The 121,896-nt window shown below is 40.3% G+C and overlaps 2 protein-coding genes and 1 pseudogene across 2 annotated transcripts; all 3 read right to left on the reverse strand.

The window, feature by feature from the left end:
- Nucleotides 1-47,779: 47,779 nt before the first annotated feature.
- On the reverse strand, nt 47,780-61,725 carry ADGRF4 (adhesion G protein-coupled receptor F4). The gene is made up of 8 exons (XM_056126428.1): nt 61,639-61,725; nt 60,065-60,119; nt 57,113-57,264; nt 54,593-54,847; nt 52,181-53,560; nt 49,990-50,031; nt 49,353-49,412; nt 47,780-47,827 (listed from the first exon to the last, which is right to left on the reverse strand). The coding sequence occupies exons 1-8, from the start codon at nt 61,723-61,725 to the stop codon at nt 47,780-47,782; spliced, it is 2,079 nt and encodes a 692-aa protein (XP_055982403.1).
- Nucleotides 61,726-75,353: 13,628 nt separating this feature from the next.
- On the reverse strand, nt 75,354-107,340 carry LOC130034572 (adhesion G-protein coupled receptor F2-like). Its single transcript, XM_056126185.1, has 9 exons — nt 107,279-107,340; nt 98,652-98,704; nt 97,643-97,794; nt 93,001-93,243; nt 90,499-91,860; nt 83,024-83,065; nt 81,111-81,170; nt 76,978-77,053; nt 75,354-75,422 (listed from the first exon to the last, which is right to left on the reverse strand). The coding sequence occupies exons 1-8, from the start codon at nt 107,338-107,340 to the stop codon at nt 77,006-77,008; spliced, it is 2,022 nt and encodes a 673-aa protein (XP_055982160.1). The 3' UTR covers nt 75,354-75,422; nt 76,978-77,005.
- On the reverse strand, nt 103,035-103,131 carry LOC130034802 (uncharacterized; annotated as a pseudogene).
- Nucleotides 107,341-121,896: the final 14,556 nt, after the last annotated feature.

Consider the following 121,896-nt stretch of genomic DNA (forward strand, 5'->3'; position numbering starts at 1 on the left):
AGAAGAACTGGCAATAGGTCCTCTTTAAACGTCTGGAAAAAATCGCTAGTGAATACATCTGGACCTGGGCTTTTGTTTTTGGAAAGAATTTTCATTACAGTTTCAATTTCCTTGATATTAATAGGTCTATTCAGATACTCTAGATCTTCTTCTTGGGAGATTATAGGATTCCAGAAATTTATCCATTTCTTTTAGTTTCTCTTCTTTCGTGGCATACAGACTTTCAAAGTAGTCTCTGATGATCTTTTGAATTACTTTGGTTTCTGTTGTGGTATCCTCCTTCTCATTTCTGATTCAGTTTATTAGGGTTTTCTCTCTCTTGCTTTGTGAGTGTTGCTAGTGGTTTATCTATCTTATTTGTTTCCCCGAAGAACCAGCACTTGGTTTCACTAATCTTTCGGATTGTTTTTTTGGTTTCCATGTCGTTGATTTCTGCTCTAAGTTTTATGATCTCTTTCCTTCTGCCTGACTTGGGGGTCCTTTTTTTGATACTTTTCTAAGATCTTGAGCTGAGTTGAGGAGTCAAGTTGTTTATGTGGGCCCTTTCTTCCTTCCTGAGAAATGCTTGCAAAACTATAAATTTTCCCCTTAACATGGCTTTAGCTGCATCCCATAGGTTCTGGTAAAACGTGTCTTCATTTTCATTTGTTTCCAGGTATCTTTTTACTTCGTCCTTGACTTCCTTCCTGGCCCACTCATTATTCAACACTGAGTTGTTTAATTTCCAGGTGTTTGATTTGGTTCTCCGTGTCTGTGTGATTCACTTCTATTCTCAGTGCATCATGGTCTGAAAAGATTGTTGATACTATTTCTATATTCCTGATTCTATTGAGGTATGTTTTGTGTCCTAGCACATGGTCTATTTTGGAATATGTTCCATGTGCACTGAAGAAGAATGTGTATTCTTTCTTTTTGAGGTGTAAAGCCCTGTATAGGTCTATTAGCCCTCTCTCTTCTATTTCTTCCTTCAAAGCCAATGTTTCCTTGCTGTGTTTTGTTCTTGTTGATCTATCTAGAGGTGATAAAGTGATGTTGAAGTCTCCGACTACTATTGTGTTGCTAGCAATGTCCTCCTTAAAATCTGTTAGTAGTTGTTTTAAATATTTAGCTGTTCCCTCATTAGGTGCATATACATTTAAGAGTGTGATTTCTTCCTGTAGTACATATCCCTTGATGAATAAAAAGTAGGCTTTGCTGTCCCTTCTAATCTTTTTCAACCTGAAATTTATGTTGTTGAATTCTAGTATGGCCACCACAGCTTTTTTGAGGGAGCTGTTTGCTTGCAGGATTCTTTTCCATCCTTTAACTTTGAGTCTGTGTTTGATCTAACTGTTCAGATGAGTTTCTTGTAGGCAGCAGAATGTTGGGTTCTATCTCTGAATCCATTTTGCCACCCTGTGTCTCTTAATTGGTGAATTTATACCTTTGATATTGAGAGAGATCATTGTTATGGGGTTTTGTGTCATCTTTCTGTAAGGGCCTGTTGTGCTTGTAGAGTTTGTCTGTCTTATAGTAGCCCCCTTAGCCCTTTTCTTAGGTTTGGTTTTGAGTCTATGAAGTTCCTGAGCTGCTGTTTATCTAGAAAATAGTGTACTGTTCCTTTGAGTTTGAGTGAGAGTTTAGCTGGATAGAGTATTCTTGGTGAAGCATTCATTTCAGTGAGTTTTTTCACTATATCCCACCATTGCCTTTGGACTTGGAGGTTTCCTCTGATAGATCTGCTGTGAATCTAAGGGGTGCTCCTTTGTATGTGATTTCCTTTTTTGCCCTTGCTGCTTGCAGTATTGTGTCTCTATCTGTGGCACCCATCATTCTAACTATGATATGTCTTGGAGTGTTTTTGTTAGGGTCTCTTTTAGCTGGCACCCTTCAGGCTTCTTTAATCTGAATGCCACCATTGTTCAGCTCTGGGAATTTTTCAACAATGATTTGTTTGACCGTGGCTTTTTCTTTGGGATTGTTTCCCTGACTTTCTGGTACTCCAATGATTCTAATGTTGTTTCTCTTGGAATCATCTCCTAGGGCTCTGATTCGCTCTAGAGCTATTTTGAGGTCTCTTGACATTGTTTGTTGTTGCCTGTTGGCTTGGTGCAGCTGATCTTCTAGCTCACTGATTCTGTCTTGAGATGTGGCCATTCTACTGTTGAGGGCACAAACTGAGTTTTTTATTTCATCTACAGAATCTTTTATTCGTGATATTTCTGTGCGTAGTTTTCCAATAAAATGGTAATCATCATGAACTAAGAGAATTGAAATCCTACGTAGAAGAGGTAGCAAAGTGGAGATGAAAAGTTTATCAATCTATCACAGGATAAACTGAACCAGTTTCCAGTAAAATAAAGAGAGAAAATCAAAATAGAGCTCATAGCATATTGCTCTGATTTTAAATTAGAGAACAATTATTAAAAATTGATAATCCAGTTTTAAAATGTGAGAATATAAACTAGGGAGATAGTATAGACATTTAAGTCCTTGACTTGCACATGGCCAATTCCAGTTGGATCCTTAGCACCACATATGGTCCCCCAAGGACAGCCAAAATGTGACCCCTGAGCAGAGAAACAGGAGTAATCTCTGAGCACCACTAGTGTGGCTCTAAAAGCACCCCTCAAAAATCATGTGGGGATATTATATGTGTCCTGAATATATCTGGAGTATCCCTCACTTTCACAATAATATCTGTGATAAATATAGTTATATTTATATTATAAAATGCCATTGTCCCAGGTATGAGCTGGCGGTGACAGGGCAACTGCAGCCTCATGAGATGGGGGGTGGAACCAGCACATACTTCCCGCCCCAACTAGGCCGAGAGTTGCCCCCCACGAGTGACTTTCCAGTACGGCCATGGCCCCAGAGGCACACAAACCAATCTCTGAACTATACGGCTTTTGGCAGAAATCCCTACAGACTTAATTAGTAAAATATCAGAAATCCAAAATCAGACATCATATGGTCTTCATAACCAGCAATAGAAAACAAATTATTTCACAATGCCTTTTCAGCAGGTCTGATTGGTGGGGTAAAATTCCAAATAATAATGGTGCATCTTTTGTCAAAATAATGAATGTAATCAAAGTAGAGAGAGAGTTAAGTGGAAATCATCTGCCTCACAGGCATCAGGAGAGTTGGGATGGGGGATTGAGGTTCTTGGAGGTGGAAATGCACTGGTGAAGGGATGGGTGTTTGATCATTGTATGGCTGAAACTTAAACCTGAAAGCTTTGTAACTTTTTTCATGGTGATTCAATAAATTAATTAGTTAAAAATAAATAAATATTAAATAAATAAATAATAAAATGCCATTGTTATGACCACACAGCATAATAGAAAGATCTAGCAGGGCAAATGGAAATATCTCTGCTAATGACATCTACTGATTTCCACTATTTACTGCATAATTCACGGATGAGACTTTTACATACCTATTTTCTCAGTGATTCCAGGGAGCATATAAAAGGAAGTACATCTTTTTAAGCCTTTCTTTTTGACCTCAAAATTTAATGTTCCAAAGTCCAATTTTTGTGTTCTCTCTTCAATGGCTTTTATGAATTTTCAATTAGAACAGTATTTCTACATTCCAGAACCATCAGATATTTTGTCCATTCTAAACAGGGTCTTTAGTCTCACTCCTACCGTCTTGGGGTTCCATAGATTTTATGAGAATGTGTGCAAGTCAATATGAATTGCTACATGGAAAAAAATATAAAATATTAAGTACTATATTATGAACATTGTCAAGATGCTCATTCACTGAAAAGCATAAATCCTTCTTCTAAATATCCATCATCTTCTTAATAATCATTAATATGAGTAAAATATGTCACATTTGGGAGTAGGGCAAATGTTGCTTCTTGGAGTTCCATCATATATAATGAAAACATGCTAGATTTTATTTCAAAAAAGAGTAGTGTCATATAATAGAAATACTAGGAGCCCATGTTAACAAAAACAATTTAATGTAAAGAGGTATAATTATAAGAGGTTTCAGATATATTGATTCAGATATAAAATTTCCTAAGTTGATGTGGTCCCCAAAACTAATTATAACTATTGATGTATTTCTCTGAAACATAATACACTTGTGACACATTATTTATTTATTTATTTATTTATGTCTTTAATACATTGAAACCACTGGACTGAGTTCGTTATTGTAAGAATCCTAAAAGGTTTCCCAAAGGATGCTCTACGGTGGGTTTACTGCCATGGACTTGCATTTTCAAAAATAACTAATGACATAAAGATATTCTAATAAAACATACTTGCTCCTGACACATAAAACCCACTAAAACCTGCTTTCCTTTAACACATATTCCTCCTAGAAGCTTAAATGTATACAAATCTAGAAAAATAGATGATTTCCAAAGAAAAGTAGGGCTTAATACCCACCGAATCTGGCAGCCAGTAATAGTGATACTGAAATCCTGCCACAGAGAAGCACTCATAGCTGTTTCTGTGACAATTCTACCCACCAAAAAAGGCAACTTTTATAGAAATAATGACATAATACTATAAGAAACACACTTTGTAAAGCAAAGCCAGAACTTGTTCTATCTTTTAGTATTTATACCTTCAGGTTTCTTTGCCTTTATTGAGAAAGAATTGCTCTTAATATTGTGTAAGTAAAGTAAGTACAAGGTGTATAACGTGTTGGCCATCACCTGTAAATTAAAGGTGATTTAGTTAAAAAAAAAACACAATTTTAAAAAAGGTGGGGAAAAAAGTAATGAACTTAAAAGAAAGACATATCTGTCTCCTTCCTACTAGCTGACTTTGAAGTGTTCCATGGTTTTGCTGAATCTTTTTACTCAATAGCTATTAAGTAAATACTCAGCAGTTACTCAGTAAATCTTTCTCTACTTTGTTGCTTCGACCATGAAAAGCTCCTGATAAATGTTTTGATCTAGTATAGTATGAAGATCACAGTTTTACAAATGTGCATTAGAATAGAATGTCAAACCATCTTTATTTCTATAATAATTTGAATAAATCCACCTCACAGATAACCAGGCCTTAAACCCATGAATCTGTGTACATGTTACTTTACATATTAAGAGAGATTTACAAATGTTATTAAGCTAAGGATGTTGAAGTAGACAGAAACTTTCCATTTCAATCATGTAGATTGAAACAGTGTAATCACAAAAATTCCTAGAAAAGAAGATGGGTGGATGAGAAAAATATGTTTATAGAATGGCAAAAATAATGGTTTGAGAATGTTACTAGATTATTTATTTATTTATTTTTATTAGTGAGACATATGAGGTACAGTTGTAGACTTACAAATTTTTGTGCTTGGGTTTCAATTAAACAATGATCAAATGCTCATCCCTCCACCAGTGCCCACTTCCCACCACCACAGATCCCAGCATCCCTCCCACCCACCCCCCCCATCACACCCTACCTCTGTGGCAGGGCATTCCCTTTTATTCTCTCTTATTGGGTGTTGTGGTTTGCAAAAGAGGCAGTGGGTGACAATAATGTTTGGCCTATAGTCTACTTTCAGCCTGCTTCTCCCATCCTGGGAGGATCCTCCCAACACCTTTATTTGGTCTTCCCTTCTCTATCTGAGCTCCCTTTTCCCCTAGCATGTGTGGTTGGCCTCCAAGCCATGGAGTAAAATTCCTGGTACTAATCTCGGCCATTCTTGAGTGTTAGTCTCCTATTTTGTTACTTTATGTTCCCCAGATGAATGCAATCTTTCTATGTCTATCCCTTTCTTTCTGAGTCATTTCGCTTAACATGATACTTTCCATGTAGTACCACTTGTATGTAAATTTCATGATTTGGTCTTTTCTAACAGCTACATAGTACTCCATTGTGTAGATGTACCAAAGTTTCTTTAACCAGTCGTCTGTTCTCAGGCACTCAGGGTTTTTCCAGATTCTGGCTATTGTAAAGAGTGCTGCAATGAACAAACAATTGCAGATGTCTGTTACTAGATTTAAAGATGGAGGAAGGGACTCAGTCAAATAACATAGTTAGCTTTTAGCAACTAAAATGGCAAGGGAGAAAGTCTTCTCTGGAGCATCTGAAAAAAAAAAAAACAACGCAGCCCTGTTAACACTTTGGTCTCATTTAGGACTGTGACACCCAAACTAATGTTATGTGGAAAGGGAGGGTTGAGGGGAAGGGTGCTGGGTAGTCTGGTTAATTCGATCAGTTATCACACCTGCGTGAGTAGTAGCCAGTCTGTAATGGCAATAGGGCACAGTAACACTTAGGAGGGGAGAATGGACTAAGCAACATCCTATCTTCACCTACGCTTCTGTCTAGCTGGATAGCAACCTCCCTTTGCCCCCTTAATTCTACCCAGTAAAATGGTAGGACAAGCAAATTGAGGTTGGAAAACAAAGGAATACCTAATGTACAAAGAGCAACAAGCAATAGAAAGAAGTAGACTAAAAAGCATCAGAGACACAGAGCATTATAGATTAGGAGGTACAGAATCAGTCAGAGACCACGAGAACCAAGAATGGTATACATGGGACCAGCAAGGAAGCAACATAAGGCTTTAACACAGGTCACTGGGGGAACCCAGAAAACCTTCGTAAAGCCTTTAAATAATAGTTGGAGACATAATACAGTGAGTAAGGCACATCCCTTGCACAAGACCAAGACTGACCCGGTTTAATCCCTGAACATAAGGTCCCCTGAGCCCTGCCAGAAATGATTTCTGAACACAGAGTCAGGAGTGAACCCTGAGGAATCTCTGGGTATGCCTCCCCCTGGGCCAGACAATAAAAAAGGTGTTAAATAAATGGCTATAGTTTCAAAATCTGGCGGGTTGTATGTAAATTTTACTTTCAATAACTCAAGGACCTGCTAGGGAGTCAGTTTTGGTATTATTGGTTAGTGTATTTACACTACTTCTATTCAAATATTTTCACATTGAATAATGCAGAATGTTACAAAGGTGATGGTTAAGCTCTCTGGAAAGCAAATTCAAAAGCATATCAATTAACAAAACATTTGCAGCATTTGACCAAGTTATACCACTTCTAGGACACAATCGCAAATAAATTATAAATATGGACATTGGTCATCCTAAAACTATTTATAAGGTAAAGGTAAAGGTAAAGGCCCTCCCGTTGATCGTCGATTTGCTCGAGCGGGCCCAGTAACGTCTCCATTGGAGACTTTGTTGTTACTGTGTCTGGCATATCGAATACTCTCGGTAGCTTGCCGGGCTCTCGGAGAGGGGCGGAGGAATCGAACTCGGGTCTGCCATGTTGGCCGCTTGGAAGGCGAACGCCCTATCCGCTGTGCTATTGCTCCAGCCCCTATTTATAATTTTTAAAAATTAAATTTACAAAAATGAAAATAGAACAAATCCCTAATAATTGGGGTATATTTGTATAGATTAAGTAATATGTAAATTAAATATAAAATGCTACATAACAATTTAAAATATATTCAAAGAAATGTTAATGGCATAGGAAATAATTATGAAATAATAAGAAAATTAGTCACACACATTTTTTTCAATATATCCTGACTGCATTTTTAAGAAAATATCTGTATTGGAGGAAAATGACAATGAACAGAAAATACAGTAAAATCTAATAAATGGCTACCCTCAAGATGAGTAATTTTATATTTTTAAATCAATATACTTGTCTAGTTTCCAAAAGTTCTACAATGAGTTTGTATTACCTCTATAATTAGTAAAAAGAAATGTTAGATTATGTTAGTTGCACAAGACATAGTTCAGACTGGAAACAGTGTTAATGAGAATAGGACCCCTCTGTATACAACAGGAAATAGTCAAATACAAAATAAACCAAGAGGGTTCATTCCTACAATAAAACCAGATCACCACACTTCTCTGGAAAGAGTTTATTTATATACCTAGCACCCCAATTATTTAGCCTTTTGAGGGGCCATAGCCTGAGATGCTCCGGGCTTAACCCTTGCTCTACACTCAGGGATCATTCCTGGAGGTGCTTGAGGAACTGTATGGAATACCGAGGATTGACTTCAGATTGGTCACATGCAAGGCAAGTGCCCTACCCACTATACTGTTGATTCAGCCTCGCACCCCAACTTCTACAGCTGTCAACTGAGGGGTGGGTCTCTGATTGCATACTTTAGTCACACAGTCCTGTCCTAAACAAAGAAGCATTCCTAACAGGTAACAGGTAAAGCAAGCATTTGCAAATGAGATTCCCCCAAAACACAGTGAAAGCTAGCAAAAGCTGCCTCATAGGCATTTGGAGGGGTGGGAGGGGGTTATATTGGGGTTCTTGGTGGTGAAAAATGAGTACTGGTGAAGGGAAAGGTGTTTGATCATTGTATGACCAAGATTTAAACCTGAAAGTTTTGTAACTTTTCCCACAGTGATTCAAAAGAAGAAGAAGAAGAAGAAGAAGAAGAAGAAGAAGAAGAAGAAGAAGAAGAAGAAGAAGAAGAAGAAGAAGAAGAAGAAGAAGAGGAGGAAGAAGAAGAGGAAGAGGAAGAGGAAGAGGAAGAGGAAGAAGAGGAAGAGGAAGAGGAAGAGGAAGAAGAAGAAGAAGAAGAAGAAGAAGAAGAAGAAGAAGAAGAAGAAGAAGAAGAAGAAGAAGAAGAAGAAGAAAGCTCCACATAGAGGAAGCAGGCAAAACTCCAAATTTCTCAATCTTCCTGAACAAGGATTAAGTGCATATTTTACACACTACTGCCTGAAGATACAACTTCTAATTAGCATACATCTAAGGGTTGGTTGTGATACTCCCTGGAGCCCAGGGGAATCCTATATTTCTTGCTTACTTCAACTATAGAACTAAAGTGTTAGGAAATGGAAATGGGTTGGTAGCTTAAGGAGCTGGAGACATGTCCTGCAGGTGGAGGTCCTGGCAGAACTGTAGAAGAAGGGGCTAGCTTGGAACCTCAGGTCTGTGCAACCAAGGAGTAGAGCATCAATAAGGAGCCCACTGAGCATTGTCTGAGATGCTCCTATAGCACTCTAGTACTTTCGTCCCATTTTTCATCGATTTGCTCCAGCGGGAACCAGTAATGTCTCCATTGTGAGACTTCTTGTTACTGTTTTTGGCATATCGAATACGCCACGGGGAGCTCTGCCATGCAGGCGGGATACTCTCCATAGCTTGCCTGGCTCTCCGAGAGGGGCAGAGGAATCGAACCCGGGTCATCAGGTGCAAGGCAAATGCCCTATCTGCTATGCTATGGCTCCAGCCCGAGATAACCCTAAGTAAACAAATAAGAATTTAGATTTAAAAATTTTAAAACTAGAGTGCCAATTTCTCCCTAGAAGCAAATCGTCTACACATGTGCTGTTATAAATTTTAAAACTGTAATTCGAGGAGAGACACCCTAGTCACCTATTCATAATAGCCAATGGGGCTTCCATTCACAAATTCCACAGGACTATTGAGAAAACAAAGTAATCAATTGAAATCAAGGGAGAGGATTACCTACAGTGTATCTTACTTTGGACAACCTTCAGGCTACCGAATGTAACCTGCACACATGGCAGAGTCTGGCAAACTCCCCGTGGCATACCCAATATGACAAATGCCAGTAACAATGATGGGTCTCATTCTCCTAACCCTGAAAGAGCCTTGAATATGGCACTTTTTAAAATTTCAGGGCCAGGACGAAGGAGATGTTACTGGTGCCTGCTTGAGGCAATCGACGAACAACAGGATGATCGTATCTACTGAAGCCCAGCACAAAAAGAACAGATAGAAACCATCTCCTTTAATCCCTACCAATAGCTTCACTACATACATTCACAGCTATAGCCCAAGGGTTTGTCTTCTAATCAACCTGCACCTAAATGCTAAGATGCGATTCTCTACCTCAGCATCCTGACACATCTGACACACCCTCAATACAGAAAGACCACCACGAAGGTGAGGCGGGGAAGGGGTGCGGCATATGTGTCTTGAACAATCTCAAAAGTTTGAGATACAATTAGAAACTTGGACAGGGCTCATTGACAATATCCCTCAACTGCAAGAGCCTGGTATGCAGTTGTTAGAAAAGATGAAGTCATGCAATTTGCATATAGGTGGATCAACATGGAAAGTATCTTGTTACGGGAGATGAGTCAGGAAGAGAGGACAGACAGAGAAAGATTGCACTCATTTGTGGAATATAAAGTACAGAATGGGAGACTAACACCCAAGAACAGAGAGATAAGTACCAGGAGGATTATTCCACAGCTTAGAAGCTGGCATCATAGGCTGGAGTAAAGGCAGCTCAGACAGAGAGAGACCTCCAAGTAAAAGGTGCTAGGAGGGCCCGCTCGGGATGGGAGATGCGGACCAAAAGTAGACTATAGACCAAACATGATGGCCACTTAATACCTCTACTACAAACCACAACACCCAAAAGGGGAGAGAGAGAGAGAGAGAAAGAGAGAGAGAGAGAGAGAGAGAGAGAACAAAAGGGAATGCCCTGCCATAGAGGTGAGGTGGGCTGGAGGGAACGAGGTGAGGGTGGTGGGGAGGATGCTGAGACCATTGGTGGTAGAAAATGGGCATTGGTGGAGGGATTGGTACTCAACCATTGTATGACTGAAAGGCAAGCACGAAAGTTTGTAAGTCTGTAGCTGTACCCCATGGTGATTCACTAATATAAAATTAAAAATAAATAAATTTTAAAAAATAAGACTGGGAGAGGCAGTAGTTTTATCCAAAACTGAGTTAAGAATAATGAACAGAAGAGAAATAGATTTTTAAAAGAGCAGCAAAGTCACCAAAATAGCTCAAAGATTTGGAATGCATACGTCTCATGCACTAAACCTGAGTTCAATCCCTGGCACAATGTGGAGCTCTGAGCACAAGGTTCAGCCCCGGTGGCGCCTGAGTGCCACCAGGTATATTCAGAGTGGCTCCCAACAGTGCTGAGCCTGAAAAGCACCACATTATTGGAACCAAACATTGAACTATCCAGCCCACATAACTAGGCCACGAGAAATTCTCAGGGTTCCTGGGACTCCTGCATAAAAATGAATTTAAAAATCACTGTATCACTGTCATCCCATTGTTCATCAATTTGCTCGAGCGGGTGCCAGTAACATCTTATTTGTCCCAGCCCTAAGATTTTAGCAGCCTCTCCTTTCCCAATGCTGCTGTATTGGAGGCTCTGTCAGGGTCAGGGGAATGAGGCCTATTATTGTTACTGTTTTTAGCATATCGAATACACCAAGGGTAACTTGTCAGGCTCTGCTGTGCGGGCAGGATACTCTTGGTAGCTTGCTGTGCTCTCCAAGAGGGATGAAATTAGGTATATCAGTGGACAAGACTATATAAGTGGTCGCTTGCTCCAGGAAATACTGCGTTGCTTCTTCCAGCTTTGTTTCATAGTCTCTGGATCTTAGTGGTTGATGAGATTACATGGTGCCAGGGGCAGTCTGTGGGTGTGACTGCCAAGCTACTGGAAAATGGGGGATCTGGGTGGAGGAGGCCCAGTCCCAATTCGAGCAAGCTTGGAAATCTCAGCCATGGGTCCCACATACCTGGGTTCCTCTACCGGATCCATCATGTGTGAAACAAAGCTCCCAGAAGAGAGCAACACAGAACCCTCTGCCCCCACGCCAGGCTGTCTTCACTGGGGCCCAGTGGTGTGTGTGTGGGGGAGGGGGGGGGAGGGTTGAGTTTCCCTCCCTGACCCAAGCAGAAACCCAGCAGCCGAAAACCTCCAGAACCCAACCACTGCCATGCTCAAGGCCACTCTCCACACGCTCAGACAAGCCTCATAAATAAAAATAAATTACAAAAAGAAAAATAGGGGGTAGAGCAATAGCACAGCAGGTAGGGCATTTGCTTTGCACGCAGCCGACCCAGGTTCTATTTCCAGCATCCCATATGGTCCCCTGAGCACCAGCAGGAGTAATTCCTGAGTGCATGAGCCAAGAGTAACCCCTGTACATTGCCAGGCATGACCCAAAAAGAAAAAAAAAAAAAGAAAAAGAAATTTTAATGAAAGAGGGATAAAGTATTTACCTGATAAGGAATTCAAAATAATAGTCATGGATAAGCAAAGTTAGAATCTTAGCAAAGCTATAGAAGGTATTTTAAAAGTATAAACATAAATCGTAAAGCTGAAAAATATAAGAACCGAACCCGAAACTTCTGAGAGGCATGTCAGTAGCAGTCAACGTGAAGAACAAAGGGTTAGTGAAAATGAATGCAGGGCAATAAAAATCATCCCTTTAGAAGAACAAAAAGATAAGATTGAAGAGAAAATATGCCTTTACCAATTTATGAAATGCCATAAAGAGAATAAACATACATAATAAAAGGGTCAGAGAAGTGAAGAGATAGAAAAGGATAGAAGTTTATTCAGATAAATAAAGTCTGAAAAATTCCCTAATCTAGAAAAAGAAATAGTTATCAAATAATAAGAATCTCAAGAAATTTATACTGACATGTTATAATTCAGTTATAAAAAGTTGAATAAAAATTCTAAAAGCAGCAAGAGAAAAACAAGGGAACCCCCACAGACTACCAACAGATTTTTTTGTGGAAACTTTGCAGGCCAGAAGGGAGTGGGATAATATATTCAAGGTCTTGGAAAAAAAATAGCTGCCAGCCAAAAATAAAAATAATCTATCTAGCAAAGTTGTCCTTCTGAATTGAAAGAAACAGAGATTTCCAGAGCAATATCTGTAGGGGCTCATCACACTAAACCAGCATTTTAAGGAATCGGAAAGTGAATTCTTCAAGATGAAATAAAAGCACACTAATTTCAACATGAAAACATGAAAATGTTAAAACTCATGCTAAAAGCAAATATTGTTAAGTTTATAATTTCTAATATAATGATGGTGTACTGTATTTATAATCTTAATATAAAGATATAAGTATTAAAATTAACGGCAGATTCTAATAAATGCACAATATAAAAGAAAATTATGGGGATGGGGTACTAATCTAGATTTTTTTTATACATTCACAGTTAAGTTGTTTTAAAATTAAAGAAAACTTTTGTAAGATTTTTTTAATTTTTATTAGTGAAACACCATGAGGTACAGTTGTAGACTTATAGATTTTTGTGTTTGGGTTTCAGTTATACAATGATTGAGTACCCATCCCTCCACCAATGCCCATTCTCCACCACCACTAATTCCAGTAACCCGCCCACCCCCTATCCCCCCCCCCAGTCCCACTCTGCCTCTGTGGCAGGGTATTCCCTTTTGTTCTCTCTCTCCTTTTGGGTGTTGTGGTTTGCAAAAGAGGCATTGAGTGGCAATCATATTCAGTCTATAGTCTACTTTCAGCATGCATCTCCCATCCTGGGAGGGTCCTCCCAACACCCTTTACTTGGTGCTCCCCTCTCTATCTGAGCTGCCTTTTCCCCCAGCATGTGTGACTGGCCTCCAAGCATGGAATGAACCTCCTGGTACTTATCTCGGCTATTCTTGGGTGTTAGTCTCCTATTTTGTTATTTTATGTTCCCCAGATGAATGCAACCTTTCTATGTCTGTCCCTCTCTGGCTCATTTCACTTAGCATGATACTTGTTCAGAGGATCCACCCAGATCCTCCAAATTCCAGTAGGGGTGGGTCATACCCACCAACTGGCCCCCTGGTGCCGTGTAATCCCATTAGCGGCCAAGACTCAGAGACTATAAAAACCAGCTCCCGGAACCGCATGGCCGCATTCGAGGTCGCGCGACATCTTATTATGACATCTTATTATCTCATTTCTACTTTGGACAAACTTGCAGGCTATCGAATGTAGCCTGCCCACAGGGCAGAGTCTGGCAAACTCCCCGTGGCGTGCCCAATATGCCAAATACCAGTAACAATGATGGGTCTCATTCTCCTAAAGCCTTGAATATAATCTTAGGGCTAGGATGAAGGAGACATTACTGGGGCCTGCTCGAGGCAATCGATGAATAACAGGATTATGAATGAATGAATGATACTTGTTAAAGAAACTTTGGTACATCTACACAATAGAGTACTATGTAGCTGTTAGAAAATATGAAGTCATGAAATTTACATACAAGTGGTACTACATGGAAAGTAACTTTTGTAAGATTTTTTGGTAAGCTTCATGGTAACCACAAAGATATATATATATATATATATATATGTGTGTGTGTGTGTGTGTGTGTGTGTGTGTGTGTGTGTGATAGCACTGGAGCACTGTCCTCCTGTTGTTTATCAATTTGCTCAAGCGGCCACCAGTAGTGTCTCCATTGTGAGACTTGTATATATATATATATATGTATTCTATGTCTGCTGTTATTACTTTTATTATTGTTATTACTATTCTTAAATGGAAAAAAAACTCTTATTTGGGGAATCTGGGTCACATCCAATAGTACTCAAGGGCTACTCCTGACTCTGCTCAGGCGTCATTCCTTGTGGTATTAGTGGACCATATGCAGTGCTGAGAATCAAAACAGTATTTGCCACAGCAAGACAAGTGCCTTAAGCACTGTTTTATCTCTCAGGTCTTAAATTCTTTCTAGTGACCATCATAAAGTCACTTTCCAGAGTTCTCCTTACTGAGCGGAATCAGTCAAAAGTTCATGTCGGTCCTATCACTGTTCTCCTTTAGCTCCCAGTGAGTGACCAAATACCGCTTGAACAAGCCTGATCTATCTTCAGCACAGACAGCACGGCCCATGGATGCCTCTCCAGTTTCACTCTCGAGAGAACTTTTGCAGCTCAGCTGGATCCAGAAAGTGAAACCTAGGGGAGCAGGCCAAGGGGAACTGAACCCTAGAAACAATTAGGTGTTGGATGCTGTGAAAATCCCAGTTTCAAATGTGTTTAATCACAAAAATATTTATGTTTTAAGCTGAAGCATGCAAACAGCAATCTGCATTTATTGGTTTCAGATGCCAGTTTCCTCCAGCTTTGGTTCCTCTTTGTGTTATATAAACAAATCCCAACCATCTGGACCACAACAAGCCACACTTAAGTATGTGCTCACTCCTTGCAAAAGTGTCAAACCAAAACGCAATCTGCCTTGCAGAACACTGCACTGAACATCCTGGCCCTAACAATGCTGTTTTTAAAATGATCTCTAGGTGTTGTAACATAGAATTTAAATAGAAGAACAGAAATGAGAATATCAGAATATTTATCATTTTGATTATCAAAAACAAACATTACAAGAAGATACTAATAATCCTGCAGTGTTGCTTAAATTATGTTTAGTATCTCCCAAAATACTCCCCCCATTCACACCAAAAATAAACAAATAAATTAAAAAACAAAACAAGGGGCCTCAAGAAAAAAGTTTCTAACTACTTGAAAATTGAGAAGAGACTGCTACAAGACTTACTCAGGATAGAATGCAAAAGCCTTCATTCCTTACCAGCTAACGAATTACTAACGACAAATCAGAAATCTTCAATAAACATCAAAATAATTGCAATGAAACAAGCTAACAAAACCTAAAAATATTTATTTATTTATTTTTGCTTTTTTGGGTCACACCCGGCGATGCACAGGGGTTACTCCTGGCTCTTCACTCAGGAATCAGTCCTAGCAGTGTTCAGGGGACCACATGGGATGCTGGGAATCGAACCCGGGTCAGCTGCGTGCAAGGCAAACGCCCTACCCGCTGTGCTATCACTCCAGCCCAGCAAGCAAAATGAATTCACTAAAATAGTGAAGGACATGGAAGTAAAGAGAAGATTATAAAGGTCTGGAACTGGTGAGAAAACTGGTCCCTGGAATTTGTGTTCTTTGGGAAAATCATAACTGACTATTAACTCAGTTGGTATCTGATCATCTTACTTTGTTGTCCTTAAACATATAAATATTATTGAATAAAACCTGAATCTTGATCACATTATATGACATGCTTAAAAGCTCTTGTTAGTGGACCTTATAGAATCATACCAAGGGGAATTTCTGACCGATTTAAAGTGTTAAACTTATTTCAGCGACATTTAATTTTTTAACTTGCTTTCCAATAATAAAATTCGCATCATTAACTATAATACATCATGTGAATCATTTGCAACTGGCCCCACTGAAATATATCACGTTGATTTTGTCTCAGTATTCTATCAAGGTTATTTAAAAATAAAATAGTATTTGTCAAACTGAAAAATTTACATACAAATTAAATTAGAATATTTTATAATTGTTATAATTGTTTTTTTTTATTTTATAATTATCATTCAATCACAGATCAGGATATCAAAACAGACATGATCCCCCATAATGTCTTTCCAAGCTCTGTCATTTTCTATAACCAGTTCATAATCATATATATATACACACATGCATATATACGCAAAAAATAAAGAAGAAAGAATCAAATATATTATAGAAAGCTATCGATTAGCAATGAGAGGAAGGACAAGAGAAGAAAATGACAATCAGACGCTTCTTCATGACATTTTGGTCAATGGCACTTATATATATCTATATATACTGGTGATCCCAACAGGTTATATCATAATCTTGGTATGTAGCAGGATATACCATCTGATTTGAGTAATTAAAATACATGAGATTTTCACAACAAAATTGTCCAACACCGTATTTCTCAAAAATTCACCCTTATCATTAAATAATACACAACTGTATGAAAGTTGGGAAACAATTAATGAAATGGCAACAGTGAGTCCATGCCTATCAATAATAACTTTAGAGCTATATGGTCCCCCAAGTATGCCAGGAATGGTCCCTGAGCACAAAGCCAGGAGTAAGTCCTAAACACGGCTGGTGTGGCCCCCCAAATTTTTTTAAAATTCTAAATATCCAATAAAAATACACAGAGTGATTAAAGGGATGAAAATAGAAAACCAGTTATTGAATACAAGAGACTTTCTTCGGTTTTAAAAACACATAAAGCTTAAACTGAAGGTATGGAAAAAGATATTTCACACAATTTGAAGTCAAAACAGCACATAAAACTATATTTACAGGCCCGCTCCTCTCTGGAAAGAAAGATGGCGGCCGCACGGGAGCCATGTGGAAAGCGGGTTTGAGCTGGGCTCGGGGAAGCGGCGGGGACCTCATGGGAAGGGGGGCTTTGTGGGCCGTCCCCCACGCCCCACCGAGGTCGCCAGCTGCCCCCCACGAGCGGCTCTCCGGCACGGCCACGACTCCAGGGCACAGAAATCAATCTCTTAACTAGCTAACTTTTAATAGAAATTCTTCCAGGGTCAATAAGTAAAATAGCAGAAATTCAAAACCGCACGGCCGCTATCGCGGCCGCGCGACATCATTTTATTCTTAAACCAAGTTGTAGAAAGCAAATCATTTCACAACGCTGTTTCAGCATGTCTGATTGGGGGGGCGGGTGGGTCGTAAACTCTAAACAATAATTGTGCATCTTCTATCGAAATAATCTATCTAGTCAAAGTAGATAGAGTATTAACTAGAACTCATCTGCCTCATAAGAATTGGGAGGGGTGGGAGGTGGGGGTCTATTGGGGTTCGGGGTTAAAAATGAGTATTGGTAAAGGGAAATGTGTTCGGTATCTACATGACTGAGACCTAAACCCGAAAGCTCTGTAACTTTTCCCACAGTGATTCAATAAATAAATAAATTATAAAAAAAAAAAACTATATTTACAGTACTCATATACAAAATGTTTAGTTCAAATATTGTACCAGAAGACCAGAAAGGTCATTATGTAAATTATAGAGTATTAAATTCATCAAGGTTATATGACAATTGTCAATATTAAGCACTCAACATTAAAGTTTTTGAATACAAAGAGCAAACTAATAAATCAAAAGAAAAATAGTCAGTGATATAATAATAGCAGGGACACTTCTGCATTTCACTTTTAACAGTGAAGAGAATATCTAAATAGATAACTAATAAAGAAGCAATAAATTCAAACTGTTATATTAGACAAACCTAGCAACATGAGCAAAACACCCCATCCAATAGAGGGAGAATACATTCTTCCCAGGTTTATATGGAAAATATTCTAAGATGCATCATAAGCTACAACAAGGCATCCATAAATTTTCAGAAATTAAAATTATATCAAAGCATCTTTTTGACCATAATGATTGAAACCAGAAATACATAGGACTGGCGTGTGTATGCACGATGCACAGCAGATAGGCGTTTGCTCTGTATGTGACTGACCAGGTTTGATCCCAGACATCCTATATGGTCCCCTGAGCCTTCTAGGTATGATCCCGGAGTGCAGAGCCAGGATAAGCCCTGAACATGGGTGGGTGTGGCCCAAAACAACATCAACAAGAACGAAAATCAAATACATTAAAAAATAAAACTGGAAAGTTTACAAACATGTAGGTATTAAATAACAGGCTCCTGAATAACAATGGGCAATAGAAGAAATAAAAAATAAATTTAAAATATCTTGTGTAATTCAAAATTACATAATACACTAAAAGTTCTGGGAGGCAGAAGGGTTCTTGCCTTGCACATGGCCAACCTGGGCTCAATTCCCAGCATCACATGTGATTCCTCAAGCCATCAGGAGTGATAACTAAGAGAAGAGTAAGAACTAACCCCTGAGTACTCATGGTTTGGCAAAAATCTACCAAAAATAAATTAAGTATGGGACACAAGAAGAGCAGTTTTAAAAAGAAGAGTTTGTAGTGTTAAATATTACATTTAGAAAAAAATGTAAATAAAAAACTTACCTATACAAACCCCAAATAAAAGACTCAAGATACATGTTGGTGATTAAAATATATTTTAAATAAAGTCGTGCTTAGTCAAGGGAAATTATGTTTTTGAGAAATGTAAATTTTCTAAATAATCAAAACCATTATTTTTCAATTTTTACTATTTCTGAGATTATAATTTTTATTACGGAAATTTTGAGATCATATAATTATTCTGGTGCTCAACAAACATGATTTCACATATTGGTCACATTAATTGAATTTTCTGTATTTCTGATTTTGTCCCTATGAATCGGAAATAAAATTTTATATTGTGATTCTCTCACAAAGTATCTCCTAGGACCAAATAAAATAATATATGTTTTTAATATGAAAAGTACTATATAAAAATGTAAACTATTGCATTCTAGATTATTCAAAGCTATCAAAATAAATGAAATCTTGCAAATTGTCTAACTGTCAGATGCTTCTGGTTCCTCACTTCAAAGGCCAATATGCCAAGGCTTTCTGAGTTCTAGAATCTTCTTTCTAGAACATAGACCATGATTATTAAATAAATAATCCGAAGAATTAATCTCAGACAAAGCACATAAGTAATTCTCACTAATTTCATCAAAAATTACTAAAACCATTGCATATTGCAGTCTGAGAGATGGTGAACAGAGAATAGAAGACAAAAGACTATTTATATGTATGTGTGTATACACAGATGTATACACCGGTATTTCATATATTTTAATACTTCCTATTTTGTATATTTTGCAAGTTATAAGGGCAGAAACTCTCATTTTGAAAGAATCAGTTCTCTATTTTTTGTATAATTAAAATGTTAATTATAAATTTCAAAAATCTGACCTGTTTCCTCATGTCAGAGAAAACGTAGATGGATTCATTTTTCTTTAAGAGTTTTCTTCTTTTCCCTTTCTGAATTCAATTGTCTAATCCTTATAGTCCTCCTATACATGAAAGATTCAGGACTCAGTTCTGAGAAGAGAAGCTATGAGGAAAATGAAACATTCACTGACTCCTTGGCATTATTTTATTTGCACTTTCTGAGTCACTTTGATTCATACAGGTGAAAGTCAGGGCTTAAATTAGGCAATTTCTGGCTGGGCAGTTAAACAGTTCCTAAAATGGATCTTGGAGAATGGAGGTGCGACAATAGTGTAAAATGACTCATCATCAGCCACGATTAGACTTTCTAAATTGCCTGCCAAGTGCTTGACAAGTTTGGGGTCTAAGCTGCAGAGCCCCTGTTAAAGGCTTGCTTGACTTCTGATAATCTTCCTCAGTTACGGAAAACTATTGATTCTGTTTCCACACATCTTGATGTTAATCAGCTTATCCTCAAGCGTTCCCATGGACACCAGAGATCAACTTGACCTGTTAAATAAGCAAAGTTGATTCCTATTAATGTTTTCTCTTTTCCAAGTTTAAGAGTTTGATACAACCAACTGAGAGCACTTTTAATTTGCTCCTAAAATAGGACAAACATTTCCAGATAACTCACACAAATAAGTCTCTATATTTGACAGTGATTCAGCAATATAATTGGTATTGAGATATTGTGGTAAAAGCAAGATTTGGATGGGTATAAGAGGATCCAGAAGAGAGAAGAAATAGACCATATGAACTTGAAATAAATAAAGCCTATCACTTTTGTCTACTTTGTAATTTTTTTCTAATAGAAATATAAAATGCAGGTACTCAGTTCTCAATATATTAACTTCAAGAAGCAGAAAAAAAGACTTTTGTTACACAATGGCAATTCTGACTATAGGGTAAACATAACTTCAAGTTAAGAAAATTTTCTGTAATTCTATAAAAATAATAAAAATAAGTTTAAATTTTAAAGTATTCACAGGAAAGCAAAGCAAAGAAACAAATATATCTTTTTTTAATTTCTTTTTATTTTTATTAGTGAGACATCATGAGACACAAATATATCTTTGGGGTTTTGTTTTTGGCTTATGATTTGCTTATACTTCATGACAGTCAAACCCTAAATAAAACATGAAAATAAATTTCAATGATTCCCATCATAACCTCTATCATCTGGGATGGCACTGTTATTTTATGATTATATATTACTCAAGTTTGCTTAAAGGACCAACTATGCCTCACTCCTTTGCTATATGTCCCATGTCCTTGGCTTCCTTAAATAAATTCTTCCTTAAATAAATTCAATTCTTCTAATGAACTTCAACTATCAATGCGAAAAAACTCAGGATCCTATTCCCCACTGTGTTCTACAACTGAAACATAAACTTCCATTCTTTCGCAGATACCAGTCAGTCTTTCCCTCTCTTTAAGAGAATGGAGAATGGGCACTGGTGGAGGGATGGGTACTGGATCATTGTATAACTGAAACCCAAGCACAAAAATTTTTAAGTCTACAACTGTACCTCATGGTGCTTCACTAATAAAAATTTAAAAAGAGAGAGAGAGAGAGAGAACTCTACTGCCTAGTCCATTGCTGTTGGAACTTCATACTTACTGCTGTGGAAACAAAATATGCCTTCAACACTTAATCAATGTGGGTGAAGAGATGTGAAACGACATTCATCTGCTTCTTTTTAAATCTCCTAGAACATCTATAGGTGAATCAAATGGAAAACGAACGCTTTTTGTTATGCCCAAGCTAATCCAGATAAGGGAGAAGTTGGCATGGTCACATTTAAGCCTCCCCTTTACCATCCTCCTACTTCTGCCCTCAGAAATAAAGGAGTGATTCCAGAAACACATAATCCAATCCCCTTCTCTAGAGTCCACACCATTTATACCATCCTCTTTATTACCTTCCAAACCCTATCGTCACTCTCAACTGCTATTGTAGTTCCCGAAGCTTCTGTGTATCTCCAGTTCTCTCCATCCCTTCTACCTCTCTTCTGATCCTGATATCTTTCCACTATGCCACCTAGATTCAGAGCATAACATTGAAGGTAAATGTGCTCTTACACAAATGAACTCCAAACCTTCCCTCATCCCTTTTCAAATAGAAATCTTGTCTTTGGGGAGACTGTGATTGATATCTGCAGCCAACTCTAGTAGTGGCTATTTTGTCTTAGACCAAGAGAAGAAGTATCCTGCTATCCCAACTTCCTACATGACTACTTTATTTTTTTTAGTTCATTTTAATTTTTTCCTAGAATCACTGTGAGATAGACTCTTACAAAGCTGTTCATGATTGGGTTTCAGTCATACAGTGCTCCAACACCCATCTCTCCACCAGTGTATGCCTCCCACCCAGCCTGCCTCTTTCTTCTCTCTCTCTCTCTCTCTCTCTCTCTCTCTCTCTCTCTCTCTCTCTCTCTCTCTCTCTCTCTCTCTCTCTCTCTCTCTCCCCCGCTTTGGGGCATTGTAGTTTGCAATATAGATACTGTATCCGGGTTATCAAGAATATCCCTTTACCTACTCTTAACATTCAGACCCAAAAACCCAAAACATGTATCTGATTGTAGATCCCATGGCTACTTTAAGTCTATCCTTGCCATTTCTATTTTGAATTTCATTTACTGTCATCCTCTGACCCCAAGTAGCCCTCCTCATTTCCTAAGGGAATTCTAAGGGAACTATACTCACACAGATATGGCTTTGTTGCCAATCCTTAGTAACTTCAATATATGTTTTGTTGAGCTGCTACCCAGGTTGTTCCCATGATCAGAACCTACGACTAAAATAGCATCATTTTCAGAGCTCAGGTGAGTACATCCTGCTGATACCCTTGACTGCACATACCAACTATCCTTTCAACCATGGATACTATAAGACAATGAATTTGAAATATTTTTACTCTTCCTTATTTTCTTGTTGATCTAACTTCCCTCACAACCAAGCTAAAATTTTAGTGTCAGTCCTTATAAAAATCTTCTGTTTACTCCCTGTGCCCCTTGCTTGTTACCTTGTTTTGGCAAACCACAAATTTGTTTTAATTTGTCTGTTAACTCACTGCCTTCTCTGCTTATGGCTTCTTTAAATCTGAAGAATTAAATGACTTGTTTATTCATCAGTCGAAAGATAACCCATGCTCCAAAATAACTATTTTTCATTTTACTTCTTCCTTTTAATTCCCCCAATTTTCTTCCCCCATCTTCCTCTCAGTCAGTAACCTTTATTAATATTTATCTGAGAAAAGAGAAAAGTTGAAGCAACTAGAAAAGAACCTCCAGACTCCTATCATCACTGCTGTCCACCTATCAGCATCTATGATCAATGACTCGCTTTCTAGCTGCTTCCAGAAATCCAAAATTGTAACCACTTAAACTCTGTCCCTGCTTCTGAGTAATAACTCACAACTTTGAGGAGTTTTGCATGTGCAATTCACATTAATGTTTCCCAAGTACAAGGAGCCTCAATTTAAAAAAATTATATAAGAGCATTTTGCAACTATTTTAAAGTACATGTGATTTTTACATTATTATTACAGATAACAGCTTGAAGACAAGACAGGTTTATGTAGACATTGAAATTGACTTAGAGAAGCTGTAATAGAAATATGGAAAGAACATTACTTTAGGGGTTAAATGTTAGTGCTAAATGACCTTGGGAAACATTCCAAAATCATAATAACTTGAATCTAAATCATAATTCTGCCACCAACTGGTTTTATGACTGGGTAAATTATTAAGTAATAATGCTTTTAAGTTTCCAATACACATATGCTGGCTCATATGTTTTATTGAGGATTAAGTGCATTAAATCATATTAAATATACCTAGTATATATTTCTTTTGTGTTTACTGCTTTTTTCCTATTTTTAATTTATTTTTTAATTTTTAAGTTTTTTAAATTTAAAATTTTTTTAATTTAATCTTTAAATTTCTAAAGCATTTGCATGATTCAGAAGTAAAAATAATATATAATTTACATAATATAATATAAAATTAATATAATATATAAAAATAATATATAATTTCCAGAATATGCAATGCAGACAATAGTACACACACTCAAAAGATGCCCCTGTGTTATTCCCCAAAAGTACATCAGTATGGGTCAACATATTTCTTACAGGGGAAAAGGGGACTTATATTAAGGCAATATTAGGATTTTTTGTGGGGGAGGTAATCTTGCATCATCTATTACAGATAAAAACTTAAAGAGAGAAAAGAAATGGGAATTGGGGAGATAGTTCAATGGGTAGGGAATTTGCTTTGTACATGGTAGACCCTGGTTCTATCCCTGGCACCCCATACTCCCCTAACGCCCCACCAGGAGTGATCCTTGAGCACAGAGCCATAAGTAAGCCCTGCACATTGCTGGTTGTGTTCCCAAAACAAGCCAAAAATGTAGAAAAGACAGTGAGAAGTGTGAGTCAGCTGAAGTCAGCTAGATATGAGACAAAACTGATTCAGTTAGAGGAGGATCTACTCCTGTTGGCTTTGAAAATGCAAGAAGAATGCAGAAGAATGTCTTTGAATACCAGCAGCCATAGAAGCAGGAAAGGGTGAAGAAATTTATGAAATTGATCCTCCTCGCCTCGCTTCAGAAAAGAATAAGTCCCACTGACACTTGACTTTAGCCTAGTGATAACCATCTGAAAACTCTAAACTTTAGAACTGCCCTCTATACAAATTTGTGGGGTTTTTATTTTTTTATTTTGTATTATTTAATCACCATGAGATACAGCAACAAATATTTTATGTTTGAGTTTCAGTCATACAGTGATCGAACACCCATCCCTCCACCAGTGCACATTATCCATCACCAATGTCCCCAGTAAACTTCCCTATCCAACCCTCTCCCTGCCTCTATGGCAGACAACTTTCCCCATGCTCTCTCTTTACTTTTGGGCATTATGGTTCGCAATATAGATACTGAGAGGCTATCACATTTGGTCTTTTATCTACTTTCAGCACACATCTCCCATCCCAAATGATTCCTCCAACCATTATTGACTTAGTGATCCCTTCTCTATTCCAGCTGCCTTCTCCCCCAGCTCATGAGGCAGGCTTCCAACTGTGGAGAAATCTTCCTGGCCCTTGTCTCAACTGTCCTTGAGTGTTAGTCTCATATTATGTTATTTTATATTCCACAAATGAGTGCACTCATTCTATGTCTGTCCCTCTCTTTCTGACTCATTTCACTTAGCATGATATTCTTTATGACCATCCACTTATAAGCAAATTTCATGACATCATCTTTTCTAACAGCTGCATAGTATTCCATTGTGTAGATGTACCAAGTTTCTTTAACCAGTTGTCTGTTCTCGGTCACTCATGTTGTTTCCAGATTCTGGCTATTGTGAACAATTCTGCAATGAACATACAGGTGTAGTTGTGATTTCTACTTTTCTTTTTTGCACCCTTGGGACATATTCCCAAGAGGTGGTATTGCAGAGTCATATGGAAGCTCAATTTCTAGTTTTTGAAGAAATGCCCATGTTCTTTTCCAAAAAGGCTGGACCATTTGGCATTCCCACCAACATGAAAGAGCGTCCCCTTCTCCCCACATCCATGTCAACATTGGTTGATTTTGTTCTTTTGAATGTGTCATTCTGTGGTGTGAGATGATATCTCATTGTTGTTTTGATTTGCATCTCCCTGATGACTAGGCATGTAGAGCATTTTTTCATGTGCCTTTTGGCCATTTGTTTTTCGTTTTTGAGGAAGCTTCTGTTCAATTATTCTCCCCATTTTTGATGGGGTTGGAGGTTTTTTTCTTGTACAATTCTACTTGTATATCCTGGATATTAATCCCTTATCAAATGGGTATTGGGTAAATATTCTTTCCCATTCCATGGGATATCTCTGTATTTTGGTCACTGTTTCTTTTTTGGTGCAGAAGCTTCTTAGTTTAATGTAGTTCCATTTGTTTATGTTTGTTTCTACTTGCTTGGTCAGTGGTGTTCGCATCCTTAAAGATGCTCTTAGCTTCGATAGCATGGAGGGTTCTGCCTACGTTTTCCTCCATGTACCTTATGGGTTAAGGTCTGATATTGAGGTCTTTAATTCACTTTGATTTGACTTTTGTGCCTGGCATTAGACAGAGGTCAGAGTTAATTTTTTTGTACGTAGCTGTCCAGTTTTCCCAGCACCACTTGTTTTCCTTGATCCATTTCACATTTCTTGTTCCTTTGTCAAACATTAAGTGATCATATATTTGATAACCTGTGACAGAATATTCACCTCTGTTCCATTGGTTTGTAGGTCTCTTTCTAGTCCAATACCATGCTGTTTTAATTACTACTGCTTTGTAGTAGAGTTTGAAGTTGGGGAAGGTGATGCCACCCATCTTCTTTTTTCCAAGGATTGCTTTAGCTATTCGTGGGAGTTGTGTTCTTTAAAAAAAAAAAAAAAAAACTAAGCGTATTAACAGCCAGACAAAAATAATGCACCTCCTAGCTTCAGGACTGATCTCAGAGAGAGGTTGACATCTGAATTATTACAAGTAGGCCTGGAAGACACCAGGCTCTAATCTCTGGAGACTTTGCGGGCTGGAGGCAGACTAAGTCCCCTCGGTGCCAAAACCACAGTGCTCCATCCACCCATATCTGGCTCCCAAAGCAGTCAGAGAAATGATTCAGTTTAATTGCTGGTCTAGATGAGACACTGGCTGCTGATCAACCCAGTACAAAATCATATGCAGGGGCTGGAGCGATAACACAATGAATAGGGCATTTGCCTTGCATTTGCCTTGCACGCGACAGACAGGTGCTCAATTCCCAGCATCCCATATGCCCCCAAGCACCGCCAGGAGTAATTCCTGAGTGCATGAGCCAGGAGCAACCCCTGTGCATTGCCGGGCATGACCCAAAAAGAAAAAAAAAAAGCATATTCAGTCACACAACACCTTCAAACTTCACAGAGCTGACAGTCCATTAGGCGCACAGAAAATTAGATGGGAAAGTTTGTGTAGAAGCCCACTAAGCTCACGAGTGAAAACAGTAACACAGAAGGCTCAACTAGCACCTACCATCTCAGTAAATCCTCAGGCTGTGATTTTAGTAACACTGTTATGTAATATACACTTTAACAAGCAGTATAGTAAAGTAAAGTAAAGGCCCTCCCGTTGATCATCGATTTGCTCGAGCGGGCCCAGTAACGTCTCCATTGGAGACTTTGTTGTTACTGTGTCTGGCATATCGAATACTCTCGGTAGCTTGCCGGGCTCTCTGAGAGGGGCAGAGGAATCGAACTCAGGTCGGCCATGTTGGCTGCGTGCAAGGCAGATGCCCTACCCGCTGTGCTATCGCTCCAGCCCCGCTCCAGCAGTATCGCTGTGCTACCGCTCCAGCAGTATAAAGTGAATTATTTTGTGCCCACTAAAGGAACAGGCTTAGGGGTTGGATGGAAAGCTGGCGATATTGGTAGAAGAAAGGGTACATTGATGGTGGGACTGGCATTAATACATTGAATATCTAAACCAAACTGTATTGTGAAAAACTTGTAAATCATGGTGTTTAAATAGTTTCATACGAAAAAATGCACCTGTCTCGAAAATACAATCTATTCTTTGCCCCCAAACAATAGAAGTATGCCCTACTTTGGGCTATGTTCTTATGAAGAAGCTTTTAATAAACAACTGCATATATGCTTCGCTTAATTTTTTCTTCTTTCTTTTGCAAAATATTACCACTTACACAGACTCGGCCTCTTGCATCATTACTTTACAACAGACATCCTTGCTCTGTTTTGTTTCTTTTTTTTTCCCCTATCAATAGAGACAGAATTTTTTTAAATTTTTAGTTGTTTGTAATTTTTTGTTTTGTTTTTGTTTTGTTTTTAATTTTTATTAGTGAAACACCATGAGGTACAGTTGTAGACTTACAAATTTTTGTGCTTGGGTTTCAATTATACAATGATCAAATGCCCATCCTTCCACCAGTGCCCATTTTCCACTTCCTAATTTATTAGCATTGGGTTTGATTTCAATATTTTATTAATATGAACAAAGCATCAGTGAATACCTTTTTTAACATGCTGGGGCCTATTTGGGGGGAAGTGTGTTAAAACACTATTTTACTAAAAATGGTGTAGGCAAAATTGTAGAGGTGTATGTATTTATTAAACATTGTCAAACTCCCTCAACAAAGTTCATATTATTTTTCACAAAAACCAGAAATGAGAATGTCAATTTAGGGGGAAATGAGGGTACCTCAATGGTGTTCAGGGGCCATGGCTGGTGATTCTTAGGAGACCAAATACAGTGTTGAGATTTCAATTATTATCATGGTAGGCAGTGCCACATGCAAGGCAAATGCCTTAACCTCTGTATTACTTCTCTGATCCCAAATGAGATGTCAGACATTTTTTTCGAATATTTGAGAAATGGTATTCTCATGTAGGTTGAATTTATACTTCCCTTATTATAGAATTAGTCTGTCTTACAAAATGTTTAAGGAATCTAAGACTCTTAACTATGAACTGCCTTTTTATATCTTTATACTATATTTCTTCTCAAGTGAAAAATTTATAAATTTATATTTAAGAATCAATATCCTTGAGCAGTGCTATTTTTCTTGTTTCAATAAAGCATCTTGTTTGATAGTTTGACTTTGAGACTTCACCCAGCAGGACTCAAGGGTTACTCCAGCAGTAGTACTCAGAGTTCTTGACTGTGATACAAGGGATCCAGTAAGGTAAGGTATTGAACCTAAGGGTCTCCTATGCAAAGTCTATACTCCAAACCAAGGAACCATCTCCCTGCACCAAAGCATAATTTCTTTTTTAAAAAGTTACTCTTTTGGGTCTGGAACAATAGTACAAGCAGGTAGGGCGTTTGCCTTGCACATGGCCGACGAAGGATCGATTCCCAGCATCTCATATGGTCCCCCGAGCACCACCAGGAGTAATTCCTTGAGTGCAGAGCCAGGAGTAACCTCTGTGTATCGCCGGGTGTGACCCGAAAAAAACAAAAGTTTACTCTTTTTATCTACCGTCTGATTCTTTGATGCTCCCTTTAGTAGATTTTTGTTCAAATGTTGCTGCTGCTGTTTGTTTATTTTTATATCCTAACCTCAAGAACTTCTTTCTTTTATGGTTCTCTGTCTCCTGACTCCAGAATCCCCCAGAAATTCACCTTCCAACACATTCCCATTTGTTCCTTGCTCACTCCAGTTCTTTCTTTTTGACTGATTTTTTTTTTCGCTTTTCTTTGGGTCACACCCAACGGCGCATAAGGGTTACTCCTTGCTCATTCACTACTCAGGAATCACTCCTGAAAGTGTTCGGGGGACCATATGGGATGCTGGGAATCAAACCGAGGCCGGCAGAGTGCAAGGCAAATTCCCTACCCCCTGTGTTATCGCTTCTGCCCCCTTTTTTTTTTTTTAATTTATTTTTTATTAGTGAAATACCATGAGGTACAGTTGTAGATTTACAAATTTTTTTGCTTGGATTTCGCTCATACCATGATCAAATACCCATCCCTCCACCAGTGCCCATTTTCCACCACCAAGGATAATATCCCTCCCCCCCTTTCCCCCCATCCCCCCCTGTCACTGTGGCAGGGCATTCCCTTTTGCTTTCTCTCTCCTTTTGGGTGTTGTGATCAGCAAAAGAGGCATTGAGTGGCAAACATGTTCAGTTCAGTCTACTTTCAACCTGCATCTCCCCTCCTGGGAGGATCCTCCAAACACCCTCCATTTGGTGCTCCCTTCTCTATCTGAACTGTCACATTTTGAAGCAACCAGTTGTCTGCTTCCTTGAGCTTAGGGTTGGGCCTTGCTCTTTTTTGGTGTTAAGTTTTAGTCACATCATTTTCATTTTTCTACCACTGGGATCTCAATGCCCTCTTTTATCATAGGAAAATCCCATCTAATGCTCCATTCTAAAGTATGATATGAAAACAGCTTTGCTAATCTTTAATGTTTGTCTCATGATGATCACAATCACAATCACGATCATCCTGTTGTTCATCGATTGCCTACTGATATATAAATTGAAATTGAAAGTACTGTCTCTCTCATTAGGTTATAATCATAGCTATACAGGATTCCCTTAGTCTCCTTGATGATCTAAAGTATTTGGCAAACAATTATGAAGACCTCTCTCATATTTACACCAGTATTTAAAGAATCATGATATGTGTTTTCTCTTTAAAAAATGCTATCACTTGCCATTAATTGTACTAAATTGAGGGTACATTCCCATGAAGAGGAAGAATTAGGAAAATTGAATTTTTTCAGGTTAAAAATAATAAAATTAATATCTACCAACATTAGAGTGTTCAAAGTAGATTGTGTAGACTTCTCAGCCTTGGCACTATTGAAATTTATAGCTGGTAAAAAGTAGATCCAGTGTATTCAGGCATGGTGTCTTACTGAGTGCACAAGTTCTTTCTTTTCTCCACTTGCAATCATTCTGGAGAAATAACAAGAAATGATGTAAGGTGGTTAAATGCTTAAGAAACTAAATGAGCTTGAAACCTAATATGTGTAAACTCACACAAATAGGGGGCTCGGCACTCACACGGCGGCAGCTCTATCTCTCCCGCCACCCGCGTTCTGTAGTCTCACCCTTCTACCACCCCGGAGAGGTTGATGGCGATGGTCAGGCAGAGGAAGGAACGAGGACCAGGCTGGTAGGTATTAGTTGTAGTTTATTCTGATTCTCTCCTCATCTGTCTCTCTATCTCTGCCCCCATTCTTCCTCCCCCAGCTACTTCATTCTCCTTCTCCATTCCCCTTCATCCTCCTTCCCTGGAGTCTGGGTTCTGATCCTCTCTGAACTCTCTTCTTCCTTCTGCCCCAGCCCGCTCCGAAAGTACAGTTAAATCCTCTCTCCATGAGGAATTGGGGGAACAAATACACATAGGTGCGGTCACAATCAATAGGGGTAGAAATCTTGGCCTCAGGGAAGACCGCTCCTAGGACAGATCCTTCCTCAGCAGGAGGACCCACCCTAGAGCAGAATCCCACGGGCGTGCCTCTCCTCTCCTTGTCCGACAAGCATACAAGAATATAATATAAATCATTTTGTATGGATACAGTAAGAAATATCTTAAACTTATAGAATTGCTCTCCTAGGGCCATCTCAATCTCGGACTACGGTGCTCAGGCCAGATAGTCTTTCCCACCCCTAGCAGGATCCTAGTCTTGTCGTTACCTTGGATCATGACAGCATTTGTCCATGATCAAACTCTTAACTTATAGTTAAGAATCGTGGCACCTTGGCCTGGCCCATTTCGCTGCCAGGGTAGCTCACTGCTTGCCCTGGGTCCATTCAGTCCCTCGTCGGGACCCTGCTTTTGGGGTGTTAGGAACTAAGGGCAACTGAGGCTTAAGTCGAGAAAGATGCCCGGGAGTGAATAGTATTCAAGGCCAATCAAATCCTAAGTTACAAAGCATAATGTTAACGGTCTTCCTGTATCTATACAAAAGGATATTACTTTAAGGTAAACTATTCACAAGGCATAAGGAGAGGAGAAAGGCAATATTTCACTCATACATATAAAAACATAGATTTCTTGGAAACTGATCTTACAAATTAGCAAAGTCTGATTAAGGGGAAAGCTGATTAACTGGGTGGGAAGGAGAACTTAGGGAAGACTGTTTACATGTTTACATGTAAACACAATGGAAGTGGAAGTGCCTCTGGAGCACTGTGGTGGGTATAACCAGATTGATGGGTGTAACCAGATTAATGGGTGTAACCAGATAAAACTTAAGCTTCTTGAAGGACAGAGCAATGTTACCCAACACTAATACATTCCCTTAAGATAAGTTTTATGAGGAAAGTAAGACCTTAGTGCCAAAAGCATGAAAATAATAAGCATAAATACATTGTAATAATAGGATCTGTATGTCACATCTTTTGTCATCTTATGATCATCTTATGTCACTTAGTATGATATATATTGTATATATAAGTATTCTCCATTTATATGTGTGTGTGCCACATTTTCTTCAACCATCTCTTTGTTTATTGAGCACTGGGTTGTTCCATATCTTATTAAAGAAAAATAGTGTTGTATTTAACATATGAGAGCACATATCTTGTTGAATTCATATCTTTGTGTTTTGCAGGTACATATCTGGGTGTGCAACTGTATCATATATAGACATAATTTTTAAGAGTTTGAGCATTCATTATATTGTTTTCTGCTGAGGACACACACACACACACAACACTCACTGACAACTGTCAACACTTGTTCCTGCCTTTGTTGATATAAGCCATTATCAGGTGTGAAGTGGTGTTTAATTGTCAATTTGACTTGTATGTTCCTGGTTCTGTGATAATCAACATTTTGTTTCTGTGTGCCTACTGGCTATCTTCTTTGGTCCACTCTTCAGCTTTTCTCCTCATATTTTGATGGGATTGTTTGTTTTCTTGATGTTGAGTTTTCTGAGTTCTTTTTTGTGTATTATCATGTGTGACTATTTTCTCCTATTCTGTAGGATTATTTTTTATTTTAACTGTTTTTTTACTGTGGGGAAGATTTTATTATGACATAACACCATCCATTTATTTCTGATTTTATTTCCTTTATTTTATTTTTATTCCTTTATTTTATTTCCTTGTCATCAGAGTCAAGTTTGCAATAACTGAAACTAATAAAGTGTTTTGCTTGTTTTCTTCAATGTACTTTATAGTTTCAGATCTAAGTTTCATGTCTTTAACCCATTCTGAGTTAACTTTTGGTATAAAATAGTGATTTGATTTTATTCTTTATTGAGGAAAGGGGAGCAAACACTGCTCAGGGAGCCTGGGGCCATTCCTAGCAGTACTCAGTCAATCTGATGGAGAGTTCAATGCCATAGTCTGATGATGCAGTGAGATTCAGGCCCCTCAATGCAATGGACCATTAATAACATGTGGTCATGCCTCAAGGCTACTAGGCCACATTTTGCAGTGTTCAGATACCCCCAGGGCTACACCAGTGGTGTTTGTGGGGGGCAGCATAGATGTTAGGGATTGAACCAGAGATCTATATATCTAAAGCTTGTGTCTCTGGACCCATTTTCATTTCCCCAGGCCTTTGTTTTATTCTTTTGCATGTTTTTATAATACAGCTCTCAGCACTGATTTTTGTTTTTGTTTTCTTTTGTTTGGTTGATGCTGGGAGTTGAATCGAGATTCTCACACTTGCAAGGTCTACTATTGAGTTATATCCTTGGTCAGCTAACACCATTTATTAAAGAGACTTCTCTTTCTTCATTTTATGATTTTTTTATTTTCTATAATTTTATTTATTGAATCACCGTGAGAGCAGTTACAAAGCTTTCGGGTTTAAGTCTCAGTCATACAACAAAACACCCATACCTTCACCAGTGCCCATTCTCTACCACCAAAAACCCCAGTGTACCCCCATTCCACACCCCTCCCACTACCTCTGGGGCAGATAATTTCCACATTACTCTCTCTCTCTCTCTCTCTGATTTGATTACGTTCAATATTTTGACACCAGACCCATCATTATTATTTGGGATTTTACCCCAACATTCAGATCTGCTGAAAAGACAACACTGGACAATTTGATTTCTATTGCTGGTTACGGTGCCACATGGCTGCAGTAGTGGCCACGCGATTTTGGAATTATGAAGTTTTAGCAATTAAATCTGGAGGGATTTCTGCCAAAACCTGCTGGGTTCCAAGATTTGTTCCTGAGTCTCTGGGATCATGGCCATTAAGCAGCTTGATCAGGAGCCAAAAAGGCCATTAATGGGTGGCAACTCGTGGTCTCGTTGGGATGGGGAAGAAAAGGCTGGTTCCAACCCCGTCCTCTGAGGTCCCACGTGTCTCATCACTGAGGGCCCAAACCTGACTGCCCAATGACCTCTGGAGGATGGCGGCCACCGAGCCGCCTAGGGGTAGCAGGTGGAGGGACAGCACCCTTTCGCCCCTGGGGTGGCCAGGCGATAGTAACCTACTTGCAGAGTCCGGACGCATTTCTGCCAAAAGCCCCTGGATTCTTCATTTTATGATCTTAGCTTCTTATCATAAGTTAACTTCATGTATTTCAGTATTTAATTCTTTATTCCCAAGTTTATTCCATTGATTTATGTGTCCGCTTTTATTCTATTGCTATATTGTTTTGGTTACCATAATTTTGTAGTATAGTCTGAAGTCAGTGTGGGAGTGAGGGAAGGTTACCTCCTTTCTTCTTCTGTCCTAAGATTTCTTTGGCTACTCAAAATCTTTTGAGAGTACTTACAAATTATAGTAGCATTTCTTAGATTTCGTCAAAGAGCACCATTGGACTATGATAGAGATTGTATTGAATCTACACAATGCTTTGAGCAGAGAGGGCATTATGTGACTTATGTGAGTCTTTCCTATCCAAGAGCAAAATATCTTTCCATCTTCTTGTGCCTTCTACCATTTATTTTAATAGTGACCTTCAGTTTTGCAAGTCATCCACCTCCTTTGTTAAGTTTACTTATATGTACTTCTTTTTGATGTATTGTAAGTAGGATTTTAAATTTTCTTTTCTACTTGATAGATCATACATAGGTAAAGGTAAGGTAAAGGCCCTCCCGTTGATCGTCGATTTGCTCGAGCGGGCCCAGTAATGTCTCCATTGGAGACTTTGTTGTTACTGTGTCTGGCATATCCAATACTCTCGGTAGCTTGCCGGGCTCTCCGAGAGGGGCGGAGGAATCGAACTCGGGTCGGCCATGTTGGCCGCTTGTAAGGCGAACGCCCTACCCGCTGTGCTATCGCTCCAGCCCATACATAGAAATTCAAAAAATATTAATTTTTAGCCTGCCACTTTAAGGAGTAAATATTAATAGAGAAATAAATGTACTTAAACCATTTAATGCCATCAAAACTGATTAATTTTTCTTCAGCACAATGCTTAGTTACCTACTTATGTTATATTTCCTTGCAATAAAATGTTAAAATCACTGATCTTTACAAGTCTTGTTATCTAATATTAAGTGATTATTTAAATGAATATTAATTTTTAAGCATTGAATCTCACACACACACTCAAAAAAAGCCCACTTCCATGCTTAGAGCACAGTACTCCTTTCTTAGTGAGTAGTTCCAAGTTGCTATTTCAGGCCAGTCAGTGTACAATTTCACCCACCAGGTGGCATCTGTTTACTAAAATCAATGGCTTGTGCTGTTGGTTTGACTAGTTTTAAATTAAGTTGCCAGTGAGTTATTAAGCACTATGTAGTTTCAGTTACAACAAGTTTGTTGATCTGAAACAACACAATGTATTATTTTACAGTTCTGAAAGACAGAGGTTCAAATGGGTCCATTAATAAGGTGTCTAGGGGGCTAGTTCTCCAGAGTCTCTAATGGAAATCATGTTCCTTTCCTTTTCCATGTTTAGAAGCTTCCTGTATTCTTTGGTTTTCTACCTCTCCCTACATCTTCAAAGCCAGAAGCAGAGTATCTTCAAATCTCTCCTACTGACTCCCCAACTTCCTTTTATTGGATCTCTTGGAATTACACTGGCCACCTGGAATATACAGGATAATTCTCCCATTTTGACTCAGCAGATGAGCAAATTAAATTTCATCTTCAGTCTTAATTCCCACTTGCCAGGTAGCCTAACATTATCTCAGGTTTAAGTTGACATGGGGGAACATTACTTTTCATGGCTTACCAGAGCTACTATGTGTTCTAAAACTTTCAGGATGCCTTGATTTTTAATCACCATTGTCCAGTCAAATAGCATCCTCACTATATTTTTCCTGGAATATCAATGAACAAATGGATGAAGTTACTGAGCCAAGTTTAAGATATTGCTTTATATTTTTCATACTTAAGTAACCCTTTAATTTTGAAACCTTCCTTCTCATCCTACTTGGGCTGACTGACGTGGAATAGACAGTTACTCAAGTTAGAGTCATTGTCATGTAAGCAAACATTAATGTTCTACCTTTTCTACTTTAAAAAATATATATACAGTCTAAAGATAAAAAGGAAAAATAATAATTCAATAATATTTTAATAATTAACTTAATAAATCTTAAAGAATATTCATCATTTTCAAAATGGTTTTTCCATCTAAACTATAGTGTAGTTTAGGATTCTCCTGGTATCAGAGGGAAAAGAGATGGAGATGCAGACATGTCATTTGTTGTCGCTGAAGGAGTCTGAGATAGATCCTATTTCCTGCAGGTGGACAAGGAGTATCAGTTAAAAAAAAAAGATGAGAATATCGGTGTTCCCTCTGAAAAGAGAACCTTTGTTCTCATCTCAACCAGAAATCTTGGAATGCGGAAAACTTACAAATGTTCTGATGAAGAGCATAGAGTAGAAAGGCTTCGAGCTTGTCACATAAGAGGGACAAGTCAGATTTCCCAATACTCTACTGAAAGTCAAAGGGTAAGAGCTGAATCCTCCTCTCCATACCTGCTTGAGAAAAGGCATGAAAGTTAGGAGGAAAGGAGAGGAAGAGGGACTGCAGTGATAGCACACAGCAGGTAGGGTGTTTGCCTTGCATGCGGCTGACCCGGGGTTGATTCCGAGCATCCCATATGGTCCCTTGAGCACTGCCAGGAGTAATTCCTGAGTGCAGAGACAGAAGTAAACCCTGTGTATCGCCAGGTGTGATCCCCTTCCCCTCGCCAAAAAAAAAAAAAAAAAAAAAGGAGAGGAAGAAGTGGAGCAAGTCATATGGCCAAGGGCTAGAAATATTCATAAAAGTCTCAGAAGATGCCAATATATTTTAGAATATGCCCAAGAATTTGCAGTCTCTTTTTCACTGGTGCATGAAGGTTTATCTTGAGAAGGGGACACTACAGAGGCATTCAAGGTATTATTGCAATGTTGACTACAAACAGGACAAAGTTTGGGAAAGTCTTTTAAAAAATGCACTCTCCTTTTCCTCCATTGCCAATCCATCCTTCCAACCCACCATTTTCCCTTCTCCCTCTCTGCCACTCCTTGTTCCCACTACACCCATGACCATGTTGCTAAAGTGTTGTCTATCCATAAATAAATTTAAAAATAAATACAACTAAGTGCTAAGAAGTCTTTCTTGAGTTATGGAGAAATTTTAAAAAAAAAACCCTACTAATAAGTAAGTCAACAGGGAGAAGTTCAACTCTCAGCGACTCTGGGTACCACCCTTCTGAACGCTGTCTGACAACAGAATATAGGTTACAGGGCAGTTGCTAAATGAGGCACAATTTTAATAAGCTAATGACAACAGAAACTTGTGAAACCAGCCTGAGAAAAGGGTATCCTGCAACACCCTAAGCTCACTTATCTGGAAAATGAAATTATTATTTATTCAGATAATGAATTACATGAGGACAAGAAAATAGAGCAAAAGATATAAAAAATGGAAGGGCTGTTTTTATATACAAATAGATTGTGTATATGTAGGAAAAATATACAAATATGTCTTCAACCGCTGGCACAGAAGGCAGTGCCCTATCTTCTGTCTCATGTCTGCTGTAATATTTTTCTATGATGACTCATTACATTTTGCACAAAAGGACTCTTAAATGTTAGTGGGCTTCCTCTAAGAAAAAGATGTGGAAAGGATCAGAACCTGAATTTCATTTTATCAATGTTACCCCTAGACTCTTTCCTAAAGATCCTCTATCTCTATGAAAACCAACTCCCTATTGTATGAACTACTAACTCTTGGGGAGCTGGGCTGGGAATCCAAAACCAGCTAAAAGCCTTCTGTTTGTAATGCAAATGTCTTAACTCTTCAGTGCTATGAATTGAATGTGGGAGAAGAAGACAGATGAAACATCACTCAGTCACAAAATACAGTTGAAAAAAATGGACTTCTTCTTAAAGGGTTACAATGGTAGTCCCATCATTGAGTCCTTGAGTTCTCCTTAAAGATGAGAATTACTCTGGAGAGAATAATTTCTAGGTGAAAATATATCTGCAATTGAATTACTCAGAACTAAGGTATTTCTACCTAAGGTGCATACCTGGACGCAGAAGCCAGAGTTAATGGAAAGTCTAGGCAATATCCTCAAAATAAATGCCACCTCTTTTCCCCTCTCTACATTTCTCTGACCCCTCTTGATATTGGTGGACCCAACGAGTGGCTTATGTGAGGCAGGGAGGAGAGGAACAGTCACTTTCTCCCAATCTACCTCTATCACCCCGAGACCAAGGTTACTGAGTCCTGGTCTCTCCTCACAGAAAAGAATTTCAGGGGTAGAAGATCGATAAAATACAACCAGATTTTATTTGGAGGTTTTTTGAAGGGGAGTAAGGAGAGAAATTGGGAGAGAGTCAAGAGTAAGTAATGCACTCAAGAGAGAACCCAGGCTTCTCCAAGGGCAGAGAAAGAGAGAGAGCCACTACACACACACCAGCATTAGATAGGAAAATTCACATCTCAAGTGGGGAGATGCAGGCACCAGGTGTGCTTGGCCACATAGGCACAAACAGTGGACAGGCTCGGGCAGCATAAGCGCGCCCTCCCTTTGTTCCAGGTGGTTTTTGTAGGGTTTTTCCAATTTGCCCTCATGTGGGGAGTGATAGCACAGCGGATAAGGCATTTGCCTTGCACACAGCCAGCATGGCTGACCTGAGTTCGATTCCTCTGCCCCTCTTGGAGAGCCCAGCAAGTAGCGAGAGTATCTCACCCACACGGCAAAGCCTGGCAAGCTCCCTGTGATGTATTCAATATGCCAAACACAGTAACAACAAAGTCTCACAGTGGAGACGTTACTGGGCCCACTCAAGAAAATCGATGAACAATGGGAGGACAGTGACAGTGACAGGGGCTTCTACCTAGGTAAAAGTTCATTGTAGGGGGGCTGCCAAGGGGAAAATCTTGGGAGTGGTCCATGGTCTTCTTTGAAATTCCTTTCCTGGTCTTTCACTGTTTTCTACCAGAGCTTCTGTCAGAGGGGGTCCAGCCTTCTCTGGGTCAGTTGCTGGACCCAGGTGCAAGTCTTATCAGGCCTTAGTTCTTGTTTTTGGCAAAGTTGGCTTTTTGCAACTCCAGAGTTACTGATAATATTATTTTCCAGGAAATTCATTGCTATTGCCTTGGGGGTGAGGGGTGAGGGGTGTTACCCTATCTGCATGCCTACATCATTCTGTCTTCTTTGTGTAGTAAAATCATTTTTCTCCAAAGCGGCAATCAGGGCAATACTATTTACTATAATTACTGTGACTTCTCAGATTTATCAAGAAGATTCTGGGTCTTTAGATATCTGACACATGCTCCATCTGTGACGAATAAGGCTCTCCCTCTAGATAGTCTGTTTCTCTTTCTGTCTTTTTTATTCTCACTTTCTTTTCTCAGTTTCTTATGATTGTCTACATAAACACCTACCCACCTAAATCCCTTTCAGTCATTGGACAGAGCCCAGGTTCTACCATACTGAAACTGTCCCTAAGAGCACAAATTTCTCAATTCTCTGACACATTCATTACTGCGAATACTTCTATATATTAGATAACAGTGTTCTATAGATGTCATGCTTTCATAGGTAGATATTTAATCAGAAGCAAAATACAATTTCATTTTTCTCCAAAATGGGATCCTATAATAATAACTCAACAAGGTAGCACTGTAGCACCGTCCACCCATTGTTCATCGTTTGCTCAAGTGGGTACCAGTAACATCTCCATTGTGAGACTTCTTGGTACTGTTTTTGGCATGTCAAATACGCCATAGGGAGCTTGCCAGGCTCTGCCGTGAGGGCAGGATACTCTCGGTAGCTAGCTGAGGAATCGAACCTGGGTCGGCCATGTGCAAGGCAAACACCCTACCCGCTGTGCTATCACTCCACCCAAACAACAAGATTTTTTTTTACTAAATATAATGAAAAAGTTTTGTATAAAATGGAATAATATCACCTAGAAGTAGTGAGGAACTAAAATTATAAAATGTAAGAGCAAAAGCCAAAGAATAACATTGTGGCTCAAATGAATGTATGTTCCAGATATCTAGTAAGCCAAAATAATAAAATGTATTTACATATAAACCTTAGAACAGAGACTGGAGAGACAGTACAGTGAGCAGGATGCTTGTCTTGCACACGATTGACCAGGCTTCAATATCTGACACCTCACATGGTCCTCCATGCTCAATAGAAATAATCCCTGAGCAAAGAGCCAGTGATGGAGGATCATGGATGTTTTGATGATGGTGGTATGCAGTAATTGTGTATACCAACATTATAAATGTTAACAGTCTTATAACCATATTCCCTAAACTATATATTTTTTTACTTTTTGGGTCACACCTGGCAATGCACAGGGGTTGCTTCTGGCTCTGTACTCAGGAATTACTCCTGGCAGTGCTCAGGGGACCACATGGGATACTGGGAATCGAACCCGGGTTGACCACGTGCAAGGCAAACGCCCTACCCGCTGTGCTATCGCTCCAGCCCCCTAAACTGTGATTTTTTTTTAAAAAAAGTTAAGTTGTTTTCAGTGCCTTAGATGCAGTCAGCCTTGATTCCAACCCTGGAGTCACTGCTGAGTAATCTCTGGAGGGGCTGGAGCAATAGCACAGCAGGGAGGGCGTTTGCCTTGCACGCGGCCAACCCGGATTCGATTCCCAGCATCCCATATGGTTCCCTGAGCACCACCAAGGGTAATTCCTGAGTGCAGAGTCAGGAGTAACCCCTGAGCATCGCCGGGTGTCACCCAAAAAGCAAAAAAAAAAAAAAAAAAAAAAGAGTAATCCCTGGGCACTGCTGTCCACACCCCCCAAATTTTTTCTAATAGGCTTTAAAACAACAAAACAAAACCCAAAGATAAGGGGCCAAAGGAATAGCACAGCAGGTAAGGTCCTGCCTCACACACAGCTAAGGTTTGAATTATGGCTCCCCATCTAGGCCCCTTGTTCATAAATGCTATAAAATTAGAAAAAAAAAAACACAAAAGAAAATTGGAGGCCAGGAGTAATTCCTGAGTGCAGAGCCAGGAGTAACCCCTAGCATTGCTGGGTAAGGTTCCCAAACCAACAAAACAAAATAAAAATAAAACTCAGTCCGCTCAATTATTTATTGTCTTAATTGGTTCATACCCAGAAATTTGCAGGGGATCATGTGATGACCACAGCATTGAAGCAGAATTGGCTAAGTGCAAGGTACATAACTTAACCCCAGAAGTACTTCTCTGGCCTCCAATTTTCTTTTGTGTTTTTTTTTTCTGATTTTATAACATTTATGGTCAGGAAAATGTACTTGGTATGATTTTGATCTTCATATGTTTGTGCCATTTGTTTTGTATGCCAACATATGGTTTTTCTTTGAAGTTCTTTTATGTGCACTCTGATAAGATGTAAATTCAGTTGTTTGGGGTGAAATTAATAAATGACTACTAAATCCATCTGTTTTGGTTTGTCCTTTAAGGCTATTGTTACCTCATTTCTTTGCCAAGTTAAAAACCTTGGATGCTCACTACCAAAAGCAAACTCTATCTTTTTCAATGTAAAGTACCATATTGTAGTAATGGTATTTTAAAGATCTATTTCTTAACTAATGAATGTGATTGAAATTCTGCTGCCTTATTTTATTGTGTCCTTCACAAAGTTTTGGTACAGTGGAAAAATCTCACTTTCCCATAAGTTCTGTAGTTTTATTTATAATTTTGCACAAAACTGAAGTCAGTGGGCCCCTTCAAGTGCTTTATGTGAGGCAGAGAGGAGAGAGAAGGTCACTTTCTCCCAATCCTGCAAGTCCAGGGCCAGCTGGGAAGGCTAAAACTGATACCATCTGCTATGAGTCCCGCCAGCCCCCTGAGGTGTCCATCAAGCCATACCTGACACTACTTTACCTTCTCGGTGCAGGAGTTTATCCTCATCAAACAATTTTTCAGGGAGCCATGGATCTACACTGAAGCGAGGAATTGCTCTTTGCAGGAAAAGAAAGCCAGCCCTAGGCCTTATCCAAGCCTTTCAAGTCCTTGTCCTTCTCACAGAAAAGAATTTCAAGAGTAGGTGAGCAGTGGAGTAAAAACAGATTTTATTGGCAGTTTTGAGGAAGGGAAGAATAGAGTGAAAGGGAGAGAAAGTAAGGTGTTCAAGAGAGAATGTGGGCTTTTCCAAAGACAGAGAGAATCCCAGTACACATCTCAAGAGGGGAGAAGTGGATGACACATTAGTTTGGACAACATATGTGCTCGGCCATGTGGGCACAAGTAGCACATGGGCTCGAGAAGCATTCCTTTGTTCAAGGTGGATTTTATAGAACTTCTCTCAAGCTTCCCCACATGAGACATGGGGCTTCTACCTTGGTAAGATTCCTTTGCTAGGGTGGCTGCCAAGGGGGTAGAGTTGAAAGTGGTTGATGATCATCTTTGAAATTCCTTTCCTTGGCCTTTGTTCCTGCTAAGACTTTTTTTTTGGGGGGGGGAGGGGTGGTCAGCCTTTTCTAGGTCTGTTACTTCCAGGTGAAGTCTTTTCAGGCTCCTGAGCTCATAGGCTGATACCCAACTACTCAGTGGTCCAATAACAAAGAAAGCTCATAAATGAACATACCCAACTACTCAGTGGTCCAACAGCAAAGAAGCCTCTTAAATGAACTTACCCATGATCAAGTTGTGAAAAGTAAATTATTTTCATTTTAAAATTAACAGCCAGAAACTTTTGTATAGAATGGTTTACACACAAAGAGTAGTCCCTGTAGAAATACTTCTTTAGTTTCACAAATAAGGAAACTATGGTCCTAGAAGCTACATTATTTCACTCAAGATATAAAATAACTAAAATCATTGATGCATTTTAAAAAAAAACACTCAACTTTATCTGCTTCCTTTAGGAATCTTACCATGACTTAATTGTCTCCAAAATAAATTCAGATTTCTCTTGGATTCCAACCTCCTACTCATTAACTAATCTTATTTACTTATTTACTCAGAAACTGGACCTAACCCCTATTCCCCAAAGTGTCAAACGTCTATACAGAGGAATAGATGTTGGGATCGCTGAGTTCAGAGTCAAAGAGAACAAGTCCCTAGGGTCCCCTTAACCCCATGCTTGTGGCAGTAATGCAGCAGCTTGGAGGGCAAGCCTTTATCTTGCCAAGGTTGTTCAAGAAGCCAGCTCTGGAGGTCATGGGTAAAATATAGTCAATGGATCCACTTCCTTAATGTCAGTTGCCAATTGCTAGCCTCAGTTTTTTTCCTCATAAGCAAACATTTCCACAGTGAGAGATGCTCGGTGTCATTCCTGGTAGGAAGAGAGTTTTCCAAGGCATCGTAACTCTGTCCTCAATCCAGCCTGCTTTCCAGCCTCCATCTTCCACATCGCAAAGCAGAGTCCAGGGTACCAAATATCCATGATACGTGGGGCAGCCTAGGCAGAAAGGAGTTGGCACATACGTCAACAAGTAATAATAATTGCTAGAATTCATTGAGAAGCACTTTTGAATCAAGCACTAGTCTAGAAGTTTTCACTGTGCTAACTCATTGAATCTTGAAACCATCACGGGAAACATATACCCCTTATTGGCACCTTCTGGGGGGATCACACCAGCCATGCTCAGGTATCACCCCTAGTGGACCTGGAGATTGAATAAAGATCAGCAATCTGAAAGACAAGCACCTCAACCCTATATTATCTCTCTGGCCCTATTCTTGGCACCTTTTTCAGAATTGGGAATGAGGCACAGAAGCAATGAGAAATTTCCCCAAGGTCACTTCGACGAAGGTTATTCCCCCAGGTTTATGGCTTTCTGCCCCCATGCTGCCTTTTCTGTGCTGCTCTCTCAGCCCTTAAGGATTCAGTGCTCTCTGTCCCTTCTCCTGTTCTACATGCAGTGCTCTCATTCCCTTTTATTCTGTTCTACATGCTCTTTATCGCTAGCAGAGGCTACAACTTTCCACCAAAAATCATGAATCATGTTCCTTCTCTTGGCATATTGTTCCATCAGTCTCATTTACCACAATGGCATGAAGAATTTCTAAGTGAGTTTCATATATATATATATATATATATATATATATATATATATATAATTTCAGAGGTCCAGAGGAAACTTCCGGGAGACCCTGAAATGGGCAGGAAAGCATTTGGGTTCCTCCCTTCACAGGAGCAGTAGGTGGCGCTGTGCAGCTGTGATCTGACCTGCTCTCTCCTAGGATTGGGGGGGGTCCCATGACTGGAATATATCATTGAAACAAACTTCATGGGTTTCTACAATGGTGCTAACTGCCCCCAGATACAGGGACCTCCTAACACCATGCTCTACCTGCTTCTATGAACCATCACACACACACAGTCTCTAGAAAGTTGGGGGCAGAAGGGAGGGTAAAGTTTCACCCAAGTTTTGAGCCTTTGTTCTTTTTTTTTTAATTGTATCTCTACAAATTACAAAGTTACAAAGATATTCATGAATGAGTTTCAGGTGTATTTTGTTCCAACACCAGTTCCTTCACCAGTGCCTATTACACCACACCAATATCCCATTTCCCTCCCACTACCTAGCCTGCCTCCTTGGCTGGCAATTTCTCCCTCCTTCATTGTCCTAGTACACCCTTCCCTAACTTATTTCCTTAAATCTAATTCTGATCTCCCTGTGTGCTGAAAGTAGATAAAGGAGCAAACGTGATAACCTCTCAGTATCTGTATTGCAAACCATACTGCCCAAAAGTAGAGAGAGAGAGAGAATATGGGGAAGATTGTCTGCCATGGAGGCAGGGGAGGGTGGGAAAGGTGGGGGTATATTGGGGAGATTGGTGGTGGGGAATGTGCACTGGTGGAGAGATGGGTGTTTGATCATTGTGTGATTGTAACTCAGACATGAAAGCTTGTAACTGTATCTCATGGTGAATCAATAAAATTTAAAAATAATAATTCTGATCACTTCTTTGCCCCTGGAAGCATCCACCCTACCACCTTGAGACCTCTACCAGTCATCAATATTCTCTTGTGGTTTAAGGTTTCTGCTCTCTGATGAAAACCCTCCTGGGGAGCCCTGACTCCCAATTTTGGATTTTGGAGAACTACCTATCGTGATTTCCCTTTCTCTGTCCTCTAAGGCTTGTTGGCTTCTTGGGGTGGTTGGTCAAGGTGCTACCGGTCTTCTGACCCTGTAGATACCAGCTAGGAAAAGCAAGGAGTCCTATAACAGAACATTGAATCCAGGCACGATACATGTGAGGAACTGATGAAGTCATTCAATCCTCTGTTCATTGCTTACCTCAAAAGTTCAGAAAATAGAAGTGGAAAGTGGAAGGAATTTGAGTTTAGGTTTTCTTTATGGGTACTTGTTAGTATATCTCCAACTCTATCCATAGCTATGACACTTGCAATTCTAGTCAGTGACATCATCCCTAATCTTGGCTTCTGCTCAATTTCTCTAACTTGAACCAAAACCAAATGAACACCTTAGTGGAAAGGTGAGCTTTAAGAGAAAATCAATACTATATTCAGATTAATAACTAATCAAGAAACATTACACTGATGTTACCCCATGAATAAATCCTATGGACTAGAAAATGGGCAGAAATGAAATGATATACCTTCTAAAATTCAAATATACTCCCCCCTTTTAAAATTGTGATACAAAAATATAAATGCGAGTCATTGGCTATTAATAAAAATCAATGCACATGGCAGATCCCTCTCTCTGCTTGCTCTCTGCCCCAGAACCAAGTACAAAGGTGCCATGTCAACACAATCTCAGGTTTGTGGGATCAAAAACAGGGGTCCCTCCCTCCTTCACTGCTGGTGGGAATGCCGACTGGTTCAGCCCTTTTGGAAAACAGTATGGACGATTCTCAAAAAATTAGAAATTGAGCTTCCATTTGACCCAGCAATACCACTCCTGGGAATACATCCCAGAGAGGCAAAAAAGTATAGTCGAAGTGACATCTGCACTTGTTTGTTCATTGCAGCACTGTTTACATAGCTATAATCTGGAAAAAACCTGAGTGCCCAAGAACAGATTAAAGAAACTTTGGTATATCTACACAATGGAGTACTATGTAGCTGTTAGAAAAGATGAAGTCATGAAATTTACATACAAGTGGCACTACATGGAAAGTATCATGCTAAGCGAAATGAGTCAGAAAGAGAGGGACAGACATAGAAAGGTTGCATTCATCTGGGGAACATGAAGTAACAAAATAGAATAGGAGACTAACACCCAAGAATAGCTGAGATAAGTACCAGGAGGTTCCCTGTGCGGCTTGGAGGCCAGCCGCACATTCTTGGGGGGAAAGGCAGCTCAGATAGAGAAGGGAACATCAAATAAAGGCTGTTGGGAGGAACCTCCCAGGATGGGAGATGCATGCTGAAAGTAGACTATACACCAAACATAATTGCCACTCAATGCCTCTTTTGCAAACCACAGCATCCAAAAGGAGAGAGAACAAAAGGGAATGCCCTGCCACAGAGGCAGGGTGGGATGAGAGGGATAGGGGTGGGAGGGATACTGGGATCAGTGGAGGGATACTGGTAGAGGGATGGGTACTCAATCATTGTATAACTGAAACCCAAGCACAAACATTTGTAAGTCTATAACTGTACCTCATGGTGTTTCTCTAATAAAAATTAAATAAATAAATAAATTTTAAAAAGCTATGATTCTAATTCACAGTCACGGTTCTCCTGTTATTCATCGATTTGCTCGAATGGGCCCAGTAATGTCTCTCTAGTGAGACTTGTTGTTACTGTGTTTTGGCATATTGAATATGTCACGGGCAACTTGCCAGGCCTTGCCGTGCAGGTGAGATACTCTCAGTAGCTTACCGGGCTCTCTGAGAGGGGCGGAGGAATCGAACCCGGCTCTGCCGGCCGGCTGCACACAAGGCAAATGCCCTACCACTGTGCTATCGCTCCAGCCCATGATTCTAATTAAACGTCCCTTAAGACTTCTAATTAAGCATATCTTTGTCTCTATGAAACTGTTTCAATTGTTTGTATTACCTCAACATAAACTGTTCAACACATATGAACCATAATTTAGAAAAGGAAAAAAGTGATAGAGGATATGGTTGCTTTTAGGTGGTGTTGAAAAAAATCTCAATCATAACTGTGTCCATGCAGAATGGTTATAAAACTTCCTCAAACCATGCCATGCCCTGATTATCTTTCCTGTCTACATACCCATTTTACCGCTCAGGATTTGGCTGCCATTTTAACACTGATTTTCCCGTTGATGGCTGCCTAATACTTGTTTTCCCTTGATTTTACTTGTGTAGAAATAGATCTTAGACATATTCTTTGAGTAGGTAACTGATTGCCACAATCTCAGTCACACTCTCTTAGTAATGGTTCTGGAGGTAAGCTTCATTAGGAAAAGACAGACTTATAGCTTTGTAATTTTAATCAATTGTCTTCCTTCTAAACAATAGTGCTAGTACAAATGTTACCTCTTACTGGAAAAACAGAATTTAGATGTGTGCACCCTGAGGATGGCATAGTGTCTCCTGCATTACTAGCCTCCTCTCACAAGGGTAAGAATGCTTATGCTGAAGGTTAGCACTGTAGTACTGTCCTCCCATTGTTCATGGATTTGTTTGAGTGGGCAGCAGTAACGTCTGTCATTGTGAGACTTGTTACTGTTTTTGGCATATCGAATGCGCCACGGAGAGCTTGCCAGGCTCTGCCGTGTGGGTGGAATACTCTGGGTAGCTTGCTGGGCTATCCAACAGGGATGGAGGGATTGAACCTGGGTTGGCCGCATGCAAGGCAAACGCCCTACCCGCTGTGCTATTGCTGCAGGTTAGGTCAGATAAACCGAGATGACATCGGTTTTGAAGATGATGAGTATATTTTTCATTCATGTCACAGTCACGGTCACGGTCACGGTCACGGTCCTCCCGTTGTTCATCAATTTGCTCAAGCGGGCCCAGGAACATCTCCATTGTGAGACTTGTTGTTACTGTGTTTGGCATATTGAACACGCCACGGGTAGCTTGCCAGGCTTTGCCGTGCGGGCGAGATACTCTCGATAGCTTGCCGGGCTCTGTACCAACTCCTGGCGGTGTTCAAGGGGACCATATAGAATGCCAAGAATAGAATTACCTTGCAGGCTGTACACTACTGCTACCTACTGGATTACTATCCACCTTACTACTGCTGCGGCCCCATCAAAAGATTTACTGGCCTCAAAATGCTCCAATATACAAAAATTGTGTTCAGGAACTTGATTAAAAAAAAGCGGGGCTGGAGCAATAGCACAGCAGGTAGGGCATTTGCCTTGCATGCAGCGGACCCAGGTTCAATTCCCAGCATCCCAAATGGTCCCCCGAGCACTGCCAGAAGTTAATTCATGTACTAGGCAATAAATTTTCCATTCTCTGAAAGATAATTATGCCTGTTGTTTCCCACACCTTTCTGACATCACACAGCAAGCAACAGTATGCTCACAAGGGGCATTGAGTGGTTTGTACATCATGCAAGTAAAACTTCTCCTTGAGTTTTTGATACTCACATCTCATTCTCAGCGATTCATTAATTTAGAGGCATTTGTCGGGCTTAATGATGCATTCTAAAATGGAGAAAAATAACAGGACATCAATGAGTACTGTTATCGACAAAAATCCATGTGTATATATGTTCATACACATAGAGAGAGAAGGAGATAATTTTTACTCGTAAAAATTAAGACATCAAGACTTACAGCTTTGTAATTTTTGGTAAAGGTAAAGGTAAAGGCCCTCCCGTTGATCATCGATTTGCTCGAGCGGGCCCAGTAACGTCTCCATTGGAGACTTTGTTGTTACTGTGTCTGGCATATCCAATACTCTCGGTAGCTTGCCGGGCTCTCCGAGAGGGGCAGAGGAATCGAACTCGGGTCGGCCATGTTGGCCGCGTGTAAGGCGAACGCCCTACCCGCTGTGCTATCGCTCCAGCCCTATAGTAAAAATTAACTAAAAATTAAGACATCAAGAGATACCAACCAAACTGGCAGTGCTACACAGAATTAAATTACTATGCTTCACTTAGTTTAAGCAACATCACTACTTTTATGTTTCACAAACACAAAGATAAGAACACTTGTCAATTAAGCTATGGCACTTTTCTGATTGTACAATACAGTTTTAATTTTAGAAACTTTAAAAAGTAAAGAAAATGCATCTCTTGAATTGATTAGCTATGATACTAGTAGTTATACTTATTACTAGCTAACCATAAATGCTGGGTGTCAATGCAGTCAGAATTTTTTGTCTGTTTTCAAGGAAATAGCTCTTTTTTTGAGAGACAGGTGGAAAATGAATGTCTTTTTTGTAATGCATAGAGCAAAGATGGCAGTTTCAATTGTGACCCTAGAAGATAGCTTGGGCAAAAAAGTTATCTTCCAGAGTATACATGCAAAGATACTTTAGTCAATCAAACTGTTATTTGCTAAAAGGAGTCCTTCAAAGATTTCAAGGACAATGATAATTGACATGATTAGCTGGCTGACTTTGAGCAAACCTCCTAAGTATTCTGGGCCTTAGTGTCTTTACCTGTGCAATGAGTACTCTGAATTAAAATTTAATTCCTATATATCTCATTTCCAAACTTTAGCATTTTATTTTGTTTTTTATAGATTTTATTTTCTTATTTTCTTAGTTTATTTCTTTGCTCTTTGGGTCACAACTGGCAATACTCAGAGGTTATGCCTGGCTCTGCACTCAGAAATCATTCCTGGCAGTGCTCAGGGGATCTTATGGGGATGCCGGGAATTGAACCTGGGTTTATTGCAAACAAGGCAAATGCCCTAGCCTCTGAACTATCACTCAGACCCACATTTTAGCATTAATCTACCATTATGGACTAGAGTAATGCTAATCAAGTTGCTCGATCCCAATGATCTAAATGCCAACTTTAAACAATACAACATGAAAATTTTTCTAGAAATGTCATATTTTGCTGCGCTTTTAAGCTCTAACGTGGTCCTCCAAATTTGTTGAATAAAGAAATAAATGCATGAAATATTTCCTATTCTCTTTGCTAGCAAATCCTGAAGACTGTTTTCCACTTTCTCTGTGCAATATCCTCCAGTATTAAGAAGAAAAGGAGCAGCTCACCTCTGCGATCCTTGACTTCCCCTTCAGTGAAGACATTCTCATTTTCAAAGCATCTCTTATCTAAAGAAGCAATGACATCGGAAAAAAAATAGTACACCTCAAACCCAGACCAAAGTTCTAAAATTATGAGATCAGTAATCCAGGTAGAAGCAGCCTCAGAGTGTTCAGCACAGTTTTCTATAAGGAGACTGGAGAAATAATACAACAGATAAGGCACTTTCATTGCATGCAGGTAGGTGTCCAGGGTTCAAGCTCTGACACCCCTTATGGTCTTCCATATGGACTCACCCTCCAGGAATAATCCTGAGCACTGCTGGGTGTACCCCCAAGATTCCTTCCAAAAAAATTATTTTTGGATGAAAGAGGTAAAACTATGGATAGATATAGGTTTAAGATTAAACAACTGTGCTAAATATTTTTATTCTTTCCCCAGCTATACTCACATGCATGCAGACTTTATAAAGTCCAGAAATGAAAGAGAATAGCTCTCTCCTTTCCTGATCACAGACAGTGGCCTGCCCATCCTCATGTCTCTACTCTTCTTAAGCAAGTTCTCTAATCTAAGCTTCATCATCCTCATCCTTCACCCGTTGGTCATGGGAAGATCATTTAAGGTAATGATACAAATTCAAATTACCTTGTGGTCCATAATCGTTCCAAACAGCAGAATGAAGAACCCCTGCAACAAAATTCAACAGAAGCATGAGGGACATTTTTTGCAGACAATACGCCAACTGTAACCTTCATACAACTCTTCTAGGTATTTTCTAAGACAAGTTTTCAGACATTAGAAACTTCACTTTCTATAGATTCAGATAAAAATGGACTGACAACTTTTTCTTTTTAGTGTATCACCTTCATGAGAATGTCCATTTTTATTCATGATAGTAGAACATGTGACTTGAAATCATGTCAATCAAAGTCACAATCATGCATAGTGTCTTGAAAAAATGAGATGTAGTAGTCAATTTTTGGTTGGTATAAAAAAGACAAGAAAAGGCAACTTGGCCCTCTGAACTCTTGAAAGAACATTAGAGAGGACATACAGAATGGTAGTATCAGAATCATTGCAAGCTTAAATTATTTGGTCACCTAAGAAGTCACAATAATTGATAGTCAATTTTAATGTGGAGGGGTTGGATTTTTAAGAGTAGTTTTATGGTGAAGTAGTCTGATCAGACAAAGTATGTAATTTTAAAATGCAAGCCACATTGAAAGCATGCTAAGGAAATTGGAGTGTATGTAGCAAAATGTGTTTTAACATCACAGAAACTAAAAAAAAATTAGAATATAATTTTCTAGAAGTTAATTGAGTTGAAAAGTAAAAATAGGATGAGATCGTTCATCATCACCAGATTCACAATGAGAGTTGTGGAGATTTATGTGAGTCTAAGAGATTTTGATTTCTAAAGAAAACCTTAAGTTAAGGGTTTATCTTTAAAGCAATACAAGGGAAAAACCAAAATAAAATGCTTTCCAGAATTATTAAAGCATTATAAGAACTTTTATCTGAGTTGGCATCTCTTTAAAGTCTACTTCATATAGCATTTAAAATAGGAGAATTGTGACAAGATGCTGATTTTCTGACTTTTTCAGAAAAATTTTTGTGTGGATAGACTATACTTTAAGTTTAGTTTGTTAAGTATAAGTTTCGTTTGTTAAGACTTCAGCTTGTTACTATGGCCTCAACTTTGCCATCATAGTTCAGAAGCAGCCATGGGGCAAAATATAAAAGAATTAGTGTGGCTATGTTTCAATCAGACTATTTTCAAATCAGGCACTAGGTCATGGGTTTCCAAGCCCTGATTAAAAACATGATGAAGATGAAGTTCATGCCAAACTTTCAATTTCTTAAGTGTATGGAGACAGTCTGGTTGGTGACAGTCTCCCAGAAATACCTCCTTAGTCCCCAGGATCGAGTAAAACAACTGCTAGAGGGATCGTCTTGCCAAATGGGATATATCAGTACAGAAAATACAACGAGAGACTACTTGAATTAACATTGGCCAAAGAAGAGTGATGTTCTCAAGATCAGCAAATATCTAGCAAGATCTGTTTCTACAAATAACAACTCTATTTTTTTCTTTTTGCTTTTTGGATCACACCCAGTGATGCTCAGGTATTACTCCTGTCTCTGCACTCAGGAATTACTCCTGAAGGTCCTTGGGAGATCATATGGGATTCCAAGGATTGAACCCGGGTCAGCTGTGTGTAAAGCAAACATCCTACCCACTGTACTATCTCTCCATTTGTTTCACAGGAACTAACAACCATGAGAACTCCCGATGGGTTAGCATCTGCAGTAAAGGAAAGGAGCTAGCTCTTCTCATGATAAAAAATGACAATTATTTCACCAAATTTCCAAATTCCTTGAAAGAAGATTAGAAGTGTGCTTTCTTTGAAGCATAACTTTAGTGGAGTTGTGAGTTTCCTAACTAAAGATGATCCTCTAGTCCTCTCTTTAGCAAAAGTCCATTCTGTGACATTAGATACATTAATAGGACTGTGAAGAGGAAAGATATTCCTACTCAAACAGTCTGGCCAGCTAAATCTAACTTTATACATAGAAGGTGAGAAAAGTCACAGCTAAAGAGTTCTAAACTATGGAATAAAATGGGAGGACCATTTTACATTCTTTATTTTAAAATCACAGACTTTTTTTGTATAGCACAGCCAGAATTTTAAAAATATTTACTTTATACATTATTATATTTCATAGTATTTATAAAATATTCATAAGTTATTTTATTTCATACTATTTATAAAATATTTTATAAGTAAAAATTTTAAAATATTCATTCATTGATACATTATCTCTTGGAACTTACCTGAAAGGCGTTGAGCACAGAAAAGATTATATGGAAGATCAAGGGCGTGCCTTCCATGAGAGTGGCTATTCCAAAACCCCATGTCAGTCCCAGTAATGGGGTGAGGATGACAACGTTTTTGCTGATCCTCATAATTATGGTCATGTCCTGAGACTTGGAACTACCAATTGAGGGCCTCTGAGTGTTGAGAGCAACAACCAAAACCACAACAAGATTCACAGCCACAATGACCAAGGCTGGAACAGCAAATGCTAAAAGGGCTTTGGTGTTATCCCAGTTAAGCCAACAAACATCAGGTCTCATGTAGCCTTTCCCAGGCACTGTGACAGCAACTGTGGTGACCGCAATGACCAGAGGGCACCCATACCCAATGGTGAAGCCAATGGTTATCATGCGGGATTTCATCATCCTACGGAAAACAACCAATATTCCATAAATAATGAGCAGGGCTTTGAAGAGCATCCAGAAAAACAGAGAGAGGTAGAAAAAGTGGCTGAAAAATGTCATCGCCACACACCAGTTGGAGTCCCGGGCCTCTTTATTAAAATTAGAGGCGACAATGAAGCACACATTGGCCGTCAGGAGAGACACAGCTATGTTCACGATGCACACATGACGCATGTATGATATCTCTGTCACCACCACCCGGGACCACACCACCGCTTCGATGATGAGGCACAGCATTAAGCTAAGGATGGAGATGCCAAGCCCGATGCAGGTAATGTAGTCCAGGACTTTGTCTTCTATAAGTGTAGGGGACATGAGGATAGAAAATGACATCAGTGTATAGGTGTGGTTACACCGGCATTTCACTTGGTTCTTCAGATCCAACATTGTCTCACATGCTTTCTCCTCCCACCTCCTTTTACTAGAGTGCCAGCCCACACACTGGGCCCTTGCATTCCTGGATTTGTTCATCTTCTCAAAGGTGAGTAAGAGTTGATTCAATCCTTGCGGCACAATCACTGAAAGGACCAGGCCATTCACGGCCTTGGGAGGAGTCTCATTTTGCACGGGAGCTTCTGTCAGAATAGCCCCCAGGGTGGGAAACGCTATGGTGATGACTTGCGATGCGTTCAACGGCAGCTTCCGCAGCTCTTGCCTGGGAATTTCTATCATTCCTGAGATGGTCCTTGTGGTATTGTTTACATTCATGGAGAAATTGAATCGTTTCTCTGAGGTATTAGGGTGGATACGAAACCCTTTGGTCTGAATGAAAAGCTCATCCACGATATTCTCAGATTCGTTATGGATGTCGAGATGCTTTGCAAAATAATTCACTGACTTCAATAGATCTGAGCTGGCCTTTTCGTCAGGAACGAAAGCCCAATTTGAAATAGCCTCTGGGTTGAGGATGTGGTTGGCAATTTTGCTATAGCCCTATTATAAAAAAAATTATAAAAAATAGTGGATATTATGCAAAAGATTTGCACTAAGTCATTTTTGTACAAAGTTTATTTCTAAAATATGAATTTCCTAAATATCCAATGATCTCATATCACAAATCTCTGAAAACTCATTTTTTCATTAGTCTTACACTAATAAGCCTTCAGAGATTGGAGAAGAGTAAAAGGATGATAAAACTAATAAATGAAGTAAAATGAAAAGTATCAGAAGAAAGCTAATCTATGCTTTTTCATGTGTTTGGGAAGCATTTCCAAACTGTAACTCCTAGACCCTAAGTTGCCCATGAGCTTTCAGTGATTATATAATGGAGAGGGTTAGGGGTAAATTCAATGCTATCCTAAATTTTAAAAATACTGCATACCTATCTCATGCCTCCTTCTCATATGAGTGTGTTAACATACTAAAAGTTCTGAGCTGTCCTGCCAGTAGGAAAGAAGATTAACTTTATCTAATGCATAAATTCTCTATTTGTTCTCCTTCTGAGTTCCCTTTTAAAGAACTTTCCTCTGTTAGATGCCTCAGAATTATGTTCTACAGAATGAAATTTTAGAAACCCTAGTATAGCACACTTTTTCTGACAGCGGTTTGTGGGATGTGTTCTTGAAAATATAAAAATACGTATAAAAGTTGTCGTAACTTCTCAAAACTTCCATAAATTAGAATGAATCATTATGCCAGATTGAAATGAAATTCTGGCTGTATTCTGTTGTTGTTTTGATACCATAGTTTAGTCTAAAAAGTACATTTGAGGGGCCAGAGCAATAGTACAGTAGGTAGGGTGTTTTCCCTGCACATGGCCAACCTGGGTTCATTCACCAACATCTCATATGGTCGGTTCTCTGAGCACCACCAGGAGTAATTCCTGAGTACAGAGCCAGGAGTAATCCCTGAGCTTCACTGGATATGACCCCAAAAACAATCAAATAGAAAAGTACATTTGAAGCTGTACTACAAGATTTGAGGATAAAAGAATCCCCAGTTTTTAAATGAAATTAAAAAAAGTACCTTCATTTTTTCTCTGGTAACACTATCAGATAAACTTGTAGAAATATTTTTTAATAGCTCCACTATAAATGCAATATTTCCAGATGTAGCTTCTGATGATTTCACAGCATTAATTATACAAGAATAATCAAGTGGGCAGTACTTGCGGAGTCCTTGCACTGCATCTAGGACAGATTCTGGAGCTCGGAAGTCAAGAACATGCAGAGGTATTGATGATGAAGCTGCTACAGAAAGGCGTGATGCAATATTTGTGTCCTGTTTTTAAAAAGATGTTTTAAAGATGGTTAAGCACCTAGTGGGTCAAATGGAGGGAATTAAAGGCACTAATACTTCACGTGGTGTTAACAGAATCACGAATCACGACCATCCTGTTATTCGTCGATTGCCTCGAGCAGGCCCCAGTAACGTCTCCTTCATCCTAGTCCTGAGATTTTTATGAAAGTGCTATATTCAAGGCTCTTTAGGAGAATGAGACCCATCATTGTTACTGGTATTTGATATATTGGGTACGCCACGGGGAATTTACCAGACTCTGCCGTGTGGGCAGGTTACATTCGGTAGCCTGCCAGTTTGTCCAAAGTAGGAATGAGACATAATAAGATGTCGCACGGCTGCGAATGCGGCCGCACGGTTTTTATAGTCTCTGAGTCTTGGCCGTTGATGGGATTACATGGCGCCAGGGGGCCAGTTGGTGGGTGTGACCCCCCGCCTACTGGAATTCAGAGGATCTGGGTGGAGGATGCTCAGCCCCGATCCAAGTAGGCTTTGAGATCTCAGATCTCAGATGCACAGGGGTTACTCCTGGCTCTGCACTCAGGAGTTACTCCTGGCGGTGCTCAGGGGACCCTATGGGATGCTGGGACTCGAACCCGGGTCAGCCGCGTGCAAGGCAAATGCCCAGATCTCAGATCCCGGTGTTAACAGGCAGAATGGAAAGTGGCCTTCAGAGAGGGATTTGGATGCTAAGACATATAGAAAGGGTAAAGTCTGGCGCTCTTTTGATGTCAGAAGATTCCACCAAAATTCTCACAGAAATCAAAGTACACGTTCTGTTGGAATTTGCTTTCAGAATGGCAATTATCACTTAAATACACCCACAAGAGTTCTTTTTCCAGAGTTGTGGAGAAATTCTAGATACAAAAACGTGTCTGATTATATCAAGTGAGTTTTGTTCATTTGTTTTGTTGATGGCACTACTTTTTTGTTTGCAGCCCACGCCCAGTGGTAATTGGGAGCTATTCTTGACTTACTATTGAGCATGGGAGGAAGGCCCTGGTAGTATCCTGGACCATGTGGTGCTGGGAATTCAACCAGGACTCCTGCATGCAAAGCACCTGCTCCAGCCCTTTGAGTACTCTTCCAATTCCTTTCCAAAGTTCTTTTTGTTTGTTTTTCAAACAGAAGCCAAAAAGAACTTCAGAGGTAGTGTTGGCAAGTAGGGCTGGTAAAAGTAGAATGATAAGGAATTGCAATTATAATTGCAATTACAAAGAGTTTAGAACCAAACAGTTAGAAATTATTTGTTTGTGAGCTGGAGAGATAGTGCAGAGTGTTTGCTTTGGACACAGCTGATGTGTTTTTGATCTCCAGCACCCAACTGGGCCTCTGATCCCTGCCAGGATTGATCCCTGAGCACAGAGCCTGGAGTAAGCCCTGAGTACCACCAGGTGTGGCCCCCAAGAAACAAAAGAACAATAATTTATCTCTTTGTGTCCTAATATGTTAACCTAGGATCTCAGAATGACTTAAAACAAGTTGAGACAATCATTACTTTAGTTACAAATCTAGTTTATTCAGTTTATTAGAGGTGCCAGATTATGTTTGCTAATCAGAAATCCCTTTATAAAACCTCTGTAAAAATTTCAAGAAAGCATACATTAAAGTGCTTCTCCACGGGCTGGAGAGATAGCACAGCGGGTAGGGCATTTGCTTTGCACGCGGCCGACCTGGGTTCGAGTCCCAGCATCCCATAGGGTCCCCTGAGCACCGCCAGGAGTAACTCCTGAGTGCAGAGCCAGGAGTAACCCCTGTGCATCTCCAGGTGTAAATCAAAAATAAAAAAAAAAAACAGATGTGAATGGTTGCTAGTCAAAAGAACATACTATAGAATACTTTATCTTAAATGAGATTTGGATTCCTGTTCCTTTCTTTTGGTCACGTGACTGAAGGGTTTAGAAAAAGATGTCAAATGAAAAACATTTAGTTAATCAACTGATTTGTCCAAGAGGCTTCAAATCTATCTTTAAAATTAAAATTTAACCACTAAACATGTTCTGCTTACAAAATAAGTATCAGATTTTTTTTGTGAGCAAGTATTTGAAAGGGATCCATGGCTTGAAAGTAAGAACATACCTGAGCCATTAAGTGAGAAAAAAAGAAGGAGGTGACATCTGGAATCCATTCTGTAGGTTCGCTCAGTCCAGATCTTAAACACTGTCAGACTGAACAAACTGAAAAAAATGCCTCTCCTATCACCTGGGAATTGGCTGCATTAGATCATCAATAATGCAAATACATTACCTTAAAGAGTGTTTCCACAGAGAGGCTTGTACATGTTTCAGTTGATTTTCGCCATTTGTGTTGCTTACATGAAAATTCTATTTTGCCATGAAACCGCTGAGTGCAGGACTCGCTGCAGTTAGAAGAAACAATACAAGGTCCAAGGCATTTCTCTGAAAAGAAGGGAGGGAAGAAAGAGGAAGAGCAGTAATAGCCTAATTAGCATTTCTATTCTCTGACAATAACAGGTCTCATTCCCCTGACCCTGAAAGAGCCTCCAATGAGTTGGGAAGACCTAGAGGAGAGGCTGCTAAAATCTCAGGGCTGTGACGAATGGAGACTGGAGACGTCAATGGAGCCCACTAGATCAAGTCAATGAACAATGGGACGACAGTGCTACAGGACATTCTCTGATATCTAGCTAAGGGCAGTAAACTCATTCTAAGAGTTGGAATGAGTCCTGAGGTTCATAAGGTCAAGTTTTTAGGTCCCAGAGGACATGACCTTGAATGGGGTCCTCAACAAGTAAGACCTACTGGACAGGCAATGTGTTACTGACATCTAGGCAGAGTGACCAGCACAAGGATAGGGGCTATTCAGAAAGGTCTTTGTCTTTAATGTCTTTGAAGAAAGGGTGAAAAAAGATGAGAATGGAAATAAATCTTGGTTGTCATGAATGACCTCAAGTGTTGTGCTAATTAGATATTACCATAAAATATGCTTGGATTTGTTTTTGAAAGATAATTAGTGATAGTATAGAATACAATCTAAATTTACTACAATCAGTAAGCTTTTATGAAGAGAACCAGATTAGTAGAGTTGCAAGATAAAAATAGGAAGTCCAGTTAAATGTTCATTTTACTGTCAAAGTCTATTGTCATTCTACACAGCAATGGTGTTAAAAATCACCACAGATACCATACTAGAAAATACAGTATCATCACTCCTTGGAGAAATATGAAAAGTTACATTCTTGCAAGTTTCTGAAAAGTTCATTTTCACCAAGAGGTCAATATGTCTATTTTATATGTGCTTCTATTTAAAGAGTTCTTAGTCAATACATAGCACTGGTTCATTAACATAAACCCAATGCCAATATACTCAGCAGCACTATAACTCATGACAGATTGTGAGCAAAGCTTTTCTAACACGTGTGCTTCCTGCATAAGGCACATCAGAACCACATAAGGAACACTATCTGCACTTCACCATTACACTGAGAGGTCAGAGGTCATTATAACCAGCATTATAATCAATTTCATTATGCTCAATGAAAAAGAACAATAAAAAATAGAAAAACAAATGATACTACATAGGCCACCAGAAGAATACTTGGTTACATTAGAGTAGGGCTTCTTAAAATTTTACACTGGAAACCCTAATGTCCCCAGGAAATGAAACAGGGAAGAGCTCCCAGTTCACTATGAGGTTGACTTTTAATTAATATCTGGTTGTTGCACATTCAGAAACCTTTTACAGAGTTCCACTTTGTGCAGCATGATCTGAAAACATGCACCTTGATGACTCACTTATCTTGATGTTCTGTGCATTACTATGAATCATGGAGAGAGAAAACACTGTATTGATTTAGGAGAGTACAAACAAATTTCATGAGTATTAGAATTTAAAAGTACAACATTCATAAATAATGAGGATCAACTAAAAAATTTCAAATAAACAACAAATAACTTTTCAATGACCCATTGAAAAAAATTCATGACCCAAAAAAAAGTATTCTTTAACTGAAATTTAATCAGGCATCCTAGATTTTCATTTGCTAACTATGACAGCTCTAGTCAATGAGTAAAATGTTTAAGCTTTGTGCCATACAGCCTTAATTGAAACTGCTTGACTCTGCCTTTATAACTCAAAAGCAGTTAAAGGGAATATGTACATGAACAGAGATAACAGCATGCCAGTAAAACTTTATAGAAGAAGCCTTAATTTGGTCCGTGGGTAGAGTATGTTGACTCCACAAGAGTAAATTTATTAAAATATTCCCTGAAAGAGTTGCCTTGGGATAGTGGAATGGAAAGAAATAGATAATGTAAGTTATTAAGGTGTTGACATCAAGTGACAAGTTGGCTAAAAGTCATGGGATGCACCCCTTTATCTGTATTTCACAGTTCAGTGGAGGGCTCCATTTTGAGAAAGGAAGTAAGTTGGTTTGTATCTTTCTTTGACATTTATCCAAGTGTATCAATTTTGGGCAAGTTATTTAAGCTGAGTGCTTCTCCTCCATATAGCTTTGTTCATCCATGTAGCTTGGCGATGATACCATAATGCTAATACAAATATTAAGAGACAGAATCTTACACAACACTTGGATAAGTGTTACTGAATAGATGTTAATTTTCTTTCTTTCTTTTTACTTTCTCAATTCCACATCTATGGATGTACTTGCCACCAAATATAGATAAATTTAGCTCTGAAACTATACTTGACTATGAATATACAGAATTCAGTGATTCCTACTATTTGGGTGAGAATATCACTATCAGTATCAATATCACTATCTTACCTCCATTACGTATCTCTCCCTGCTGAGAGTGAGCAGTCTTGTCCTCATAATACCTATCTTTCATTTTCAAAGACCTCTTAGCACCAGAGTATTACACTGAAGTACGCTTCCTGAAAATAACTTTGAATTAAGGGAATGAAGAAATGAAGGAATCTTTTCCTCATTCTTCTTTTATCTCTTATTAGCTCATGGAAGCCAAGAGATTTTACACTGGGGTTTTAAAATGAACTCTTGCCTATTCTTCTTGGTCATATGTAAATATTTGCTAACTTACTTCATTGATTATGCCATAGATAACTGCAAGGAAATCTGTCAATACTGTAAACATGAAGACTGTATTAGTAATTGTTGTTTGTCTGAAAGCATATCATCTGAGGATGTACTTGCAAGAGCAGTGACCTCTCTTTTCCCTGCTAAATCTCCAAATGAAAGGTTGTACTGTGGACACATACCTTGATTCCTTTCAGTTTTGTGCTTCCCTCCAGGATGGTAAAGTTTATCTCCATCCTATAAAACATAAATTTTCAGAGTCTCTTTTACTGTGGGATTCTCCTCTCTCATCTCAGCTTAGAGACTCAATGGGAATAGAAAGAGAAACTTGGCTCAGACTAGAAAGAAAGTTGCAGTAGGTCCCTGTGTTGATTCACAGGAACAGGTGGAAAGAACCCTAACTGTGAGCGCAGGCAGAGAGCACACTCTCATCCATGAGTTCTAGAACCTTCACAGTGGTCACTGGACTCTGAAGTTCAGAACAGTGGGTTGTGTTTGGAAGTACTCAGGGAGAACCCCAAATGACTAAGCAATGTTAGAGCACCACTCTATTCTCTGCCTGTCTGAACAGTAACGGGAAAAGAACTACCACTGCCAACTGGATAGTACCCATCCTCAGAGAGGAAGTACCTAGCAGATACTAGGAATAATCACTGAAAACCAGTAATAGAATAGTTAACTCATTTGTAGTCATGAGATAAGGTAAAGATGATTTAAAAGAAAAGCCACTGGAACTGGAAAATAGTATAAGAGGTAGGGTGTTTGCCCTGCACACAGCCCTGAGCAACGCCAGGAATGATTCCTGAGTGCAGAGTCGGGAGTAACCCCTGAGCATCACCAGGTCTGGCCCAAAAACAAAAACAAGCACTGCACTGCACTGTCCTCCTGTTGTTCATTGATGTTGCTCCAGCGGGCACCAGTAGCATCTCCATTTTGAGACTTGTTGTTACTGTTTTTGGCATATCGAATACGCCACGAGGAGCTTGCCAGGCTCTGCTGTGAGACTGGAATACTCTCGGTAACTTGTCAGGCTCTCCTAGAGAGATGGAGGAATCAAACCCGGGTCGACCGAGTGCAAGGCAAACACCCTACCTGTTGTGCTATCACTCCAGCTTAAACAAACAAATATATATATATATATTAAATTTGTTGTTACTGTGTCTGGCATATCGAATATATCACGGGGAGCTTGCCAGGCTCTGCCATGCGGGTGAGATACTCTCGGTAGCTTGCCGGGCTCTCCGAGAGGGGAGGAGGAATCGAACTCGGGTCGGCCATGTTGGCTGCGTGCAAGGCAAACGCCCTACCGCTGTGCTTTATTTTATCAGTGACACATAAAAAATTGTGCTACAAATAATTAAGACTCAGAGAAGAAAAGCAATTTGGGTAACTAACAAGAAGTAGAATTAAGGTCACACCCTAAATTATTTGATGCCTAAGCCTGTAGTTGACTCTCTTCTCAAACACTCACCATCCAGGTTCTCACTAGTTTATAGTTATTTTTCTACCATACTACTGTACCCTGTTTCCTCTTGCAATCATGCCACTTAAAGTCCTAGAAGTCTCTCACCTTTGCTTTGTTCTCTTCTTTAGAAAATTGCTCTGTCTCTAAAGGAGTAGTATTGTAATGATTTGGAAATTGATTTTAAGTGACATGAGTTGTTTAGCATTAATCTAGTCATTAAGAGAACTGATGGGGCTTCTCTCATGGATCAAGAGTCAAAATAAATTTGGTCCTAGTAAGAGTCAGACTTACTTGTTTGTGGAACTTAGATCTATAGTGAGAAGACTCTGTGACCAGAAATAATGTTAAACAGCAAACCATGGCTGCCTGACGCTTCATTTTCACACATTAGGATCCTCACCTGAAGAGATAACAAAAGTGAATCCAGCTGAAATAAAGTATACCACACAACTAATGGAATATTTAGTAGACCATTGCCTCGCCGACCCCACAGATATTCAAGTAATCAGATCAAATAGCCTTCCCAAGGGAAGGGCACTAGTACCTACATCCAAGATCAGCTAAAACATGAAAAAGAGAGAAATTTTACTGCAGTTGACCCTTTAAAAAACAGTAGGCAGGAAGGTGGGGAGCACAGGAGAGATGTATATTTACCAAGGCATCATTTCTTATTTAATCCACAAGTTTACTTAATACCAAGTAACACTTATCAAGAAATTCTATTTGCCAAGTGTTAATCTAAGCACTTTTTTGCATTATTTTATCTGATTATTTAATATCTATATTATTATGTGATATAAGGTATCAACTTAGAAACTGAGACACAACATGTGGAGCAAGAGTGAGATGAGATTATTCAAATTTTTTAAAATGCTGGAGCTGGAGTGGAAGATAGACTAGTGGTTAGGGTGCATGCCTAGCATGTGTCCTACCCAGGTTTGATCCATGGAACCACATGGTCTTGCAAGCATCACCACAGAGCATACTGCATCCTTAGACTTCGCCATTGAACAAGTTTTGCCCCTGTCTTCCTGAGAACTGTTTTTCACTCCAAAATTGACACCCAATTTTCAAAAATGGTGAAGGTACCTGGGAGATATTATAGGAGTTATGGTCCTTGTCTTGCATACTTGGTTTTGAACCCCAGCACTACACATCAAAATAAAACAAAGTGGAGTTCAGAATACAACCCAGTTAGAATTGTGAATTGCTCTGGCGGGTTCTTAGCAATGGGACCCTTGAAATTTGGGGTTGCAGAATTCTTTGCTACTTTCATTATTATTTTGGAGGGAGCTATGAATAAATAGTAGGCTACTTAGCTACATCTCTGGCCTATACTCACCCCACCGAGGAACAACCTCTCTTCAGTTGTGCTATCACAAAACATCTTCAGATATTTCTGGTAACCACTGTCCTGAAGTGTGTATACTTTCTGAACATATGGAGTCAAATTACTTAAAATGAAATGATTATTCTCTATTGTTTGCTATTAGAGTAAGCACTCAGACCCCCTCGTAGAAAAAAAATAAACCACCGTGCAGAGAAAACAGAAAACCTGTAGGTCTCTACTCTTTCATCATATTTTTATGTCTTCCCTTTACTTCACAGTTCAACCTTTCAAAGCCAAGTCTCCAAGAAAGGATCCTTATATAAGTTAAGAGTCATCATTAGATGATCATCATTTTCATATTATCATCTAATATTTTTGTTATATACAAAGATAATTCTATGTAAAAATGTTAATTGGTAAAAAAATCCCTTAAAATTATTTTCTGCAAGAAAAAGACAGTAAAATAAAAATATGATAGTTCTAATAACACATGGAATATAAACTACTAAAGGAATTAAACTGGTAGTGAACTGCTAGATTTGGTGAAAACTATAAAGGCTAGCAAAAGGAAAGGGAAGGAGAGAGAAAGAATGGGAAAAGTTTCTGTTTTAGGGTGGGGGACAATGTTGGAACTTGGGTGGCGAGCGTAATTACAAGCATACACATACAGAAGTGTAAAATAATGTTTCCAAACCCCATATTATAAATCAACTATGAGTCAGTGAAAAGATAATTCTTAAAAACCCTTTAAGCTCTGATGGAGATAAAATCTCTCTGATCTATAGAAGCACATGAGGTCCTCTGCCACTCAGAAGACAAACTCAAGATTTAGCATTAAATTCGTCCTTGGAGAACTCCATGTCTGGATAGATTTGCCTGATTCCAGTAAGCCTAGAGCTGGGATGAGAAGTGACAGGCACTAACAGGAAAACTTCTTTAGGGTTTCTGGATTCCTAAAGAATGAACAGGGTGAGGGTGTTTTGACTTATAACATCATCTTGTAGAGCAAGTCTGAGCAAGGAAAAGGGAGCATGGCAAAATTACAGGAAGAGTGTGGTAATGGATTTGCATAGGTATTGGGATACCTATTTGTAATTCATGATCTGATGTGTGGGAGAAAAGAAGTTCTCATGTATAGCATGAATTGGTAGATGGAAATACTAGTAATGGAACACTAGCAATTTGCATTACAAATATTGTTTAGGGCAGATTTTCTAAACTGATCATCACATGAGGATATACCAGAAGAACCAGTATACATATCTATGTGAAGAGAACCAGGGTTGTAACTCTTATTGGCTTTTCATGTGTAAGGCCCTGGGTTCAATCACTAGTTTCTCTCCTCTCTCTCTCTCTCTCTCTCTCTCTCTCTCTCTCTCTCTCTCTCTCTCCCTCTCCCTCTACCTCTCTCTCTTTCTCACACATATACACAAAGTATCTATAACTTTTACATATATACCAGTGGCTTTTGAAAATATTTGACCTTGAATTAATAAGAAATAGATCTTTTATTGTCACTAAACAAGCACATATATGGGTATGAATGTAAGTATTCAGATATAAAGTTGAAAATAAATAATTTTTTCATTTTAAACGTTTTTATATGAAAATACTTATCCACTCCACTTACAAGACACAGTGATATATCCATATTTTTGTCACATAATCTACTCTATCTGACAGCCTTTCAAAAATTGGTTGCCACCCACTAAATTGAATTCACAAAATGAAATTGAATTCACAAGCCTCTAATGGATTGTAAGCTGCAATTTGAAAAACAGAAATCTAGACTATAAAATTTGTTTTCATTATCGAGTTGAAAATTGCTCATTTTCCCCACTGGCCTTGTCACTTCGATCCTTTTTCTTTGCTATTCCTCACAACCGTATTGAACTCTCCTTCCCTGGGTATTTGTATCATGGAGAAAAGATGCCTATATTCAGAATCAAATATTAGGACTGATGCTGAAGTTTAGTGCAAGTCTTCATCAGAAGAAGATGGTTTGATGGAAAAAAGTTTAGCCAAAGAGAAGCATTTATAAATAATGCTAAAGCTTTGGGAAAGAGGCCACTTCCACTGTCTATAATTTTTAGCACTGAAACTTAATTCTTAAAACTGATAGTGCTGGAAGAAGAAAGAAGAAGAAGAAGAAGAAGAAGAAGGAGAAGGAGAAGGAGAAGGAGAAGGAGAAGGAGAAGGAGAAGGAGAAGGAGAAGGAGAAGGAGAAGGAGAAGGAGAAGGAGAAGGAGGAGAAGGAGGAGAAGGAGAAGGAGGAGAAGGAGAGGAAGAAGAAGAGGAGGAGGAGGAGGAGGAGGAGGAAGAAGAAGAAGAAGAAGAAGAAGAAGAAGAAGAAGAAGAAGAAGAAGAAGAAGAAGAAGAAGAAGAAGAAATTATAACTAATGGTTGCTATCTTATAGAATAGAGAAAGTACACATTTTTAGAGTATCCATTGATAAAGACTTAATAATGAAAGTGAATTACAGCATGTGCATAATTCCTAAATTTTCAAATACAAATAAAATGTCTCCCTAATATCTAACACAATAACTACAAAAAGTAGTATTAGAAGAATAAAGACATTTTTAAAAAGGGTGCAAAAGTAAGTATGGGCACATGAAAAAATGCTCTACATCACTAATCATCAGGGAGATGCAAATCAAAACAACAATAATATATCATCTCATACCACAGAGACTGGCACAAATCAAAAAGAATAAGAACAACCAGTGCTGGCATGGATGTGGGGAGAAAGGGACTCTCTTTCATTGTTGGTAGGAATGCCAACTGGTCCATCCTTTATAAAACAATCTGGACATTCCTCAAAAAACTAGAAATTGAGCTTCCATATGACCCCTTAATACCACTTCTGGGAATATATCCCAAGGGTGCAAAAAAGCACAGTAGAAATGACATCTGCATCTGTATGTTCATTGCAGTACTGTTCACAATAGTCAGAATTTGGAAACAACTTGAGTGTCTGAGAACAGATGACTGGTTAGAGAAACTTTGGTACATATATGTATGGAACACTGTGGAATGTACTATGGAATACTATGCAGCTATAAGAAAAGATGAAGTCATGAAATTTGCTTATAAGTGGACTGTCTTTGAGAATATCATGCTAAGTGAAATGAGTCAGAAAGAGAGGGACAGACATAGAATGACTGCACTCATTTGCGGAAAATAAAATAATTTAATATGAGACTGACACCCAAGGACAGTAGAGACAGGGCCAAGAATATTGCTCCATGGTTGTTAGCCTGCTTCATGAGCTGGGAGAGAAGGCATCTGGGATAGAGAAGGGATCACTAAGTCAATAATTGTTGGAGGGATTGTTCGGGAAGGGAGATATATGCTGAAAGTAGATAAAGGACCAAACATGACAGCCTTTCAGTACTGCAAACCAAAATGCCTAAAAGTAGAGAGAAAGTATGGGAAAAATTGTCTGCCAAAGAGGTGGGGGGGTGAGATGGAAAGTGGGAATATTGGGGACATTGGTGGTGGAGAATGTGCACTGGTGGAGGGATGGGTGCTTGATCATTGTATGACTGAAACTAAAACATGAAAGCTTTGTAACTGTATTTTAGAGTGATTCAATTTTTTTTAAAAAAAAGTAAGTATGAATGTCCAGAACATCAATTGAACAGGGATAGCTAAATCATTTTGTGACGTGAACGTAGCTAAAAATAACTCTTGAATTGGAGGTTTACTGGTTCATTGTGAAGTGTGACTGGGATCAGTACCAGGTCCTTTCCTGTCGGGAAAATGTGGATTGATTCTAGGTAAAATAGCGTTCATTACCTTGATACTATTTGTTGATATCTAGTTCCATAAATTGCTCATTTCTACAACAAAATGATGTCTTTACAAAACCCCTCGTTCTAAAAATCACTTAAGTATAGTTCAAAAACACCTTACTGATAAGTATTGGTGAAAAAATTGTTACCTTGGTACTCTGTAGGGAGAATTAAAACAGTAAGAAAAGTTATATTCTTACAATACATATTTATGCCCAGGATTCATGTAACTCTCCATGACTGGGTGCCAACAGTTGGTAGCAGACATCAAAGGCTACGGAGTAAAATGATAGAAAACAAACTTAAACCAAGGACATTTGAAAACACTGAGAAATATTTCATAAATTCAGAAAATCCGCACTCTCTGCTCAGAGTAGGCCTACAATACAGAGATGGTATCTAGTGTATTTGGCCAAGGTATCACCTTCTGAAGTGGGTTCTCTGAAACACTGGTCTAAGAAAAGACTAATAAGTTCCTCAGTAAGAACAGTTTTGGAAACACTTTGTATCAACCCAATCCCAAAATCACCCCCCTACTCTTTCTCTCTCTCTCCCTCCCTCCTCTGTATCTGTCTCTGTCTCTCTGTCTCTCTCTTGGGGATATTGGTGGTGGAGGATGTGCACTGGTGGAGGGATGGGTGTTTGATCATTGTATGACTGAAACTCAAACATGAAAGCTTTGTAACTGTATCTTACAGTGATTCAATTTTTTTAAAAAAAGTAAGTATGAATGTCCAGAACATCAATTGAACAGGGATAGCTAAATCATTTTGTGATGTGAACGTAGCTAAAAATAACTCTTGAATTGGAGGTTTACTGGTTCATTGTGAAGTGTGACTGGGATCCTTGCGCGCGCGCGCGCGCACACACACACACACACACACACACACATCCATAGAGAAGATTCTAAAAATTCTTGTGAATTTGCTCATTTTACTTGATCATCAAAAGTGCCTCAGCAGCATTTGTCTAGTGGGTGATTACCCTATATTAGTATCACACGCCAGGCCCTGTGCTAATACTTCTACAGGAGCTCAAGGCACTCACACAATGGCCCGGAGTTTGCTCATCAGAAATAAGAATAAATAGTCCTATTTTAGTGAATCCTGATAAAAAAAAAAAAGAGGCTTAAGGTGGGTGAGAATTGCCTAGATATAGGATGGAGACGTAAGGGAAGACAAGCACAGATGGTCTAGAAATTTATTTTGGGGGTGACTGCAGTGTTGGGGAAGATAAACTCAGAAATGGAGACCAAAAGTGAGGAAGAAATAGGAAGCAACAGGGTAGGCGGCTTTGTGTGATAAAGAAGTAAATAGTCATTTGACACTTACAAAGAACCTTTCCCTTGGCTGGATAAAGGCATCTCCTATTCTTTTTGTTGTTGTTGTTGTTGTTGCTGTTGTTGTTGTTGTTGTTTGCTTTTTGGGTGACACCCGGCAATGCACAGGGGTTACTCCTGGCTCATGCACTCAGGAATTACTCCTGGCAGTGCTCAGGGGACCATATGGGATGCTGGGAATCGAACCCGGGTCGGCCACGTGCAAGGCAAATGCCCTACCCATTGTGCTATTGCTCCAACTCCTCCTATTCTTGTTTTGAAGGTATTTGAAATATGATATACTTTAGAGATAAAAACAACAAGCATACTGGCATGACAGCTTCTCAGGGCCCAGAAAAGTCAAGTCCCTAAATTTGCTCCTTCCTACTTTTTCTCTCTGTGCATTCCTCTAAAGTATGAATTACCCACTACCATCTACTTTTGCTTTCTATTTGATGATAAACAGTATTCTAGTTTTCTAAATGAAAGTAAGAATCCATATTTGGAGGGAGAGAGAGAGAGAGAGAGAGAGAAAGATGTGGGGATGAGAGAGGGGGCGAGAGGACATTTGCTGTCTTCTGTGGCTTAAAGAAAAATGTCACCAGACCCCATAGAGAAATGTGTCTCTGAAACTTTCTCCCATTGAATTCACATCAATGGTGCTTCCCACACCACCTCTTTGGTCTCTAACATCCCAGGACAAGAAGTCAATAGCGCACAAATTTATTATTCAGTCCAGAGTCTGGAAGAAATTAGACTGCACCTAATGGAATAGATTCCCCAAATCAAACTACCTTTGCTCAGAAGCTGAACACAGAAGGAAGTTTCTCTCTGTCAGAGAACACATACATGAAACATACTCAGTAAACTTCTGTGAATAAACAAACGAGTGAATGAATAATACCTGCAGAGAATGATGTCAGCATCTTAAACACCTTTAAAACAAAAAAAAGCACAAGATGACTTTTCTATCGCAGGGAGGCTGGTGAGTTTATTTACAACTCTAGATAATTCTGAAGCCTTTGGCAAATCAAGTAGAAATGCCCTCTGCCTACTATCCACCTTTTTCTTCTTTGAACTACTTGGAGCCTTTTGTGAAAACAGATTGCAATGTCCCACCTAGCTCAGCATGAAGCAATGTCGTGCCAGATTAATAATGCCTGCCACGGGCACAAGAGGCAGAATGGCAAGTGCTTCTTTCCACATTGTCTCTGCCAAGTCAGAACTCATCAAACATGGTTCCCCCGAACACATTGAGAAGAGTCTGGTTGTTCTACAAATACCACCTCTGATTTGTTTAACCTGCCTGGTACGCAGAGTTGAGTTTCTGAATGAGTTGGTGTTCAAAAATCCAATTAGTCTGCTTGGGTTCTGGAACTTATTTCTGATACTGACTGCAGTGGTAGGATATGACTCACAGACTAAGGTGCTCCAGGGGGCCTGCCTGAACACGCTGAGCCAGGGCTAGCTTTAAGACTGTCAAAGAAAAGTAGAAAGAGGCTGGGAACTGTAAGTGCGGTCAAGAAGGGAAGAATGCATGGAAAAGGGTGATCTCTCAAGACACTTCGCATATGAAGGCACTTGACTTAAAGAGTCTTGAATAAACCACCCTCCACTGAACTTTGCCCCAGGTGAAGGGAAGGGCCTATTCTTCCTACTTAGCTAACCTTCTCTGCAAAACCTCACCTCATTCTCCAAGCCAACCCCCTGGATTGGAAGGACCAATTCTGAAAGGTTAACTTGGAGGGTGTGCTGATCTGGGGTGTGTGCTTGTTCTCCTCAACCTAATTTCATAACTTTATATTTCATCTACTCCTAGTGTAATTAAATCTCTGATTATAGAGTCAGAGGGCTAAACAAGCTGTTTGTGTTTCACGACCTCAGTAATAGAACATTCAGTCACTCTTACCACTTCTCTTTTTTCCATGGATGAACTGTTTCATAAAGAACCTTGGGGGAAAAGAAACAAAAGCTCTATTAGAATCAGGAGAGTCTCCTCTTTGGCTGTTTTTGATGGCTTACAGCCAGTTTCTTTGTAACCTGGTAACTTTTCAGAGACTTGCAATCTGGATTCAAATTCTGGTAAGTTTCAAGGATCATATCATCCCAGAGATGGGAGACATCCAGCTTTCTTTATGGGCACCTGGATGATTGTAAAGACACTGACATGCCAGGCAATTGCTCTACTCTACAAAGGCCCCCCTGAGTGCTTACACCGAAGAATAGCACCTCAGGAAGCAACTCTCACAACTGCCTCCAGAATATAAGGAATATAGGCCATCAAGAAGCATGAATGCTCGTGGTCATTCAAGATATGGCCCCACTCAAAACCACTGCAAAAAGCTTTTAGCAGGAACTGGAGAAAATATCTCCTTTGAAGTTGCTATGAAGACAACTTTGGCAGATGAATTAACAAACAAAAAAGAAAAAGCTAGCAAAGAATTCTTGATCAAACACATAGAGCTTGCCATTCAGCCTGAAAAAGAATAATTAAAACGTAGTTTGCTTGTTCAATATCTCAAACAAAGAGACAATCAGAAAATAGGACCTAATAGCCTGATAAATTGCTTGGTATTTTCACTTCTAGGACTGAGCAATTAGATCTGACAAATGATTTTTTTCTTCTATGGAATATAAACATAAGAGACTCAGGATATACTCCAAGCTTGAGCTAACTGATTTCTAAACAGTGTTCAAGATGCTTCCTGCAGAAACAAGCATTCCAGAAAATACCATCATCAATCACCCATTTCCCCTTGTCTGAGTTGTACACAAGTAACATCCTTTCGGCTGGGGGATAAAGGAATGGGGGAGGGCGTCCCGAGTACTCACGGCAACCAGGAGATTAGCGCAGAGGTGTGGAGAATCATCCAGCAGGAAGGTGGGCGCTGAGCCTCCCACCGCAGTGCCCCACCATCACGCGGGCCCGCCCTGACACCTCCCAAGGTCCCCTGTCAGCAGGTGTAATCCAGCTTCTCCATTTCCAGAAGGGAAGCTCAGGAGGCCCCAGTGAAAACCAACTGCTTGTTGTGAGAAGCCAGTCTGAGAACTGTAAAACTGCCCAGGGTTGCAGGGCTTGTGCAAGTCCGTGATTCACTCCACAATGGGTTCACCAAACACACCTAAGAGAAATGACAGGTTTCTCTTGTCTGAGGCAAATCAATTAAAGTGAGTCACCGCCACTTGTTTGTCCTTGAATTCTTTATCTCAGATGATTATGTGGGACTCTCTGGGTTGGAACTACTCTTGCACTCGTGTAATTAGAATATGGGTGATAAAATGCAAAGTGGTCTTGATAGTTTCAAAAGATGATTACTTTTTTTTTTTTGTCTATACTGATGTGAAACATGGAAAGAGTAGTTAGGAAACTGACTAGTAGTTAGGTAAATCTAACCCCTACCTTAATTGCAAAGTGATTTTTTTTTTCATTTTGTGATGACTGGGGCAAGAAATCATTTGTGAGCCTCTGTCCAGGTCTCTATGAAGACTGTAGCAATGAAGAATTTGGGCCTAGAAAGACACGTTCTCTAACATGTGGAAATTTGGCACAATCCGACACTGCCCAGGGGAACCAGCTTGACTTGTCTCAACACCCTTTAGTCCTAAGTATCCCAATCTAGTGTGTTCTATTTACATACCTCCCTGACCCCCAAATCTAATACCAACCTTCACTGAAATATTGTCAGAAATAAATACATGTTCCTGGGGCAGGGAAGGGAGAAGATTGACACTAAGAATAAAATAAGTGAAAAGCAATTTTGTTAGTCTTTTAAAGTCATGGAAACCAAGGAGACACTATTTTTGCAAAAAGTTCGTTTCGTTTTGGTCACCGACTATGTTCTGGGTCATTTGAGAATTTGAAAAAACCAGCATCCTCAAACTTTTGACTTTGTGATCAAAGAACTTTATTGAACACATTTTAAGTGCAAGGCCCTTTGCTCTGCTTCTGACAAACAAAAGTGAGGAAACACAGTGAGCGAACACAGTGAATGATTCTATCCCTGATGGTTTACAGTGTTATCTGCAAAAGAAACTCTATGGGCACAAGAAAGACTAAAAGTCAGTTCACAATATAACACAATAAATACTAAATACAAAGTGTGTGGCAGAGATGAGATGTATCACAGGATATCACATGAGGCAAATCAGTATTGCTGGATAGACTAATCAAGGAAGACTTCATGGAGCAGGCAAAGAATGAAGCAGAACTCAGACAGTGTGAAAATATCAAGTCACTCTTTCGCAGGCAAGGACTCCTATGTTACAGCAACATTGAATGAATGTAACCTTCAGAACTCAGCAGATTTGGCAAGCTGATAGCCTCGATTGAACAACATTTGGTTGAACAAGATTGAAACAAATGCTTTATCTTCTTTTTTTTAGATGCCAATAAACTGAGAATGTAGAGAAAAGGGAAACTCTTTACATAGTGGGAAGGGAAGTTGGTGTAGTCACTGTGAAAAACATTATGGATGTTTACAGAAAAGTAAATAGAGAACTACCATACAATCCAGGAGGTCCATCCCTAAGTGTTTACCCAAAGTAAATAGAAGCCCTAATTAAAAACAATATTTGTAGAGACACAGGTTGGGCTTTGGGCAAAATGTGTTAGTTATAGGTGCACACTTTAAGTTGTAAGATGAGTCCTGGAGGTGTAATGTTGAGTCTAGTTAAGAAAACTGTGTCATAGATTTGAAATTTCTTACTCTGCAGCAGTAAGTAATTTCTGATAAAAAGTTTTATCAGAAGAAAAAAAGTACTATGATAGATGCAAATGATTATTCCAGTGGATCGTTTAACAGTATATAAAAATGCTCATGTTTTTGTTGATAGCTGAAGCTAATATACACATTATTCATTCATATGCCAATACAAAAAGATTTTGAAAAGTCAATGAGATAATTTCTCCTTCTTCTTCTTCTTCTTCTTCTTCTTCTTCTTCTTCTTCTTCTTCTTCTTCTTCTTCTTCTTCTTCTTCTTCTTCTTCTTCTTCCTCCTCCTCCTCCTCCTCCTCCTCCACCACCACCTCCTCCTCTCTCCCTGACCCCCTCTCCCTCCCCATCTCTTCTTCATCTTTGGGCCATACCAAGCTGTGTTCGGAGCTTATTCCAGGTTGTATGCTCAGAAATCTCTCATAGTGGAACTTGGAGAACCGTATGTGGTACTGGTTGACTATGTGCAATACAGGCACCTTACTTGCTGTACTATCTCTCCAGCCCCTTGATGCACTCATTTCCATGAGTTTCTATATACCACCTCAAGCAAAGTCCATGCCTACATGTTTGCTTGTGTTTTTTGTGTATGCATGAATTTTCAGGTACCCTCATAAAGGCAACTAAAACCATTTAATTGTCATTTATTATTTACTAAATAATATTCCAGTTTTTTTACTTACATTTATTCATTTAATATGTACAACAACCCTATGAGATAAGCTCTCTTATTGCCAATTTGTTTATGGGAAAATCAAATCTAAGTAATTTAAATAACCTTCTGAAGGATTGTTATCCATTATACTATATATTTTCTCCTTAAATTTCCCTGGGATGCAAAAGGAGAGAGAGAACACAGGGGATTGCCCTGCCACAGAGACAGGGGGGATGGGGGGATGGGGGTGGGAGGGATATTATCCATGGTGGTGGAAAATGGGCACTGGTGGAGGGATGGGTATCTGATCATTGTATAATTGAAACCAAAGCACATAAAATTGTAAATCTACAACTTTAAAAAAAAAATAAAATACAATAAAGGGAAAAAAAAAATTTCCCTGGGATGCTGGGGAAACTCCTTGAGTCACCCCTTCCTTCATGACATGTGAGCAGGACACAGACAGGTCTTAGCCTGGTTTCTCCCCAACTCCTCTTCTGCCTTGAGGGGCAAGGATATCTCTCAGGTGGATACACACTGGGTTGTGGGCCCCAAGACTAAGAATGTTCCTTCTTCAAAGAACTTTCAAATAATTATTCAGACTCTCTGTCAGCATTGAGAGCCTTTCTTGGTCAATAAAAAGCCCAAGGTCAAATGCTTTTCCCATCACCTTATCCAAGGAATGACTACAATTGAGTCGGTTGTGCCTCTACACCAATGTGCATGCTCAGTAAACAACACAAGAAAGAAAACAGACCTCCTATCAGTACCAGTGTTCAGAGTATCCAGTTGTAATATAGAAGCAATTGGACTCAGTCTTTTCTAAAGTATTTCCTGATTACTCAACTTCATTCTGTCCTCACTTCGATCTATTGTCTCTGGGTAAGTGACGTATTTCCCTTTGTGTCTGTTCCTCTTCCCCTCCCTTGAAGAGTCCCAAGAGATATGCTGGAAAATACCAACTCAGAACCATCATCTGAAGTATAGGGATGAAAGTGATTGCCTTGTATACAGCTGATGAAGGTCCTATCCTCATCACCACATGGTCTCCTGAGCACCACCAGATATGGTCCCACAGAGTTAATGGCTGGCTCCATTGAAATGGATGCAGTCGTCCCAAAATGAGCCGTGCCACTTGAAAGATGAATCCTCCAGATGGTATATTTTCCCATCTTCTTACCTCTTTATTCTATTTGTTTTTCTAAAACTTCCCTTTTCAGTAAATAGGGTGGGGGTGGGGCAGAAGGAATTGTTTATGCACAAAGAAAGTCTCACTAATTAATCCTAGCTCTTGGGATAATTTGGGGATATTCTTGTTTCCCTTTTTTTTTATTCGCCTATTTTCTTCTTCATCTGTCCATATGCTGTGTACCTTATTAAATAGCTTCCTCTTGTTTTCTTCCTAGAAGTTTTCCTACTGAAACTACTGGTATAGATAACCACATTGGTGGCTCCTAGTTTGAATGTTGAATTTGTTTACATACTGTTATGAAAATGAGCAGTTCTCTGCTTGAAATATAATATTTCCCCTTCCCTATCCCAGGTTTCAAAACATTGTTATTGAAGGCTAAGATTACATTGTCAGAGCTGACAACAATTTCTTTCGTGGCTCCATGGATTTTAGAAGCAAGTCCTGGCTGAGAGCCATCAGAACTCGAACTTGAGGATTTGTGAGCTCTCACTCCAGACTTCAGTCTCCTTCATTTTAAACCAGCATCTTTCTTGTCCAGCTTTTCATTTAGCTTATGACCAAAGACATTGCATCAAAGTCCCAACTGCGGCCACCATGCAATCCGCTAAAGTTTGTAGAGATGGAAGGGACGGGCAGCGAAGCTCATCTTGTAGAACAGGCAATGGCCTACTTTGAGTCAACCCAACTTTTGACGATGACTCACAAGGGTGTCTCCCTCAGCCACCCACAGAATCCAGCCAGGTGATATCCAGGTCATTTCTCCCCAGGTGAGCTGAAACACTTTTCCTGACTGGAAACGCCTTCCAGCAGCATGGTCCGGATGCCTGGGGAAACCGACATCCCACCACTTTCTGGAGGACTTGAAGAGCACAGGATGTATAGGTTTGTGTTGGGGGGAAATGTTGACCAGCAAAGAAGAACTTAGACCTCTAGAGGGACCTTTCATCCTTCCCCACTGGGCCCTCATCCACCAGCACCACGGTGTGGGAGGTTTCTTCATAATCCCAGAGGCCAGAAGACAGGAACAAGCACATTCCTCCTGAGGGCTCTGCCATCCCTGGAATGTATGACCTTGTCAAGAACAGAAAAATCACAGCTTTACTGTCCAAGCAGCAAGACCCAAATACCTCACCACAGCTCTCGCCTGACTGACTCTCTCTGTCTTGAACAAGAACCTCTTTGGGTAGCACCAGCCCCTGAGTCAATGGAGAAACTCTAGGTCACTCTGAAATCCAGGGCATGCCAATGTGGAGCTACAAACCTTGTCTCACCCTTGGGCCCATCCACATCTTTGGACAAAAACCCTTTAGGCTGAGGGAGTCGCTCTGTAGGGGACTCTCTATGCTTACCTGAGTGCCTCTCTTGACATCTCTCTCTGCTTCTGTCCTTGACACTGAATCTGTCCCTTTGTGAGTCTCAGTCTCTGGGTTTCTCTCTGTATTTCTATCTCCCTGTCTCTCTGTTTCTATCTCTGTCTCTTTCTTCTTCTCTCTTTCTTTTTATAGACACCTCAACTACACTTCCCTGCCTTACTGCACATGCAGATCTAAGGTATAGGGGATGTCTGTCTCCTGGTTGGGTCTTTCTGTAAATCTAGAGGAATACAAAAGATGGAAGATTGAAATCCCTGTCCGCCCATGTCCGTGTATCTGGGTGACTCCCTTCCCACCAGAGTGAGGGTAGAAACATTTCTGATTCCCCGAGACATCCTTCCTTCTGTTTCTCTCTCTGACACTGCTGCAGAGTAAGCAAAACATAAACTGCCCCACCAGTCCTGAGGCCTCTCAAAGAGTGTTTCCCATGACTCATTGATCTTGTAATACTATGGAAAAGAGGGGCACTGGGAGATGCTGTCATTATCCAGAGAAATAAAGGTGGGACTGGAGAGATAGTATAGTTGGAAAGGCGATTGTCTTTAGGGCAGCTCACCCAGTTTTGATTCCTGGCACCCCATATGGTCCTCTGTATCTGCCAGGAAAGATTCCTGAGCAGAGAGTCAAGAGTAACACCTGAGCACTGCCAGTTGTGGCCCCCAAACAGAAACAAAAACAAAAAATTCGAGAGTAATGAAGGAGAAGTCCGAGCAGCTGTGAAGAACAAGCACCTTTGTTCATTCCCCTCTTTCTTCTTTGAGCTAACTTATAAACATTCTCAGACATCATTAATTGTTTCATAGAGAACTTTCAGTTTACTGGTACTTAGAAATATAATCCCATCCCTTAGAAATATAATTCCATTCCATGCTAGGTGAGACTAGATAGTAAAGAGAGAGAGAGAGAGAGAGAGAGAGAGAGAGAGAGAGAGAGAGAGAGAGAGAGAGAGAGAGAGAGAGAGAATTTTTAATTAAGGGGGATTTTTTAAAATGAGAATAAATCAAATCACAATTTTCTTTTTTTTCTTTTTGGGTCACACCCAGTGAGGCACAGGGGTTACTCCTGGCTCTGTACTCAGGAGTTACTCCTGGCGGTGCTTAGCGGACCATATGGGATGCTGGGAATCGAACCTGGGTCGGCCGCATGCAAGGCAAACGCCCTACCCACTTGTACTATTGCTCCAGCCCCAAATCATAATTTTCTTAAAGGAAGGCCATGTGCCATACTTATACGGATGGATTACTTGCACTTACCTCCCTGGATCGAGAGACAGTTGCTTTGTTAGCTCGGCCCTTTGGTGGGGTGGCAGGAGAAGTCAGATGAGACATTCTGTTGAAGAATAAATGTATAATTGCAAATTATTCCAAACACGTAGAGAACTTCATTTTTTCCTTTCACCTATCATCTCTCTCTGTCTTGGTACTAGTCCACTAAGAACATGAGAACAGATTTATGTAAGAGGTCCTTTTCCTTCCTGTATGGGCTTGCTCTTCTGGGTAAGGTCCCATTTGGAGGGAGATGGGGAGAAGCAACTGATAAGCATGGAGGAAGAGAGAAGCCCTAACATGACTTCTAGTTCCTTAACTTGCTTCTTTTCCAGATGGCTGCTGAGAGCCTCAATGATCTGGCCACCCCAATCATGCACCGGGCTCTAAAGCATCCTTAGTTCTGGGGAGATGGCTCAAAGGGCTGGAGTACATGATTTACATGTGGGAACTACTGGCTTGAATCCAACATCAATGGTCCCTGAACACTGCCCATGAGTCCCTGACAAATTAAATGAGACATTCTTTGCTTCATTATCTAAGATGTGTAATACATGAATTTATTAGTAGAATTCTTATGACATAAGCATAGGTGAATTCATCAAATCAGGTATAAAATATATACATACAAGCACATTTATTTAAAAATGGTCTAGATTATTTTATCTTACTTTGGGGGGTTGAATTATATAGTTATTTAGTTTTTTAAGCAACTGCTGCAAAAAAAAGATCTCTAGATATGCTTATAACATAAAACATTTACTGTTTCCCATTTCTTTTCTTTATTTTTCTTTTTAGCTTTTGGGTCATACCCAGTGATGCTCAGAGGTTACTTCTGTCTCTGCACTCAGGAATTACTCCTGGCAGTGCTCAGGGGACTATATGGGATACCGGGGATCGAACCCAGATCAGCCTCACACAAGGCAAATGCTCTACCCGCTGTACTATTGCTCAGGGCCGCATACTGTTTCCCATTTTTATGGATGTATCATCATTTACAATACTGCTAATGGTTCTTTCATGCATACATTATTCCAACACCACACCCACCACAAGAGCAAACACATTTACTCTCTTGAGGTTGGGGAGTGGAATGGACATTTCTCAGGCAGGAGACGAGTGGATAATTAAGTGTGAACTGTGGATAATTGCTCCCTAGTGATCAGACACAAAGCAGAAGAGAATATACGAAGAAGCCTACTTTCTCTGCAGAGGGCTGACAAAGTTCATTTGCGATGCACTAAGGCAAGTGGGTAGAATGAAGATTTTCAAGTTAGGATCACTTTTTATTAGACAAGGTGTTAACCTTAATCTTGTAGCACATGAAAAAAAAATCACTGGAGGGTTTTAAAAAATTCACTAGGGAGCTGGAGAGACAGCACTATGGGTACAGAACATGCCTAGCATGTGGCTGGTCTTCCCTGACATTTGGTTCCCTAAGCATGAAGTCAGGAGTAAGCCTTGAGCACAGTTGGGTATGGCCCCCAAACAAACCAACAAAAGAATTCATTAGTCTACCACCCCCCCCCAAAAATTATGGTTATATTTAAAAGGGGGATGAGTAGAGTGTGAATGGTGGTGTTTTGAAAAAGCTCTGAATTTTTATTAAAGTTCGATCCTAGTTAAAACCATGGACTCAGACAACAACTGTTACTAACGTTCTAGCTATAATCCCGATTTATCTTTCACATAAAGCACAAATACAATGGAGTACTATGTAACTGTTAGAAAAGATGAAGTCATGAAATTTACATACAATGGTACTACATGGAAAGTATCATGCTAAGCGAAATGAGTCAGAAAGAGAGGGATAGACATAGAAAGATTGCATTCATCTAGGGGATATAAAGTAACAAAATAGGAGATTAATACCCAAGAATAGCCGAGATCAGTACCAGGAGGATTACTCCATAGCTTAGAGGCCAGCTGGGCATTCTAGGGGAAAGGGCAGCTCAGATAGAGAAGGGAGCACCAAATAAAGGGTGTTTGGAGGATTCTCCCAGGAGGGGAGATGCATGTTGAAAGTAGACTATGGACTGAACATGTTTGCCACTCAATGCCTCTTTTGCAGACCACAATACCCAAAAGGAGAGAGAGAGAACAAAAGGGAATGCCCTGCCACAGAGGCAGGGGGGATGGGGGGATGGGGGTGAGAGGGATATTATCCATGGTGGTGGAAAATGGGCACTGGTGGAGGGATGGGTATTTGATCATTGCATAATCAAAACCCAAGCACAAAAATTTGTAAATCTACAACTGTACTGCATGGTGTTTCACTAATAAAAAAAAAATTTTTAATTTTTTAAAAAAAAAAAGTACAAATAAGTGGACACAGTGACGCCTTTGAAAACTTCCCTAAGGAAGCATGGACCAAAGCTGAAAACAAGAAAAGAAAGGGACAGGGTGGATTTAGCAGTAGAGCCCCACCTCTCTCTTGAGAGCACAGTGGTAAACCCGAGTGAGATCGTAGGAAAGTGTTTACACCAGGCAGGCTGGTTTGGACACAAATATTTACACTGCACAAAGACTCCATCATGGCTCTAATGAGTGGTTGTCAACCTCAATTACATTCCTCAAACCCAAGCCACACTGTAGATCAATCAAATTAGCACCTCAAAGGATGGGACCAGGTAGCATTTTCTGAAGCTTCCCAGTTGATCACCACGTTTGGTCAAGATTGAGAAGCCCCACGCCCCGTTGCTGGAGCAATAATATAGCAGCTAGGGCTTTTGCCTTGCATGTGGCTGACCCAGGTTCAATCTCCTGCACCCGTTATGGTCTCCCAAGTTTTACAAGTAGTGATTCCTGAATGCAGAGCCAGGATTAATCCCTGAACATTGTCATGTGTAGCCCCAAAACCAAATAAATAAATAAGTTTGAGACCATTGGTTACACTTGTTGTCCAGAAAGCCTGTTTGTTTTTTGTTTTGTTTTTTCTAATTTTGTTTTTACCTTTCCCAGCTAGATTAAAATAGGTCAGCAATCTCACAGGCACAGACCAAGGTCTAGGAGTAAGATGTAAAAATTTAGATAAAAGTAAGGGGCGAATGGAATTTTAAAAAATCAAGGGGTGAAAATAAACTATTGGCCGTTAACCCTATTATAGGTAAGAGAGACAAAGATAGATTTCTCTGGGGGTGAAAAGGCAAGGAGTGAACATACAGGGGACACACACAGGCCTCAGTGCACGTATGAGCTGTCAAACCCCTCATGCAAATCTCTGCCAGCTAGTCCCCGAGGCCTCCCCAAGGAAATACAGATCCAATTACACGTGGATGTGGGAAACTTTAGCTCACCACCTCTCTTCTTGCTAGGTATGTTCTCCGGTTCCCCCGAAATTTTACTGATATTTAAATGTTTTCCTGGGCCAGGGAAATGGCTTAATAGGCTGAATACTTGCCTGGCTTGCATAAAGCCTGGGTTTAATCCCCAGCACCATGTGGTCCCCAGAGTGCCACCTGGAGTGACCCCTGAGCACAGAGCCTGAAATACAACCAGATATGGCCAATCCACCTCCAATAATAAATAAATAAATCTATTCCAACGTATCCCTCACTCAGGCCAGTTACTGTGTCACACATTTAAATAACATAAATTCTAAATTATAGAAAATAGAGTCAAAGCTGTGTATACTACTGTCTACAGCTAAACTTCTTCCTATGACATCCCTCAATAGGCCTCGAGCTGCCTTCTCTAATTCCAGGAACCACAGCAGCCTGTTCCTCAAGAAAATCAAGCTAATAGGAAGTTCTTTATGTAGGGTGAGAATTTGTTTCCCTAGGATTTTCCTGCTTCGGGTGTGGTTTAAACAATTAGAGTTAAAGAGAGTAAGAGGGAAGAATCTGAGACTTTTTATCGCCTAATTTTCTGCTTTATAACTTGAGGGTCACCCTTGCTGATCCTGCCACTTTGTCACTCGGCTCTGAGTGCATTTAAGGTTACTTTCTTCTTTTTTGGATGCGGTTCCAGTATTACAAAAACTACCAAAGCAGTTCAAGAAGGAGCACACTTGGCACCTCTGGGAAACCCGTACTACAAAGTGTAGGTTTGCAGCTGCCACAAACACCAACATCGTTACCTTGTCGAACACTTCAGCACAAAACTGGACATGGAAATTTTACCTCTGACATTCTGGAGATCCATTTCGCAGAGGTTATTCGTCCCTTTAAGGCTTCTCTTATCTAAATAAATGAAAGGAGGTAAGAATTAAAGCATCTAGAAGTTGACAAGTGTACCTAAACCTGGAAAAGATTATGACAAGGGATTGCATTGCTGTTGCTGGCTTGGGAAGTCGATCAGTAACAGAAAGAAGCTGTCGGGGAAGGTGGGAACAAAGGAGAGACAGGAGCTGGTATTAAAGACTCAAGGTCAAGGACCCTATTCACAAAACCCAAGGATAGGAAATATTGTTTCCTATAAATTTGAAGAAACCTTGGCATAGCTTCGGAAGTATCTTCAAAAACACCTGAGTGACATTTGGATCATTGAGTATTTCCCACAGTGTGTCACTTATTCAAACTTTTTATACTGAGACAATCCAGTTTTAAAAGGAGGGCTCAGAAAAGATGAAGTTATGAAATTTACATACAAGTGGTACTACATGGAAAGTATCATGTTAAGCGAAATGAGTCAGAAAGAGCGGGATAGACACAGAAAGATTGCATTCATCTGGGGAACATAAAGCAGCAAAAAGGGAGACTAACACCCAGGAATGGCTAAGATTAGTACCAGGAATTTTGCTCCATGAATGGAAGGCCAGCCACATGTTCTAGGTGAAAAGGAAGCTCAGATAGAGAAGAGAGCACCACATGAAGGGTGTTGTGAGGACCCTCTCAGGGTGGGAGAAGCATGCTAAAAGTAGTCTATAGACCAAACATGATTGCCACTCAATGCCTCTCTTGCAAAACACAGTACCCAAAAGAATAAAGAGAGAACAAGGGGGAATACCCTGCCACAGAGGCAGGATGGGACGGGGGGGAATGGGGGGTGGGAGGGATGCTGGGACCCGTGGTGATGGATGACGGGCACTGGTGGAGGGATGGGCACTTGATCATTGTATAACTGAAACCCAAGCACAAAATTTGTAAGCCTATAACTGTACCTCATGGTGTTTCACTAATAAAAAAAGAAAAAAATAAATTAAAAAAAATTTTAAAAAAAGGAGGGCTCAAGGAAGGAGACAGAACGGGGATTATGATGCTTTCCTTACACTTGGCCAACTCCAGTTCCATCTTTGGTACCACATATAATCCTTTAAGCATTGCCGGAAGTGATCCCTGAGCACAACCAGGTATGGCACCCCACAGAGATTAATTGTAGCAACTGGAGGGAGTTAACATTTTATGCTTTATTTGTTGAGATTTTATTTGCTTTCCTCACCGTCCACCTTTACTGGTTTTCTGGAGAACTTTCCTCTCTGCACCCTGTGTATTCAGGATAAAAGTCAGGAACTCCGTCTCCCCATGTCCCTTACAGCTTAGGTGCTGTTTTAGGACGTGGATGCAGCCCATCAAACATGTAGCAGGTGGAAGGGGACTTCCAAGACAGCAGAAGCAGCAACTGGACATTTGCACTCATTGTCTGCCGTGGGTCCAGCAGGCCCAGCAAAGCAGTGGTGTCTCTTGTGAAGCAGTTCTGTGCCACAGATTGGGAATGATTCCTGGGGTGTGGCACTCACACTGAGAAACCCAAGAGAGACCTTCCCAAAGATGATATTGTGAGATTTAATAAATACCTTCTCTGTTTCAGCTAGTTAAGAGTGAGTGTCTGAACAGATTTTAGGCAGGCTACTTGGTCTACTTCCTCAACTATAAAGCTAAAAATAGGAATCCCTTCAAATTTTCTGAAAGTTAATGCTTCACCTGATAAGAGCTTGAATGATGATAGATATTGCTTGCATTGTAAAGAGCCACATGGCTTTGGACATGTGTCTATATAAACGATGGAGCTGAGACTCCAATAAGTAGTTTTACTAGTGAGTATTTCAGATATTGATAATGCAGAAAATAAAAAACACAAGAGGATTGTACAGTACCTTTGGGTCCAGGATTGTTCCAAACACCAAAATGAAGAACCCCTGAGAAAGTAAAGAGAGAAGAAGATCCATTTACATAAAAATAATGAGGACTATAACAACAAATACCAGCATTAATTTTGGAACTGATAAAATGATTTTTAAAAAAGAAAAGAAAACTATGTTCTTAAATGTTTGGCTCATTTTAATCACAACACTGGGATTCCTCCAATCAACAAAGAAGCCTCTTCCATATGCCAACCACTGATCTAGATATTTTGAGGTACTCCAGTAACTAAATACTTGGGATAACCTAGTAACTAAATAGACCAAGATCCCTAATTCTTACACAACTATTCAGAAATTTAATTTTATTTTCACAAAATGAAAGTGTTTGGACATGTATCAGGAGTTTTGCATCTAACCAAAATTTGTGATTCAAGAAAGAGCAATAGCATAGTGGTAGGGCGTTTGCCTTGCACGCAGCCAACATGGTCAATTCGAGTTCGATTCCTCCGCCCCTCTCAGAGAGCCTGGCAAACTACTGAGAGTATCTCGCCCGCACGGCAGAGGCAGGCAAGCTACCCGTGACATATTCAATATGCCAAACACAGTTAACAACTAGTGTCACGATGGAGACGTTACTGGGCCCGCTTGAGCAAATCAATGAACAACGGGAGGACTGTGACCGTGAAGAAAGAGTTAGGTAAGAAGGTCCGGGGATAATCGTTCAGTAATAGAGTGCCTGCCTTGACACCATGAGGTCCAGGGTTAAATCCCCAGACTGGAAAAAAAAAACAGAAAATCCCAAGCTTCACTGACCAATCTTTCTCCCAGGTAAGCCCCCTTGGAACCAGAGAGAGAGAGCTCAACTAGTTAACTTGGCCTCTATTATGCACTTGCCTTCATAACAGAGGCCAAGCTTCAATTCCTAGCATTACATGTGCTCTCAAGAACCACAAGAAATAATCTTCAGACCCAGAGCAAGTACATCCCACACACAGTAACCTCCCCCCTCCACACACACACACAAACCTACCAGATTGGTCCCAGAAACAAAATCAAAATCAAGTCAAAAAACAAGGTAGGTAAGAAATTGCCTTATTATCCCTGGACAATTTAAATAAGGAAAGAAACTCCCAGAGGAAAAAACAAAAATAGATCATCTTAGCTTCCAAGAACATCTTAACCCTCCTTTCCTCTTTCCACAACCGAAGAACACTACATAACTTGCCAGAAAAAAAAATTGAGAACATAGTTACTTAGAAAAACAAAGACACAAAACAGATTGAACAGGGTAGGGAGAGAGTACAGCACTCTCCTTGCATGAAACCAACCCAGGCTCAGTCCCTGGCACCACATATGGTCCACCTAAGCTCTGCCAGAAGTGATCTCTGACTGCAGAGTCAGGAGGAAGTCCTTGGTACAGCTGTTGTTTCCTCTCCCTGAGAAAATGATTGAAATTCTAAGCGCTCAATGAGTGTCCAGAAATATATGATTTAAATATAATCCAGAGAGAGAGAGAGAGAGAGAAAATCAATTAGCTCATGCCTTATTGTCCATACAAAGTAAGATTCCAATAAATCAAAAGGAGCCTGCCCCTCTATAATAATCATCCATCTGAGTTTTCAGTTTTGTTTTTAAGGAAAGGAAGCTGAGAGATTCAACTTTCAAAATGCAATCGTAACATTTATTAGACAAAATTTCTCTTGAAAGTATAGTTACTCAGGCCTTGGTTCACCTCAGAAAGCAAGTGAGATAATGACCTTTGATTGATTCATCTCCTTGTTTAACTGCTCTAGTCGCATGGTTGAATGGGAGCCCCTACCCAGGCATAGGCCTGCTAATCTATGTAGGTTTAATACAAAAGGCATCATACAGATGTTATAACCAGTTGGTCATTAGAAGGAACAATTCTAACAACCCAGCTTCCAAGATGTAGAAAAGCTTGGTTGCTTGGTTGAGTGGTAGAGGACACCACAGGGACAAGCATAAGACCACCTGTTCTGTTTATTGTCCCCATACACTAATATACACATCTTCATTCACCCAATCCAACAAGTAATGCAAATCCTGGAGTGCTCCTATAACTTTCGTGTGATGCTAGTAGCCTACAAGAATAACCACTGAGAAAGCTCACTGTGACTCTGGAGAAATGTTGCCAGTATGGTCCATTATTACAACCTAGCATTTCTGATGATTCAAATACATCTCAGTCTTGATATGGTTTAGGAATATATGGTGAACCAGAGCATCCATAAATTTCTCCCAGAAGTTAAATTATTCAAACATATGAGAATTACAGTATAAACCTGTTCCTTTGTAAATATATAATTCTTTAGCTAAAAGATTCAAATGGATTTCTCTTTTTCTGAGATGCTTAACTTCTTGAGAATATATATATGTCTGCAACATTTAACATAATACTTGACAGAAAATAAATGCTCAATAAATATGGTGTCTGTGTACACCATATGTGTATATCTCTGTATGTTTTATTGCTTTATTTATGAATATGAATGCAACCTGCATTCATTAACCAATATTAATAACTATTGCATTATATAATATATTAATAGTTATAAATATTATAACTGCAAAATAATCTTCTGCTTGGATCAGGAAAATCTTCCACTTGATTATCATTTTGTTGGTCCCTGCTACCACATGAAAAGTCACACAGTTTCATTCAGAAAATTTGAAAAAAATTATTGATATATAAATTATGTTATCTGATCAAGTAAAATTTGTATAGATTTTCTGCTCTAACAGAAAAAGCACACTTTGAGCAAGGAAATCTCAAGATTCTCTCCAAAATTTCAAAATATTTGCTTTAGACTGAATGTTTGTGCCATCCCTGCCCCCTAAAATTATTAAATTCTTATACCCAATGTGATGGTATTTGGAAGTGGGCCTTTGTGAGATAATTTTATGAGGGTGGCATTATCAAAAATAGGATTAAAGAGAACACAGAGGATTCATCCCCTTGACCTTGCCACCATGTAAGGTGATAGAAAGAAGATAGATAGGAAGCAGGTTCTCCTGACATGAATTCTGCATGAACTTTGATCTTGGATTTTCTCAGCCTCAAGAACCGTAAGAAATTAATTTCTGTTCCCCATCATACATCCAGTCAATGGTACATTATAATCACAGCAGCCCAAAGTGTCAAGATATTTACTTTTCTCCTCCTAGAAAAATGGTATGGGTCCTTACACTTGATCCAGTCCACAATTACTTCTTTAAGAAAAGATTCCAACCAGATGTCATGGATTGACACAGTGAGAAGTCAAGGCAGCAAGTGACCAGTTAATAATACTTCTACTAAAGGCAGTGGTGAAGTTTTAAAACCAATGGATAAGGGCTGGAGTGACAGTACACTGAGGAGCGAACTTGCCTTGCATGCAGCCGACCCAGGTTGGATCCCCAGCATCCAATATGGTCCCCTGAGCACTGCCAGGAGTAATTCCTGAGTGCAGAGCAAGAGTAAGCCCTGAGCATAGTCGGGTGTGGCCCCAAAAAGCCATAAATAAATAAATAAAAATGAATTATCGTAAATGAATGAATAAATAAATCCAATGAATATAAAAGGCCTTTTATATTCTCTTTTATACTTTATATTCTGGCATTGCAAAGGTGACCTAATTAATAAAAAAATCTATATAATCAGCTGTTTTAAAATTCACAAACAAAAATAAAATAATGGAAGCACTACCCATTGGGCTGTACCACTGTAGCACTGTCATCCCATTGTTCATTGATTTGCTCTAATGGACACTGGTAACGTCTCCATTGGTCCCTGTCACATGCTAATGTAGCCCAATGGCATCTTCTCGCTCCGGGAACACAAAGTGAGACTTTTTTGGTACTGTTTTTGGCACATCAAACGTGCCACGGGTAGCTTGCCAGGCTCTGCAGAGCAGGTGGGATACTCTCAGTTGCTTTCCAGGCTCTCTGAGAGGGACGGAAGAATTGAACCCCAGTCAGTCGTGTGCAAGGAAAACGCCCCACCCGCTGTGCTATCGTTCCAGCCCACACCCATAGCTTACCAGGATTTTTCCCCTCTCCTGATGTGCTTATGAATCACTATTCTCAATCTTCTCTTCATCAGTGTCAGTATCAGCTGTCCTTCTTCCTAATCCGTCCTTAAACTCCACTTGTCCCACTACTTAAAGCTCAACTGACTATCTCCACCTCAGTTGCTAGATGTATGATCCTCCTATCCACTCAGTCCAATGTTGCCCTGATCCTCTCACAGGTTGATAAGTAACAATTGGCAATTCTCATCTGCAGAATTCACCACCTTCATGGTTAGATCTTCCCAGATTGGCTGATTTAAACCCACCCAACATGGAAACAGGAATAGGTGGGCATCACATTTTTTGTGTGTTTCTGTACAGAAAAAATGCATACAGATGACCTTGAGTATAATAAAATGTAGAAAGACAATTAGAAAGTGAGTGTGATGAGTTTCAATAATATATGACATTTGTTTTACCTCTAACTCATTAAATTGCAATTCTTTGTAATATCATTTTAATTTGTCTCTACACACAGCTCACCAAAATTTCTGAAGACCAAAACTAGTTCTCATGAACCACTGTAAGTCAGCTTCAGCACACCACTGACTAAAACCTGCCCCTTTCTGGCCCTCACTTCAACCGTGTCTCAGCTATTCACTGTCCTATTAGTACTAACCAATCTCCTCCGTGCAAAGCAGAAATTTAATTGAAATTATAAACTGATCCTGATAAATTAGGCAGAGGATATCATGGTCGCAAAATACTAGGCACCCAGACTTGTCCAAAACAAAATTCAGTTAAGGTACACCAAAGGCGATGAAAAAAGAAGGGGTGAGAACTCATTAAAGGTTCTGCTGAAGAGAAATTTGGAAATCTTAAGTTTCCTAGTGCAGTCTTATTGAGGACTGACTGCATAAATGTGGGTAAGGACATTGATAACTACCAAAAAAAATTGAAGTACAATGAACATTTTCTATGGAAATGCCATACAGATTCAAAAGGTGGGGCATCCCTATTATTATTATTATTATTATTGATGTTGTTCTTCAAGGCATCAGAGTTTTAATTGTAAATGACATCATTGATACTTGAAAATTTTTTTTTTGCTTTTTGGGTCATACCCGGCAATGCACAGGAGTTACTCTTGGCTCTGTGCTCAGGAATTACTCCTGGCGGTGCTCAGGGGACCATATGGGAAGTTGGGAATCGAACCTGGGTTGGCCGCATGCAAGGCAAACGCCCTACCAGCTGTGCTATTGCTCCAGCCCCGATACTTGAAAATTTTTTTTTAAATGGGAAATAATTAATTTGAAATCTCTGTTATTTATTAGGCAAAACATTTATTTTTTAAAAAGGCATATATTCAAGGGGAAAAAGATAATATTGTCCTATATCTAAAGGACAATGTAGGGACTGAAGAGATAGCACAGAGGGTAGGGCGTTTGCCTTGCACATGGCCAACCCAGGTTCGATTCCCAGCATCCCATATGGTCCCCTGAGCACCGCCAGGAGTAACTCCTGAGTGCAGAGACAGGAGTAACCCCTATGCATCGCCAGGTGTGACCCAAAAAGCAAAAAATAAATAAATAAAATAAAGGGCAATGTAGTCCTTCAGAAATGTAAAGAATTCCTTTTCAATTAGTTCTTATCTACTTCACTTGATCACTTGACATCCCTTTACTCATCGATTTGCTCAAGCAGGCACCAGTAACATCTCCATTTGTCCTTGTCGCATGCTAGTGCAGCCCAATGGTGTCTGCTCGTTCTAGGAACATGAACAGTCTCAAACCAATAGTTCAGGGTCTTGAAGAAGAAGTCTGACTATCTCATAGGTGGGCGGCCACGCGATCTTTTGACGTCCCGTGGAATCCAGTCGGTAAGGGCTCTAGTCCAGCGGTTGTCTCCAAATCTCATTACGTGTCCAGCCCATCTGACTTTTGACACATTGGCAAACGAGACAGCATCCCTGATTCTTGACACATCGACGGAGATTGGAACTCCAGATTCTTTCTCTCATTTGAGTGAAGAGGTTTACTCCAAGCATAGTTCTTTCGATTCCTCTTTGGGAGATCTGAATAATGTTCTCAGCCTGTTTTCGTAGGGCCCAGGTCTCTGAGGCGTATGTTAATGCAGGAAGAACAGTGGAATCGAAGAGATGTGCCCGGAGCCAGAGGTTCTTCATCCTCTCACCTATTTCTTCTACGCTCTTGAAGATGTTCCAAGTCGCTCTCTTCCTCCTGCGCAACTCAGGTGCCAGGTGATTCGTCATGTTGACTTCTCGATCTAGGTACACATAACTGTTGCATTCGGAGACGTTCATTCCATTGAGAGCAAATGGAATGTCAGGAACAAGACTGTTTCTCATAAACATATCTACATATGAAATATGTTATCAACATATTTAACATTTATAATAAAGCTTAACTCCTTGGTACACTTTTGTCAGAAAAAAAGTAAAAACTGAAATTTTAATCAAGAAGGGAATTATTGCACATAGAATATTATGCCATCTATACATGCTAGAGTTGTTGTTGTTTTGTTTTGGGTTTTTTTGGTTTTTGTTGGTGGTGGTGGTGGTGTTTTTTTTTTTTTTTTGTATGCTAGGTATTGAATTCAGTGTTTTTTACAGAATTAAGGCATGAACTCTGAACCATATCCCCCCAATGTTAGGACACATCTTTAAGTGAAAAAGTACTTTGCATAAGGAAAACACACTTCTGTGTAATCCTTATATTATGGGAAAATATCTTTATATATAAGCATTGAAACTGTCAGTTCATATTAACCAATATGAACTTTGGTTAATCGATAGAAGTGGAATAAGAGAGAAAAGTAGCTACTTAATGGCAGTATGTATGACTTTCTCCATGAATTTCTGATGGTTGTCAATGGTAACAAAGAATTCAAAATAGAGCAAAATATAATGAATGAGTACATTTGAGCATATACAATGTAGTATATGCAGATATTGATTTACAACCATGTATACATGAAATCTGTTATACATTTACAAACAAAATGTATAAATTGTGTAATGCTATTAGTTTCAAGAATGTTTAAATGAATAAATATGTATTTCAGTACTTCCAGATCCCTATTTAGATTTGCAGGGAGATGACATTATTTAAATTCCTAACAGCAATTCAGTTTTTGGCTAAGCATCTTTAGGATATATATAATTGATGCTGTCCCCCTCACTATTTTATTTCACTTTTCTAAAAATTCCTGTAGATAAGAAAAACAGTTTGGAAAACTCAAGGAAATAACTCAAAAGAATGTTACACACTCTTGTATAAAAGAGTTAAAATTTGAACGTAGGCTTTTCTGGAACGACTTATCCCCTTACTTAACATGCTATTCTAAATCCACTGTCTTTTAGACTACTGAGTCAAAATATGATACGCTAAGCCCCACATCACAAAACTCCTTCCTGAATTCTCTCACTTTAAGCTTGGTCAGTTGCATTGTGCTTACCTGAAATGCATTGAGCAAAGAGAAGATAATATGGAAGGTCAGGGAGCGATCATTGACAACGGTGGCTATTCCGAATCCCCAGGTCAATCCTAGAAGAGGCGTAAGGATGGCGATGTTCTTACTGATTCGCACAATGGCTCTCACTTCATGGAACATGGAGCTGCCAATGGCAGCTCGCTGTGTCTTGACAATCACCAGTGTGACTGTGATGAGGTTGACGACCACAATGGCCAGAGCAGGGACTACAAAGGCCAGGAGGGCCTTGGTCATGTCCCAATTGAGCCAACAGGCCTCAGGCCGCAGGTAGCCTTTGCCAGGTTCCGTGACTGCAACTGTGATCACAGCAATGATCAAAGGGCACCCGTAGCCCACAGAAAAGAGAGATGCCACTAAGACTGACTTGGGCAGCGTGTGGAAAACAATCAAGATTCCATAGAGGATCAGGAGCGCCTTGGCAAGCATCCAGAAAAACACAGCAAGGTAAAAGAAGTGAACGAAAAATGTTGCCGCCACACAGGCATTGTGGTGTGCCACCGGGCCACTAAGAAAAGAAGCCACGACAAACCACACATCAGCCATCAGGAGGGTGGCTGCCACATTAGCAATGCACAGGTGGCGTAAATAGGAAATCTCTGTCTTCGTCACCTGGCTCCAGACCAAGGCCTCAATGGACAAGCAAAGGATCAAGCTGCAAATAGAAATGCCCAGCCCTATGTAGGTTATGTACGTCAAGATTGGGCTCTCCAAGATGTGGGGTGACATAAGAATTGAGAAAGAGGTAAACAAATTGCTTGGCCTACATTTGCAAACAGCGTGCTGGGAGTTTTCTTGAATCATCATGCAGGCCTGCCGGTCCCATCTGCTCTCCAAGGAGTGCCAGCCAACACACTGTGTCCTCCTTTCCTCAGACTTACTGATCTTTTCAAAGCTCAGGGAGATCATTTGAAGTTCCTTGGGCAAAATGACAGACAAGACAAGTCCATTCACGGTGTTGTTTTCCAGAAGACTGGCTTCCAAGATGGCCCCCAGGGTGGGAAACGCAATGCTGACCACCTGAGATGGGGAAGGCAACTTCTGAAGTTCATCTCGGCTGATCATCACCCTCCCCGTGACGTTGTGGTCAGTGTCATTCACTCTCATTGAAAAAGTCAAATTCTTTCCATTGTTCTCTCCAGATATGGTTGTGCCCAGAGTGTGAATGAAGGCATCCAATATATCAATGGGATGTTTTTTCACAAGTAAATTCCTGGCAAAGGAATTGACTGAATGTAACAAGACATTGCTGCTGTTTTGGTCAGGAATGAAGGTCCAATTGGAGATGCTTTTGCTGTTAAGAATGTGGTTGGCCATGGCACTGTAACTCTGTCAATAAAGAATTTGAATTAGGAATGAACCATTCTCTGAATCTACCAGCATATGCAAGATTGACTTTTATAAGTGTGCTTCCTAGGCATCCCCGGGAATATTTTAGAGACTCAAAAATCTCAGCTCTCGGGGTCGGAGCAGTAGTTCAGTGGGTAGGGCATTTGCCTTGTATGCGGCCAATCCAGGTTCAATCCCCAGCATCCAATATGGTCCACCAAGCACCACCAGGAGTTATTCCTGAGTGCAAAGCCAAAATTAAACTCTGAGCATCGCTGGGTATGACCCAAAAAGCAAAAACAAACAAACAAACAAACAAAAACATCAGCTCTTAACCCAGACCTAAACAAATGAGTTTCATTATCAACATGAAATGCAGGTGACCCCAATAGCTCCGAAGCTCCCACTGGACCACAGAGCTACAAGAAAATCACCCTGCTTGCATTTATAAAATGTCTTCCTGTAAGACAGGAAGTGGGCATCCTTCCTTCTTTCCTTCTTTATAATGTGCTCATTCCCATGGTCAGTTCTGCATCACACCTGGGTAAAATTGGCAGTTTTCTTATTCTGGTGAGAGCACCCATTACATGATTAATGTCTGTGAAATCCTAACTGTGTAAGAGCCTTCACCAGAAGCTAGAAAATAAGGAATTGACTATAATGTTTGACATCCACTTTTTATTCTGGGCTCAGAAGCAAATTAATGGATTCTGCTCCATTTCTCATTTTCACAGCAACTACACTTGGGTATCTTCCATTTTAGCAACTTTTCTGATTCACAATAAAAAGTAAGAGAAATCTTCCTCGAGAATGGGTTTCCACAAACCAAAATCTACATTGGAAAAGCATTTACCAGTGTGCGATTCAGTACTTGGTATGTGCTTTCCCTAAATCTTTGTTACTTGAACGTATTCAATTTTTCCATTAGATTTTTAGTCTTTCTTTGAGGAATTAAATATTCCTATACTGGGCATTGAAGATACTTAAGTGCTAGTTTATTGGCTTTTTGGCTAAGATCAAGTATGGAAAATCTAGGTGAAAGACAGGATTTTAGTGCTCAAAAGAGCAAAGAACACTTAGCCTAAGCTGCAACTCTTTTCTTCCATAAAAATGTTGTAGCAAATCTTTAGAGCCACTCACCTGCATCTTTGCCTTATCAACACCTCCCCGGAAGGCAACTGAGGTAGAGATGTTGTGTAAGAGGTCCACAATGACAGCGATGTTTCCCGGCATCCTGGGAGACTCCTGGATCTTCCTGAGGACACAGGACAGATCCTTCGGACACCTCCGCAACAACTTCTCAGTAATGGTCTCTTGCTTTGCAGCATATTCATGAATTTTAACATTTTCTTTAAATGGTTGGACCGAATTTGCTTCTGTGTCCTAAGAAATGACAAAAGAAGTTTTAATCATGTGATTTTTGTTTTAAATGGAAGAGCACATTTGCTAAAATTGAGGACAACCTGATTTATTTGAGTATTGCATTATGTGTTTCTATTTTACACTTTCAAAGTCACATCTGCTGCAGAATACCAATACTAAGCTGTATGAACAGGAAGTCCCAGCTTGCCAACTGCCTACTCCATAATACCCTTCCCCAGACAAGTACTTATTGTTATATTTGGCATAGACTATATATATGTGTGTGTGTGTGTGTGTGTGTGTGTGTGTGTGTGTATGTTGCACAAAAATCCTATGCATAGACAGAAATGCGACTGAAACTTATTTTTAATATTCTCCTGGGACAAAGCACTAGTGCACATTTTAAGACAGAAATTCTGAACAGTGTTTGGAGATACCAAATGGGAGAATATGAAAATTGTAATAGACAACATCAGTCATGGATTACTGCTCTGTTAGTCCCACACTTTAGATCAGGAATGGCTCTAGGTTAGTCACCTGCCTCTCGTGAACACAGAGTTGTATTGGAATTCTGCTAACTCATTCATTTCTGAGTCGGTTGCTTCCTTTGAAAGAGCAGTGGTAAGTAATCATAACCAAAACCACATAAACCACAGAGCAAAAAATATTTACCAACTGGTCTCCAGTTGAAAAATGATGGTCTAAAAGATACACCCACTCGGAAATTATTTCCCTGTTAGTTGAACACATTTAGTCAATGATTATAGACACTGAATTTCTGCATCATAAGCCACCTCGAAGGTCTTCCTGATTTCTTTTCTAAGTCTGTGCAACAAAAGGAGGGACCATACCTCTCGGGGGCTCATACCTGACCACTAAAAGACACATGATTTCAGGGTACTGGGTATGTATCTTTGGCTTTTCACTTCCCTGGAGGTGTGGGATAGAATCTGGGAAGGAAGATAGCTAGAAAATCTTTTGTTTTGCAGTTTATAATCTAAAGTGCAAATATTTTAAGTACTAAAACATCTGATATTCTGAACAACTTTATGAAGATAAAATTTAAAAATTTGTTTAAAATGCCAACTAAAATTATATTCTTTACTTCGATATATGTGAGGGGACTGTGTGATTTTTAAATGGTGGTACATCACTAAATCTACATAACATTACAATACTAAATAAATAAATAAATAAATCATGATATATGGATCTCTGAATTTTTTTCAAAGTAGCAGAGCAGTGTGGCATTATAGAAGATTGGGGTGTACATCATTTGAAAAATCAGAAAGAAATATGTTTAATGAAATAAAAAACTGTGATTTCACTCACTGGTGGTATAGAGGAACTAAGTGAATGAACTTGACAAAGCAAAAATAAACATTTTGTCTGAATCTTCACCTAGGATCTCAAGTGAGGAGTAGACATGAAGTTAGGCACCCTGACTACAAAATGTTCTACCAAATTCACCTTGATTGTGTATATCTAAAAATGTTTAAGTTAAGAATGTGCCTTTCTGGAGCTGGAATCAAGTATGCAATCTTTGAAGTCTGGTCAGTGACTTTACCTAGAGATCTCTGGAGTTACCTCTAGCCATAACCCACCATTTCCTAGGAAAGGGAATGTTCTTAGAACAAAAAAATGAATTACACAGATTCCAATGAAAGAGTCGGGAGTTGAATTCAGAAAGGCGAAACTCCTGCTTTAAAAAAAGAGAGGGAGAGGAAGGAAAAGAAAAGAAGAAATAACATTGGCCTTATTTTATTTATTAGAATTTGACTTTTTTAAAATGACTTAAATATGTGAGACTATTTCATTGAGGTCAGCAGGTTTCTCAAGCTTTAATGGGCACAGAAATTATTTGGGGATCAGAGAGATAGTATGTAGCAGGATAGGCAAGGCAGAACCCATATCGATCCTCAGCACCACATATAATCCTCCAAGCACCACAAAATGTGAGCCTTGAGGGGCTGGAGTGATAGCACAGCGGGTAGGGTGTTTGCCTTGCATGCAGCCAGCATGGCCAACACATGTTCGATTCCCAGCATCCCATATGGTCCCCCGAGCACCGCCAGGAGCAATTCCTGAGTGCATGAGCCAGGAGTAACCCCTGAGTATTGCCAGGTGTGACCCAAAAAGAAAAAAAAATGTGAGCCTTGAGTACAGAGCCAAAAGTAAGCCCTGAACACTACCAAGTGTGCCTTGTCCCAAAAAGAACCCCCCAAAATATTAGCTGGGGTTTTCATAAAATTTAAGCTCTGATTCATCTGGTCAAGGGTGGCACCTTGATTGTGTATAACCAAAAATATTTAAGAATGTGCCTTTTTGAGGCAGCTCAGATAGAGAAGGGAGCACCAAATAAAGGGTGTTGGGAGGTTCCTCTCAGGATGGGAGATGGGTGATGAGAGTAGACTATAGACCGAACAAGATTGCCACTCAATGTCTATTTTGCAAACCACAGTACTCAAAAGGAGAAAGAAAACAAAAGGGAATGCTCTGCCACAGAGGTAGGGTGGGATGGGGGGATGGGGGGTGGGAGGGCTACTGAGACTGGTGGTGGTGGAGAATGGGCACTGGTGGGGGGATGGGGACTCGATCATTGTATAACTGAAACCCAAGCACAAAAATTTGTAAGTCTACAACTGTCCCTCATGGTGTTTCATTAATAAAAATTTAAGATAAAAAATTCAATGAAGAGTAACTATATTAGAACAACAAAAAAAAAGAATGTGCCTTTTTGGAGCTTGAGGGTTAAGATACAGCCTTTTATGAGGCCAACTAGGCACCACATGGTCTTCAGAAAACTGCTGCCAGGTGCACCTTAGACACTTGAGTACTGCCAAGGTGGCCCAAGTAATCCTGGCACTGCAGGACCTAGATCTCAGCATCCCTCTCATTGAATAGCTGGCCTCATTGCCCAAGGCCAGTGGAAAGGTCCCCTAGGTCTCCTGAGCACTCTTGGGAAGCCCTCTTCCTAAAAAATAATATGCTATTTCTTGGCTAACCAGAATAAGGAAAAAAATGTTTCTCAACACTGAATATCAGGGAAATGTAAATCAAAAATGTGCAAAATAACAATGAGCTATCAACTCATACCACTAATACTGGCCTACTTCAAAACCACCAGAAACAACAAGTGATAGGGCTGGATAGATAGTATAGCAGACAGGGTGCTTGCCTTAAAAACAGCCAACACAGGTTCTATTTCTGGCACCCCTTTATGGTCCCATGAGCTCGCCAGGAATAATTCCTAAGCACAGATCCAGGAGTAACCCCTGAGTATCACCAGGTATGACCCCAACACCCCCCCACTAACACCCCCCCAAAAAACTCAAAAAATAAAACAAGTGCTTAGAGATGAAGAGAATAGGGAATCCTCATTCCCTGTTCTCGAATTGTCATTTGCCTTATTCTATTTGGAAAACTATGGAAACATCTGCAAAACCTAAAATTAGAACTACCGTATGATGTAGTAATTCCACTCCTATATTCTATTCCAAAAACAGTAAAACATTCACCAGCCCCCACCAAAATAGATGTAGTTATGTTATTTGCATATGCTCATGCAGAATTGTTTACAACAATCAAAATCTGGAAACAACCCAAAAGCTCAACAGCAGATGAGTAGATAAAGAAGCTGCGGTGTATACACACAATGGAATACTACTCAACAATAAGGGGAAAAAAATGAAATCTTGCATTTTGATACAAAATGGATGGAAATAAGGAGTACCATTCTAAGTGAAATAAGTCAGTTGAGTGAAAGACGCCAGAGGATTCTACTCATGTGAGAGACATAAAGAAACAAAGCAAGAGAAATGACAATATCCAGTGGAAATTAACCATTAGGCTCTGGCCACAGAACTGAGGGTACCAGCGGTGAGAAAGGAGACGAAAAGAGTCCTGTGGATGGTGATGAAGGAATATTGGCACTCTAGCAGTCATTGGAATGCAGTGACATTAATTTTTATAGTTTAAAAAATATTGTTACAATAGGGTTAAGGTTCATATTATTGTTGTGGTGGTTAGGTGAACATATGTAACAATAACATATGTTCACCTAACCACCACCAGAGTCCAGGACCTTCCACAATGTCCTAGCATTAATTCCAGTCCAACCACATCATTCCCCACCCACACACTTTCCTCCTTACTTGGTATTCTCGATTCTATAACTGAGCTAATCCTGAAACTTTATAGATATTTACACTCTCATAATCCATGGCCCTTCAATTTTTAAATAAAATATAATAAGAAAGAACAGGCTATCTTTGAAGATAAAGAGCTAGTAGGAACTTGGTTACTTGTGCACGAACTCACCAATCCCCTCTTTTGTTTTCTCACCCCCTCTCTTCCTGAGAGCAGTAACATGCATTGCTAATATGAGGTCTCACTTTGCATGTGAAAGAAAGGATTTTACCTCAAAGATATTGAAGGTGTTGAGAGTTCTGCAGGTGTCAGTAGTCTTGTGCCACTGCTTTTGCCTGCATAAAAATCCCATATTTCCCTGAGTGTCAGGAGGGCAGGGTTGACTGCAGTGTGAACTGTCCACACAGACACCATCACATACAGCTAGGGGAAAAAAATAATTAGAATGAGATGCTGAGGTTGGGTTTCTGGACTGCAGAGGCCAAGCTCCAAGGGTCACCCAAGTGTAGACATCTTTCTGAGCTGAAGGAAAATTGAAATAGATCAGTGGCTGTCATACATTTCAGCTCTATACATTCCAATAAAAACTTACTGTGACCTCAAAGCTATCAAATACGTATTAAGTGAGAAGTCAGAGAGAGAGAGAGAGTATAGGGGTTAAGGTGTTCCCCTTGCATGTGGCCGAGCCCTTTTTGATTCAAGGCACCGTCTACAGAGGCCCAAGTCCTACCAGGAGTGATCCTAGAATTCAGAACCAGAAGTAAAGCCTGAGTACAGCCAGGTATGCCCCCCTGCAAGTCAAAAGAAAGAAAAACTGAATCAGTGCTAATGATGGGAGAAGAGCTCTAGGTTCGGCCTCTAAACAGATATTTGCAGCACACCAGAAGACCCATGTGCCTCCTCAGACTGCAGCAGCCCAGAATACAGGTGGAAATCTCCACACCTGGTATTCTCTAGCAAGAGACTGACTTGGAATTTTACAACGAGCTTTGTAATGAACTGTCATCTGCAGGTTCTCACAGACCTAGTCTAGCAACTGCACCAGGGTGAGCTGGCAACTCTCTGAAGGATTTATGGCCAAGAACTCCCAGAGCAAATGCCACAGAGAGTGCTGGAGAAGAGGGGTTGAAGATCCAATTTCCTAGGAGAAAGATAAAGAGACCAAGTGCGAACTATCAAGGAGTGCCATCTGCCTTGCCATGCGGCAGGGCTGAGAATGGGTCTGTTACAATGAGATGAACAGCACAGCTTTCTTTTATCAGCAACTCCTGTCAACGTACCAGATGGCCCAGAAGACACTTTCTCCTTGCTTCTGCTGGCAGCCTGGTAAAGGAAAAGGAAAATGCATGTCAAAATCACTGCAGCAGTGCTAAGATTCTCTTTAGTCACAGACCAACATCCACATCTGAATCAGAAGGAACATCAGGGCAATTACTAAACCGGACGCTCTTTCTGGGTGCCCAGCCATACAGTCACATTTCTGTCCAGCCCGGAGTGTTTCCCCTCTCTCTGCCCTTCACCAGACGCCTCCTTCCACTCCAGGGACAAGGATCTGCTTTCTCCCCAGGATATGAGCCAGGAGCCAAGGAAGGGTTGAGGTGGGGTAGGAAAGGGAGGTAGGGGTAACTGGAAAATTTATGAAGGTTAAGCTACAGGGTTCTTTTTTTTTAATTTTTATTAGTGAAACACCATGAGGTACAGTTGTAGACTTACAAATTTTTGTGCTTGGATTTCAATCATACAATGATCAAATACCCATCCCTCCACCAGTGCCCATTCTCCACCACCACTGATCCCAGTATCCCTCCCACCCCCCATGCCCCCCATCCCTCCCTGCCTCTGTGGCAGGGCATTCCCTTTTGTTCTCTCTCTCCTTTTGGGTGCTATGGTTTGCATTAAGTGGCAATCATGTCTATAGTCTACTTTCAGCATGCATCTCCCATCCTGGGAGGATCCTCCCAGCACCCTTAATTTGGTGCTCCCTTCTCTGTCTGAGCTGCCTTTTCCCCAAGCATGTGCAGCTGGCCTCCAAGCCATGGAGTAAAATTCCTGGTACTAATCTCGGTCATTCTTGGGTGTTATTCTCCTATTTTGTTACTTTATGTTCCCCAGATGAATGCAATCTTTCTATGTCTGTCCCTCTCTTTCTGACTCGTTTCGCTTAGCATGATACTTTCCATGTAGTATCATTGTATGTAAATTTCATGACTTCATCCTTTCTGACAGCTACATAGTACTCCATTGTGTAGATGTACCAAAGCTTCTTTAACCAGTCATCTGTTCTCGGGCACTCAGGTTTTTTCCAGATTCTGGCTATTGTAAACAGTGCTGCAATGAACAAACAAGTGCAGACTTTGACTATACTTTTTTGCCTCTCTGGGATATATTCCCAGGAGTGGTATTGCTGGGTCAAATGGGAGCTCAATTTCTAATTTTTTGAGAATCATCCATACTGTTTTCCAAAAGGGCTGAACCAGTCAGCATTCCCACCAGCAGTGAAGGAGGGTCCCTTTCTTGCCACATCCGTGCCAACACTGGTTGCTTTTGTTCTTTGGGATGTGGGCCAGTCTCTGTGGTGTGAGATGATATCTCATTGTGGTTTTCATCTGCATCTCCCTGATGATTAATGATGTAGAGCATTTTCTCACATGCCGTTTTGCCATTCAGATTTCTTCTTTGAGAAAGTTTCTGTTCATTTCATCACCCCATTTTTTGATGTGGCTGGATGTTTTCTTCTTGTGGAGTTCAACCAGTACTTTGTATATCCTTGATATCAACCCCTTGTCGGTTGTGTATTGGGTGAATATCATTTCTTGTTCTGTAGACTGTCTTTGTATTTTGGTCACTGTTTCTTTTGAGGTGCAGGAGCTTCTTAGTTTAAGATAGTCCCACTTGTCTATCTCTGTTTTCACTTGCTTGGCCAGTGGCATGACATCTTTGAAGATACCATTAGCTTCAATATCATGGAGGGTTTTGCCAACTTTGTCTTCAATGTACCTTATGGATTCTAGTCTGATGTTAAGGTCATTAATCCATTTTGATCTTACTTTTGTACATGGTGTCCGGCAGAGATCTGAGCCCATCTTTTTGCATGTAGCCATCCAGTTTTGCCAGCACAATTTGTTAAAGAGGCTTTCCTTGCTCCACTTCACATTTCTTGCTCCCTTGTCAAAGGTTAGATGATCATATGTCTGGGAGTGGGAGAGATGTCGGTATATTCAACCCTGTTCCATTGGTCTGCAGCTCTGCCTTTGTTCCAGTACCATGCCATTTTAATTATTACTGCTTTGTATTAGAGTTTGAAGTTAGGGAGGTTGATTCCTCCATTTTCTTTTTCCCAAGAATTGCTTTAGCTATTCGTGGGGGCTTATTTTTCCATATGAATTTTATGAGTGTTTGCTCCATTTCTTTGAAGAATGTCATGGGTATCATTATCGGGCACTGTAGCACTGTCATCCCGTTAATCATCAATTTGCTCGAGCGGGTGCCAGTAGTGTCTCCATTTGTTCCAGCCCTGAGATTGTAGCATCATAAACTTTATGCCCTCTCTCCAAGGATGCAGCACACCAGCTGGATGTCTTTGGGCATAATGGCGATGCACTTGGCGTGGATGGTGCAAATGTTGGTATCCTGGAAGAGCCCCACCAGGGAGGCCTTGCACACCTCCTGCAGCACCATGATGTTCGAGCTCTAGGAGCACAGGTCAGTCTTAAAGTCCTGTGCAATCTTGCACACCAGCTGCTGGAATGGCAGCTTGCAGATAAGCACATCGGTGGACTTCTGGTAGTGTTGGATCTCGCACAGCACCAAGGTGTCAGGTAGGTAGTGGTGCAGCTTTTTTATGCCACCTGTGGTTGGTACGCTTTTGTGGGCTGCCTTGGTGGCCAGCTGCTAACAGGGATCGCATTGAATTTGTACAATGCTTTGGGAATTATTGCCACTTTGACAATGTTAATTCTCCCAATCCATGAGCAGGGGATATCTTTCCATTTTCTCGTGTCCTCTTTTATTTCCTGAAGTAGTGTTTTGTAGTTTTCTTTGTACAGGTCCTTTACTTTCTTAGTTAAAATGATTCCTAGGTATTTGATTTTTCTGGGGCACAATTGTGAACGGGATTGTTTTCTTCATGTTGTTTTCTTCTCTCTCACTATTTGCATATAGAAAAGCCATGGACTTTTGGGTATTGATCTTATAGTCTGCAACTTTACTCTACAAGTCTATTGTTTTTAGGAGTTTCTTGGTAGAGGTTTTAGGGTTCTCTAAGTAGAGTATCATATCATCTGCGAATAGTGAGAGCTTGATTTCTTCCTTTCCTACCTGAATGCCCTTAATACCTTTTTCTTGCCTAACCTCTATTGCAAGTACTTCCAGTACTATATTGAACAGCAGTGGAGAGAGTGGGCATCCCTGTCTCATCCCTGATCTTAGAGGGAAGGCTCTCAGTTTTTCGCCATTGAGGATGATGCTTGCTGTAGGCTTGTGGTAGATGGCTTTAACTATATTGAGGAAAGTCCCCTCTATCCCCATTTTGGTGAGGGTTTTCGTAATAAACAGGTGCTGGATCTTGTCAAATGCTTTTTCTGCATCTATTGATATAATCATATGGTTTTTATCTTCTCTTTTGTTGATATGATGAATTATGTTGATTGATTCCTGAATGATAAACCATCCTTGCATTCCCGGGATGAGCTACAGGGTTCTTATATAGGCCTTTTTAAAACCCTAAACTATTTAACAATGTGTTCACATAATCAGATATTTTATTAAAACTTCAAAGGCAAAATCACTTAACTGCAATCTGTTCAGATTCTGCCTCCTTCATGCTTTCCCTCACTCTGGTTAACACTCCAGAGGCTGTAGCTATATCTGGATCTGGACAAGTTGAAGCTGAGCTAAAAGATCTTTAACTGGGATTTCATAGACTAGACTTATGTTGTTTCCAGTTATTTCCATGTTAGGACAAGGACATCACACCTGTAAGTAGCACTACTTCTAAGAATATACGCAATTAGTCATAGAAGAATATTCTAAGTGCCCCGGTACTTTGCAGTTTACATACTAAAAAAAAAATGTGTTGGAGGTTCCCCATTTCATGACCATTCTATATATATTTCCATTCCATAAATGATAATGAATTGATAATCTAAAAGATGTCTTCTAAACCAGAAAAATAAGAATTTAAAAAAAAGCACTGCACTGTAGCACTGCCTCCCGTTGTTCATCTATTTGCTCGAGCGGGCGCCAGTAACGTCTCCATTGAGATTTGTTGTTACTGTGTTTGGCATATTGAATATGTCATGGGGAGCTTGCCAGGCTTTGTCACGCAGGTGAATTATTCTCGGAAGCTTGCCAGGCTCTCCGAGAGGGTCAGAAGAATTGAACCCGGGTTGGAGAAATTTAATCAACAATGCTATAGGGAAGACAGTAAATTTTCTGCTCTCCCATAGGAAAAATTTAAAATATTTTTAGAGAAAAATTTTGCAATTTTATTTATAATTAAGTCTTTGTAATGATATTTTTTATTTGGTTGTTCTTTTGTTTGGGGTCACACCTGGTAGTGCTCAGGGGACCATGAGTATTAAGAACCAAACATGGGTTTCCCACAGACAAAGCATGTACTGAGTCCTTTGAGTAATCTCCCCTTCCTCTAGTATGTTATTTACAAAAATTATTGTATCACCATGCGTGTCATCCTTGCGCAGGGGCCATGCTAATCTTCTCTGTATCGTTCCAATTTTAGTATATGTGCTGCCGAAGCGAAGTAGGGGGATGTTACAAAATTATTATCATGCAAGTATGCACAATTAAAAATTTAAACAATTTTTTAATTTTAACAAAACAAATGTTATTTAAGTCAATTTGGTACTGAATAATTTTGAGTGAGTCTTGAATAAAATACTCTTCAGCATTTCTAATTTTGAATTTCCATGTGATTCTTTTCTTATTCTCTATAAATATTCACTTTCCTCTTAACTATATATTTGCAACTTTATATTATTTTTATGTACAGGGTGTCCCCCAAAGCCTGCCCCTCTCTTTATAAGCACTCCATCTCTCTTTTTTTTGTGAAACACCATGAGGTACAGTTGTAGACTTACAAATTTTTGTGCTTGGGTTTCAGTTATACAATGATCAAGTACCCATCCTTCCACCAGTGCCCATTTTCCACCACCACCAGTCCCAGTATCCCTCCCAACCCCCCTCCCCCCATCCCACCCTACCACTGTGGCAGGGCATTCCCTTTTGTTATCTCTCTCCTTTTGAGTGCTGTGGTTTGCAGAAGAGACAGTGAGTGGCAATCTTGTTTGGACTATTGTCTACTCTCATCACGCATTTCCCATCCTGAGAGGAACCTCCCAACACCCTTTATTTGGTGCTCCCTTCTCTATCTGAACTGCCTTTTCCCCTAGCATGTGTGGCTGTCCTCAAAGCCATGGAGTAATCCTCCTGGTACTTATCTCAGCTATTCTTGGGTGTTAGTTTCCTATTTTGTTACTTTATGTTCCCCAGATGAATGCAATCTTTCTATGTCTGTCTCTCTCTTTCTGACTCATTTCACTTAGCATGATACTTTCCATGTAGTACCACTTGTGTGTAAATTTCATGACTTCATCCTTTCTGACAGCTACATAGTACTCCATTGTGTAGATGTACCAAAGCTTCTTTGACCAGTCATCCGTTCTCGGGCACTCAGGTTTTTTCCAGATTCTAGCTATTGTAAACAGTGCTGCAATGAACAGACAACTGCAGATGTCGCTTCGACTATACTTTTTTGCCTCTCCGGGGTTTATTCCCAGGAGTGGAACTGCTGGGTCAAATGAGCACCCCATCTCTCTTGATTAGCAGCCCTCACCTTATTTTTGCTGGTCTATACCAGACCTTCACTGAAAAAAAGAGTCAGCTCATGATCACTGGGTACCTTCTGGTAGCTGAACCCCTATATTCAAATTCCAACATCACACTTGAGACCTTGGGAAAGTTCATGAGTCTCCTTCTCCTCATCTAGACAGTCCTACCAGGACTGTACTACAACAATCACATGACACGCACCTCGGAATATTTTTATGGAGGAATAAATGATCATCTATGGGAAATATTTAGAATGAACCCTGTGATCACCTAGGAAGCTACTGAAGATTTAGTGCTTAAGGATCTTAAAGAATGTAAAGATCAACTAGACCAACCCCCTTATAATACACATAAGGAAACTAAATTGTTGATAGATTAATTGCCTTGCCTAAGGCCAGCCATGGAGGGAGTTCTTTGTAAATCTGAAAATAGAACTCAGTTCTCCTCACTCCCATGCCATTGCTCTTTCCACCACATCAGCCCATGCCCAGGTGGAGAAGGCAGAAAAGGAAGTGCCAGTGTGACTACATCAGCATCTCAAGATGCCCTCACTTCTCTTGTTAGCATCCCAGTCTCCTACACAATATTTAATCAGTTAAAAGTGAACAAGCCTTGGGCCGTGGGCCCCTCGTGTCTGGCAGCAGCGCTTCAGCCCTCGCTGCAGTGAAAGTACCAGTGGCCACTGCTGAGAAGATTCCACCTATATTGCAAACCACATTGCCCAAAAGGAGAGAAAGAGAGAGAGAGAGAGAGAGAGAGAGAAAAGAAAGAAAAGAAAAGCGCCTGCCATAGAGGCAGGCAGGAGATGGGGGGTAGGGGGGTCATGGGAGGGAACCTGGGGACACTGGTGCTGGGAAATGTACACTGGTGCAGGGATGGGTGTTGGAACACTGTATGACTGAAACCCAATCGTGAATAGCTTTGTAAAGATCTATAACAGTGATTCAATAAAAAAATCTCTAAAAAAAAAGTGAACAAGCCTTGATGACCCTTGGCCCATTAAGGAGACTCCAGTGAAGTCACAGTCTGTGAGCCATAGGTATGCGGGCAAATGAGGCTCTCCTGTTTACAAGGACTGGAAATGCTGCCTTCTGGTGTGGAGGATCTCGTTCACACTTTTACTGCTAATTGGTCAAAGCATATATGATCTTGGGTATTTCTTTCAGGACAGAAGGGGCAGGGTAGGGGCAGTATCTACTAAGGACCTCCTCCGCTTTCAACACTCATCTTCCTCAGTCTAACCCCGAAAAAGACACCTGCAAACCTGAAACCTGTCAAACCTGTGGGCTCGCCTGTGAGTAAGCAGGTCAGAGAAGGGGTAGCCCCAATAGAGCAGCATCCAGCAGCTTGTAAATGAAGAAGAAAAGGATGGGATGGATGCTCTGATCCCGAGAATCAAAGCAGAGTCAACCTCTCAGGCTTTGCCTGCTCTCTCTCTCTCTCTCTCTCTCTCTCTCTCTCTCTCTCTCTCTCTCTCTCTCTCCCTCCCTCCCTCTCTCTCCCTCTCTCTCCCTCTCTTCTACCTTGTGGGGAAATGAGGATGAGGAAATGGAGAGAGGATCTGGTGCAGAGCTGTAAAGTCAAGATGCCTCAAAAGGACAAGACAGTTCTGAGTGGGCTCTAACCTCTCCCCAGAAAGTAGACAAAAGTAGACACCAGCTGAGTCTCCACAAGGAATGTGAATCATGGAGAAATTTCCTATCTAGGAACAAGTTACCCAGAGGGCAGCATAGGTATCATTTGGGAGCTCCCTAGAATGAAATTCCAAATGATTTTATTTCCTTCTCAGGAAGGAACACGCGTATTAGGGCCCGAGAGAGCACAGGAAGAAGGCCACTTACAGGTCCCATCCCGGCATCCCATATGGTCTCCCAAATACCACCAGGAGTGATTCCTGAGTACAGAACCAGGAGTAAACACTGAACATCACCTGGTATGGTCCAAATCAACACTCCCCACCAAAAATAATCACCCATTAAAACAGGAAGAACAAGCTTCAGAATCTAAAGACAGGAGACCTGACCTCAGCACTGTAGCTCAGTGGGTTTGTAAGTAGCTAAGTAACTTCAAGCGAGTCATTCCACAAGGTAGACCTCAGTTTCCCTCTGAAATGAGGGCATGGGACATAACCAGTATCTCAAAGACACCTTCCAGATTATGTGGTCAATGATACTATCTTCTCAAGAAGACCAACATATTTTTATCAGGGTCACCCGTTGGGAGTGCTAGGGAACCAGGACCTATCCCAGCAGAGTTTGACCTGGAGGAGTTTGAGGGCCTCTAGCAGAGGGAGCATGAAGTTCTGGAGAGCAAACTCAGGGCCTTCCGCATGTTAAGTATGTGTTATACTCCTTGAGTTATTTCTCTGCCTCTGAAGATGTTTTCTTCTCCACATACTGTATTTAAAATATTTAATCTAACGGAAAAGTCAAAATTACTATGTATTAAAGAAAAGAGACTTCACAGGGAGTGCTCTGCCTGACAAAGTTTGAGAATAGTATATTGCTCCCTCCCTCAGCCTATCCTTGGTTAACTCTGAGCTTTGTTAAACTCTGAGCATTGCTTCGTCCCATTCACCCATCCATGGTATTCACTATCAAGTTTTTCAAAGATTAGTGCCATGTGGGTGGGACAATGCTTCATTGTGCCAGATCATTCCTAGGTCCTGCCCACTAGATGCCATTAATATCACCTGTACAGTGTGACAGCCCTCGCCACCTCCACCTTTTCAAGCGCCCTAAGAAATAGCTCCGCCCTGGTTAAGAGTAAACTCGAAGTTTCACCATCAAAGGAAATGGAGACAGAGTTTATCACCTTTAAATCATTCGAGCCTCATTGCATCTCTGGCACTTCTGGGAAAGGTTGATTAGAAAGTCACTGGCAGCTGTTGTCTAAAATGGGTTTGAGGGCCCAGTAGTTGCATTGTCCTTTGTGTGGACCGTCTCTCTCCACTTCCGGTTAAATAACTGGGACTTGGCCATGTGAAGGATTTGGTCCTCACTGGACTCTCCCTACCAGTTTGTCCTCCCATCTCCCTTCTCTTACCTGGCATAACGTCGTCCTGCAGGATTCCGTGGGCAAGAGAAACACCAAGCCACATAGCAACAGCACACCAGTCATCGTCCTCCGATGCTGCCTCGCCGGCTACTGCAAAAATCAATGAAAAGCCACCGTGTGGTCCATCTGAAGCCTTCCACGTGCCACACCACCGCAGACCCCGCAGGGGCTGACACCGGGTCCGATCTCCCTGCTCCTGCTCCAGAGATGGCAGCCCCAGCTCCCACTGACTTTGCTGGACTGACTTTGCCTCCCACTGACTCCCACGGACTTTGAGAGGCAGCGAAGGTGAGCACCGACCAGCAAGGGGGCCACCCTCCTCCACTGCCTGACGTGACAGCCTCTGCCCTGTGCTTGCACACGACACCTCGGGTAGGACTCCCTCCCAAAGGAACTGCCCAGGGGGTGTGATTAAGAACAGCCTGTGTGAGGTCAGGAGAGGGAATGCCAGGCCATTGTTCAGGTTAGGCAAGGCTGAGATTTGTGGAGGTGGCTCTAATGGAAGATGAGCTGGGCTTCCCTTAAGTCTCAGAATTTCTCTGTTTTTTTTTTCTTTTTGGGTGACATCCAGCGATGCATAGGGATACTCCTGGCTCTGCACTCAGGAATCATTCCTGACGGGGCTCGAGGAACCACATGGGATGCTGGGAATCGAACCCAGATCGAAAGGCAAACGCCCTACCCACTGTGCTCTCAGTCCTCAGAATATCTTTTGGAGAGGCATAAGCACCCCCTGTGCTGTCTTAACCCCTATGCCCACCGAACTTCAGCACTGTCCTCTTTTGCAAGTAGGCAGCAATTTCTTGAAAACTCATTTAAGATGCAGCCTGGTCTGTTATTTCTGCCAGAACTAACGTGATTCTATGGCACCTCAGATAGTGCTGAGGCATATGGGCACAGAAGTGACTCAATAAAGAAAAGGAGAGAGGGAGGGCAGATGGTCAGGTCGAAACGATTCACACAGGATTGATGCTGTGTACAGGACTCACATACACTGAATCTTTTTAATATTTGATTTTAATAATTCATATATCTTTCAACCTGAGTGAGATTCTCTTTGGAGGATATTTGATGTTTGTTTTCAAATGGAAGCATTTAGAAGACTGAATATTGTCAACAAAGACCAAAAATTTTGCAGTAATTGATAATTGCAATTTGTTTCATCCTTCTTAGGCAAAAACAGTCTATCTTGACCATGCATAATTCTAGAGCAAATAAAGCTAAATCTTAAAAGAAAAGGCACAATGTATTTCTTAAATCATGAAAAATTCTTGCCTCTCAGAAATTCCACTGAAACCCATTGATATGTGCAATAGTTTGCCTTGCCTATTTCAGTTTATTGATAGTTTTCTGGAAATCTGGACTCATTTAAGCAAAGGGATCTCTGTTGCTCGTCACTTTTAAATGTTTGTAGTAGCAACCCAGATGGAGACCCAATTTCAAGCAACTCGCAGCCATGTTGGCATCCTTTATTTCAATCTATCAAAGGGATACATACTGAAGTGTAAAAGAATTATCTAAGTCACTTACTAGAATCATCAACAATATGACTACGCTTTGGGTAAAACTCATTGATGAATTTGCTGGCATAGTTCTCATAAAATATGACCAGGATGTTGGCGCGGATGTGGCGAGAAAGGGACTCTCCTTCACTGCTGGTGGGAATGCCAACTGGTTCAGCCCTTTTGGAAAACAGTATGGACAATTCTCAAAAAATTAAAAACTGAACTCCCATTTGACCCAGCAATACCACTCCTGGGAATATATCCCAGAGAGGCAAAAAAGTATAGTCGAAGTGACATCTGCACTTGTTGTTCATTGCAGTACTGTTTACAATAGCTAGAAACTGGAAAAAACCTGAGTGCCCGAGAACAGATGACTGGTTAAAGAAACTTAGGTACATCTACACAATGGAGTACTATGTAGCTGTTAGAAAAGATGAAGTCATGAAATTCATATACAAATTCATATACAAGTAGTAATACATGGAAAGTATCATGCTAAGTGAAATGAGTCAGAGAGGGACTGACATAGAAATATTGCATTCATCTGAGGAACATAAAGTAACAAAATAGGTAACTAATACCCAAGAATAGCTGAGATAAGTACCAGGAGGATTACTCCATGACTTTGAGGCCAGCCGCACACGCTAGGGGAAAAGGCAGCTCAGATAGAGAAGGAAGCACCAAATAAAGGGTGTTGTGAGGATCCTCTCAGGGTGGGAGAAGCATGCTGAACGTAGACTAAAGACCAAACATGACTGCCACTCAATGCCTCTCTTGCAAATCACAGGACCCAAAAGAAGAGAGAGAGAACAAGGGGGAATGCCCTGCCACAGAGGCAGGGTGGGATGGGGGGATGAGGGGTGGGAGGGATACTTGGATCAGTGGTGGTGGAGAATGGGCACTGGTGGACGGATGGGTATTCAATCATTGTATAATTGAAACCCAAGCACAAAAATTTGTAAGTCTACAACTGTTCCTCATGGTGTTTCACTAATAAAAATTTAAGGAAAAAAAATATGACCAAGAATCCCTGCTTATATGAATTACATTAACTTCAGCTTTAGTTTAAGCTATATGATTGTAATGTTTTTAGTTAAATTAAATTAACTTTACATTAAAAGTTAATTTTAATTTAATTTAATTTAATCTAATACTTTTTGTGTTTAAGGAATGATATAGAAAAACACATTTTCATGGACTTAGCATTATTCAACCAAAAAAGCATATTTTTTAAAAGGTTAAGTAACCAAATAAGTAGTCAAATCAAGATGAGAACTACTTATCCCATATGGTCCTCCGTGCACCGCCAGGAGTAATTCCTGAGTGCATGAGCCAGGAGTAACTCCTGTAGTCAAAGTAGTCAAATCAAGATGAGTTTAAAGGTTTTATAATGTTATAGTGAGAAAATCCTTTATTGTTTTTGAGATTTGAACTTTATATTTAATTTTGAATTTATATCCAGATCTTTTAATCATTTATTTTATTGTATAACATATATGACACTTTGTTTTTTATGTGAGAGCAATCTTCACTAGACTTTGCCATAATGGTCTTTTTTCCCCCACAGTTTTGTTGCTTCCTATAGTTATACTTTTCTTACACTTTCTAACATGCTAAGATCTACCTTTTAGTAGAACTATTTGAAACACAGCTTTGAGTTGGTAACTCTCCCCAAGTTTCAGCAACAATGACTTAAAGTACTTTTAAGGCTTTTTTTTTACCCTCCCCTGGTTGGGGGGAGGGTGTGGCACAGGGCCACACTGGATAGTCATCAGGGATTTAGATGCCCAACGACCGACGCAGTGGGGTGCCCAGAGTACAGGGGGAGGGTGGTGCCATGAAGAGCCAGTGATCAAACTCAAGACCAAGTCCAGGCTAGATGCAAGCTGTAGTACTTCAGCTATCTCCCAAACACTCAATTCTTCTCAATAGAAGGAACATTTCAAAAATCAACTTTTTATTCAATTTTTTTTTTCATTTAAGAAATTTGATTGTGGGCTGGAGCGATAGCACAGCGGGTAGAGTGTTTGCCTTGCACGCGGCCAAACCAGGTTCTATTCCCAGCATCCCATATGGTCCCCTGAGCACCTCCAGGAGTGATTCCTGAGTGCATGAGTCAGGAGGAACCCCTGATTATTCTTTTATTATAAAGTGATTTTCTTTTTGCTTTCTGGGTCACACCAGTGGTGCACAGGGGTTACTCCTGGCTCATGCACTCAGGAATTACTCCTGGCGGTGCATGGAGGACCATATGGGATACTGGGAATTGAATCCAGGTCCGCCAAGTGCAAGGCAAACGCCCTACTCGCTGTGCTATCACTCCAGCCCCATATAAAGTGGTTGTTTTTAATCTGGACTTAAAATTATATTTTTCTTCCAAATCTGTCATTCATAAGGCAGCCATTAGCTAACTTCTCCAGTTCTGTAAAAAGCTGTAGAAGCTGTACAAGAAGTAGGGTAGAGCAGTGACAAAATAGTAGCAGAAAAGCAGTTGTCTGACCCCCATCCTTTCCCTACACCCAGGCCTCCTTTGCTCATTTGTTTAGGCCATTGAGCTGGCCCTTCCCCAGACTAGCTCCTCCATTTTCTGAAATATAGGGCTATCTGGAGTTGAAACTGTTTTCTCCTGAGCACCTGCTGCCTTGAAAGTTGTTCATTACACAGAAGCCCAAGCCAAAAAACGTCATACATTTCAGAAAAGGCTTATCACTCAAGAACATGCAACTTGAAAAAACAGTCACCTCTGTCTGACTCATATCCACCAAAATGAAACAATCACATCAACTCTGAAATTTCACAGGCTAAAATGAGCCAAATACAAAGTTAGATTTTTTTTTAAAAAATTAAGAAACTGCTTCCTTCTTCCTACCAAAAAAACAGAAAGAAAAGGAAACAGCATGAACAATTGTACAATGGCTAGATCTGCAAGGAGATAACAGTTCCAGTCACTCCACCTAGAATAACTTTTCTTATTCTCCATTATCTGCTTCCCAAATCTGAAATAAGTCCTTAAGGTGTTCACATAAGTATTCATTCAACAAAATACAAGACGCTCATTTCCCAGGAATGTCCTTACAACTAGAAAGGAATTCGCTGTAACCCAGATGGATTCTTTCCCATTTTACTTTGGGGAAGTCAGCTACTGTGAAACCAGACCAAATAATTAGAGATTTGGAAGAGTTTTCTCCCCGGAAATCCCATACCCTAGATGTCAAACCTAATAGAAGAAACATGAGAGGAAGCATTCCAAGATTTCAGATTCCACAAAGTAATTCCATGTTCATTAGCAATTCTATTTCTAAAGCTCCCTTCCTTTCTATCAAATTTCTCTACCCCAAATGCACATGATTGGCTGGCAATAGGCACAGCTCAATAATGAAGACAGGTAGCTAGTAAACCTGTGAGCTCCCATGCTGGGACATGTTCTGTGTAAGGCCCTAGCGCACCCAAACAATGACTTCAATTAATACTGGCTCATGCACGAACACACATACACACACTATTGAGGCATGGGCAATTTTATAAGGTGATTCGGAATGGGCTTGGGGAGAAACTCTACAACTCAAACTCTTAAATCTTGATTCAAATTTTTAAAAAGTAGCATTGGAGAAGCAATCACGGTAGCCATAAAGGAAGGTAAACAACTCCAGACAGAACTTGATCGGCCATGCAGGAGTATTTTCAATCACCAGCTTTGTCATCTGATGGTCTGTGGTTACTACTTGCATAATTAAGTCTTGGGGTGAATTGCTGAGACTCCCAGTGAGGTCTACAAAACGCTATTAAAGTTCCCAGACAGACTGTGGGAATAGACTTCAGATGATCTCAGGCATAGAAATTCCACAGCGTCTGTCATTTAGCTGTCCCACCATTTCATCTCAAGCGATGACCTGTTGCATCCCTTCTGTCTGAATGCAGCAGACATGATGGACAGGAATAAGAGAATAAAACAAATAGTGGTTGTGTGTTGCTTTGTGCCTGCACTCCCTTTTTTAATGCCTTCATGTAACTACTCAACCAAAGTCACTTCTACAGTTTACCGAAAGTAAAGAAAGGACTATAGACTGACTTTGCCTAACCTCGCAGGTGCTCAGTGGAATAATGAATATCTGTATCGAGGTGTGTGATTTTGATTTTGTAGTGTGTATGTGAGAGAGAGAGAGAGAGAGAGAGAGAGAGTGTGTATGTGTGTGTGTGTGTGTGTGTGTGTGTTGTGGGGAGGGGGGCAGCATGTCATTCTACTTTTCTAAAATAATTTTAAAAAAAAGCTGAACGCAGCATAGGAAAAATTGTTTCAGAACATTCCACACATAAAGCTCATATCTTTTTTGACTTCTGATCCAACCTCTTTGATCACTAGTTTGTCTCTGTCCTCATTGGAGGGGCAAAAAGATACTACCACCTCTACCAAAAGCAAACTCATATTTTATGTGTATTATATATGTATGAATAGACACATATATACACATACATGTAGATGAGAGAAAAGAATATAAGTTTAAATGGCCTTAAAAGCAATGTATAAACTAAGTAGTGTCGGGAGAGAAAGAGAGAGATAGAATCTAAGTTTAAATGGTCTTAAAAGAAATGCACACTGGGGCTGGAGCGATAGCACAGCAGGTAGGGTGTTTGCCTTCCAGGTGGCCAACCCAGGGTCGATTCCCAGCATCCCATATGGTCCCCCAACACCAACAGGAGTAATTCCTGAGTGCAGAGCCAGTAGTAACCCCTTATATCACTAGGTGTGACCCAAAAAGAAAAAAATTTAAAAGAAATGCACAAATTAAGCCGTGTCTTCAGAATTTCTGAGGCCAGCTCCCATGCTGGACCCAGAAGCTCAGACTAACTTCAGACTCGAGTCTAGAGTGTCCTCCTCAGACAAAAACACTTCCCTCTGCAGTCATCTTTTTCAGATAGAGGGCCTCCATTTTAGAGTCTTACAATTCCTCTTATTATCAAGAAGGGCAAGGTAACTAATGAAATAAAAAAAATCAGCTTTTAGGTTCTAATGGTTTCGTGATTGTTAGTTATCCCAGTCAAGTGTCCATTTCATAGGGAGTTTTCTAGAAGTACCTTTCCCGTGTTGTTAAGGCAAGTATTGGCAATGACTCAAGTCAGTAGGTCAGATTCTTGAGAGTGGGAAAGGTTATCCATGTTCAATCCACACCCCCGGCCCTGCTGCCCGCTGTTTAGGAAGTCCCTGTTGGTTCCAGAAGCCAAATTTTTCCTACTTTAAGTGATCTTCATTCTCTATCTGAGCTTCAGAGGTTGGACCACCAAGCAAAGGATGTTTTGGGGGTCTGCTCGGGATGGGAGATGCATGCTGAAAGTAGACTATAGACCAAACATGATAGCCACTTAATATCTGCATTGCAAATCACAGCATCCTAAAGGAGAGAGAGAGAGAGAGAGAGAGTAAAAGGGAATGTGCTTCCCACAGAGGCGGGGGGGGGGGGGTGGAGGAGGAGATTGGGGAGAGGGGAGGGATACTGGGAACACTGGTGGTGGAGAAAGGGCACTGGTGGACGGATGGGTACTCAATCAATGTATGACTGAAACATAAGCACAAAGTTTATAAGTCTGTAACTGTACCTCACAGTAATTCATTAAAAAATATAAATAGTGATAGCACAGTGGATAAGGCATTTGCCTTGTACGGGGCTGAACTGGCCGACCCAGTTTCGATTCCTCCGCCCCCTCTTGGAGAGCCCGGCAAGCTACCGAGAGTATCTCGCCTGCACGGCAAAGCCTGGCAAACTCCCCGTGACATATTCGATATGCCAAACACAGTAACAAGTGTCACAATGGAGACGTTACTGGGCCTGCTCGAGCAAATCAATGAACAATGGGAGGACATTGACAGTGACAAATAAATAAATAAATAATCTTCATTGGTTCCCCTGGCAGTTTCTCTAAACAAGTTTTGAATTGAACACTTTCTATAATGCTTACAGGTTTTAAGCAGTGCTGAATAATGGGTGACTGATCAGTCCAGAAGGGCAAATAGTAAATAAGGAAGAGCAGGTGCAGATGGCACCCAGGCCAGGCACTTGCTAAAGGTGTGCCTCGAGAATCATCTACCTCATGAGTCACCTCAAAAACAAAGAGAGACTCTAATCTGAAAGTTGAAGAATAAATTAAAGAGACTGTAACAGCATGAAGAATCTGGAACTCTAAATAAACAGGGAGGGCCAAACCACTGGAGCTCTGAAAATCTTATGAGCTGCTGTCTCCTAGCCATTACTCGTTCAGGAAAATCATGGTGTTCAAGTTTGTTGATGACAGTTATGTACAGTCGCAAAATGAAGCATATAGAAATGGTATGGCCAAGGATAGAAGAGATCAGTACCAGGAGGATTACCCCACAGCTTAGAAGCTGGCTTCACATGCTGGGGGGAAAGGCAGCTCAGATAGAGAAGGGACTACCAAGTAAAGGGTGCTAGGAGGGCCCGCTCAGGATGGGAGATGCGAGCTAAAAGTAGACTATGGACCAAACATAATGGCCACTTAATACCTCTATTGTAAACCACAACACTTAAAAGGAGAGAGAGAGAGAGAGAGAGAGAGAGAGAGAGAGAGAGAGAGAGAGAGAGAATGCCCTGCCACAGAGGCAGGGTGGAGGGGACTAGGTGGGTATAGTGGGAGGAATATTGGCACCATCAGTGGCTGAAAATGGGCACTGCTGGAGGGATGGGTACTCAATCACTGTATGACTGAAACGCAAGCATGAAAGTCTGTAAGTCTGTAACTGTACCTCACAGTGATTCACTAATAAAAAAGAAAAAAGAAAAGAAAAGAAAAAGAAATGGTATGGATGTAAGGCCAGAGATATAGAACAGTGGGTAGGACCCTTGCCTTGTAGTCAACTGACCCAAGTTGGATCTCTGGCAACACATATCGTCTCCTGAGCCCACCGGAAGTGATCGCTGAGCACAGAGCAAGGAGTAAGCCCTGAGTACCACCAGTTATAGCCCTAAAACCAAAAACAATAAAAAAAGAAAGGAAAAGAAAGAAAAGAAATGGTTTGTATATCAAGAGTAAATAGTAAAATATCATCAATTAAATATTTTTAAGAAAGAAGACAGTAAAAATTGTTGTTGAGAGCTTGTTTGGAGGTTCTAGCAGGGGAGCGCAGCTACTCATATACCCTTGACCGAAGACCGGTCCATCTCTATTCGGGGAAGGCCGTCCTCTCGAGCGCGCAGCTTCAGGAGGGACGCACATGGAGCGGTGAGGGAGGAAGGGGACACCCGCCTAGCCAGCCAGATCAGCCGAATCAATCCTGGAGATCAATGGGGTGACAGATGTCGCAGCCAGATCGCCCTCACATAAAGAGCGGAACACCAAATAAAGGTGTTGGGAGGATCCTCCCAGGATGGGAGAAGCATGCTGAAAGTAGACTATAGACCAAACATGATTGCCACTCAATGTTTCTTTTGCAAACCACAACACCCAAAAGGAGAGAGAGAACAGAGGGGAATGCCCTGCCACAGAGACAGGGTGGGATGGGGGGGATGGGGGGGGTGGGAGGGATACTGGGATCCGTGGTGGTGGGAAATGGGCACGGGTGAAAGGGATGGGTGTTTGATCATTGTATAATTGAAACCCAAGCACAAAAATGTGTAAGTCTGCAACCGTACCTCATGATGTCTCACTATTAAAAAAGAAAATTTTTAATAAAAAAACAATTGTTGTTGAGAATTTTGAAAATATATACATATGTGGTAACTAATATCTTATGTAATTATTTTGTATTATACAGGAAATAAGCCAATACGTTTCTACGTATAAGATTCACATCTCTAGTAAAACACAGGTAAAAATTTTCAGTTAAAATGTTTGATTGAAAGGAAGAGAGCTAGTATAGGGGTTAAGAAACTTGCCTTATATCCTGTCAAGCCCAGAACAAATCGCTGGAACCACACAGAGTTCATGAGTATTCTTAGGGGTCACTCCTGAGCACAGAACCAGGAATAGTGCCTTGAGCACTACCTGTGTGTACCCCCCCAACAAAAAAAAAATGCTTGATTGCAAATGAATCATATATTACTTCCCCAACATTAGAAAAATCTAAAGAGTGAGGACATAAGGAATAATTTTTTTTAATTTTTATTAGTAAAACACCATGAGGTACAGTTGTAGAAAACAGTATGGATGATTCTCAAAAAATTAGAACTTGAGCTCCCAGTTGACCCAGCAATACCACTCCTGGGAATATATTCCAGAGAGGCAAAAAGTATAGTTGAAGTGACATCTGCACTTGTTTGTTCATTGCAGCACTGTTTACAATAGCCAGAATCTGGAAAAAACCTGAATGCCCGAAAACAGATGACTGATTAAAGAAACTTTGGTGCATCTACACAACAGAGTACTATGTAGCTGTTAGAAAAGATGAAGTCATGAAATTTATATACAAGTGGTCCTACATGGAAAGTATCATGTTAAGCGAAATGAGTCAGAAAAAGAGGCATAGACAGAGAATAATTTTTTTTAAGTCTCAGGACATAAATGGTAATTTTTAAAAGTGAAATAAATTATACTTATAGAATACAACTCATTACTTTATCCTCCTTTTTTCTTCTTCTAGCCTAACTTTAGAGTAGGAAAAGCTCTTCAGAAATCAAACTTAAACTCAGATACCTAAGAGAGAAGCAGTATGCAATCCTTTTGCCTTTTCTTTTCTAATTGGAGAATTTTTATTCTTTTTTTCTACGTTTAGTCATTATGATTTACAAAATTGTTGACAATATCGTTTCAGGCATACAAAGCTCCAACGCCAACCCCTCACCAGTGACCCAAGCTTCCCTCCCACTCCCCACCAGTCTTCTTGACACACATAATTTTCAGTTTAATTATAATAGTTTTGGTCCCATGCTTACAGCAGGATTGGCTCTAGTGGTTTAGATCCTTGAGAGAATTTTAGATACTCCAACACTGACTCTATCCCAGACAAGTCCAAGGCCTCTGACCCTGGCCCGTAAGTTACCTCCAGCCTTCAGACCTGTCTCTTCATGTTTTTCCCCTTCAATCTCTCTTTCCATGAAATTTTCATTTCTGTAATCTAGGGTCAAGGATTTTCCCACTTTTGAAACTTTCCTTGAAGCGACAGCACAGCGGTAGGGCGTTTACCTTGCACGCAGCCAACATGGCCGACCCGAGTTCGATTCCTCTGCCCCTCTCGGAGAGCCTGGCAAGCTACCGAGAGTATCTCGCCCGCATGACAGAGCCTGGCAAGCTCCCCATGACGTATTCGATATGCCAAACAGAGTAACAACAAAGTCTCCTATGGAGACGTTACTGGGCCCGCTCGAGCAAATTGATGATCAACGGGAGGGCCTTTACCTTTACCTTTACCTTTACCTTCTTTCTTATAATGTTATTTTATATACCATAGATTAGTGAGAATATTTGGTATTTGTCCTTGTCCTTTTGATTTACTTCACCCAACACAAGAGCCTCCAGCTTCATCCAAGTTGTAGTGAACTGCATGATTGTATCATTAATTGGAGAATTTTTAAGTTGGATTCTGGTCCCCAGATAAATAAACATTTCATAACCATCCCTGGGGACAGAAAAACAATTTTAAGTTCAATGACAATTATTACTTGTGTATACCACCCAGGAAAATGAAGCAAACTCTGTACGGGGCTTTTCATGTAACTGTAGTGTGAGAGCTACTCGTGGTTGACAGATCGCTCCCCACTTGCTCCCCAAAGTCCAGCAGAGTTAATATCTACCCTATATCCAACTCAGGATTTCAACCTCTGCTCATTGTCTTGTTTTTGGTTTTCAGCCTGGTTCTTACCAATGGAAGGTATCTGTTGGACATTAAAGGGTAAGAAAGCAGGAGGATGGGAGGGAACTATTCTTCCTAGCCATCACTGCACGACTACTTTCCTCTGCTTGCAGTGCTAAGTGGGCATTCTGTCTTCCAGACCTCAGGACTGTCTCTATGTTGAGGAGTCACTCCTTCTTTTTCCCATTTTATTTTTTTAACTTTTTTTTATTTACTGGGATTCTGTGGCTTACAATATTGTTTATGATTGTGTACATAATTCTAACACCACACTTATCACCATGCACCCATCTGTCTCCCCCAAAGGACCCCCATCGCCCTCCTCTTTCTCATTCCACCACAGGCTCAGTTGTGTGGATCAGTTCTATCAGGGATCACTCCTGCTGGTACTCAGGGAACTATAGACAGTGCGAGGGGGGCCAAATCCGGGTCGGCCACATGCAAAGCAAGTGTCTTACCCTTTGTACTTCTCAGGTTTTTTCCAGATTCTGGCTATTGTGACTGGTTAAAGAAACTTTGGTACATGTACCCTCAAGGGATTGAACCCGTATCAGCTGCTTGCAAGGCAAGTAGCTTAGCTGCTGTAATATCCCTCTGGCCTCTTCACAATCCTTTTATTTTTTTTTTAATTTTTTTAAAAAATTTTTAGCAAAACACCATGAGGTACAGTTGTAGATTTACAATTTTTTGTGCTTGGGTTTCGATTATACAATGATCAAATACCCATCCCTCCACCAGTGCCCATTTTCCACCACCATGGATAATATCCCTCCCACCCCCATCCCTCCCATCTCACCCTGCCTCTGTGGCAGGGCAATCCCTTGTGTTCTCTCTCTCCTTTTGAGTGTTTCACAATCCTTTTAAATATGAGAAATATCTTATAGAAGATAATACCTCTTGTGAAAGAAAAAAATCTTAGAAGTTCAAAAAGACTTTTATTATTCACTTGAGGTTTCTTTTTCTAATTTAGTTTACACAAAATTTAGCTACTTTTACTCAAAAGAAGCAAATATGGCTTTGTCACCACTTCATAATTGTTTCCTACTAATTTTTATATCTTTCATCCATTAATTGCATATGTGAACACCTAAATGAAGAAAAATACCTAGAATATGTGTATATCTAGTGTATAATACACAGATAGAAATTGAAAGGAAAGTATCATTATATAAGAACACTTGGCAATAATTATGTATAATGATTAAATATGTGTAATTTAGTTAACTTCTTTGTAGAATGGTGAGATACTTGTAGTGAATCTGTAATACAGCCCATGGAGAATCCTGATGTATTGAGTTTGAACGCCCTGTTTGGCTAGGGCTTCGATGACTGCTTCCATCTCAACAGAATCAAAGGACTTCTTTAAATCAATGAATGTTAGACAGAGCAGCATCTTGAACTCCCAACAAACCTCAATGAGCTTGGTTATCATGTGGATATGGTCAATCATGCTGAATCCTTTTCCGAACCCGACTTGATCACATGGTTGTCCTTTATCTAGTGTTCTGCCAATCTATTCAGGATGACTCGAATGAACAGCTTGTAGATGACAGACAATAGGCAGATCGGGCGATAGTTGCCAATGTCGTGAATGTCTCCCTTCTTGTACAGTAGTACAGTCCTGCTGGTTTTCCATTGGGACGCTTACATTCAGACAGGTAGTGTGTAAAGAGCCAAGCCAGTGTATTGATGAGTACTGACAGCAGGTTCTTCAGGTGTTCAGGTCTGACCTTCTCTAGGCCAGGTGCTGTTTGCTTCTTTACCGACAAAATGGAGTGTCAAGATTTCGGAAGGGAGAACATTGGGAACGACATATTCATCCTGCGAAATTTGGTATGTGGGCAGGTGGACATGGCTATCGAAGAGTTCCGAATAGAAGTCATGGATAATCTTCTCCATTGCCCTTCTGGAAGATGTGATAAATCCATCAGGATGTCAGAGGGCAGTCATCTTGGTATTATAGTTGGCGAAGGACAGGCAGGCGTTGCGAATGCTTTTCCCTGCTTCTGCCACATCTGCCAGCACTGCTGCTCTTCTCTCTTTGAGGTCTTCCTTGATCGCATCTCTGCACTGCTTTGTGAGCTCGGATGTTCGCTTGCGGTTGCCTGAGGCTTGCGCCAAGCCACATTGGCAAATAAGCTCAAGAGTTTTCAAAGACAGGCATTTGTTTGTGGCTATTTCTCTCTTGAAATTCCCCGCACAATCATGGAGGTGCTGAACCAGTCGATCATATTCCTCGTCAATGTCAACAACGGCATCTTCCCTTGTTGCCAAAATAGTGCCAAAGAGCTCCCAGTTAGTGGTCATTCTGGGAGTTCTCTTCTTAAACTTTGCAGCCCTTTCTCCCTGCTCTGTGAAGTAAAAGTGATCATTCATGTCAAGAGAGGGGTTCAGCAGAGTGATACCATTTCACCGAAACTCTTAAGTGCCACCCTCAAGAATGTCATGCAACGACTGGAATGGTAAGGAATGGGAGAGAAGATAGACGGTTGGTAACTACACCACTTCCACTTCGCTGATGACATCGTTCTAATAACACCAAACATTAGCCAAGTGGCACAAATGCTGGCTGACTTCGACCATGAGTGTGGAAAGGTCAAACTACAGCTGAATCTCATGAAGACAATATTTTATGAGAAACAGTCTCATTCCTGATGTTCCATTCTCTCCCAATGAAACGAACATCTCCGAATACAACAGTTATGTGTACCTAGGTCAAGAAGTCAACATGACGAATGACCTGGCACCTGAGTTATGCAGGAGGAAGAGAGGGGCTTGAAACACCTTCAAGAGTGTCAAAGAAATAGCTAAGAGGATGAAGAACCTCCATCTCTAAGCATATCTCTTTGATTCCTCTATTCTTCCTGCATTAACATATGCCTCAGAGACCTGAGCCCTATGAAAACAGGATGAGAACGTTACTCGGGTCTCCCAGAGAGAAATCGAAAGAGCTATGCTTGGAGTATCACACTTCACTCAAATGAGAGAAAGAATTCGAAGTTCTGACCTCCGTCGACGATCAAGAATCAGGGATGCTGTCTCGTTTTCCAAGGCGTCAAAAATCAGATGGGCTGGACACATAATGAGATTTGTAGACGACCACGGGACCAGAGCCCTTACCGACTGGATTCCACGGGACGTCAAAAGATTGCTGGCCGCCCACCTACAAGATGGTCAGACTTCTTCATCAAGACCCTGAATGATCAATTTGAGGCTCTTCGTGTTTCTAGAATGAGCAGACACCATTGGGCTACACTAGCACGTGACAGGGAGGAATGGAAATGTTACTGGTGCATGCTCGAGCAAATGGATGAGTAA

This window comes from Sorex fumeus, unplaced genomic scaffold (genome assembly GCF_029834395.1).
Source record: "Sorex fumeus unplaced genomic scaffold, SorFum_2.1 ptg000061l, whole genome shotgun sequence".
NCBI lineage: Eukaryota > Metazoa > Chordata > Mammalia > Eulipotyphla > Soricidae > Sorex > Sorex fumeus.

Excerpts from the sequence above, each read along its gene's own strand:
- ADGRF4 (XM_056126428.1), bottom strand. The coding sequence starts at position 61,725 with ATGAAGCGTCAGGCAGCCATGGTTTGCTGTTTAACATTATTTCTGGTC. Across the intron at positions 54,848-57,112 it reads CTGTGGAAACACTCTTTAAG|GACACAAATATTGCATCACG; the intron begins GTAATGTATTTG and ends TTTTAAAAACAG. Across the intron at positions 53,561-54,592 it reads TTACCAGAGAAAAAATGAAG|GGCTATAGCAAAATTGCCAA; the intron begins GTACTTTTTTTA and ends TTTTTATAATAG.
- LOC130034572 (XM_056126185.1), bottom strand. The coding sequence starts at position 107,340 with ATGACTGGTGTGCTGTTGCTATGTGGCTTGGTGTTTCTCTTGCCCACG. Across the intron at positions 81,171-83,023 it reads GAACAATCCTGGACCCAAAG|ATAAGAGAAGCCTTAAAGGG; the intron begins GTACTGTACAAT and ends TCATTTATTTAG. Across the intron at positions 77,054-81,110 it reads GGATCTCCAGAATGTCAGAG|AATGTCTCATCTGACTTCTC; the intron begins GTAAAATTTCCA and ends ATTCTTCAACAG.